The sequence below is a fragment of the Simochromis diagramma genome, unplaced genomic scaffold (assembly GCF_900408965.1).
Source record: "Simochromis diagramma unplaced genomic scaffold, fSimDia1.1 OVJJ01000228.1, whole genome shotgun sequence".
Taxonomy (NCBI): Eukaryota; Metazoa; Chordata; class Actinopteri; order Cichliformes; family Cichlidae; genus Simochromis; species Simochromis diagramma.
This window is the reverse complement of record NW_024386873.1, coordinates 996,559-1,128,534: the sequence shown is the minus strand read 5'-3', so window position 1 is coordinate 1,128,534 and position 131,976 is coordinate 996,559. Positions and strand designations below refer to the sequence as shown.

General features: G+C 45.5%; 9 protein-coding genes across 26 annotated transcripts; 8 read left to right on the top strand and 1 right to left on the bottom strand.

Moving 5' to 3' along the window:
• The first annotated feature begins 10,564 nt into the window (after window positions 1-10,564).
• On the top strand, window positions 10,565-13,492 carry LOC120733556 (heat shock 70 kDa protein 1). Of its 2 annotated transcripts, none has more exons than XM_040031847.1 (2): window positions 10,565-10,689; window positions 11,208-13,491. In XM_040031847.1, exon 2 carries the CDS (start codon window positions 11,231-11,233, stop codon window positions 13,151-13,153), a length of 1,923 nt encoding a protein of 640 aa, XP_039887781.1. In that variant the 5' UTR covers window positions 10,565-10,689; window positions 11,208-11,230; the 3' UTR covers window positions 13,154-13,491. The 2 variants fall into 2 exon arrangements, with proteins under 2 accessions (XP_039887781.1, XP_039887782.1); XM_040031848.1 differs by having other exon boundaries at window positions 10,567-10,689; window positions 11,211-13,492.
• A 2,164-nt stretch (window positions 13,493-15,656) lies between these two features.
• On the top strand, window positions 15,657-43,589 carry taok2a (TAO kinase 2a). Of its 5 annotated transcripts, none has more exons than XM_040031846.1 (20): window positions 15,657-16,159; window positions 25,414-25,554; window positions 30,466-30,537; window positions 30,758-30,859; window positions 31,336-31,381; window positions 31,476-31,572; window positions 31,694-31,807; window positions 32,241-32,332; window positions 32,405-32,498; window positions 32,591-32,672; window positions 32,754-32,924; window positions 33,224-33,433; window positions 33,517-33,645; window positions 34,869-35,105; window positions 35,315-35,443; window positions 35,767-35,970; window positions 36,052-36,291; window positions 37,104-37,316; window positions 38,525-38,707; window positions 38,798-43,589. In XM_040031846.1, exons 2-20 carry the CDS (start codon window positions 25,423-25,425, stop codon window positions 39,650-39,652), a joined length of 3,402 nt encoding a protein of 1,133 aa, XP_039887780.1. In that variant the 5' UTR covers window positions 15,657-16,159; window positions 25,414-25,422; the 3' UTR covers window positions 39,653-43,589. The 5 variants fall into 5 exon arrangements, with proteins under 5 accessions (XP_039887780.1, XP_039887779.1, XP_039887776.1 ...); XM_040031845.1 differs by having other exon boundaries at window positions 37,104-37,325; XM_040031842.1 differs by having other exon boundaries at window positions 37,104-37,481.
• A 1,144-nt stretch (window positions 43,590-44,733) lies between these two features.
• Window positions 44,734-48,100, top strand: cdipt (CDP-diacylglycerol--inositol 3-phosphatidyltransferase (phosphatidylinositol synthase)). Its single transcript, XM_040031856.1, has 6 exons — window positions 44,734-44,971; window positions 45,586-45,720; window positions 46,239-46,392; window positions 46,559-46,640; window positions 46,784-46,865; window positions 47,467-48,100. The coding sequence occupies exons 1-6, from the start codon at window positions 44,929-44,931 to the stop codon at window positions 47,607-47,609; spliced, it is 639 nt and encodes a 212-aa protein (XP_039887790.1). The 5' UTR covers window positions 44,734-44,928; the 3' UTR covers window positions 47,610-48,100.
• A 2,664-nt stretch (window positions 48,101-50,764) lies between these two features.
• Window positions 50,765-58,401, top strand: LOC120733558 (myc-associated zinc finger protein). 2 transcript variants are annotated; one of them, XM_040031853.1, is made up of 8 exons: window positions 50,765-51,892; window positions 53,502-53,676; window positions 54,777-55,168; window positions 55,457-55,713; window positions 56,579-56,642; window positions 56,841-57,012; window positions 57,099-57,574; window positions 57,692-58,401. In XM_040031853.1, the coding sequence occupies exons 1-7, from the start codon at window positions 51,860-51,862 to the stop codon at window positions 57,422-57,424; spliced, it is 1,419 nt and encodes a 472-aa protein (XP_039887787.1). In that variant the 5' UTR covers window positions 50,765-51,859; the 3' UTR covers window positions 57,425-57,574; window positions 57,692-58,401. The 2 variants fall into 2 exon arrangements, with proteins under 2 accessions (XP_039887787.1, XP_039887788.1); XM_040031854.1 differs by having other exon boundaries at window positions 50,767-51,892; window positions 53,526-53,676.
• A 1,393-nt stretch (window positions 58,402-59,794) lies between these two features.
• Window positions 59,795-74,328, top strand: nlk1 (nemo-like kinase, type 1). Of its 2 annotated transcripts, none has more exons than XM_040031851.1 (12): window positions 59,795-60,143; window positions 60,645-61,052; window positions 62,548-62,677; window positions 62,765-62,820; window positions 63,138-63,244; window positions 64,070-64,155; window positions 64,924-65,133; window positions 65,536-65,637; window positions 66,123-66,209; window positions 68,043-68,241; window positions 70,162-70,255; window positions 71,057-74,328. In XM_040031851.1, the coding sequence occupies exons 2-12, from the start codon at window positions 60,745-60,747 to the stop codon at window positions 71,103-71,105; spliced, it is 1,428 nt and encodes a 475-aa protein (XP_039887785.1). In that variant the 5' UTR covers window positions 59,795-60,143; window positions 60,645-60,744; the 3' UTR covers window positions 71,106-74,328. The 2 variants fall into 2 exon arrangements, with proteins under 2 accessions (XP_039887785.1, XP_039887786.1); XM_040031852.1 differs by lacking the exon at window positions 59,795-60,143 and adding an exon at window positions 60,157-60,477.
• A 120-nt stretch (window positions 74,329-74,448) lies between these two features.
• LOC120733559 (ceramide synthase-like) lies at window positions 74,449-88,078 on the top strand. Its single transcript, XM_040031855.1, has 6 exons — window positions 74,449-77,648; window positions 78,152-78,235; window positions 80,370-80,595; window positions 81,806-81,901; window positions 84,463-84,572; window positions 85,971-88,078. The coding sequence occupies exons 1-6, from the start codon at window positions 77,530-77,532 to the stop codon at window positions 86,206-86,208; spliced, it is 873 nt and encodes a 290-aa protein (XP_039887789.1). The 5' UTR covers window positions 74,449-77,529; the 3' UTR covers window positions 86,209-88,078.
• Window positions 88,079-94,863: 6,785 nt separating this feature from the next.
• On the top strand, window positions 94,864-107,131 carry sh2b1 (SH2B adaptor protein 1). The gene is made up of 10 exons (XM_040031830.1): window positions 94,864-95,077; window positions 97,549-99,582; window positions 100,113-100,214; window positions 100,711-100,802; window positions 100,894-100,976; window positions 101,093-101,248; window positions 101,591-101,802; window positions 101,918-102,092; window positions 103,073-103,163; window positions 103,834-107,131. The coding sequence occupies exons 2-10, from the start codon at window positions 97,900-97,902 to the stop codon at window positions 103,853-103,855; spliced, it is 2,616 nt and encodes an 871-aa protein (XP_039887764.1). The 5' UTR covers window positions 94,864-95,077; window positions 97,549-97,899; the 3' UTR covers window positions 103,856-107,131.
• Window positions 107,132-108,557: 1,426 nt separating this feature from the next.
• On the top strand, window positions 108,558-118,744 carry atxn2l (ataxin 2-like). 5 transcript variants are annotated; one of them, XM_040031828.1, is made up of 23 exons: window positions 108,558-108,746; window positions 109,190-109,247; window positions 109,911-109,967; window positions 110,058-110,129; window positions 110,427-110,595; window positions 110,879-110,997; window positions 111,812-111,903; window positions 112,069-112,275; window positions 112,444-112,751; window positions 112,833-112,919; window positions 113,125-113,259; window positions 113,358-113,435; window positions 113,508-113,569; window positions 113,684-113,967; window positions 114,054-114,117; window positions 114,191-114,346; window positions 114,434-114,497; window positions 114,693-114,853; window positions 115,073-115,199; window positions 117,207-117,325; window positions 117,464-117,646; window positions 117,934-118,102; window positions 118,395-118,744. In XM_040031828.1, the coding sequence occupies exons 2-23, from the start codon at window positions 109,203-109,205 to the stop codon at window positions 118,451-118,453; spliced, it is 2,817 nt and encodes a 938-aa protein (XP_039887762.1). In that variant the 5' UTR covers window positions 108,558-108,746; window positions 109,190-109,202; the 3' UTR covers window positions 118,454-118,744. The 5 variants fall into 5 exon arrangements, with proteins under 5 accessions (XP_039887762.1, XP_039887761.1, XP_039887760.1 ...); XM_040031827.1 differs by lacking the exon at window positions 108,558-108,746 and adding an exon at window positions 108,753-108,878; XM_040031826.1 differs by lacking the exon at window positions 108,558-108,746 and adding an exon at window positions 108,885-109,107 and having other exon boundaries at window positions 112,444-112,748.
• A 76-nt stretch (window positions 118,745-118,820) lies between these two features.
• LOC120733553 (pollen-specific leucine-rich repeat extensin-like protein 2) lies at window positions 118,821-130,498 on the bottom strand. 7 transcript variants are annotated; one of them, XM_040031840.1, is made up of 14 exons: window positions 129,889-130,494; window positions 123,683-123,792; window positions 123,428-123,461; window positions 123,318-123,346; window positions 123,079-123,132; window positions 122,132-122,204; window positions 121,953-121,996; window positions 121,836-121,862; window positions 120,945-120,981; window positions 120,775-120,854; window positions 120,665-120,688; window positions 120,338-120,457; window positions 120,128-120,198; window positions 118,821-120,052 (listed from the first exon to the last, which is right to left on the bottom strand). In XM_040031840.1, the coding sequence occupies exons 2-14, from the start codon at window positions 123,783-123,785 to the stop codon at window positions 120,032-120,034; spliced, it is 717 nt and encodes a 238-aa protein (XP_039887774.1). In that variant the 5' UTR covers window positions 123,786-123,792; window positions 129,889-130,494; the 3' UTR covers window positions 118,821-120,031. The 7 variants fall into 7 exon arrangements, with proteins under 7 accessions (XP_039887774.1, XP_039887772.1, XP_039887773.1 ...); XM_040031838.1 differs by having other exon boundaries at window positions 120,338-120,451; window positions 121,836-121,996; window positions 129,889-130,498; XM_040031839.1 differs by having other exon boundaries at window positions 121,836-121,996; window positions 123,692-123,792; window positions 129,889-130,498.
• Window positions 130,499-131,976: the final 1,478 nt, after the last annotated feature.

Here is a 131,976-nt window from a genome sequence, read left to right as displayed (position 1 = left end):
TCAACTATTCAACAAAAATTTCCCATGTATTTCAATGGGGAGACCCTTCAAATTCTCATTCAACTTACTCATTTTTAAACTCTTACTACTTCCACATACGTTGACATAGAGCCACCATTCAAACTTTAAAACGAAGACAAGACATTCAACTATTCAACTTGTATTTATCTTTTCAATATCTATTATACTTTTTCTTCAGTTCCAGTTTAAGTTTCATGATGTTTTTTCACCCGTTTCAGAGTTTATAATGGGTGTGTATGGGACGGAATGTTGGGGCTAGAGTGAGGCAGCTCAACTGCTAGAGTGAGAGGAGCAAAAAAATTAATCTTAAAATCTTTTTTAAAACTGCTGCTGTGTCCGCAGCGTTTGCTCTACAGGTATGATTTTACCCTCAAAACGTAGCCATCGCTGTCCTCTTTCATCCAATGTGTTTACTATTGTACTAGGTGTTATGGTTCTTTCATAAATGTCACCAATGCACAGCCTCCTCCCTCCAACTCTTCCATAGACTCTAATGTTAAAATGGCTCAGAAGGTTCGTTTGAAAATCAGAAGAGCATGGTGTCTTTCCACTGTCACCACGTCCATATAATAAACTCCACAGGCATGAAAACTGAGAATTCAGTAGACTAGACATTGCTGTCGCTCACGGTGAAAGAATTTTGTCAATACGACTTGTACTTTTAATTTGGGAACGATTTGTTTCGGCCTGACTTTTCTGTTCATTTTAAGCAGCAAAAGTGAGGTGCATGTCTGTGTCGTGTGTATGGAGCCATTGGGTGCAGTCACTATAGCAACCAGGCTCACACCTGCCTGCTTAACGAGCTCTCTCTCACTCTGCCAAGATTCATCTTAAACACTTCTCTTTCAACTGCTGCTGTGTCCACAGTGTTTGCTCTACAGCCATCATTTTACCCTCAAAACGTCGCCATCGTTGTTCTCTTTCCAACACTGGCTTTCAAAGCTCAGACTTTTAAATTTTTTAAACTGTGTGGATCCAAGCAGAGGGATCACATTTTAGTCATTCAGTGATTCAAAGAATATGAAATTTTAATATTCATTCAGATGTTTTCTTTTTTGTGTTTTCTTAGTCTAAATTTCTTTTCTCATTTCTTAGATTTTTCTAATTTATATTTAAAACATTTTCAGCTTTTTTCCAACTTCTTCTTCTGTGTAACCTTCAGCTTTTAGCAGTTCAGCAACTTTGTTTTCAGGTTAAATTTGCTTTTTTTTTTTGTTTTTTTATCTCATTCAATATTTTTAACTCAAAATTCAGCAATTAATTCATTTCAGTGCATACATTCAGATTCAAGCATTCACACTGCAGTTTCTTCAGAAAATGCACTTTCTAGTTAGTGTGAATGCTTGAAAAGCATTCACAGTATTGTTCTTCTAATCTTTATTCTATTTTATTATTATTCTGTATTCCGTACGTTTTTTGTAATCTATCTCCTTCAAAACCGTTCAACTTAGAAAAACCATTCAAACACCGTTAGATTCCTATTCTTTTGGACATGACTGCTTCTATTTTTCTCATTTTTAACATTTATATTTTTAATTTTATTCAACTTTATTCAACAAAAATTTATAATGTATTTCAATGGGGAGACCCTTCAAATTCTCATTCAACTTACTCATTTTTAAACTCTTACTACTTCCACATACATTGACATAGAGCCACCATTCAAACTTTAAAACGAAGACAAGACATTCAACTATTCAACTTGTATTTATCTTTTCAATATCTATTATACTTTTTCTTCAGTTCCAGTTTAAGTTTCATGATGTTTTTTCACCCGTTTCAGAGTTTATAATGGGTGTGTATGGGACGGAATGTTGGGGCTAGAGTGAGGCAGCTCAACTGCTAGAGTGAGAGGAGCAAAAAAATTAATCTTAAAATCTTTTTTAAAACTGCTGCTGTGTCCGCAGCGTTTGCTCTACAGGTATGATTTTACCCTCAAAACGTAGCCATCGCTGTCCTCTTTCATCCAATGTGTTTACTATTGTACTAGGTGTTATGGTTCTTTCATAAATGTCACCAATGCACAGCCTCCTCCCTCCAACTCTTCCATAGACTCTAATGTTAAAATGGCTCAGAAGGTTCGTTTGAAAATCAGAAGAGCATGGTGTCTTTCCACTGTCACCACGTCCATATAATAAACTCCACAGGCATGAAAACTGAGAATTAGGTAGACTAGACATTGCTGTCGCTCACGGTGAAAGAATTTTGTCAATACGACTTATACTTTTCATTTGGGAGCGATTTGTTTCGGCCTGACTTTTCTGTTCATTTTAAGCAGCAAAAGTGAGGTGCATGTCTGTGTACGTGTGTATGGAGCCATTGGGTGCAGTCACTATAGCAACCAGGCTCACACCTGCCTGCTTAACGAGCTCTCTCTGCCACTCTGCCAAGATTCATCTTAAACACTTCTCTTTCAACTGCTGCTGTGTCCACAGTGTTACAGCCATCATTTTACCCTCAAAACGTCGCCATCGTTCTTCTCTTTCCAACAGCGTGTCTTTCAAAGCTCAGAGATGTAAACTTTTTAAACTGTGTGGATCCAAGTGGAGGGATCACATTTTAGTCATTCAGTGATTCAAAGAATATGACCTTTTAATATTCTTTCAGATGTTTTCTGACTCTAAATGTTCTTTTCTCATTTCTTAGGGTTTTCTAATTTACATTTAAAACATTTTCAGCTTTTTTCCAACTTCTTCTTCTGTGTAACCTTCAGCTTTTAGCAGTTCAGCACCTTTGTTTTCAGGTTAAATTCGTTTTTTTTTTTTTTTTTTTTTATCTCATTCAATATTTTTAACTTAAATTCAGCAATTAATTCATTTCAGTGCATACATTCAGATTCAAGCATTCACACTGCAGTTTCTTCAGAAAATGCACTTTCTAGTTATATTTTATTATCTATTCCGTACGTTTTTTGTAGTCCTACTCCTTCAAAACCGTTCAACTTAGAAAAACCATTCAAACACCGTTAGATTCCTCTTCTTTTGGACATCACTGCTTCTATTTTTCTCATTTTTAACATTTATATTTTTAATTTTATTCAACTTTATTCAACAAAAATTTATAATGTATTTCAATGGGGAGACCCTTCAAATTTTCATTCAACTTACTCATTTTTAAACTCCTACTACTTCCACATACGTTGACATAGAGCCACCATTCAAACTTTAAAACGAAGACAAGACATTCAACTATTCAACTTGTATTTATCTTTTCAATATCTATTATACTTTTTCTTCAGTTCCAGTTTAAGTTTCATGATGTTTTTTCACCCGTTTCAGAGTTTATAATGGGTGTGTATGGGACGGAATGTTGGGGCTAGAGTGAGACAGCTCAACTGCTAGAGTGAGAGGAGCAAAAAAATTAATCTTAAAATCTTTTTTAAAACTGCTGCTGTGTCCGCAGCGTTTGCTCTACAGGTATGATTTTACCCTCAAAACGTAGCCATCGCTGTCCTCTTTCATCCAATGTGTTTACTATTGTACTAGGTGTTATGGTTCTTTCATAAATGTCACCAATGCACAGCCTCCTCCCTCCAACTCTTCCATAGACTCTAATGTTAAAATGGCTCAGAAGGTTCGTTTGAAAATCAGAAGAGCATGGTGTCTTTACACTGTCACCACGTCCATATAATAAACTCCACAGGCATGAAAACTGAGAATTCAGTAGACTAGACATTGCTGTCGCTCACGGTGAAAGAATTTTGTCAATACGACTTGTACTTTTAATTTGGGAACGATTTGTTTCGGCCTGACTTTTCTGTTCATTTTAAGCAGCAAAAGTGAGGCGCATGTCTGTGTACGTGTGTATGGAGCCGTTGGGTGCAGTCACTATAGCAACCAGGCTCACACCTGCCTGCTTAACGAGCTCTCTCTGCCACTCTGCCAAGATTCATCTTAAACACTTCTCTTTCAACTGCTGCTGTGTCCACAGTGTTACAGCCATCATTTTACCCTCAAAATGTCGCCATTATTGTTCTCTTTCCAACACAGTGTCTTTCAAAGCTCAGACATTTAAACTTTTTAAACTGTGTGGATCAAAGTGGAGGGATCACATTTGACTCATTCAGTGATTCAAAGAATATGACCTTTTAATATTCATTCAGATGTTTTCTGACTCTAAATTTTCTTTTCTCATTTCTTAGGGTTTTCTAATTTACATTTAAAACATTTTCAGCTTTTTTCCAACTTCTTCTTCTGTGTAACCTTCAGCTTTTAGCAGTTCAGCACCTTTGTTTTCAGGTTAAATTTGTTCTTGTTTTTTTATTTCATTCAATATTTTAAACTCAAAATTCAGCAATTAATTCATTTCAGTGCATACATTCAGATTCAAGCATTCACACTGCAGTTTCTTCAGAAAATGCACTTTCTAGTTAGTGTGAATGCTTGAAAAGCATTCACAGTATTGTTCTTCTAATCTTTATTATTATATTTTATTATTATTATCTATTCCGTACGTTTTTTGTAATCCTACTCCTTCAAAACCGTTCAACTTAGAAAAACCATTCAAACACCGTTAGATTCCTCTTCTTTTGGACATGACTGCTTCTATTTTTCTCATTTTTAACATTTATATTTTTAATTTTATTCAACTTTATTCAACAAAAATTTCCCATGTATTTCAATGGGGAGACCCTTCAAATTCTCATTCAACTTACTCATTTTTAAACTCCTACTACTTCCACATACGTTGACATAGAGCCACCATTCAAACTTTAAAACGAAGACAAGACATTCAACTATTCAACTTGTATTTATCTTTTCAATATCTATTATACTTTTTCTTCAGTTCCAGTTTAAGTTTCATGATGTTTTTTCACCCGTTTCAGAGTTTATAATGGGTGTGTATGGGACGGAATGTTGGGGCTAGAGTGAGACAGCTCAACTGCTAGAGTGAGAGGAGCAAAAAAATTAATCTTAAAATCTTTTTTAAAACTGCTGCTGTGTCCGCAGCGTTTGCTCTACAGGTATGATTTTACCCTCAAAACGTAGCCATCGCTGTCCTCTTTCATCCAATGTGTTTACTATTGTACTAGGTGTTATGGTTCTTTCATAAATGTCACCAATGCACAGCCTCCTCCCTCCAACTCTTCCATAGACTCTAATGTTAAATTGGCTCAGAAGGTTGGTTTGAAAATCAGAAGAGCATGGTGTCTTTCCACTGTCACCACGTCCATATAATAAACTCCACAGGCATGAAAACTGAGAATTAGGTAGACTAGACATTGCTGTCGCTCACGGTGAAAGAATTTTGTCAATACAACTTGTACTTTTCATTTGGGAACGATTTGTTTCAGCCTGACTTTTCTGTTCATTTTAAGCAGCAAAAGTGAGGTGCATGTCTGTGTACGTGTGTATGGAGCCATTGGGTGCGGTCACTATAGCAACCAGGCTCACACCTGCCTGCTTAACGAGCTCTCTCTGCCACTGTACCAAGATTCATCTTAAACACTTCTCTTTCAACTGCTGCTGTGTCCACAGTGTTAAAGCCATCATTTTACCCTCAAAACGTCGCCATCGTTGTTCTCGTTCCAACACCGTGTCTTTCAAAGCTCACACTTTTAAATTTTTTAAACTGTGTGGATCCAAGTGGAGGGATCACATTTTAGTCATTCAGTGATTCAAAGAATATTAACTTTTAATATTCATTCAGATGTTTTCTGACTCTAAATTTTATTTGCTCATTTCTTAGGTTTTTCTAATTTACATTTAAAACATTTTCAGCTATTTTCCAACTTCCTCTCTGTGAATGTCAGCTTTTAGCACTTCAGCACTTTGGTTTTCAGGTGAAAATTTCTGTATTTGTCATCTCGTTCAACATTTTTAACTTAAATTCAGCAATTAATTCATTTCAGTGCATACATTCAGATTCAAGCATTCACACTGCAGTTTCTTCAGAAAATGCACTTTCTAGTTCTATTTTATTATTATCTATTCCGTACGTTTTTTGTAATCCTACTCCTTCAAAACCGTTCAACTTAGAAAAACCATTCAAACACCATTAGATTCCTCTTCTTTTGGACATGACTGCTTCTACTTTTCTCATTTTTAACATTTATATTTTTAATTTTATTCAACTTTATTCAACAAAAATTTCCCATGTATTTCAATGGGGAGACCCTTCAAATTCTCATTCAACTTACTCATTTTTAAACTCCTACTACTTCCACATACGTTGACATAGAGCCACCATTCAAACTTTAAAACGAAGACAAGACATTCAACTATTCAACTTGTATTTATCTTTTCAATATCTATTATACTTTTTCTTCAGTTCCAGTTTAAGTTTCATGATGTTTTTTCACCCGTTTCAGAGTTTATAATGGGTGTGTATGGGACGGAATGTTGGGGCTAGAGTGAGGCAGCTCAACTGCTAGAGTGAGAGGAGCAAAAAAATTAATCTTAAAATCTTTTTTAAAACTGCTGCTGTGTCCACAGCGTTTGCTCTACAGGTATGATTTTACCCTCAAAACGTAGCCATCGCTGTCCTCTTTCATCCAATGTGTTTACTATTGTACTAGGTGTTATGGTTCTTTCATAAATGTCACCAATGCACAGCCTCCTCCTTCCAACTCTTCCATAGACTCTAATGTTAAAATGGCTCAGAAGGTTCGTTTGAAAATCAGAAGAGCATGGTGTCTTTACACTGTCACCACGTCCATATAATAAACTCCACAGGCATGAAAACTGAGAATTTGGTAGACTGGACATTGCTGTCGCTCACGGTGAAAGAATTTTGTCAATACGACTTTTACTTTTCATTTGGGAACGATTTGTTTCGGCCTGACTTTTCTGTTCATTTTAAGCAGCAAAAGTGAGGCGCATGTCTGTGTACGTGTGTATGGAGCCATTGGGTGCGGTCACTATAGCAACCAGGCTCACACCTGCCTGCTTAACGAGCTCTCTCTCTCACTCTGCCAAGATTCATCTTAAACACTTCTCTTTCAACTGCTGCTGTGTCCACAGTGTTACAGCCATCATTTTACCCTCAAATCGTCGCCATCATTGTTCTCTTTCCAACACCGTATCTTTCAAAGCTCAGACATTTAAACTTTTTAAACTGTGTGGATCAAAGTGGAGGGATCACATTTTAGTCATTCAGTGATTCAAAGAATATGACCTTTTAATATTCATTCAGATGTTTTCTGACTCTAAATGTTCTTTTCTCATTTCTTAGGGTTTTCTAATTTACATTTAAAACATTTTCAGTTTTTTTCCAACTTCTTCTTCTGTGTAACCTTCAGCTTTTAGCAGTTCAGCACCTTTGTTTTCAGGTTAAATTTTTTGTTTTGTTTTTTTATCTCATTCAATATTTTTAACTTAAATTCAGCAATTAATTCATTTCAGTGCATACATTCAGATTCAAGCATTCACACTGCAGTTTCTTCAGAAAATGCACTTTCTAGTTAAATCATAAGATTCTTAAATTCATCAAGTCTGTCTGTGCCTGGGTCCTCGTCTCAAAACATGACATCACTGTTTTGTACATTTTAACACAATTTAATAAGCACATGCTTCAGCCAATACCTTTTGATTAGCCTTGTCTCGTGGTTTCTTGCTTTGTGGTAGATCTTTATTCTGTTTTCACTGAGATATTTGAATGCTAATCAATAAATCGATATTCAATTCTAAAAAAAAATTCTAAACCCACATTTGTGAAAGAAAAACACTTTTTTGAAAAGTCTGTAACAAAACCATCAAATCTGATAAAGGTTATTTAAATGCTGCAAAAGAAGAATGGATTGGAATAAAAAAAAATATCCTAACCTTAATTACTGGGAGAATAATGAATGATGCTCATAGTGAGTAAAAAGTAAACTGAGTACATTTTTTGGACAGAGATTCACTTTTAATGTGTGTGTATAATATAATACAGATACATAAAAATACACTCCAAAAATAGAAGAGTGCTTGAAATGTACAAAATATTAATTAAAAAATTATAAAAATGGAGGAAACTGTGCCTATGGTACAATGTATGAAAAGATCTTTACTGCAGATACTAATATGGCTCTGCAGATTTCTTATTTTATTTTAACGTCGCCTCAGCTTGATGTTGGCAAATCTGTCACTGTTTGGTGATCAACTCTCTCAAGCAGTTTAAGAGTTTCTGCTGTGCCTGCCACTGCTCCCTGTCTGTTTCCTTACCTCATTCTTCCTGACCTTGTACTTTCCCCTCTTTCCTCTCTCCCTCTTTGGACTGACAATCATACGCAAATAGATTGTATTAGATGAAAAAATGTAATTAATATGAAAAAAATACTATTGGAATCACTAATAAAAAAGTCCTCTCTCAGTGTACTTTCAACCAAAAGGCAAATAACCAAACCACATAAAAGATATAAATATTGAAACACTGATCCAACATTATCCTTTATTGACGGATCATTTGATTTTACACTTTTACCTGAATGTGGCTCCTTTTTTTGAAAAACTTCCTCATATCCAATATGAACCTGACTGTCTCTGCACACACACACACACACACACACACACACACACACACACACACACCAGCAGTTATAAGGTTAATGGGAATCCAGTCAGTTAGCTAGTTAGTACCTTGGGTTTAATATCGGCACATATGACAAAATAAGCAGTTTCTCTCATTACATTTCAAACAGGACAGTGGTAACAACAGCAGGCTACAGATAATTATAAGTTTTAGATTTTAAGTAGGCTGTATACATTTCAATGGGAGCAACAGGACGGTCAAATGCTGATTTCACTACAGAGCAGGACGGATTGTAGGGCAGCAAACATCGTGGGGAAACAGGTTTCCCACACTGCAGGTTACCTGGTGTCATGTTTTTCAGCTAAAAAGAAACATGGCCCGACTCCTACCAACTATATAAAGAGTAACGCAAGGTTAAAGGCAGCTAACGTCCTGTTTTAAGCCAGGCTCTTCCACCTCCGCTCCGCTGCGTCTCAGCCACCATCCTCTGGCAGCAACGGCGCTAGAGCCAGAGCAGGGGAGAGCTGGAACAAACCATTTTGGGAGGGGGGGGGGGGGGTATCTATACTTTTGTTGTTAAAATATTACATCTCAACCAAGTACTGTATGCTTTCTATATTTTTGTACTGTATCACACAAAAAATATGACACTATCCTGTACCAAATATTGTCAAAAAAGTAAGAAATCTTTGGGGGTGCTTTGATTAATTTTGATTAAAATGGGCTAAAAACGCCCCTGGATCATTCCTCTCTGACCGCAGTCCTTACTTCCTGCTCTCTGTTGATTTAAACCTTCCTTTGGTGACATCTAGTGGAATGAAATGAGAATAACACCTCAGAGTGAAATAGTTCTTTGATTTTAACCTGTAAAGTTGCATTTTATATATTTCTGTTTATTTACTCGTAATCAAACTTTTTTCTTCCACCACTTACCTCACAGAATAGTCACAAACATTTTATGTGTTATTGCTTTCTTTCTAATTCTTTTCATCTTTACTGCTTTTTCTTTAAAATAGTCAAAAATATTGCATACATGCCAACCCTGCCGATTTTTCCGGGAGAATCCCGAATTTCAGTGTCCTACCGAAAATCTCCCGGAGCCACCATTCTCCCGAATTTCTCCCGATTTTCCACCCGGACAACAAAATTGAAAAACCATATCCCAGATTGGCCCAGCCAATTCCAGTTTCCAACAATGGCTACTATTACTGCAGCTACTTAGCTTTAATATTGCTCTTATTACTCTTTCTGGGTCGCATAATAAACTTTTAACATATTTTCAGGCGAGAATGTAAACTTCAGATATCTGAGCCGGGGAGAACAGCAAACTCCCGTCACATCATCTTCAAATCTCTGCGGACTTTCGCTACTCAGGTTAAACATTATATGTAAGTCACTTAAATAACTCATACATGTTATTGTTTGACTTTTTTCAGTGTTTTTTTCCTGAGTAAATCGGTTTGGCTGTGATTAAAGTTACTAGGTTAGATTAAATAAAACTTTATTAATCCCTCGGGAGGGTTTTCACACAGCTGCAAAAACATCAAACGGAAAACTGATTAAACAGAAGCGTGAGACGGTCGAGAGTTTATAAATAGTTATAATTTAGATAGCAAGGAGCAGACGGCAGTTTCACTGCACCGAGAGAGCTTAGATGAATTATACTTCAGCGATTTTCTTCTTCTATCAAGCGAACTTTATCCCAAAATGTGTAATTTCAAAGGATTTATGTTAATTCTAGGTAATTCTAGTTAATTATCGCTGCGACGAAACGGATTTTAGTCGATGATGGTGATACTATGGTATTCAAAGGTGAATAATGGCGACATCGGTGCTGAAACCATGCTTTGTTTCATGTTTAGTGACTCTGAGTAACAGAATTTGGTCTTTCCCCTGCCCACATCCGCTGACTCATATTTGTTCTATCTATCATTTTTCCACGTTCTGACCTTCTTCTAGGAGATTCTCGGAGAAGCTGGCAGAAACTTCTCCCGGTGACGTCACCACGCAGAGCTCACCGCGGAGCACTCTGATTGGACGAGAGTCACGGGAAAGCTCGAGAACTCACGAGAAGTCAGCGAGGAACGTATAAAGTCACAGTGCCGGTGAGAGACCCTGACATCAGACCACCGACAGGAGCTGGACGAGACAAATGCTACAGAGGAGAAGAACAAGAGCTTCATTCATCTTCTAAACGATCTTCATCTGTCAGCGAGAGTGAGTTTCATTTATAGTTTATTTGAAATAATGTTCTGTTCAACGAAATTAGTTTCTTAAATATTAGGCTTAAGAAATGTAATGTTCAGTATTTGATTTAAAAATGTTTAAATAAAACCTTATTTAAAAATCTACTGATTTTTAAATAAGGTTTAGACATGAGGTGGATTTATATCTGTACCCAGCACCTAAAATCATGGCTGCCTTCTAGAAAATACAGTATTAATCGTGCAGAGTCATGAGACCATATTCAATAATAAATATATACTTAAATGACTCAGTTGGACTAGGGAAGACTGTACTGATTTATTTTTAAATGCAGCAATGTTTAATGCAAGATTTAAAAAATATTTAGTTATATTTAAAACTTAAAATCTCAACATTTGCACAAATTGTACAACTTTGTTATTTTAAGGACCTATAGTTTGACTTCATTTAGCGCTCCATAAACAGAAGTTGTTGTTGCCTCTGTCAGTATTTGTTAATGTTCCTCTCTGATGTTTTCGCCTCCTCTTTAGGAGACTAAGTCAAAGTAATCAAGATGTCTTCAGCTAAAGGCGTAGCGATCGGCATCGACCTGGGCACCACCTACTCCTGTGTGGGGGTTTTCCAGCACGGGAAAGTAGAAATCATCGCCAACGACCAGGGCAACAGGACCACCCCCAGCTATGTGGCCTTCACAGACACCGAGAGGCTCATCGGGGACGCAGCCAAGAACCAGGTGGCTCTGAACCCCAGCAACACTGTGTTTGATGCCAAGAGGCTGATTGGAAGAAAGTTTGATGAACCTGTGGTGCAGGCGGACATGAAGCACTGGCCCTTCAAGGTGATTTCAGATGGAGGGAAGCCCAAAATCGGAGTGGAGTACAAAGGGGAGGACAAGACCTTCTACCCCGAGGAGATCTCCTCCATGGTGCTGGTGAAGATGAAGGAGATCGCAGAGGCCTACCTGGGCCAAAAGGTGTCCAACGCTGTCATCACGGTCCCGGCATACTTCAACGACTCCCAGCGACAGGCCACTAAAGACGCGGGCGCCATCGCGGGCCTCAACGTCCTGAGGATCATCAACGAGCCCACGGCGGCCGCCATCGCCTACGGTCTGGACAAAGGCAAGTCAGGAGAGAGGAACGTCCTGATCTTTGACCTGGGTGGGGGCACCTTCGACGTGTCCATCCTGACCATCGAAGACGGTATCTTTGAGGTGAAGTCCACGGCCGGAGACACCCACCTGGGCGGAGAGGACTTTGACAACCGTATGGTGAACCACTTTGTGGAGGAGTTCAAGAGGAAGCACAAGAAGGACATCAGCCAGAACAAGAGAGCCTTGAGGAGGCTGCGCACAGCTTGTGAGAGGGCCAAGAGGACCCTGTCCTCCAGCTCCCAGGCCAGCATCGAAATCGACTCTCTGTTTGAGGGCGTCGACTTCTACACCTCCATCACCAGGGCTCGCTTTGAGGAGCTGTGCTCCGACCTGTTCAGGGGAACCTTGGAGCCGGTGGAGAAGTCCCTGAGGGACGCCAAACTGGACAAGGGACAGATCCACGATGTCGTCCTGGTGGGAGGCTCCACCCGAATCCCCAAAATCCAGAAGCTGCTGCAGGACTTCTTCAACGGCCGGGAGCTGAACAAGAGCATCAACCCGGACGAGGCCGTGGCTTACGGCGCCGCCGTCCAGGCTGCCATCCTCTCGGGCGACACCTCGGGCAACGTCCAGGACCTGCTGCTGCTGGACGTGGCGCCTCTGTCCCTGGGTATCGAGACGGCCGGAGGGGTCATGACGGCCCTGATCAAACGCAACACCACCATCCCCACCAAGCAGACCCAGACCTTCACCACCTACTCCGACAACCAGCCCGGCGTCCTGATCCAGGTCTACGAAGGAGAGAGAGCCATGACCAAGGACAACAACCTGCTGGGCAAGTTTGAGCTGACGGGGATCCCGCCCGCCCCGCGAGGCGTCCCACAGATTGAGGTCACCTTCGACGTTGACGCCAACGGCATTTTGAACGTGTCTGCAGTGGACAAGAGCACCGGCAAAGAGAACAAGATCACCATCACCAACGATAAGGGCCGACTGAGCAAAGAAGAGATCGAGAGGATGGTGCAGGATGCAGAGAAATACAAAGCCGAGGACGACCTTCAGAGGGACAAAATCGCCGCCAAGAACTCCCTGGAGTCCTACGCCTTCAACATGAAGAGCAGCGTGCAGGACGACAACCTGAAGGGCAAAATCAGCGAGGAGGACAAGAAGAAGGTGGTCGAGAAATGTGACGAGGCCATCGCCTGGCTGGAGAACAACCAGCTGGCTGATAAAGAGGAGTACCAACACAAGCAGAAAGAGCTGGAGAAAGTGTGCAACCCCATCATCAGCAAGCTGTATCAGGGAGGGATGCCCACTGGTGCTACCTGTGGAGAGCAGGCACGAGCCGGCTCCCAGGGTCCCACTATTGAGGAGGTGGACTAAAGAGGCCCTGAAGATGGACTCTGAGCTCACTGGGACTGTTGAACACTCACATCGGACTCTTTAGCTGTGGACCACAAAATAAACTTTTAACATATTTTAAGGAAAGAAAGTAGCTGTGTAAATTACAAATATCTGCTCGGTTTATCAAGACATCACATATTTGCAAAAGTGTGCCGACGTTTTCGGAGACATCTGTTACCCACCCGCTCGATAGCAAGCCGGGGGGTTCAATGGTCACTCCAGCCGGCAGCGGACTCCCGGCTTCATCGTTTTTAGACCCCTGCTCTTTCGCTACTCAGGTTAAACATGATATATTAGTCACTCAGATAACTTAAAAATGTAATTGTTTGCCTTTTTTGGGTGTTTTATTTGTTCTGGAGTAAATCGGTTTGCTTGAGATCAAAGTTATTAGATTATTAGATTAAATAAACTTTAATAATCCATCGGGTGGGTTCCTCCGGGATTTTCACACAGCTGAATAAACGTCAAACAGAAAACTGATTAAACAGAAGTGTGAGACGGTCGAGAATTTACGCCAGTGTCCTATTATATTTTAGATAGCAAGGAGCAGACGGCCGAGTTTATTAAACTCCACCGACACAGCGGTGACGCAAATCTGAAGGCTACACCGTCCCATTTCACAGCCTCGCACTTCCGGCCTTCTCAGTCTTTGAAGGACCCGGCCCACGTACACCGCGAAGGCCGGGTCCTCCGAAGGATGCAGCCGACGTTTTGGGACACAGCTTCTGACTTCAAACTATTGGCCTCATGTTAGTTTTTGTTATTTATAATGTGTAAATGAAAAGGTGAAGGAACCGCTATACTTGTGTTTATGAATTTTAATATTCTTGCAATGCTGGATTTTGCAATAAAAACAGTCATTAAATACATTTATGTTTTTCTTCGTTTAATCTACCATGTTGTCATACATATCACTGCATTTTGAAACATTTCTCCATCTGAATTTTGTCATCCAGTTAGACCAGAGATCATTAATACTGAATTTTTGTGCAAACTGTTTGAGGCCTTTAGGTAAAAAGAGGATCAGGAAACCATCTCTCGTACAAGGATAAATCAAGAACGCATGGCACCGCATATATGAAAACAGGCACTGCAGTACGCAGAAATACCTCTAGATGTCACTATTTAACACCTTTCAGTGCCTGAATGACACATTTTTTATCAGAACTGAGCAGCTTTACAGCATTCATGCACAACAATCAATACTGCCACCACCTCTCATTTTCTTTTCCCAGTAAAGACAAACTCACATAATTTTCTCATTAGCGTACGGTGAATTTGGTTTCTTTTAATTTTGAACAAATTGGAAAAAAAAGTGTATGCACAGGACTAACTGCCACAAGCTGAAGAAATAAGTACAGATCAATCAAGACATTTTATATTACTTACATAATTTAGCTGAATAAAGACATTGGTGACCCACAATGATAGTAAATGTCCTGTATTGAAAGTCGATGAGAAAATACTGAGTAACTGGAGGAAATTTACAACAGAGGACTGCAGCTTTATGTTACTATTTAATGCCTAATATTATGATTTTTACTTTTTAATGCATAAAAAAGTCTAATTAGGCACAACTGGAATGTTCCTTTTGCTGAACCAAGAGTCCGAAATGGCTGCAAATGGGTCAATCTTTAACATGTCTAAAATACGAAAGGTCAAAATATTTTCTGTATTGTAAGATCTGAACATGTTCAGCGCTGTCTGTCTGTTTATCAGTGCCACCATCTCCAGACCGAAGATCACTATCCTGTAACCTTCTCTTTCACTCTTGCTGCTCTCCTTCTGTTTCTCATCATGCCTGACAGTTGGCTCCACCCACTCCACCCGGGCTGCACTCTCTTCTTCACCTCTCTTGTGCACTGTCTGTTGTTGTGGATGGTTGACCCCAGGTATTTAAACCAATCTACTTTCGCCACCTTTGCACCTTGCATGTTTTTTTCCACCTGTCTACCTCTCATTCACACACCTGTGACACATGACACACAACACCTTTTGCTTCCACTGACTTTTATTTCTCTCCCTCCAGAGCATACCTCCACTTCTTAAAGCTCTCCTCTACCTACTCCCGACTGGCACTACAGATCTGAGTGTTATCTGCAAATATCATAGACTAGACCTCATCTATCAGGCTGTCCATCACTATGAAAAAATCAGCACACCACCTCACATATCATACATGTACACATATATATAATTTCCTGTACATTCATTATTATAATATTTTTACAGTATCTTATTAGCTTCAGGCGATTTCTACATAAATCCCTGCTGTAGTTCATGGTGTGAATAATCTTTAGTTTTTAAAGCTCTCCCTCTCCGGCTGAATTTATAAGTTCTGGATATTAACCGCAGTCTCGTAAAAATAATCATGAAATCAAGCCTTGGAGCGTTTGTACTAGATTATTAATATCATGTAGGTCGGTTTATTTATACCCTTTTATTTGTGAAGCGGGACCCTTGTCGGAAGTTGAAGACAGCAGTTTCCGGTCACCGCTCTGAGTCCCGCCCCGCCAGCCCGTGCCATCTTGTGTATAGCAAGAACAAAAACGGGGGAAGAAAACACGCCCGGCCCGGGGACGGGGCGCGGATTTTCAGGCTGCTTTTTAGGCGTGTTTTTCAGAAAAGTTGGTGCAGCTGGACAGTATGCTCGGAGGAGCAGCGGCGTGGAGAAACAGCAGCCACACCCCGCAGGACGGCTCCGGTTAATGTTAGCTCTCAGGCTATCCGAGCTAAGCTAAGCTAACCAGTTAGCAGCGGCTAAGATCGCAGGACGAAGGCGAGCCTCGAGTCTGAGCCGGTCTGTGACATCTGGAAACCCCGCATTAACTTCACAAATATCAGCAGCGACCTGCGTGGAAATGCCCCGGACGTGGTGGTGACTGTTTGCGGAGAGGGATTCCGGGCTATGAGGATTGAGGTCCACTGTTAGCTCGGCTGCTATCGGTTGTTTTTCGGTTCAGAGCGGAACCACAATAAGCCGCGGTGAGTACCGTTAGTTAGCGGCTCCACACGGGCTAAGTGGAGGGCCCCTAATGTGCCAGTGCTTTTTAAAAGATATTCGTAAAGAAAAATAGTAAAAATGTCACCGTAGCTAAAGTATTTGTGATCATTTTTAGCCGTTAAGAGAGAGATGTTAAAGTTGGGAGTTTGGCGCAGTGAACCTGCAGGTATTTTTTGAAGTTGTTGTTTTTAAATTACTGTCCTACATTTTTCTGTTGCTTTGCTTTTTTTTTCCAGGTGTATTTGGTAAGATAATTGATAATTACGAGCAAACCTAACAAATCCAAGCTAGGACACGCAGTCATCTAAATCTGACCCAGCAGTCTCCAAGCAGTCGTTCGTGTAACTGAAAGTATATCAGTGTTTTTAGAGAAACGATCTGAGTTTAAATGCCGAACAAAACAGCCAATAACCGGCTTACTAAAGCAGCTGATAGGATATCTGTGAGGGTGGAGTGCAGGCCGTTTTGGAGCTTCTGTATCCAAATCAAACTATCTTAATGGATGTGAGGTTTCCGTTTTGGACCAGCTCTCCATGCAGTGCTTATGTAAGCCTTAAAATCAGAGCCACACATCTCCAGTGTCCTTATTTCCTCCTAAATAACATTGGAGAAATTGGGTTTGTTATAAAGACCCCAACTCTCCTCCTCCTGCTTCAGGAGATTTGGCATCAAGTCACGGAAAAGCATTCAGCTTTCACTTTGTGTAACTGTTACATGTTCGTGTGGTCCCAAAGGAAAGTTTGGGCCACACGCTCGTATCTAACCTCTTACGTTCGACTAAAAATGAGCCATTGGCCTCCACATGACTGCACAACGCTCGCAACATCTTGGCTTTAATTATGCAAAACTGTTTGCAGCTTCGAGCTAAAATTCAGCCATGTGATCGAGGTCATTCAGCACCACTGACGCACAACATTTCACATCATGCTTTGTTTAAAAAGAGCAGTCTGTGGCTCTGCTTCCCTTTTTCCTTTCTCTTGATTTTATTGCCAAACAAAAATGTAACTTGACTGAACTAGTGTGAGTTTGTTTTTCCATGTAGGAAGTTGAGGAAACTTGCTTTCCTAGTCTTGCGTGTTCAAGCTTGCGGGAGCGGTCCCGTTCCTCAGAACAGGGACAAAAATAGAAACCACGAGATGCCTTCTCGCCTCAGAAACGACGGCTGCAGTTAACCGTGAACCTGAGAAGTCAAACAATAATGGCGACCGACCTTTGTTACTCGACACGCAGCAGCATGCGTCCCAAAGCTCGAGTCTGATGTTTCATAAAATTTTACCTAGCCATGAACACAACAAAGACCTTATGCAACAGAGTCAACATGACCCCATTTGAATGCTGCTGTTATTTCTACTGTGATCATCTTTGTCAGGCATCTGCACAGCCTCAGAAATGCGTTAAAAAGATTGTAAAGGGCCCAAATGTCTGAAAATTTGTGGAGACGTTTGTCTTTGAGGTCCACATGAGGCTGTTACCTGAAGCAGGTGGCAGTAGGCCTGGAGATGTGATCTGTTGTGGATTATACACAGAATCAGTGCAGTTTTAAGTGGATTTTAAACATTTTTTTAATTTAGGTCTTTGTCAGACTAACGGGAAGTAAAGCTGTAAGAATCGAACAGACTTTAATCACTAAAAGTGGAATTGTTCCTCACAGAAAATGAGGGGCTTGTTACCCCATGAATACAGACAGTATGTGTCTGCAGTGTTGGTGTTTCACCGTTTTATCCCTTCAGCTGCACATCTTCAGACCACACCAGAAACATTTAGACCGTACGAGGTCTTTTATTTTGGAAATTGGCCTGGTTCTCTTCCTGTCCGTTCTGAGTCTGGCTTCTTCAGCCGCCATCAAAAACAAGTCTGATGCTAATTTGAATCACACTGTGGAGAGCTGCTTCTCAAATGTCCCTGTCACATACGCAGTCATTGTATTTAACACCTTTTATTTATCTTAGTGCTTCACAGGTGACTGACGAGCCAATGAGAAGGCTCAAAATGTAATTCAGCTGAACAGTTGATGAGCAGCTTAAAGATGAAACATCCAGTTACATTTTAAAGTGGTTTGTGAGCACAGTAAGAATACATAAAAACAATTTGGATTAAACGTGATAATAAAAATACAGTAATGCTCAGGGTTGTTAGAATACTAGGAAATCAAACTCTGTATTATCCTATTTCACTACCACAAGGGGGGAAATGGACAAAATTAAAAAGCATAATTGTTTTAAATAAAGATTTATGGACCCAACAGATGAGATGCCTCAACACTGCTGCTGTTCAACAAGCTTTTAATAATGGAAATATTTACTCACAAAGGGTGTACAGAAATAAAAAAGAGACATGAGCTCAGCTAAAATAAACAAAAATGTCTTTCCTGATGACATCCGAGGTAATGTGAGATAAAATCCATCAGAGTCAAAACCTCAAACATAAGAGGAAATAAAGAGTACCAGAATTAGGGCTCGGCCATATTATACCGTTCACGGTAATACCGTTAGGCAGCGATAAGAAAATGAAATATCGCGATAGAATATGGGCATGCGCAGTGCCTTTGTTTTCATACGCTAACTAACGGCCGAAAAAGCATGGCGGCGATGGAGAATGAGAAGGAGAAAGTGGATCGTTGAGTGAAACGGATGAACCAGAACTGGTTTGTAAAAATGCTGCAACTTCAGTGATGTGGAACTGGTTTGGCTTTCGTCCGTCAGACACACAACAAAGCACTTTTTTTTGTAGAACATGCAAGCGGCCGTCGTTATTACCGTATTTGTTGGACTAAGGTGGTCGTAAATCTGGGAGTAATCTGGGTCCTAAACTCCGTCTCTTCAGGTCCCAAAGTCAAACGAACACTGCAGCATCACTGAGAGTTAAAAACTGTCTAAATTCTTTCATCTTTAATAAAACGATCAGCATTGCTGCTTTACCAGGTGTAACGATGAAGTTTAACATCCAGGCATCCATGAAAACAGAATTTATTACATTTAACGGAGTTAGAAGTTAGCAGGAAGTTAGCTCGCTAGTTACCTAAACGTGATATAGCATGTTCTGACTGAGAGATTTCTGAAGCATTCAAACGTACAGCTCTGTTATCACTTCGAACATGAATGAAGACAGAAAACTAAACAGCAGTGACGTTTGTAGGGTTACTGAAGTTGGGCTAGCTGCTATATAATGATGTGCTACGTGATCGCTAGCGACACAGCTATGTTAGCATAACACAGACCTTCCCAAAGTGTGGGGCCCGCCCCCTGGGAGGGGGGGGGGCACAGAGCCATTGTGGGGGGGAATGAAAAGGGGGGGGGGAAGCAAAATATGGGTGTGTGTGGTTGGAGGATGTGTGCATGTGTGAGCGCGTGCACGTGCGAGAAGGGGGAGGGGGCGCAAACATTTTTCTTGTAAAACAAGGGGGGCCCAGCAAAAAAAGTTTGGGAACCACTGGCATAACATAAACAGTGAAGCTGGAGGATGAACGCCAACTTTCTTCCACTCGATAAAAGTTAACGTGAAGGTTCCTGATGGTTAGAGACAAATGCAATCGCATGGCAGGATGCTGTAAATGGACCAAACTTCAGTCAGAACAACTGAGATAATCCATCCACAATACGAGGTTAGTCATTAATATACTGCAACAACACGGGAACAGAGCCGCTGTGATAGAATCCAGCATTAATGAATCGATGGTACAGAAGTGGAGGAAGCAAGAAGAATGAGCTGAATAAAGTTTGATTTATCTGACTGCTTTGTTTTGTCTTATATTCCCGTGCACCTTATGGTCCGAAAAATCCGTATTTGACTTTTTTATTTGGCACACTGCAGTTTAATGTTGCAAAGCTCCTCTTTTTAACTTCAGTGGATATTATACATGGTTAACTCAGGATATGTCAGCACATTTCTACTGGAGATGCCTTTTGGTTAAACTTGCAGCAAGGAATTTGCATTTGCACTGTTAAATGTTTATATAGCTTTAATGCACATAAAAAACAGCTGCTTGTTTAAGTGAAAATAAATGGATGGGGTGTTTTTTTGCGCTAGTAAAGTTGTGGAGTTGTATTTTGTCTCGCATCAATTATATCGTCAGTTATATCGTTGTCACAAAGTTTCAAATATATATCGTGATAAATATTTTTGGCCATATCGCCCTGCTCTAACCAGAATCAATAAACTAATCTCTGAATAAAATGATGCACACGCAGTAATGAACACTTTAACCATGGTATTACCATTGATGTTTCTTAGTTTTCCAACCAATAGATGCACAAAATTCACAGCCAAATATTTATCAAAGTGGATTTTTAAATACTTTAATACCAGCATCTGGTTTATCGGGCGGGTTCGCCTGAAAAACTTGAGAAATAACACTATATTGTTACTGATATCAGTGTTGTCTCATTTTAAATTGAAATGCTACAAAATGCTTCCAACATTGCTCCTACACATCTACAGTTGTTCAGTAAACGGAGACTAAAATGACACATTTAAGTTTTGTTTTAAACGTGTGATTGATTTCTTATGTAGCGCTGAACAGTAAAGCAGAGAATAGAGCAGTAATGATTACTGTTGGATCTTATGTGGAGATTTAAACCCATTGTGCAGTTGTTGTAGTGTTGAAGGAACTCAGTCTTCAGTTTAGGTCTTTAAAAGCATTAAATTAGAATTTCAAAGGGTGTTCAGATATGCAGTGAAGGGTGACTGACATGATAAAGGTCTCTAGCTCGATACCACGGTGAAGTTTTAGGCAAATTAAGGTGCTGCTTTCCCCTCTGCTGTCATATTTTCAGACGGGTAGTGTTTCTTCTGACTGTAGCGGCAGGCTGTCGAGCGCCACGCCATACATAATTGTAAATTGCTTCACTGTGTTTAGAAGCGCTTTCAGGTCAGGGGGCAGGATGGTGGGAATCTGTCTCCACCTCGGGCACAGAGCGGGCGTGTTGTTAAACGGGGATCCGGCGTGCAGAGGCCTGGTTAAGCTGGCGACTCTTCTCGGGGCTGCAGCTGACGCTCAGAGGATGAGCGCCACATTAACCCCGTTACAGAAGGACGTTTGGTTTGTCAATAAGCACGGCTCAGTGTGCAGCCTCAGATTACATCCACCGCTCTGATGATTCGGCCTCTCTCTTTGGATTTTTGTGGATTTATTTAAATCGGTGTTGATTTGAGTCGGAGCGTAACAGCGTACACTCTGATCTCCACATACAGCAGCCAAAACACGTGCCAGGCATTTCATTAAATGCATGTCATGATTCTGCTCCTCCCTCAGACCCATTTTCATGGCAGAATGTAGATTTGAATCACTGAGGAGTTCCTTTCATTTTCTTACTTCTGCTCGAGCTGGAATTTGTCAGTTCTTGCAGCTATAAATAGCTTAAAGCTTTGAGTAGAGTTGGAAAATTTGATGGAGAAATTTGTGCCAAGAAGCTAAAACATCTGCATTTCATTATGTCTGCATTAAGACATGGGAACGGCCTCCCTTATGACCTGTTTATGAATTATTTAAATGGGAAGGAAGAAATCGGTCCAAACTGAGCTTGAGCACTAAGCTTATACCTTCATACAAATATTAATGTGTATTTGAAGCGATTAATCGCATCCTTTAATCATCAGATTGTTTTCTGGTTGTTGACTAAATGTGAGGCCCATCAGTCGTATATTCAGAGCTGTTGTTAGAAGGCAGTGCGTTAGATAAACATCACAATCGTCTCTGCTGAAGCTGCAGCACCATGACTGTGACCTACTTCTTTGGCGACACGCACGCGTGCGGAGTTTCTCCGTTACAGTTAACAATGCACACTGATGCAGCAACTTAAGGCTAAGGGGAGTGGCAGTTATGTGTAAAGTCAAAAAAACTTTACAAACGTGCTACAAGCGTGAGCCCCGCCTCTCGGGCAGAGGAACCCGTCCTCTCCAAACCAGCAACACAAAGGGAACGACCACGGTGGCCGAGGCAACGCAAATGGATGTTAGGAGCCTCAGACACCTCAGAGAAATTAAACGAAGAAGAAGAACCGACGTAAACAAACGTGTCGTGTGACGCAGCAGCGCACATTGTTAATTATAATTCTAGAATCGATTCAATTCGATTTGAATCTGGGAAATTTTGCCTCAGACAGTCAGAAATATTATAATTCAGATCAGCACATTTACATATTTCTGTACCTATAAAAAGGAAGCTGACACACGCAAGACTTTATCAAAGGTGTGAGCGTCACAGCAGAGGCCTTTGTGTCAAAGCAGCTGAAGATAAAACACAGAAAACATGAAGGAGATTTTCCTGGTCTGGATTTTATAAAAATATTCTGCAGTCGATCAAAAACGAAAGAAAACCATTAATCAACACATGAACATCACCTCTGAAGTTACAGCGGTTTTATTACAGACACGGCGTTTTGCATTTTGCATAATTTTAAAAAGTTTAAATTTGTTCAGTATTGAACGGCAGAAATTAGGTTTTCTTTTCGGAAGTAAGTAAAAGGAAACAAACAGCGGCCGACAGGCTGTAAACAACGGTAGACTTGTGCGTAACAAGCAAGCGAATAATGAAGAAAACAGATTTTTAGACGGGAAACTGAGAGAGAGAGAGAGAGAGAGAGAGAGAGAGAGAGAGAGCTGTGCATGAAGTGTGATTTTATCCTGGTGGAAGCAAAACAGCAAAAGTCAGAGTGAATCCATGACGATGTTTATGTGAAGCGTAGTTTGGATCTTCTTTTGCTGCTGGTTCGGTCAATGTTGTTTGGAGAGAGATCAAACTAACAGCTTCAGAATCAGCACAAAAAGGGCGTGAACACAAAGCTCGACCCGCCGACACATCAGAGTCAGCGAGCTGTCGGCTTTCAGCCCCGACCGTGTCCGTGCCGTCGGTGAGAAAGTCACATCTCACTGATCCTGATGCGTCGGCGGGTCGAGCTTTGTGTTTACGTCTCTGTGCAGAAGCCTGTTCCTGCTCTCAGTTACTGTTTTAATGTTTGGTGGTTGTTGAAACTGAGATTCTGGCGTTTCGGGCAAAATAAATTTATATTAAAAAATCGATTCAGGATTTGAATGAATCGATATCACGTTATCCAAGCTTTAATCGATAAATCGATTATCAAAACCCGCCCCTAACAATGGTAGTGCATGTATGACAGTGACAGTCGCTGGGATTTGGTGCTGTATAAATCCAGTTTTTATCCTGTTAAATTAACGCGGTGTTAACGTTACACGCGGGAAGAACCGCCGACTTACGGCTGCGCTGTTGTTTCCCATAGAGGAGGTGGGAGTGGTCGCCACGGTAGGTGGAGCTGCAGGTATCGGGCGCGTTGCTGTCTATCAGGTTATTCTTAATGATTAACATTTATGTTTTTTGAAACGCGATCTCTTGGAATTCCTCAAAGCGTTGTTCATTGTTGTGCACTTGAATTTCCTCACCTGCTGAGGGAGGAGCTTGTGCATACCTGTCTGCAGGAGCTCTAAAGTTGTGTATCAGCGGGAGGAGGTGAACACGGCACTGTTCATACCGAGAGTGCAGCAAATGAACACCTGATCCATTTTGGACAGCCAAACGTTTGAAGCATCTGCACCGAAGCGCCGGGCTGGTTATCGTCGGCGTCGTTAGTTTTCGTACGAGTGGATCTCCTCTGATGTTTTTCAGCAGCGCTGTCGTCGTAGAAACAAGAAGACAGAGGCTGAACGTGACTGCTCGGACTGGGTGAGCGGATTTGAAGGACGAGCGCGTGTCCTTATTTTGGAAGCTGTCGGCCTTTCACGTCACGCTGCTGCCGTCACTAAAGCGATCTGAGCCGAACAGTTCTTCATTGAAGCCCATTCATGGTGAAGAGCACTTTGTGAAAACGCAGCTGCCATTTTGTCTCGCCCACATGGGTCCGTGTCACTCTCCCTCCCTGCATTGTTTGTATTTGGCACTCCCACGGTGAAACAGCCTGATTTTCCCTGGAACGCTTCACAAGCCTCGACTTGTCAGCCGGTTCCCAGATAGACGGCTGAAGTGCAGATCCCATGTTAACTGTGAACGGTAACGTCAGCAGCAGCCAGTCGTGGGATTCCTGGTGCAATACGCAGCGTTATAGATGTGCAGCACAGACTGGGAACATCAGGGAAGCTGATGGAGTCTCTGTGAGGGAAGACTGGAAGTGGGTCACTTTACAAGAGTGCAGGAATGCATTTCCCAGCATGTTTAGCACATTAATTTGATGGTTTTCAGCCCAGCTGAAGTATAAAAGGGCAAATCACATGCTGCAAAAGCAACACAGGCACCCGCTGTCTTAGGCTACGTCCACTCGTACCCGGGTATTTTTGAAAACGCAGATTTTTCTATGCGTTTGCACCTTTCGTCCACACGTAAACGGCGTTTTTGGTCACTGAAAACGGAGATTTTTAAAAACTCAGTTTTTGCATTTACGTGTGGACGAGAAAAACTGAGAAAACGCAGCGTCAAATGTGTGCGCATTTTTTGACGTCACACTGTGCGCCACGTTATTGTTTCGGTGAAATGAATTTCCACAATACTGTTACTGTTACTTGTACTCTCTGCAGTGTTTACATGCTCACATACACACAGTTACTGTCCCTCCACACATACGACTCGGTTCTGCTTCTATGCCCCAGCTTTGTTTACTTTTTCCCACCGAGGCTTCTAGACTTCTGATTGGCCAACATTTCTACAGGTTAGGAATATAGCGCCACCTGCTGCTTTGGCATGTTCCTAGCAGCGTTTTCCTTCATTTCTGCCTTTACGTGTGGACGGGATTATTTTTTTAAAACGAAAACGGAAAATCTCAGTTTTCAAAAACACCCGTGTACGTGTGGACGTAGCCTTAGTTAAAGGGGCAGCCAACATATAGCAAAACTTTGATCCAGTTTTTCCAGTACTTGAATCCGAATCATTGATACTTAGAAAACCTCTTTCCCCTCCTTTTTATACTCACTTAGGTACATAAATATGTATGTATAGACATATCTATGTGATTGTTTATATAATGGTAATTATATTTTATGTATGTTTCACGCTAATAAGAGACTAATAAAAAAAAAACCTGTAAATGTCTGAACAGAGGTCAGAATGATTTAAACTCATAAAGCATCACATCCACAGATCATAAAGATTTATTTGCCTCCAGGGGAAAATCTGAGAAAATCTGATTATCACTAAAACCCCAGTTAACAAGAAAAAGCTTTGACCTCTGACCTCCATGTTTTCACCCTGATTTCAATCTGCAGCACTGACCTGAGCACTCTCTCCATCCTCCAGGCCCTGGCCATGCCCTCGAATGCGCGGGCGGGCAATCTGAAGGACCCCGAGGTGGCTGATCTGTTCTGCAAAGATGACCCGGAGAAGCTGTTCACCGACCTCCGGGAGATCGGCCACGGGAGCTTTGGAGCGGTGTACTTTGTGAGTAACATCGGAAGTGCGTCTGCTTTTGACCGTGTCAGTAACAAACTCACTCTCTGGTTTTAATGTTGTTCAGTGTGAGCAGCTTCTCTCTCCAGGTGTGAGTTTAAAACAAAGACATCAGGTGAAGTTGTTTACATGTTAAATGGTCCCTCAGAGAAAGTTAGTCACATGTGCCCGATCCTGTCTGCTCCTGGATTTACTAAAGTCCACAGCTTGTTAGGACTCTGCACCTTCATAACTACAGTACCCACCAAAATCAAGGTGTGGGCCTCTAAAGCAGGGGTCTCAAACTTAAACGAGCTGTGGGCCGCTGTCGTCTCATTGGAGAACACTTTAGGGATCAAGTAATACAAACAAACAAGGAAAAACCCACAAATTCTTTTGAGCACCGTGTAGCACATTAAATCGGTTCGAGGTCAGTAAGCACAACCAGAATTCATACATTAGGCGCACTGTTGATTTGTGAGACAATTAAAGGATTTTAAGTGGCCTTATAGTGCGGAGAATTGATTACACAGAAGAAAAGACTATATCGCGATATATATCGTTACCGCACATGCTTCAAATTATACCGCAATATGGATTTCAGGCCATATCGGCCAGTCTGTACACCCGAGTGTTCCAGAGTCAGTGTGAGGTCGTCTGTCTTCAGGTCTTATGTAGCACTAGCTAAGGACCACATGTGCTTTTGGTCCTGATGCAGAAACCTCAGTCGGGCTGTTGGTGCAACCTGTTTCTGTGCTGTGGCGCTCCAAGGCAGCATGTTTTCTTACATCTAGAACAAAGACGTGCACGAGTTAAGTGGCTGTTTTGATCGTCATATTGTAGCAATGATCAGATCCTCTGGAACGTGAACACATGGGGTTGTGTGGCCTACGAGCATCGCTCCCGTTCCACCACGTCCTCCTGTCCTTAAGAAACTCCTAAACCTCTTAACTGCTCCTCTCTGCTTCAAACACTTCAGCTTCAAAGCTCTTTTAAAGGCTGAGCATGTTTTATGAAAAAGTTTTATCTCTGCCGGGATTTACTTCTGACTTTAAGGGGAAATTCTTAGAAAATGTTCTTGAAGCTATTCTTAGTACAAGGAAGCTCTGCGGCTAGACGGAGAATCATCACGTTTTTCCAGCAGTCGGTGACTGATGGGTGTGAACCAGTTTAGAAGTGTGGGACCAGAGCAGACGTGAAGCTTGCATCTGCACATGTTTGTATAGGTGCAGACATGCAGCAGCACGGCGTTCTGCACGCTGGGCTTATCTTAAACCAAATCAAATAGTTTGGCTTGTTGTCTGAGTGTCTCTTGGATGTACTCGCCGAGCTGTCCACCGCGTGGATCTGTGTGGGTTTCTCTTTAAAATCACTCTTATCTGCCATTAATAAAGAGAGTGTGAATCTGAAAATGTCCCCCAGCTTATTAGAAAACAGTGGGAACATGACGAGTGTGTGCGCCGCGCCTCTGCATCTCATTTCACCTGTAAAATATTCTTGAGGCTGAGTGGTAGACTCACACCTCCACACTGCATGTCTGAGTTTCAGAGGAGCCTTGAAAGGCCATTAGAGAAGAGCTGCAGAAATAGACGCTGCGCAGCAATTTGCATCAGATAAAAAAGAACGTTTCACACGCGGCGCCCCTCAGCGTCTCTAAAACTGTCGCTCACAACAGCTTCAAGTGTTTGCGTTTCCTGTCGTGTCTCCTGTTCCAGCGGTGGATGTTCGTGTTGAAGTAGCGAGGGCGGTGCGTGTACAGTAATCCCTGAGAGGTGACCCTCAAGCTGTTTTGTTTGTTTGTTTGTTTGTTTTATTCTTTTGGGTCTGTGTGAGGTCAAAGTTGAACCCCTATATGCGACCATCCCAGGCACAGAAGCCCCGCCCACTCACTCTTCAGACCTTCAGCTGAAGAGCTGCCAATCAAAAGAAAGCTGCCTTAAACTGAGGGAGGTGGGAACTAAGAGCTGCTAATTAGTAGTCACGATTTCTAAGCAGTGAAATAAATAATAACAGTAAATTAAAGGTTTTGTGAAAACTTGATATTGATTAAAAAAAAGCCCACTATTAGCTAGGGCTGGGTTTTGATTATCGATTTATCGATTAAAATCGATTCATTCAAATCCTGAATCGATTTTTTTATATAAATGTATTTTGCCCAAAATTCCAGAATCTCAGGTTAAACCTCACAAAATTTTGACAACCACCAAACATTAAAACAGTAACTGAGGGCAGGAACAGGCTTCTGCACAGAGACGTAAACACAAAGCTCGACCCGCCGACGCATCAGGATCAGTGAGCTGTGACTCTCTCACCCGACGGCAGGGACACGGTCGGGGCTGAAAGCCGACAGCTCGCTGACTCTGATCTGTCGGCGGGTCCGCGTGGTTTTGTTTTTCCTCACAGGCTTTCGAGCGTTTTCCTTATAAAACGCCGTTTTTACCGTTTCTTCCCGCAGTAAATATAAACAACGACAGTATTCAGGAAAAAACCAAACACTGCAGATATTTTCATCATAACTCTGGTTTTACGTGGCCGATCAACACAATTTAAAAACTGCTATGAAGTCCACACTTTTCCCGTCAGTTGTTCCGTCTGGTAACGTTCATGTGTTGATTAATGACTTTCTTTTGTTTTTGATCTACTGCAGAATGTTTTTAAGGTTCTGTTATAAAATCCCAGACCAGGAAAATCTCCTTCATGTTTTCTGTGTTTTATCCTCAGCTACTTTGACACAAAGGCCTCTGCTGTGACCTGAATTATAATATTTCTGACAGAGGCAAAATTTTCCCGATTCGAATCATGAATTGAATCGATTCTAGAAATCAGTGACGATACTATTAGCAGTATATTAAGGAACGATAATTGATTAAAAGCTGCACTTTGTACGAAACGGTTGCTCGACTATGCAGCGTTATCGCCACAGCTAACGGTGAAAAAGTTTTTCTGTTTGTTCATGAAAAACCTGCTGAGACGTTTGCTGGCCGTGGCTGTTTATTTGCAGGTTATGGATCAGAAATCGTTCGATAAACAACATCTTTCAGCTGTAGTTGAGAGAGATGTTAGCAGACGGTGACAATAACTAACCGTTATTATTGGTTTGATCGCTGCTCGGCTGTTCTGGGGTGTTTGTCTGGCTCTTTATGTGCTGCGTCACACATTGTCCCCCATTGGGTCACAATTCTATCGGTTAGGATTTTGGCTTCCACTGATGACATGACTGAGATCTCTGCCCCCCCCCCCCCCCCCCAAAACAAAACAACAACCTAGCTGCTTTTAAACCTCCTGTTTGTGTCGAGGGTGAACTGATGGGCTGCTCCAAGGCTCAGTATAAGATAAAGGAAAATTATGATGAGCAGTAAATCATGCAATGCTGCTGTATTGGGTCTCCAAAGATGTTAGTTTGTGTATTTTAATGCTCATTTCAGGTATTCTTGACAGCAGAGGTGATGCTGTTGCATCACAGGGTCTTATCAGTACTGTGAGAATGCAGAACGACTTCATCTGGCGCCTGTAAGCAGCGTCCTCTCTCAGGATCAGGATCCAACACTTTGAACAGCTGTGAGAACATCGAGTATGTGATTCAAAAATAAATCATGTAGTTTGGATGACTAATGGATCATTGTGTCCAGCTCTGTTCTCGCCTCACCGAGCGGGGCTTGTCGATCGTTTGGCTCCACCGAGTGGTCCTAAAATTAACCTGCACGCCGAGTCCGAGGGGAAAAGAGGAAAGGAAAACTGATGTAAAGAAACGTTTTTCCAGCAGACTAATTGTGCCGAGTAAATGGAGCAGACTCGGCTACAGAAGTAAACCTCTTATTTCTTTCCCCTTCGTGTCTTTAAGATGTTATTCTAAAAGAAAATCCTGTAACAAAGCGAGTCGTGCCATTTACACACGCGTGACCCGGTTACTGTCGGCTTTCACAGTAAGCTGATTTTTCCTAAACACAAAGCAGACGAGAAGCGAAGGAACGTTTGTAATCAGGACTGGGGATTAGACGAACCCGGTTTCTCCAGGGAGTGCATTTCCTGTGCACCAGGTCACGTTTCCACACCGGTTTTAAATGCAAACGAAGACGAGCACAAAGAAAACACTTTCCTTTTCTGTTCTGATGGATTCTGTCAGAGGTGAAATCAAAACATGACACAGTTACCTAGAAGCATAAATACATCAGTCTTAAATAAACAGGAAGAGGAAGAAAGCTTACTCTATTGTCTCCTAAACCAAACATTACTTTAAAAATAACCATGAAGTGGGCACAGTTTACTTACTGCAGTCTCCACCTCCTTCCAGAGAACAGCAGCATGCTGGATGAGTCTAAAGCCTGGAATAAGAAGCTAATCCTTTCACAGTAAGGTCAGGAGGTCGGATTGAAACCTTTTATTATCCAACAGTCTGAGAGAAATCTTTCTCTGTTCACTGGTTCAGCTTGATTTTAATTCATGAATATAGATATAGATATATAGAGATATAGATATAGATAAATATATAGATATAGAGAGAGAGAGATAGATAAATAATATTTTTCTCTCTTTAAATGTTGCTCATTAGAAACCTTTTTAAATAAATCTATGAAGTTGTTTCGCCGGCGGTTTGTCAGAGGGGACAAACCGGTTGCTCACACATCCTGACGCAGTCCCCAATCGAAAACCGGTTCCACTCCTTTCCATCAAAGTCAAGCGCAGCGCCATGCCAACTACCTGTCACCACAGCAGCGTAACATTCCTGGGCCCGAGCCATTACTTTTCTCACACAGAGATTACTCCACCCTCTGGTGTAGTTGGACAATAAGAACTGGCTCCTCATCAGCACAGTCTCGGTGGATGCATGCCTGTGAGGGCAGGCTTGCAGATCGCGGGTTCGATTCCTGAAACAGAACTGAAATGTACTGAGGGCTGATAAATTGTGTTTGTGTCGTCCAACAGGCCCGAGATGTCAGCAACAATGAAGTGGTGGCCATCAAAAAGATGTCGTACAGCGGCAAGCAGACCAACGAGGTAACGAGCGCAACGATCGTAGATTTGAAGATCTGCCTGCCCTCGTCTGCTCGTGCTCTGATAGGAAACAGTCGCACTGATGTTAAGCAGCTAATTTTGGGATTTTGTGTGCCAGAAAAATTACTTTACAGATTTAAATTCTTTCGAACTTCTTTACATTTTAAATGTGCTGTGAGACACTTTAGAAAGAAGAGCTGAGTGTTTTTCTGTTGCTGTGCAGAAATGGCAGGACATCATCAAAGAGGTGAAGTTCCTGCAGAAGCTTCGCCACCCCAACACCATCGAGTACCTGGGCTGCTACCTGAAGGAGCACACGGCATGGGTACGTCCTGTAACGCGTGGTTAACGGGGAGGTGTTTTAACCTAGGGCCAGCACAGTGGTTAGCAGTGTTGAAGGTCCTGAGTTCATTCCTCTATCAGGCCGGGGTCTTTGTAGAGTTTGCATGCTCTCCCAATGATTGTGTGGGTTCACTCCAGGTACAACGGCTTCTTCCCACAGTCCAAAAACACGCAGTTATTGGGGTTAGGTTAAGTGGTAACTCTAAATTGCCCATAGTCTGTCTCCTGTTGGTTATTATAGGGGGAAAAATGTCATTTTATTAGGAACAAGTGTTTAGTAACTGAACTGTTATTCGGTGACATCACCTCACAGTGGAAAAACATTGAAATGGAGACGTTTCTGTTGGTTGAAGCGGTCTCAGCCGAGCTGTGACACAGAGGTGGAGGAGTTCATCATGTTAGGTCGGCTGTGTGAGCTCCTTCACTGATGATGTGTAATCGCTGTCGTTTCCTCCTCAGCTGGTGATGGAGTATTGCCTCGGCTCGGCCTCAGACCTCCTTGAAGGTTCGTGCAGTGCTGCACACACTTCACCCGTTTTTATTCGTTCTTCTTGTGTTTCTGGTTTTTCTGATGAATAAACTCTTCTTTCTCCTTGCAGTTCACAAAAAGCCGCTCCAGGAAGTAGAAATAGCTGCTATTACCCACGGTGCACTGCAGGGGTTGGCATATCTTCACTCTCACAATATGATTCACAGGTAAGATCTGTTTGTCCGTCAGCTCCTTTAAACCAAGAAGACCTGCAAACGCACAGGCGTGTGGCGTAGATGCAGTTAGAGCCCACCGCCAGCAGGGGTCACACTCTCCTCTCTCCTGCAGGGACGTGAAGGCAGGAAACATCCTGCTGACGGAGCCGGGTCAGGTCAAACTGGGGGACTTTGGCTCCGCCTCCATCGTGTCTCCGGCCAACTCCTTCGTGGGGACGCCATACTGGTGAGCATCGATGGAGCTCGTTCAGTCCATGTTTTGAACAGACAACACCAACGACCAATCAGAGCGTGAATAGGACCGGACCACAGATGAGATCTCCTTCGTTTACATTTGAAAGCTTCTTGAATTTGTACCCAGGATCTGTTCAAAGTCTCTTTTCAACAGCAAAATTAGCCTAATATTAGCTGAAAGGTCATATTCAGGATCATCAGCGCTGCCCTCTGAGATTTTACTTTTACCAGCTGTTGATTAAACAGCTTCAGTGTAGCTTTATTTGTCTGCAGATGTTCAGTTTTAACCCCAGAATAATAAAATAAGTGGACATCTGAGTTTTTTTCTCGTAGTGCAGCTTTTTTTGTTGTTTCGCTGAAACACATTTTGCACGTCGTGCGGCGCACCGGCGGATGACTCGGCCCGTTCTCTCTGTCTTCTCCAGGATGGCTCCGGAGGTGATCTTGGCCATGGACGAGGGCCAGTACGACGGGAAGGTGGACGTCTGGTCCCTGGGCATCACCTGCATAGAGCTGGGTATGAGCTGCTGTCTGTGCTCTTAAAGTGTGAGCCTGGGGCTCTGTGATGCTAACTGTCGTTCTTCTGCAGCGGAGAGGAAACCCCCCCTGTTCAACATGAATGCTATGAGTGCCTTATACCACATCGCTCAGAATGAAAGCCCCGTCCTGCAGTCCAATCACTGGTGAGCAGCCCTCATGTTTTCCTGCGGCGCCGTGTATCCCTCTGTCCACTTCGGAGACACTGCAGTGAACTGATGCTGTGTTTTTGTTTCAGGTCCGATTCCTTCCGCAGTTTTGTCGACTCTTGCCTACAGAAGATTCCCCAGGACCGGCCTACCTCGGACGTGCTTCTCAATGTGAGCGTTATTGATCCAGGACAGTTTTTTAAACCTGCCCTGCTGTGTGCTCACCTGTCATTTCTATCCCTCCTCCCGCAGCATCGCTTCTTGTGCCACGAGCGCCCGCTGACCGTCGTCATGGACCTGATCGCACGAACCAAGGACGCGGTGAGGGAGCTCGACAACCTGCAGTACCGCAAGATGAAGAAGATCCTGTTCCAGGAAACCCAACAGAACGGCCCCGTCACCGAGGGAGGCGAGGAGGAGGAGGTGAGGAAGGAGCACAGATCAGGAGATTTGTGCTTTTTTGGCTTGAAATACCAAAAAAGGAGGAAACTAACCTCAGAACATTTTCCTCTGACTGGCTTTAAGCAGGAATGTTGGAGTGTTACTGGAAACTTGACTGTGCTTGTAGGAAAGTGCACAAAAATAGTGAGAAAGCCGAAGGCGGGGCCGCCTGAGCTGTCGCCCTCTCCGTTTCAGCTTTAGGTCTTGTCATGTGATCGGGCTGGGAGGGACTCCTGATGAGGATGCATGTGTGAAAGAAGATTTTGTTTTGTGTGTTTCAGGAGGTGGAGCCGTACCTGCTGCAGACGGGCACCGTTAACAGCATGGAGAGCTCCCAGTCTGTTCCCAGTATGTCCATCTCAGCCAGCTCTCAGAGCAGCTCGGTCAACAGCCTCGCCGACGCCTCCGACGACAGCAGCAACGAGATGGCCATGATGCAGGAGGGCGAGCACACGGTCACCTCCAACAGCTCCATCATCCACCGACCCACGGTAAGTGCTTGGCTTAAAGCTCACCTGACATCCAGCTCGCCTCCTCTGGATTCACCATCCTGATTCTCCCTCCTCCTCCTCAGGGTCAGGACAACATCTACGATGACCCGTACCAGCCAGAGATGGATCAGCCTCAGGCTCCTTCAGCTGGACGCCGGCGAGCCTTCTATCGAAACCGTGACCACTTTGCCACCATCCGCACGGCCTCTTTGGTAAGATCCGTCACAGATAGAGATGGAGGTTCTACAGATATCTATGAATGGAGCTGGAGTGGAGTAAAATGACCTCAGTTTGTCCACAGACAGTAGTGACTACGGATGGGTATCGTTTAGGTTTTATCCGATAACGGTACTTTAGAAACGGTGCCGGTGCTTAAAGAATGGAGAACACAAACTTTGTCCAAAAACCTCTCATGTTTAACTGTTTTCCACTTTTTCTTTGGTCATTTTAGCCTTTTTGGCCAGGGTGAAGGGAGTATCTGCCATCACACAAGAAGACAGCCGCATGTAGCTACGCCGGTGTTTGCTAGTTCACCTTACATGCATTAATGTAATAACGTGGTTAGCCTACTCAACATAAATTACACACGACCAACATTAAGCTACTCACGCAGAGAAGAACGGCTGCTGCTGCATCATCATCCTCATCATTTCTGCTACACTGGCAGGGCTAGGGGCCAGGACTCGCCTCTTCGGGTTCTTGGGGGATGTTGCTAACTCCGGGTCTGATAACAGGCACTACACCCGCAGTAGATGTGCACGGTGTGAGGTCTCGCAGCAAGCTATCAAATACGGCGCATTTCTCGGCTTTTTAAAAAAACGCTATGCGTCGCCAGGTGTTTCATCAGATTCGAGGTGTTACCTCCTTTGACAGTATCACAGTATCAGCTTAAAGCACTTGTTGCTGCTGAGTTTGCATCTTTTGCTGTGAAGTACAGCCAGACTTTGACCGCTTCGCCTTGGGCATTTTTAATCTGTAGCTCTGCTCTAAAAGAACGTACGTACCTGGGCCCGCCTACTATCCTCGGAAACGTAAAATGATTGGCTAGAATCTAAAGTGTATCACAGCTCAGGAAAAAAAAGCACCGAAATGTGCGCTGCTTTTCGTTCTGGTTACTACCGTTTATGTCAGAACCGGTGCCATACCGGTACCCATCCCTAGTAGTGACGGGTCTTTTTGCCACCGTTTGCACTCAGAGATGCAGACAGAGCGATGGATTAACAGGCAGCTTTTTGTCTCCACCACCTCCACCTTTCTTCCCTGTTAGTCTTTAACAGTTCTCAGTAAAAACAGGCTCATGTCTTCACACGTGCATCACGTTTGTGAAGTTGTGAATAATCATGTGAATTAAGCAAGAAAGTCTTAAAAATGATCGTTTTTTTGATACTCGATCCGACCTGCTGAGTCCTTGAACCTCACCACCGCCTTCCTCCAGGTGACCCGTCAGATCCAGGAGCACGAGCAGGGCTCGGCGCTGCGTGAGCAGATGTCCGGCTACAAGCGCATGAGGCGGCAGCACCAGAAGCAGCTGATGAGCCTGGAAAACAAGCTGAAGGCGGAGATGGACGAGCATCAGCTGAAGCTGGACAAAGAGCTGGAGAACCAGAGGAACACGTTCTCCACAGAGGCCGACAAGCTGGCCAAGAAGCACCAGGCCATCCTGGAGAAGGAGGTGCAGTTTTTACTATGATAATCTTTTGTAGAGTATTTTTATTTGATGAATTTAAAATCCAAAAGCGAAAACGGGTTTCAGTGTTTTTAACAGGAATTCTTTAAATTCAGTTTTTGCATCATTTCATAGATCAAAAAAGTTTGTTCTGTCTTAATGTGAGTTATGAGTTCATTTCTTAACGTAAGGATCCTGTTTGTGTGCCCGTGCAGACGAAAGCTGCTCTGACGGAGGAGAAGAAGTTCCAGCAGCACATCCTGGGCCAGCAGAAGAAGGAACTCACAAGTTTACTGGACTCACAGAAACGCCAGTACCGCCAGCGCAAGGAGCAGCTGAAAGAGGTCTGAGCGAGTTCCTCCACAGTCAGCTGCGCGTGCCGACAGGCTGTAATTTAAAGGTTTCTGTGAAACAGCAAAACCAAACAGGATCTCTCCCACAAACCGAGAAGTTCCTGTAGGAGCTGAAACACGAAGCTGTTTAAATAAAGAGTAAAATATGTAAAATAAAAGGCAGCGCAGCGGAGTTACAGCTGGCGTCTGACTGCATCTGGATTTTCAGAATAAAGCAGCAGAAGCGATCTGTGACACTAACATAAATGAGCTGACTGGTGATGAAACAAAGAGATCACAGCCCTGACCTGACTTGAACTCTGAACTCTGAACAGGAGCTGAGCGAGAACCAGTCGACTCCGAAGCGAGAGAAGCAGGAGTGGCTGGTCCGTCAGAAGGAGTGTCTGCAGCAGATGCAGGCGGAGGAGGAGGCCAGCCTGCTGCGGCGCCAGCGGCAGTACTACGAGCTGCAGTGCCGCCAGTACAAGAGGAAGATGCTGCTGGCTCGCCACAACCTGGAGCAGGACCTGCTCAGAGAGGTGGGACAGCAGCTGCGTTTGTTTTTGCTCTGCTCTCTCTGCCGTGATTCGCTGTGATTCCTGCTTTTCTCCGTCCTTTAGGAGCTGAATAAGAAGCAGACCCAGAAGGACCTGGAGTGCGCCATGCTGCTGCGGCACCACGAGTCCACCCAGGAGCTCGAGTTCAGGCAGCTGGGCACGATGCAGCGCACCCGGGCCGAGCTGATCCGAACGCAGCACCAGACCGAGCTGACCAATCAGATGGAGTACAACAAGCGGCGTGAGCAGGAGCTTCGGCAGAAGCACGCCATGGAGGTCCGGCAGCAGCCCAAGAGTCTCAAGGTACCTCAGGAGGATCACAGCACCACCTGGTTTCCGTTACTATTTTTAAATCCCAGTAGAAATGCAACCACAGGAGCTAGCGCAATAATTTGTTTTGCATGTGAAACTGGAGGAGTTGCGTTCTTAATGTGCATTCAGCTTGTCCCAGCTCGCCGTTTAAAATCGTGTAAAAAGCACTTGCAACAATAAAAACATTATAATCCAGAAACGCACTTTGCAGATCCGATCAGCTGTTCGTGGCACTTCGTACGTCAGCGCGACCTGTCGCATTACCTGCGACGATCGGAAGGGACGTCACTCTTCATGGGAAATGTAATAGTTTCCCTACAGGGCCTTTCAAAGGTTTACTGGTGCTGTTGGAAGTCCTGTTTGACTTTGTGCCTTTCTGTATAGTTTATGGGAGGCTTAATTGTGATGCTGTTTTTTTGCGAATTGACAACAATATTTATTTCTGTTTTTCCTGCAGTTAATAAAAGCTGTGTTTAGGGATGGTACCTCAGGGTAGCAGGATTTGACCCCCAACCTTCTGATCATGGGGCGCCCACTCTACCCACTGAGCTATCCCTGTGCCAATTTGGGAAATATTTATGTAATTTAGTCAAACTACATATATTTTCCAATATCAGCAGAACTTTGGGGGAAAAGGGGAAGAATGTGGCAGATACTTTAAAGAACTTTGACCTCTTCACTGATCAGAAGAACTCGTAATGTTTTTATTTGTGTAAAAGCAGTTTACATGAACCAGTGTGGGGATTGTCATTTAACTGCTGCTTCTTACCCGTGGACACTCGACACGTTTCCTTCTGTTTCAGTCCAAAGAGCTGCAGGTCAAGCGTCAGTTCCAGGAGACCTGCAAGATCCAGACCCGTCAGTACAAAGCTCTGAGGAACCACCTGCTGGAGAGCACTCCAAAGTCCGACCACAAGGCCGTCCTCAAACGCCTCAAAGAGGAGCAAACACGTAAGCTGGCCATCCTGGCCGAGCAGTACGACCACTCCATCAACGAAATGCTGTCCTCTCAGGCTGTGAGTAAGGCAAGGAAACCTCCGTGCACCTGCACACCTGACAACCACCCACACCTGAAACCCCGCACACCTGACAACCTCCCACACTTCAGCACCTGCACACCTGACAACCTGCACCTTAGAACCAGAGGCCTGTACTACAAGGCAGGATTTGGGCTTATCCAGGTAACTTGAGGATGAACCCTGGCTGATCAGCCCGGGTATACACAGAGGCTTTCTCTTCTTACATCGCCATGGCAACTTAAGCTGCAGCTCTAACCTGCTTTAGGGAGGTTGTGAAATCACACAGTGACAGCTGTCATGGCCATGCTTCAGATGAGCTTTACTAACACAGCGGCTCTTCCACCTTCCTGCAGAGCCCCCCCCTCTGCAGCAGTTCTTACCTTCGCTCTGTTTAACCACCTGATTTTTCCCCCCCTTTTATCTTCCTTTGAACGATCAGCTTTCCATGTTTCTGATTGGTCATGTGCTGCAAACCCCGCCTCTCCCATGTGAACGTGCTCACAGCTGGACTGTTAAAGCTTGATTGCCAGATTTAAAGGACGCCAGATTGGAGTAAAATATCCTGGATATGTTGAACTTGCTTCGTAGTACAGAGCCCAGCTCAGCTGCAGCTCAGCTCGGTTTAAAGGAAATAAACCAGCTGAGGAGAAATGACCATGTTTATGAAATCCTGAACGAATGTTATTCGCATTTTCCTAAATTATCCAAACGACTGATTTTAAATGTAATTTCTTTCAGCCAAAAATATCTCAAGTCAGAGCAGCTTTAGATTAGAGAAGTTCAAATATGGCATGTTTATTAAATATATGTAAACATGGAGGCATTAAGTAATATTTCAGGGCTGAACTTGTGATTTAATGTTTGATTTTATTAACAAGCTCATTATCTCATCATAAAAGTTACACCTTTGAACAGAGGCGACTAAAGTTTGTTGGTCTGTGTGCACCGATACATGTGACGCACATGTGGACATCAGCTGATACTTACAGTTGAAAGCGGCTGAATTTTGTGTCAGATCGACTGAAACCTTCGTCTTCAGGATGAAGAGTCATTTCCTGTCTGTAGTTTTCAGCTGAATGATTTTTATTTTCTAAAATAAAAACCGCAGACATGAAAGAAACGCGCGCACATGCAGCACAAACACTTGTTGTTTTTCACCTGGTTGACTTTGTTGCTGATAGCGAGGCTCTGTTTCGATCCCACAGCTGCGGCTGGATGAGACGCAGGAGGCCGAGTATCAGGTGCTCCGCATGCAGCTGCAGCAGGAGCTCGAGCTGCTGAACGCCTACCAGAGCAAGATCAAGATCCACACGGACACGCAGCACGAGCGCGAGGTGAAGGACCTGGAGCAGAGGGTGTCGATCCGCCGGGCGCTGCTGGAGCAGAGGGTGAGGCCGACTTCACTCTGACAGTCGAAGCTTGTGAAAGCGCGCGGGCCGCGTCCCGGTCGAGCTAACCGCCGCTTTTTTGTCCAACAGATCGAGGAGGAGATGCTGACTCTGCAGAACGAGCGCTCCGAGCGAATCCGGACGCTGCTCGAGCGCCAGGCTCACGAGATTGAGGCCTTCGACTCTGAGAGCATGCGTCTGGGCTTCAGCAACATGGCGCTGACCGGCATCCCGGCAGAGGCCTTCAACCAGGGCTACCCGACCCCCAGCCCGTCCTCGGGCTCCGGCGGCTGGCCGTCGCGGCCCGTACCGCGCTCCGGCAGCCATTGGAGCCACAGCGTGCAGAACTCTGTGACGACTCCATCCTGGCGCAGCCAGAATCACGGCGGTGGAGGCTTCAGCCGCGCTGAGTCCATCGCCTCGTCCCACGTCCTTGGCAGGGATGGCGAGATGAGCAAGAGCCGGGGCCACTCCTCCTCCCATCACCAGCAGCACTACCTCCCCCAACACTACCAACACCACCAGAGCACGCCGCAGCTCTACCGCGATGCCCACGAGCGCGACTCCAGGGAGCGGGACCGCTCCAGGGAGTGGGTGGGAGGAGGCGGCCACTACGCCCATCACTCCCAGGTCCACCACCTCTCCTCCCACGCCTCCTCGCAGTCCCTGGCCCTCCTGCCTCCGCCACCTCCACCTCCTCCCATCGCCCTCTCCACCTCCTCCCCTCCCTCCTCCACCTCCTCGTCCTCTTCCTCACAGGGCGGCTACGGCGGCGGCGGTCTGAGTGTCAGGGGCCCCAGCCTGATGGCACTCAGGAACAGCCCTCAGCCGCTGAGGCGGACAGCCTCCGGGGGGCCAGGCGGCGGGGGGAGCGACGGCGGGTTAACCCGGAGCACATCAGTCACCTCGCACATCTCCAACGGCTCTCACCTCTCCTACTCGTGAATCCGGCGCCAGTCTTAGTCTGGGGGCGCCGTCCTGCTTCTCTCAGGGGACACAGAAGCAGAACGGCGCCATTTTGACCTTTTCGGTCTTCAGCGCTTCAATCCTAAAAACAAACATGTCACAAGTTTTAAAAAATCGATTTTGAACGTGCCCTTTATACGCAGTCACTGCAGCTGCACGGGGGCAGCGATCCAATCAGTCAACAACACGTCCAGCTACCACGGCGCCAACACGTCGACCGAGACAGAGCGACGGCTGTGGAGCTTCCACTCGGCTCGCAGTGCTTTAAAAACCACTGTAACTATGTACATAACTGAACTGTAGACGCCGTTTCTGGTTCCTAAGTGTTTCAAACATTCAGGGCGGGGGGCGGGGCTTGAAGGCGGCGGTGTACAGGCGGCGACTGAGGGAAGATTTCTTAAAATCAACTTTTATTTGTAGTGCTAAGATTCTGTACACGACAATAAAAACAAACACTGCCATCTTTCTGTTGACCCGAGACAAACCTACCACTGCCCTCCAAGCCACTTAAAGGAACACGCCCATGTTGCCGCGAGTCGCCTCTGCGTCAGCGCGCTCCGTACAGGAAGCCCCTCCATCTTTGTTTTTCTTGTGTTCAAACAAACAAGTTTACGAGATCTCTGCGTAGTGAAGTTTACACTTGTCTCTGAGGCAGATGTTCTACTTCCTGTTGATCCCATCGTACGGGAATGATCTACTGGTCAGCAGGGGGCGCTGTGAGTGGTCAGTGAGCAGACTGAAAGAGCACATTTTATTTTAGTTTCCGTCATCGCTAACGTCTGCTCATGCGTGCTGATTTTAGATGGCACCTGTTTCCGAACGATAACTCCAGCAGGCGTCAGGAGGATAATCCGCTGCCTGTGGACGATCTGTGCCACGTTCGTACTCTCAGCACGCCGCGCAGAATTTAGCTTCAGGTCCGTTGTTTGCGCATTTACTCTGCAGGTAAATGTAACTTAAAGGTGTGTTTACCTGCCGTCATTCTCTTGTTGTAATGCTAAGCTAGGCTAACCGGGGCTCCTCCCTGTGCTTAATCTGAAAGCTCGATGTCGGGCGACTCGTTCCTTCAAAGTGACGCTGCCGCAGAGTTTTAGAGCTGAAAGTGTGTGTGTGTGTGTGTGTGTGTGTGTGTGTGTGTGTGTGTGTGTGTTTGCCAACAGCTAACCCCACACCTGACCCCCTCCACACTCTGCATCTGTAGATAAGGTGTACATGTGCGTCACAGAGTAGTGCGGTGCATGGAGCTCGTGTACAGGCGGCGTTTGTATGAATAAACATGCACACTACCTATTTATATAAATGCTTATAAATGTAAGATACCTGTGTACAGGTAGCAGGTAAACTGACGATTGTTCACTGTCCAAAACTCTTGACTTGTACATAGAAGCACTAATAACTCTGAGGCTGTGTTAGAGTAATAATGATGACTATTTTGTCACGTGACTTGATTTGTAGACGAATAGACGCCATCATTATTATTACCTCTACTGCAGCTGGAATATTTATGTTGTACGCTAATTTTTAAATGTGGATTGCCAATTTTGACCACTAGGTGGGGAATAAGCGCAATGTTACTGTGATAGAGTTATAAAAAATATTCACGTTTCTAAGGAGGACAAAAGGACTACCTTTCCCAGCATTCCTGTCGAGGTCTCAGGGTGGGAGTCTCCAGTTCTGGGCAGGGCTGCGGGGTTTTTTTGTTTTGTTTGTTTTCATTTCTTTCTTTTTTTGTTTGTTTGTTTTGTTTTGAGCCAGTATTATCACATGACGTATGGACATATTTCCAGATCTTTCACTACGTTTTGGTGCCATAACTTTATCATTTTTTTGTTTTACACATCGTCTTTATGGTGCGAAAGACTTTCCCAAAAACACTGTAACATCTGCAAGAACACCTCCAAATACGGAAGCCCAAAGGTGTCCAATATTAGGCTTTTTTTTTTTTAAAGAAAAAAAAAGAATAGTGTTTATTAGCATAAGCAGGTTTTAAAACGTCAACCTATTATTAATACATTCTTTAATTACTAAAGGCAGGTTAACACTAAGAATTTTATTTCTTTTTTTTTCTTTTTTTCTTTTTTTTTAGATTTTTAAATAAAGATTCACATTTATTCCCTAAAGAATTCCAGTTTTGTGTGTTTTGAGCTGGCAGTGGACTTCAGAGCGGTAATTATAATTTTATTTCAAAGTTAGAGTAAAACCACTTCTACATTTTTTTTTTTTTTAATTTCTTCACAGTATTTTCCCCAAAGTAACTGAACCAATGAATTAATCAGACATCAGCAACTCACCTCTGTCATCCTTTGTTTTGCCTCCCTTTAGTTCTAATGTTATACATTTTTTTATTTATTGGTTTTTATATTTGAGATTTTAAAATTTTTTAAATTAGATGAGAGCCAAAACGACCTTTCAGTCACTACATTTTTCTTTCTAAACAAAAAACCCATTTGGTGTTAATGAGTTACATTTTAAGATTTCAAAATGAGTTTCGAGTTTGTTTGGCTAAACTTTAAATTATATGCGTTTGAGATGAATATTGTCATCTTTGGGCCTCCGTACAGGAATTCCACTCTGTGTGTTTTCCAGACAAACACCTCTGTTTCATTTTGCACAGTCCGAATGGGTAGAAGATCATCTTTTTGTCACGTCTACCTCATTTGCACTGAAAGGAGACGAATGTTCAGGTGGACTAAAGAGGAAAAACGAACATTTCTTGGCTTTTTTTCATTTTCCTTCACTTTGTGCAAATGTTGACGGGACAATGAGTGCAAGCAGGAAGGGACAAACTTAACGTCACGCTCAGTGGAAAGCTGTCTGCAGGACGTGCTGGACTTAAAAAACACGAGACGCTGTGCTGAGGAAGATGATTGGTGGGGCGGGGTGGGGCAACGTGGACTGAGTGCTCCTCCTCCTCCTTCCTCCCAAAAAACAAAAAAACAAAAAAACTTCATTTTGCCAACTTAGTTTTTTTTTTTATAGCATTTATTGTGAAATGCTAACCATTCCTCAAGTGTTATTTTGCCAATTAAAGCTGCAGACTGAGGAAGAGTCCAGATCTTCATCTACGTTTACAGCCGTGAGCAGTTTACTGACTGCAGGATTTCTGTGTATTGTCACGTGGTCACAATTTATAGGACGTGTTCATGTTTGCTATCCTTAGCGACAGTTACTGAGATGTTTTCATGTTCTGGTCAACAAACATTTAAAATGCTTTTTAAATGTGACGTCTTTATATTAGGAGCTGAAAACGGTCAATCGAACAGTTTGATTGGAAATTTAATGGACAAAGTTAGATTGCCATGTTGGATCTTCTCTGACATTTTAAAATATCTCGTCTCCTTTAAGAGGAAAGATGTTCACAAAGGAAATTTCTTTAACATTTATATTATTATAAAATGACATCGTTCTTCTGCTGGTTGTTCTTTCCCATAAAGTTTTTATGTGCTAAATTACAGCAAAAGTCCTAAAAACACAAATGAATTACATTTAAAGTCGTATAAAACAAATTTTTGGAACTAGAAAAAAGAGATGTCTTTAGCAGCAAAAGTTTCAATCTTAATCAATTTACTGTTTCAGCTCCACATTTTTCACTTTTTCTACTTTTTATTTTATTTTCTCAGACTGCTCTGTGCTGTGTTTAAGGACAGTTTGACATTTAAAAACTGAAGGTTCACTCTGTTTGAAAGCGCAAAGTTACCGATTTCAAGAGTCGATGGCAAACAAAATGTTTCTGTTCAATTCCTCACATTTCCTCCTGCAGCTTTAAACTTTCAAGGAAAAAAGGGGGGGAAAGAAAAATCCCCAGAAGTGTTTAAGGCCATCGGCGTAATGAGGAGGAAGAGGAGGAGGCAGAGTCGAGTGCTGTTTGTGTGCAGAGCAGGATGATGGGTGTGTGTATGTCGCAGGAGGGCGAAGTGAAAATGTTCAGGTTGAGTGTTTCAGGAGCGTTGGAAAAATGAGATGTACAGAAACGTAATCAAATAATTTTGGAGAAATAAAAGAACAAAAACAGAAAAGCTGCTTTGTTGTCATTTCCTTTCTTATTAAATTGTTTCGTGAATATTTAAGATTTGTTTTAATCAGACTGTAAAATTTACCTGAAATGTTCACCACCAGGGGGCGATGTTTTTATTAAAGTTTTCAGATTTCAGCTGTTCTAGATTTTCTCCTGACGTCTCACTTTGAGTTCTTTTGAAAATTCTGTTCCGGCTACAGATATTTAAGATTTAAAAGTCTTTAAACACAAATTTTAAAAACTTCTTTTGAAGTATTTCAGAGTATGAAGAACCAAAAGTGTCAAAATGAGACAAAAGAAAGAAATGACACCATTATTTCCACTCAAAGTTAACATAAAAATAAATTGCTGCAATGAATCTGTTAAATATGAAATGTTTATTTTCTTTCTCTGCAAAATTTTTTTTATTTTCATTGGGCACTTTTGGTTCTCTGTATTACACCTAACTTTACCACAAAGGTTGGGTCCAGACAGTTTTGCTCTGCATGCTCTCGGATGTTTGAAGCAGAGAGCTTTCATGTGTTGTAGGAACGTGTCGGTATTGTCGAAGTCAAACAATGCTCCATCAAACTGCAGCGCAGACTTTCTGGTTCAGATTCATTATGTATGGCATTACAGACTTTCCTCAGACTTTCTGTGTGAGGGAGTTTCTCGCTGCGCTCCAGAAAAAAGTGCAAAGAAGAATGACGCTTGTCTTTTTAGAAAGTTTTGCAGTTTGTGTTAGAATTTAAATTAAATGCATTAGAGACTAAAACACAGTCGAGAGTGAGTTTTGCTTACAGGGTTTATCTCCATGTAAATGGGTTTTAAATATGTGTTTTAGTCTGTGTTATGGTTACTGTTGGTAAAAAGAATTTTTTTTTTTTTTTAATTTGTTTTATTTCCTTTTTCAGAGAGTGAGATGAGGTAGAGCAAAAGGTGAAGATCCTTACCAAAACAGACTTAAAGACACACAAGTTTCTTTTTCTTAATTATTTTTTTCCCATCAATGTAACGGCATAATCTCCCTTTAGTTTTTCTATAAGTTTGTACTTTTATTTGAAAAACAACAAAACGCTGTCATAACATTCCACCTTTATTCTGAAAACAACCGGAATTTGTAACCTTGTTTCCGGTGAAGAGCCCTTTGGGTGACAGGAAGTGACCTTTTCAAATAGTCGCCTGCAGTTTCCTTCAAAGACCCCGTTGCGGATAAAAACGCAGAACAGGCGCTCCGTTTGTCGCACAAACTGCCGCAGACATGGAGACGGAGAACATTTTTCTCTTCGTTCCTAATTTAATCGGTGAGTTTTTCCCGCCTTTACGACGCGGAGCTAGCTTAGCTTTAGCCGGCGAAATGTAAAATTCACCGAACTCCATTCAGAAAACGTCCAATTTAGAGAATCCGGCTCATCTGCTTTATCTGGGCAAAGTGAGCTGAGTAACGTCACAGTGGAAGCCAAATCAAGCCGAAATTAATGGTAAAGGACGGCACGTTGTGTTATTGTATTGTAGTTGTTTGCGTAATAATAAATGAGCATTTTCCCCTGAAATATGTCCGGTTTTATTGTGGATAAAAAGATTGAGCGATGGGTTTTTACAACTTCAATATGATGCTTTTAAATGCCTTCAATTATGAAAATAACATAAGATATTCATCGTATGTGGACTACTCTGTACCCAGTGTAATGAAGTATTTTATAAGCTTCTATGTTGTCATTTTTGTTGTAAAATCAATTTTATTGGAATAGGTAGCTGTAACATACGTGTAGACACATAACAAAGTGCATTGTTTTTGCGAAAAATGACAAATAATATGCAATAAGAAGGAATTTTCTCATCACAGATAATCAGTGTGAAATCATTAAAACGCACTCTGTTTCTGAATAAATCCCTTCACCTTGGTTGGATCCTGCAGGTTATGCCCGGGTGGTGCTGGCCCTGATCTCCTTCTTCCTGATGCCCTGCTGCCCGTGGCCGGCCGTCTTCTGCTACCTGCTCAGCGCTCTGCTGGATGCCTTTGACGGCCATGCAGCGCGAGCGCTCAATCAGTGTACGTATATACACGTGTGTGTGTGTGTGTGTGTGTGTGTGTGAGAGATGTCCAGTTTTGACTCCTGAAGGCAGGATTTGACTGAATGTGGATTTTGTGTTGGATGGAGGACGTGTTTGTTTTCCTGATGTTTATACTGGGTGATAACCACACTCTGTATATAAAAGATGGAAGGAGTGTGGTTGGGTTATTTTAACGACTCTCACTGCTTCACAGTCATAGTGGGTCGGTGTGGTACGTTAAAAGCACGCAGAATTCTATGGGGTGGATCCCTCCGTCCAGTCAAGGTCAAACTCCGCAGAAACACCCGCTGATGTAGGAGGACGCCCCTGAGTAGATTTCTGTATGCGTCTCAGGCCGTTTTTATGCTCGCTGTGTTTATTTCTGCTGTAGAGTTTTAACATTGAATCAGAGTTTGCTTGATGGGCGCTCTGCTGGACGTCAGAGGAACTGCAGCCATGACGGTTCCTGCAGCAGGTCGTGTTCTGGTCTCACGGGCCGCTCTCTGTCTGTTTCAGCCACTAAGTTTGGTGCCATGTTGGACATGCTGACTGACCGCTGCGCCACCATGTGTCTGCTGGTCAACCTATCCCTGCTCTACCCCTCCTACGCCTTCCTGTTCCAGCTCAGCATGTGTCTGGACATCGCCAGCCACTGGCTGCACCTGCACAGGTGGGCGATGTTTCTGTGGTTTTTAAGGTGAAGTCATATTTAGCTGTGTGGCCGGAACAGACTGAATCAGATCATGTTACCCAGTGACCCGTTTTAGAGCCATGACAGGTGTAGGGACGAGGTGTTGTGCTGCGGCTGATCGTGTTTTCTTATCCGTCTTCCTCAGCTCGACTGTAAAGGGATCAGCGAGTCATAAAACCATCGACCTCTCTGGGAACGCCATCCTACGCCTCTACTACACCTCCAAGGTCTGTGTGTCGTACGATAAACGTGTCCGTATGAATTTTAAAGGAACAGTCAGTGAACGTGTGTGTGTGTGTGTGTGTGTCTGTGTGTGTGTGTGTGTGTGTGTGTGTGTGTCTGTCTGTGTCTGTGTGTGTGTGTCCTGCAGCCAGTCCTGTTTGTGATGTGCGCCGGGAACGAGCTCTTCTTCTGCTTGCTCTACCTTCTCTATCACATCGAGGAGCCGGCAGGTAAGAGCTTATTATCCTCGTCTTCCTCACTTTCACAGGTGAGACTGAGTTTGGACATCAGTGTTTACGGATCAAAGTTGTTTTAGTCGATTAAGATTCTTGTCGACTAAAATCTAATGTGGATTCAGTTAAAGTGTAACGTTTGTTTTTGCTGGTCAGAGTTTCGGTTTATTTTCTTTGACATCGACTGTGAACGTGTTCGTACGTCTGCTCGTCTCTTCCTCGCGAGTGTCCTTGTTTCGTTGTGTGTTCAGCAGAGATCGTGGGAGCTAGCTTCTGATTGGCTCACGTCCAAACTCATCCCACCTTTCTGCATACCTTTTATTAGTTCTGATTGGATCTCATCTTTCCAAAACATTTTCATCTTATTTTTTACTTGTTGATGAAAGTGTTGATAAATGTCATGGTGGTTGTTCTCCGCGAGTGTTAGTCTAGTTCTCGTTATTGGTTAATTAAAGCTGTGAGTCATGCTGAGCTTCTTTAGCAGAGTCCTGCCGTTAAAATCCAGAGCTGGGAATGTTAACTTGTTCAGGTGCTGAACAGGAAACTCATCTTTCCTCTGAGTCTCATGTTAAACTCGAGTCGCTGGATTTCTCCACAGGCTGGCTCTACTGGCTGCAGGGGCTCTGCGGGATCATCTGCCTGCTCAAGTCCGGCATCAGCGTCCTGCACCTCATCACCGCCTCCAAGAACATGGCCGCCATTGATGCCGCCGAGCGGGAGAAGGCCTCGAAGATGAAGTAAGAGGTCACGGGGAGGCGGCGAGAGCTGCAACAGCATCAGCAGATCCGTCGCGGTTTCACTTATTGTTGTTTTCTTAAAGGGAAAGTTTGTCAGACCGACACGGATTCTGACCAGATATGGAGAAAAATATTCCAAATCCACGGCGCAGCCTTTAAATCGCAACATAAGCTCATAATGCAAACTTAAAGGACGACACGCACGGTTACATGTACGATAAACGGACAGGTCCCCGGTTACCGCTCTCCTGTTTTATTACGCTAACGTGAGAGGCGTGTCCGTCGGTGATGAGAGCGAGAGCTAACGCAGGTGTTCTTTATTTTTCCGCTAAAGCTGAAACGAGCCGACGATTCGTATCAGATTTATCGAGTACACCTAAACAAATGTTGCTCATTCTCACTGCCACACTTTCTCAGTTTTACATCATAGCAATAATTAAAAAAAACCATCTGAACGCTTTAAAAAAACAACAAATTTTTAAATTAAATATTTAAGTTTGAACAGACAAATACGGAGGACCAAAAGTCAAAAAGGAATTTAAAAATCACTAAAAGAATAAGAAGTAATGTTAATAATGACTGTAGGCAGGAAAAATAATGTTGCTGTTATCTGCTAATGTCTTTATACATCCATCAATATTTAAATCTAGAAAGAAAAGTAAATACAGAAATAAGAGGAGTGACTAAAGTCGGGCCAAAATAAATGAGGCGCGATCTGAAAGGACAAATATGTAAATAAAGAAGCAAATAAAATGGCTAATTATTACAAAAGTAAACAAAAACTCATTCTTAGTCCTCCGTATCTGAATATCAACGTTCCAAATTGTTGTTGTTGTCATTATTATTATTATTATTATTATTATTTTCCCATTTTACTGACCAAACTATTAACAACGTTAAAAAAATGAAAATACAGATCAAATACAGATTATTGTAATTATTACTATTATTGCTGTTATTTTTAGTATTATTATTGTTGTTGTAATTATGCGTCATTTCCAGGTGTGTAGCAGCAGGATTGTGAGGACAGACTTCTGCCTGTTGTTAGGTCGAGGTGGTCGGCTCAGTGATTGTGATTAATTGACAGATGATTGACGGGAGGCTCAGTCTGAAGCTGAGAGGAGGCGGGGCGTTCGGTCTGACTGGACGCACCTGTGCAGGTGTGCGTGTAGATGATGTCATGACTCAGTGGTGTCTGTCAGAAGGCCTGAGGCTCTTTCCTGGACACTGACTTTTTTTATTCGGAGGAAAAACTCCAGGTGTGTTTAAATGAATGAGGAGCAGCTGACGATGTGTAGCGCCCGTTAACCGTCCGAAGTCGCCTCCACTGTGACCGTCAGGCTGGTTACCGACACGTTAATGGTAAAATCTAAATTCTAATGCTTATTCCACTCTCTGAAAATCCACTTTTTATTCCTTATTTAGATGTTTTTTATTTGTGAAGACGAAACCGTCCCTGAAATGATGACACGACCAAAAGCTTAAATATTCCTCTCACCTTTCGTTCTGTTCCTGCGCCTCACTTCCTGTTCCTGCTGATGCTTGGCTGATTAGACGGAGGCTGAGCAGTAGCTGGGCTCGTTTTATTTTAGTGCTAGGAGAGGAAGCGTCCCCTCTGTCAGAAACTGTACGTTTACCTCACCTGAGGAGCACCAAGTGTTACCTGTGTGTGTCGCTTTGACGGAGCCAATCAGAGCGTGCTGAAATCCGCATACTGTATTTGCTAGAATGTATTAATATGAAATATATATCTCGACCTGAAAGCAAAGTTTGATGTTCTATTTAAAAGGAAATAATGTTGTCATTTAAATATTTGATGCTGGTTTTGTTTGCGTGGTTTGAATTTACTGCAAAAAAATAAAAAAAATCTGCAAAAGAAAAACGTTGTGTTCAATAAAAAAATTCAGATTTGTATTTAAACTTTTCTCCTTCGAGGCCGTTTGGACTCCACGAGCTGTCGATTTGATTGGTTCTGCTTTTCAGCGTTGAAGACGAGTGCAGAGCTTCCACAGCTGCTGTTCTGTCCTCTGCACTTTGACCTTCAGTTATTTCTTCCTGTTCCATATCACATCAGATCTTTATTTTTTGGTAAATTCTTGTTCTACTGAAGCCAAAGAGTTTGACACAACCTGAACGACTTAAACGGGGAACAGCTCAAGAATCTAAAAGTGTGAAATAAAGGAGCCGAGCATGAAATGAGCAGACTGGGTTTATTTTAACATGAATTCATGCTGTCATAATACTGCATGTTCATACTGACGCTGTGGGGACGTGATCACGAGAACATCTGCACGTCAGCTCTGAATGACAGCGCTGATGCACAGCTGTGGATGCCTGAACACATCTGGATTCATGGTGAGACACAAACACAGACCCGGTGTGGACCGAAGAGAGCTGAGGGAAGTAACCAGCCTGCAGCTTGATCATATAACCACTGTAATTTATATAAAACCAGTTTCTTAAAAGTCCTGAACAGAAGCTGAACGTTGACTTAAGCTGTGATTCGTCCACAGATCATCGTTTTTCTTTTATATTCCAGAAACGGTCAAAATGTGGGAGTGTCCCTGCAGGTGGACGGGTAATAAAGAGGGGCACCTGGTCACTCCACCTGGACCTGCAGGGCCACGGGACAGCTGGGCTTCTCTTTAAAACGTCTGCAGAAGTGCAGCTGCCTGTGATTGTTTTTCTGTATTTCAGCCTGGAGACCCGAGGGCCCGCCTTCACCTTCCATTCAGTCTTACATTAAAAATAAAACAGCTGTCTTCATCTGAATATTAGTGCTGACACGTTCCTCACTTTGAGAGAAAATCACACCAACGGTATTTATTACAACAGCGGGAAATTCCTGTTACACCAGCCAAAGACAAAATGAACAAATAAAAGAAGTTCAGTCAGCACAAGTATAACTAAATAAAATGGAAGTGACAATTTTATAAACAAGGTAAACAAAAATTTTAAAAAGTAAATAAAATACCTCAATGAAGTAAATCAAAATAAAAGAATAAAACTAGTTTAATAAGTGTGAAGAAAGCAGAAAATGGCATTTAGCGTTACAGGAGCTCAGGATAACTGCACTACAATAAAATAATAAAATCCAGCTGTGCTCATTTAAAGTCGACCCGATTCGTGGGGATGTCCTTCGTGTCGTGGCTGTGTTACTGTCAGCACTCAATCGTGTAGTAAGTCCGCCGGAGACGGGAATTTAGAGTCTTTTGAATGGAGTCTGGCGGGCCGCGCGGTGTGGCCCGTTCACGGACGGACGTCATGTGTTTTGAGGTTACATCCAGCTGTTGCACTTGCGCGCATCGTTACCTTTAAGATGCTCGGGGATAAAGGCTCATTTTAGCCGAACCCGACACCATTTTACCGGAGAGTTTGGCGCGAACGCGGCTCGGATCACCGCCTGCCACCTCTTCCCCGCAGCGCAGCGCCAGTTTTCGGGTTCCTTTAAGCGAAGTGGCGGAGTTAACGGCCGAGCTGATCCCATAAATGTCGGATTTGATTATCTGTCGGCCTACCGAGAAGTGGCGGGGGCGAGAGGGACGGCGCGGCACGAGACGAGCCGAGACGGGGTCCGCGAGGAGGGTGCACACGCCAAATACTTTCCCTTTAAAGCAGAGAGGGACAGAGGGGGTGAAGAAGAGATAAAAAAAGAAAAGGAAGAAAGAGCGAAGGGAGGGAGGGCGAGAGGGAGCGCGAGGGAGCGGGTTTGAAAAAAACAGAAAGATGTCATCCTGTCGATTCAGACACCGAGGCGGAGCCACGGACCGCGGCCGACCGGGAGCGCTCTAGCCGGGGGACGAGCCCTACGCAACTCCGAGGCTCGGAAGCCGACGCTGCGGCCTTGTCGGAGCTATAAACGAGTCCCGAACAGCCGCTGCTATGATTAGCACGTCTCGACTGCTCGGCTTCGCCATTAAAATACTTTGCATGCAGATTTTTATTCCAGTCGACATAAGCAAATTAAATTAAACCGCACCATTAAAGCAAGTACGCATGAGACCAACCATTCTGTCGCATTTACAGAAGCATCTGCTCAGTGACTGTTTAGCTGCCATATTAACTCCTGCCTCTCGGAGGCTTCTTCTCTAAGAAGTGTCAGGGCTTTGGGACTCATTTCCCCTGTCGGTGGAGGGGAGCTGCCATACAGGCCTCGCGTTTTGTTTTCACAGCAGCTCCCGGAGCTTTTCTACCTCCCCCTCCTCCTTCTCCTCCACCTCCTCCTCTTCGGTCCCCAGCTGGGTCTCCTTCAGGATGGACACCTCCTGGAGTAATTTCCTCTTTCAGGTGAGTGCTAAATTCCCGTGGCTGCTGCGTGGTTTGGGCTTTTTCAGGGCGGGTGGGGGCCGTTGGGCTTTGCTGCAGGTGGGGAGGTCACGGAGGGGTCAGGGGGGAGTTGTTGGTGTGGATCCTCTTGTCTCCACTTTGATCCTGCTGACCTCTCACCCGGGGCTCTGCCTCCTTATTTAACCTGTCAGTCCCCTGAAAGTGAGAGAAGGATTTGTGTTTGTCCTCACTGATTCTTATATATCACTCTTCTGCTGTCCTGGAGCACTCAGAGCGCTTTATACCCATTGACACAAGCGCCTACTGACAGTCACACACATCCATACACCGGAGAGCAACTTGGGGTACAGACTAGGAGGACCAGCCACCAACCTTCCTGCTCTACCTCCTGAGCTACAGCCACTCTGCATGAACCCTTTAGGGGGCAAATAAATACTCGTTGCCCCCTTTAGAAACACGCCTCGACCCGCTTTAGTTTGTAATCGAACTTCATGTTGAACAACAGTGTAAGTAAAAGTGTTTTACTTTTGGCCAAAGTATCGACGCACATGACAGACTATCAGCTTCTTCTCATGCTTCCATAAGACTCGTGAAGCATAAACTGGTTCTGCAGCTCTGCTGTGGCAGGTTTGTGTGAAGTAAAAACAAATTAGGCCAAGCGAAATATTTTTTGCACTTTGATTGTGACCTATAACCTCTGAAGGCTGGTTTCTAATTAGCCAGGCAGTGCTAAAACAAAAAGACAAGAAGAAAGCCGTGAGAGGCCGGATGTTCCCAGGTCTGAGCTCTGAACTGTTTCCCTTACGGAGAGAAACTTTTCAGCGCACTCTTAAAAATGTGGGCAAATGTGTCGTTGTGGTCTGATGAGGCCAAGGTTGAACTTTTTGGCCGTATTTCTGAAAGCTGCAGAAACAGAAACAACACTGTGCATCACTAAACGAATGCCACGGCCATGGCAAAGCACGGCGGTGGCACCATCGTGCTCCCGGGCGTCTGCTAGAAAGCTGAAGATGAAATCTGTGGGGTGACCTGAAGAGGGCGCTGCACAGGGCTGACAGATACTGAGCTCTTTTTGTAAGCAAAAGAAATTTGGGCTGTCAGACTCCTGCATGAAGTCAGGTTATTGTAACCCATCACAGAACCTCGGGGATCTTATCGTCATCGTTCAAAGCTTAGACGGGTCACAGAGCTTTGCATTGCTCCAGACGGAGCTGGTGTTTCCAGATGTGCCGTGGTTTACTGAGAGCCGAGCGCTCTCCTGCACTCTGCACGTCTCACCGATGAAGTCCTCCACAGAGCTGTCAGCCTGGAGATCATTCAGAAAATGTCATGTTGTTTCGGGACAGGACCTTCTCCCTCTGCATTCAGCTCGCCCTCTTACGCCTGATGTTACACCTGTCGTCATTGTCATCAAAACTTTAATCATTAATGTCCTTTTTGATGCATTTAATGACACATTCAGTCATTTATAGATGTTGGTTTACTTTGTAGACACTTTTGGTCCTCCATAGGGCCACGCCCTCACCTGCCCTGTGTACACTGTTACAGTAAATAAGCTTCCATTGAGCCTGGATGGTCCAGGTGTAAATGGCTGTGTGTGTTGATTCAGATGTTTCTCACTGACCTCCGGCAGACGCCTCCGACTCAGAGTCAGCCCGAGACGCCGCTACAGTCGGAGCTGCTGCCGGAGCTGACCGGCTCGGCTCAGAGTCCTCCGGGCGAGCACATCGTGACACCGCCGTCCACCGTCGACACGGCCGCCCTGAGCGAGGAGCCGCTGCCAGGTGAGGATGGGGCGGGGTTTAAACCTCGTCACTGACGTGTTTGAAGTTGTTCAAACAGGCCGATATTGATGTTTTTAAAGGTTATCTTCTGAACTCTGGGCTTTTATTGCAGCGTCAGCAGTTTGGTTATCAGTGGGAGATTTTGTTTTTCTGCACGCTTATCACAGAGTCAGAGTTCACGAGCACAAAACAGGTTTATGTCCTCTGATTTACGTCAGAGTATCAGTGACTTTAGCAGCACGCTGGGCTCTTCTGTGTAGACAGTTTTTACTGGATGTACAGGAGACGTTTGAGCTGTGAGGGGAAACCAAACACCCAAAAGTTTCACTAATCAGCCTGTTTACAGAAACACAAGAAAGAACATTTTTGAGGTTAGAGCTGCAAAATAAATACATACATTAAAACTCGCATGTTTTTCTTTTTCATATTTATCAGGTCTGATGTGTTTTCTCTTCCAGAAACAGGAAGTTTTCTTTTTATTGTGGTAACAGAAAAATGATTATAATAATTATTATTATTATCATGACTGAAGATTACAGCTGCAAATGTTACGCGCAGTACAAAGTTGTTAAATGGTTAAATATACAGTATATTTAACAATATTAAAAAAGTGACACATTTGGTCACATTATTCAAGCCCAAAAATGTTGAATGATTTTACTCAATCTGCAGAATTCATTGAAATTATTTAAATTTCTCCAGAAAAGCTTCAAATCTTTTGTCCTCCACACACTCTGCACAACATTGTGTTTTTTAGCAGTTGATTGGTTTGATTTGTTGCTAAGCAGCAGGGTTTCCCCAATATTTCACATAATGGTTAAAAATGGTTCCAGTTATTTGTGTTGACACTTTTTGTCCCCCATACTTGAGTACGGCTCAGTTTTCCGTAGATTGTAAATCAACAAAGAAATAAACACTTCAGGATTTTATCTTTTTTTTGTCTGTGTTTGTTGTGTTAGAGCTCAGTTTGTCCTCGAACAGTTTACAAACCAGTGTTACAGGATTAGTTTGAAGTCAGTAAATTACCGACGTTTCTTCAGACGAATGTTAAACTCAGAGTGCACTGACTGTGACTAAAATGTGACTTTAATGTCTGCCAGTCAAACCGCTCACCAAGCCGAGCCGGCCCGCCCACATCTGCGCCACCTGCAACAAGGAGTTCAAGAACAGCTACAACCTGCGGCGGCACCAGTCGGTGCACACGGGCATCAAGATGAAGGACCGGGCGGCCCGGGAGAAGGAGGACGGAGCGAAGGCCGGCCGGGTGGAGAAGCAGACGGTCCCGCTCTCCCTCCTCCACCTCGCCCTGCCCCCGCAGCAGCCTCCTCCCCCTCCCGCGGCTCCCGGCCAAGAGACCCTCCCCCAGCCCGGCCAGCACGTCAACCAGGAGGGCCAGCCGGTGTCTGTGTCCATCGCCCCGGCAACAGTAACCATGGCTGCGCCGCCTCAGCCCATCCAGGCAGCCGTTGTTGTCGTTGGGTCCATGGAGCAGGTGGGTTCACCGGGAAGAGAGCCAGAGAGTAAGGCCAAGATTAAAGGACAATTCAGGGCCTTTTGATGCCAGCGGCAGCTGCAGGAAGTGTCCAGAAACATGGCCGCTGACATTCACGGTTATAAACACACAATTTGAATTAAATCTTTGTGGATCAAAACATCAGAAAACCTCAGACGAGCATCATAATCAGCTAGTGTTGATGCCGGGAGCAGAGAGAGGCCCTCTGACAGCAGGAAAAGACTTCAGAGTGTATTTACGACTGAACTTCTCTGCCTCTTCCCGCAGAATCCCAATCCTAATCCCATTCCCAGCACCAATCAGGTGAGGAAGAACCACGCCTGCGAGGCCTGTGGAAAGGCCTTCAGGGACGTCTACCACCTCAACCGCCACCGGCTGTCCCACTCGGACGAGAAGCCGTACTCCTGCCCCATCTGCCAGCAGCGCTTCAAGAGGAAAGACAGGATGAGCTACCATGTGCGCTCGCACCAGGGCGGCGTGGAGAAGCCGTACATCTGCCCGCACTGCGCCAAGGCCTTTTCTCGGTACGAGCGCCATCCGCTCCTCGGGCAGCGTTAACTCCTCACGGAGAGCTCGTATATGTAACCGCTCACATTTAGCAGTTGCAACACCATGAAAGATGTAGATGTGACTGTTTTGTGGTTATTTAGGACTCTATGTCCTGATGAGCTTCTGATCTTAGCCTCTGATTTCAAGTCTCATTGAACACAAACTGATGAGAACAGGAAAACAAAGACGAGTTGTTTGAGTCCCCCCCGTTTCAGTCCTAACATCCGAAAGAGAAAATGGGAACAGCTCGACTTCATTTGCTCACAGCTGCCTCGTCCCTCTTCTATATACAGTTTATGCTGCTTCACGACTTTAGTGCCTGAACCTGTGAAGTCATCAGGAAGCTGTTCACTCAGCTCGTCCAAGTGAACTGAAGCAGTGTCCCCACACACCACAGCTCATAAGTTACAACCATTTCATAACCAGACTTTATACAGCCAGACTTCCTGTAGCAAACACACACTGTAAATAAAAGATGGCTGCAACCACCATGATGTCATCCGTCAGTTTCTTTACTCTGGATTTTAGCTTTATAGTTGCCGTCATGTTGGTTGTTAGTAGCCAGCACACAGACACCTGCCGATTAGTAACATCCAATCGTAATCCCAGAATCTCACCTAAGCTGGAGCTCAGAGAGCGGCCATACGATTGGTCAGATGATGTCATTAAGAAAGCTCCATTGGCACAAACACGGTCCAGTTCAGGTGAAGCCTAGCACACAGTTAGCAGCTACAGCCGCCTGTCAGTCAAAGAGGCCACGCCCCTAATAATGATTTAAACCTTAATAAAATTTAAACAGTTAGTGAAAAACATGAATCTCATTCTTGTTTGCATTTTCAGGCCGGACCACCTCAACAGTCACGTGCGACAGGTGCACTCCACAGAGAGGCCGTTCAAGTGCACGGTAACACCCTCACCTGTTTACCTGTTTCTAAACCAGCACCGCCAGTCCTGCATTCAGAAAACCACAACATCAAAATTTCAATAAAAAGCATCAAATTTTACATTTAGAACATTTCGTCCTCTTAAGTGTTTTTATAAGCAACTACGTCTTATTTTGAAAATTTCACTCATTTCATCCACGCCTTCCTGTTTTCTGCAGACGTGCACGTCAGCGTTTGCCACACGGGATCGCCTCCGTGCTCACCTGATTCGCCACGAGGAGAAGGTGCCGTGTCACATCTGCGGGAAGCTGCTGTCGGCCGCTTACATCACCGACCACATGCGGGTCCACAACCAATCACAGCACCACGCCTGCCACCTCTGCAACCGCAGTAAGACACGGCTGCGTCACGAGGAAGCACCACCGACAGTCCACCGTCACCCCGCCTTCACGTGTCTGTGTGCTCTTGTCCCGCAGGCTTCACCACCCTCACCTACCTGCGCGTCCACGCCCAGAAGCACCACGGCCAGGAGTGGAAGGAGAGCGGCGGGGCGCGGGGGGCTTTCGGCGGGACCGGGGCCGGCGGCGTGCTGCTCTGCCAGCTGTGCGGGGTACAGTGCAAGACGGCCACGCAGCTCCAGGGTCACATGGGCACCCACGCCAACCAGGGCGACCCCACCCCCGACCAGACGAGCACGGGGCCCGTGGGCACCACCAGCGTGGCAGTCACGGTGTCCAGCGCTAGCACAGTGGGACTGCTGGTCACTGACTGCTCCGGTATCGCCCCCCAGCCCCACAGCTAGCACGCTGGGGGGGCGAGTGGGGGCAGGGGAGAGCTGGGGTGGGACTGCAGGGAAGGGGATCAGGGACGGAGGTGGGGTGGAGTCGAGGGGGGAGTCGGAGGAGTCGAGGCAAAAGGAAGCAAGGACACGTAGGAGGAGCTACCGGAGCAGGTGTGTGGATCCATTCTGCTCATTAATGGCGCCATGTTTGTAGTCCTGGACTCTGCTGCAGCGCCTTTGCACCTTTTTTTTTATGAAATGAGGTGAGCTTTGATTTTTCTGTCTCAGGTTGTTTCCTGCCACATCTGGATGGAGATTCGACTTCTCCGTGGCTCTGTGAGAACGGCGACCTCTGTTTGTTCCCGCGACGCCCACCTCTGTCAGCTGACCGGCCTCCGGCACTGGGAGGCGCTCTCTGCGTTCACACTACCGACTCTGGAGTCCTGCACAGAGGACCCATCAGTTATTAACTAATGTGTGTTTTTATTCTCCTGGCTTGGCGCTTAGCTGTTATCATCACTTCATTGTTTTCATTTTCAGCCGCTCTTGATTTTTGTAAAGCCGCCGTCGCCGTTTTTACACCATTTCTGATCCATGATATCCGTGTTTAACACCAGGAAACTGGCCCAGAGACCTCAGTAACACCATTTATCTCATTTTCTCTTCTAATTTATTGCCGAGCGGTGTCCGGTTTGCCTTTGAGCGGGGAGCGGGTGTTTCTGACGGCCCACGCTGTACATACACACTTTTATAAAGCAGATAACGGCAGACCGATAGTTGTTTGTGGATATTCCCCCTGAACACTGAATGTGCATAACTTCTCTGCTTCGTATGATCTTCGTTCTTACTCTGGATGCTGATTTGTAACTCTTGAACTTGCCATGTAATTTGTAGCTACCTTGGTGACACATTTTCTGTGGCTGTGCATATTGATTGTACTTGATGCATAGTGCATAGCGCCTCGTTACTGTTACTGTATTAAAAGGCAGTAAAACGCACGTGTGGACTCGAGTTCAGGTCATCTTCACAGTGTCTGAGTGGGTGCTGAATGTGGGTGTTTCATCTGAAGCACTGAAACAAGTTAAAAGTGTCGGTGAACCGGCTCAGAAAAGCTTACGGGCCCGTTAGCTCCGATTTAGCAGCTCGTAATGTTTCTACTCAGTCTGAGCCTCAGACTGAGGTGAGATAGCGCTAACTTATGCTCAGAACTTTTCTTCCTTATATATGAATCCCTTTGTCTGCTGCATCCCCCGTGTTTGCCTTTAATAGAAAGTAGTACTTTTTTTTTTTTTTAATATATAAGTATTTCTTAGTTCTCCATATTAAAACAGTCAGAGTAGTTCCTGTAATACTGGGCTCTGTGTAAGGAAAGGCTTCAAAACATGAAGTCCATATAAAAAAGAATGAATCAGGGTTAAATTTATATCAAATCAATATTTAAAAAGTATAAATCAGATAAGTATTTTATTTTATGGGGTTTATCTTGCCTGTAAACTTCTATATTTTGTATTTGTTAATTCAGGTTAAAAGACATTTTTGCCACATTTTATAAAATACTACTTCAATTAATTTAAATATACTTTGACGTATTTGAGTTATTTATGTTAAACTGTGGCAGTTTGAGTCCTCCATATAACCCAATGATGACAGATTATCAAGAGTGTTATATAATAATCCAAATGCTGGCTGTGTATAAACGGTAGAGGCGGACTGAACGATCCAAATATTGATACGAACGCTCAGATCGATACATTGTTTCAGTGCGTAGTTAAATAATTTTTTGTCATGGAAAACTACATTAAAAATACTACTACTCCACTAAATGGGGAAAAAGATCATTTTATAAAATATACATATAAATATAGAATTTGTATTGATGTCTATTTTATTTTACAGACAGCAGATGGTGACTGAGTTCTTTAGAGACGCACATTTACATCGTAGGACTCCAAAAAAGTTTTAAAATGAAATATTCTGAAATGTCTCCTGTTGTGTTATCTAATTATTATGGAAAGTAAAAACAACAGTGATGTAGTGCTCATTAAAATGTGTTCAGAATTTGCAAACATGATGATGATTCACCTCTCCCCTACATTAGCTGGATGAAAGTATCGGCATTGTTATCGGGGGTAGCGGCCGTGTGTTTACGTGGGGTCCTACCGATACCAGAATTTGCACCAATAATGGACGCCAACAATCAGCCCTGTTTAACCATTTTAAACGCCGCCGAACCTGCCTGCTGTGTTCACACCTGTGCAGAACAGGGCTGGATGCTGATTGGCTGTTACCATGTGGCGCACCTGTGTCAGGAAGCACCTGCATTTATCCTCGTTTATTCTGGGTTTTCTTTTCCTTTAATTTGTCACCCAGTGTTTACAGCAGAGTGGGGGAAAAAAAAATATCATCCACCCTCCCCCATCCGGCTTCACCTGCTCCTCCTACAGGCTAGCCGGGCTAAGCTGTCGCTGTAGTCCGGAGCCGAAGCCCTGCTGGGTCGAAGCCCCGCTTGGAACCTGCCGCTGGATGAACCTCCACCCGGAAAAGAGGAGAAACCGCCTATATGGACGCTTCTTCTCCGCCTGTGACGGCGCCGCGGCCAGCTAGTGAGCAGCCCGCAGCTAGCTGCAGCTAGCGGCTCCGCTGGCTAACCATCCCGGCTAGCTCGAGGATTTAACTCGGCTTTTCTCGCCTTCTTTAAGCCCGTTTCCGTGTCATGCTATCGGCTGCTTAACCGAGTCAGGTTTGTAGGCTCATTTTTGGACCGTCGCGGGGGAAAGCTCGCTTTCTTAGTCGATCTAGGTCAGCTCGTCCGGCCGGTGATGGTTATGTGGGTCATCGGGGGGGGGTTAACTGGTTAGCCAGAACAGCTGGTTAGCTGCGGACGCCTGGACGCGTTATTTTATTGGTTTTAGAAGAAAAATAAGAGTGAATATCGATGCGTGTGCTTGAGTGGGTGCTATGGTCTCTGTGCAGCCGAGCTGGGTGATGGAGCAGCGGGTGGATTATTTTATATTTCTGTTTTTGGACGCTGACTCGTTAGTTAGCCGGGGGATGCTAGCTGCTCCACTAACCAGGTGAGAGCAGCCTGATACAAACAAAGGTGGCTCGGCTCGGCTGTGTCGGAGGTCCGTTCCGCCGCGGGCCTGGATTTAGCCCGGATTTAACTAGCACACTTCGGCCTGTGAACGTGTTTATGTGTTTCAAGCCACAGCGCGTTGACGTGTGTCTGCCTCCTTCACAGGCTGGGCATGCTTAGCGGGGAGCTGCGGGTCCTCCGAGCCTAGCAGCAGCAGGCAGCGGCATATAACGCGACCGTGTCCGGGTGGTGCTCCGGGAGGAGGATGGCATTTCACGGCGCAGGCCGGCAGACCGTGTGTGGAGACCTATTTCCGGGCTCTGAGCTGGGCCACAAGTATTTCTGCGTGAGCTCCTCCTGCGGAGCCCCCTCCACGGGCCTCAGCGCCACACCGTGCCTCACCGGACCCAACGCCCCGGCAGGGACCCCTCGTCACCCCACGGCCCTCGGAGGAAGCACCGGCGGCGGCGCGGCGGTGCCTCAGCCCTACAGCAACCCAGCCAGCGAGGTGCCGAGCCCCGCAGAGATGGAGCCAGACCGGCCCATCGGTTATGGCGCATTTGGAGTTGTTTGGTAAGAAAACGCTGTGGTCGTAATCATGCTTCACATCCCTGCTGTCAGAAAGCTCCCTCTGCTCCGACTTCCATCTTGTTTGTGCAGACTTGAAACTCAGCTCCATCTTTGTTTACATGCGCTCAAACTGTCACCACACAAGATGGCATCACTTCATCTCCATCTGGGTTCATCACCAGCCTCTGATCATTTCTGGTTTAGCTGGTTTGAGTGGTTTTAGACCTTTGATGCTCTGCACAGCTGCAGCCTGAGGCCTTGGCCCCCAGCTGTAACCTGGCCAAGCTGTCCTCAGGGTTGTGTGTTTTGGATAAAGCCTGAACCCGTGTGATTGGTTGTCAGTGGGCCGATAAGTCAACAGGTCGTGCAGAACATGTTAGAAAATGGTGAAATATATGTGTGTGTTTGCTGTTATGTAAGCCGGGCTGGATTCACGACAGGTAAACATCACGGTTGCTTCCCGGCTGGTATAGGAGCTGGAGTTTGGAGAGTAAAACTGTCTGTCTGTGAGAACTGCACATCATTACTGTAAACCAAACCACGGCCGCCTGAGGCTCCACCGCAAACTACAACAGCATCATCTTCACTGCTGCTGGGGGGGGGTCTGTGACAGGCTGCTAATTCAGAAATGTGCTGTTAAATGTGAGTGAAACACTCGCGTCACTGTCTGCAGTGATGGCGTGGTGCAGAGGCTCAGTGAAACAAGATTTATTAAAAGGTTAAAGGTCAAAGGAGCTGATGCCGCTCTTTGTCTCGTCTTCCACACTCTGTTCAGTTTACTTTAATAATCACATCAGAGGTTTAAAGACCTCACACAGGGATTCATTTTAATGTAACTGACCAATCAGAGCTCCCCCTCACTGAGTGTTTTTTATAAATGTCTGTTTTCCAGGTGAAGCCGTGTGCAGACGAGCAGCTTGTTTCCCTCGTCTTTAGATTAGCGCCGTCCACCAGAGACGCTGCAGCCCAAAGAGGGGCCAGCACATTTACTGTGAAGCTTTAATTCTGCTTCCTGTGTACGTTCATGAGTCGCGTTGGTTAAACAGTCATAGTAAAAATGTTTGGCCCTGATCTTCTGGTACCGTGGGCGTGCACGTCCCTGTATGTGGTTTGGCATCAGCATATGAGGAATACTCGGCTCATTTGCAGTTGCATCCATATGAACGTGGCCTCTGCTTCACAGTGAGGCTGATGTAGGTGTGTGACGTGAGCCCCACACTTGGGTAACTGCACCTGTCCTCCAGCAGCACCGCCTCGTTTGCAGCGTTTTCAGCCCAAACTTAAAGGATTAACCCGCCATTATTAAAACATGGCCTGAGGCCTGCTTTGTGTCGAGCACTAGAGTCGCTGTGGCTGCGCTGAACCTGTGACTCACTGTAACTTTATTCACTTTGAGCAGCAGTTAGCTGTTGTGTGTCTGCAGACCAAACGACCCTAAACTGTGTCGTCAGACTGTCTTCTAGCTGTGACAGGAAGCGTGCGCCTCGTTTCCTCACAGGTCGGTGACCGATCCTCGGGACGGCCGGAAGGTGGCTTTGAAGAAGATGCCCAACGTCTTCCAGAACCTGGTCTCCTGCAAGAGGGTCTTCAGAGAGCTGCGGATGCTGTGCTTCTTCAAACACGACAATGTAACGACCTGCGGGTGCTTTTATTTTGAAGAGGCTCTTATTTGGATGTAGACGCTGAGCTGATGCCGTTTTTCTCTCTCCGTGCAGGTTCTGTCGGCTCTGGACATTCTGCAGCCTCCGCAGATCGACTGCTTTGAGGAGATGTATCCTTCAGTCCTTCTGTCCCAGTTTCTCCTCATTAGTTCTCCCTCACGTCCTCCTTTAACTCGCTTAATTTAGCCGCCGGTGTCCGGTCTAAATCCAGCTCCTCGCAGATGTGAAGCACGAGGCTGCTGATGAATATTTAATGTGCATCGTTTCTAAAAAATGTTACATCGGCACTTTTCGCTGAGCGGCCCCGGCGCTCCCCCGCCTCGGAGGCCGGTGCTGGGCGATGCGTCGTGCTCGTGTAGGCGGAGGTCGGTCCGTGTGTGAGCGTGTGCATTTTATTTTTTTTCCTTGACTGCTCACCGCCCCGCAGCTACGTGATAACAGAGCTGATGCAGAGCGACCTCCACAAAGTGATCGTGTCTCCTCAGCCGCTCACCACGGACCACATCAAGGTCTTCCTCTACCAGATCCTCCGAGGTGAGCCGGCTCTTTCGCGCCCCGCCGCCGCACGGGCCGAGCGACATGATCGCGTTCAGTACGAGATTTAAATACACCGCCGGCTTCAAACGCACACGTCCATCTTTCTCCTGAAGAGGCAAAGCTGCCGATCATCATCCGCCTCCGAATGTCTCGGCCTATATTTAAACCGTCGTTCAGTCTCGCTGCCTCGCTTTGTTTACTTTCCTGTGACGGTCTCATAAGCTGCAGCGAGCAGCGTGTCCTACTGCAGGCTCCATCTTTCCCTTTAAATCTCAGATTAGTAATGAAATTTAAAACTTCACTGGAGGAAGTGAGTTTCCTGCTGTAGTTCTAGTTAGTTGTTCTCGTCACCTCGCCGGGCGGGTCGGTGGCGTGTGATGTCTCGAGATGGAAGCAGAATAGCAGAAACAGAGGAGAGTGAAAGAAGTCGTCACAGGGATGCTGGTGGTTTAGACCAGCGGTCCCGGGCCCGGGCCGCGAGAGTTGAGGCTCTGTTTTATCGTTTCTATCGTTCACTCGGTTTCTCCGGGTCTTTCCTGTGTTATGAATAAATCTTCTTCTTCTGGTGCCGGTTTGATTTTGTTGTATTTATCTGCGACACCTTAAAGGCCGGCCTGTGAAAATGTTGTTGGGCATAAACCGGACGGCGGGGACCGCTGATTTAAACGTTGTCGTCGCTCACCAGGAGGACGACTTTAACGCTTTCCTCCATAAAGGTGACGACCTCGGCGCATATCGATACAGACGTTTATAAGCGGTGCAGATTCGAGGTTCAGCAGGTGAAGGCTTAAAACTCTGACCTCCTCTCTGTTTCCTGTCCAGGTTTGAAGTACCTGCACTCCGCTGGGATCCTGCACAGAGACATCAAACCCGGAAACCTGCTGGTCAACAGCAACTGCCTGCTCAAGGTAACGCCGCACTCGCCTGTATCAGAGGCCGCGAAGCCTGGTTACCGGGGTTATGAAGGCGGTTCGCTTGTTACCAAGTACATTGCCATGGTAACTTGTGCTGCTCTGCGTTACGGTCGAGATGCAAAATCGACACCTGCAAAACCACCGCGGTCAGTGCTGGCGGCTAAAACGTTGGAACGGTTTTCTGATGATCCAGGGGGTGGAGCCTATCACAGCTGTTTAAGCGGGGGGCAGGGGGGGGGTCACAGATCCCCAGTCTGTGGCAGGCGTGGTGCAGAGAGACGCACGGCTCCCGTTCATGAAATCACCAGTTAAAGCTGAAACTGGAGTGGAAAAGGGGCGGGGTTTAGCGACTGGACGAGGGCGTCTGTTTGAGCTTTTTAAGGGCAAAAATGAGGCGCGCTTTATTTAAAACACGATCGTTGTGGCAATAATTAACGCATAGAACAGATACTTTCCGACCTGTACCAGCTGATGTTTGTTAGGCGCAATGAGACGCCACAGCTCAGAGACGGCGATGCTCTCACAGCGGCGTTTGTAGCTCTACGCCAAGCACACGCAGGAGGAGCCGATGAGTCTGAGGAAACAACTCGTTGGGAAGTTACTCAGATTTTCGTGGCGTTGAAACGTCTTTGCTGCGTTTGGGCCTGACGCCGCGCTGTGGGAGGGACAAAAGTCGCCGCCTTTCCAAAACACGAGGAAACCAATCAGCTGCTTGCTCGAGTGACTCGGATAGAGCCGTTGACGTTTTTCCGTTTTGCTCAGATTTGTGACTTCGGCCTGGCGCGCGTGGAGGAGCCCGACCCGTCACGTCACATGACGCAGGAGGTGGTGACTCAGTACTACAGGGCGCCGGAGGTGCTGATGGGCTGCCGGCACTACAGCTCGGCCATCGACGTGTGGTCGGTGGGCTGCATCTTCGCCGAGCTGCTGGGCCGACGCATCCTCTTCCAGGCTCAGAGTCCCATTCAGCAGGTGAGACGCCGGGCGCCACGGCAACCGGCAACACATTCATTTAAAAACAAAAAACCTGCAGAGCTGCTGATAACAGGTTCAGTCAGAGTGCAGTCAGGTGACAGGGTTAGCTCCTCCTCCTGTTAGTTCAGAGGTGTGGCTAAGATGATGTTCAGGTATGTATGCGTAACTTTGACCTTTGAACTTTTGATGTACATCCACCTCTCAGCTCTAATTTCAGTGTATATGAACATGTTAAAATGTTTCACCTGTGGACTCGGCTCAGGTAGAATCCGTGTTTGAGTCGTGCCGCGGAAAGTGGGATTAAAGATGGCGGCACGGCTGTTCCAGCTCTGAGGATCCACAAATCCAAACCTTTGTCTGGTCTTCTGTGATGTGAAGCGGTCTGTCTCTGTGTCGCAGCTGGACCTGATCACCGACCTGCTGGGAACGCCGCCTCTGTCGGCCCTGGCAGCGGCCTGCGAGGGCGCCCGGGCCCACATCCTGAGGGGGCCGCACAAACCGGTACGTGACTGCGTGGTGTGCTCGTGAGCTGAGCAGCAGCACGCCGCTCTCTGCTCTGGAAGAAGGCCGCGTTGCTTTCTTTTATTACCCACGTGTGTTCACAGTAGCCGCCCACTCGGTCACCCCGCAGCTCCCGCTAACGCGTGGTGGTTGTGTAACGCTTTACAGACACGGTACACATCCAAAATGTCTGCCAGGTAATGAGGTGGGTTTACTGGGAAATGTGGGACAGAGTGATGATGGAAGATCAGATCTGACCTGAAGTTCTGCTGCGTTGCAGCTGCAGACTCGCATTCGCACAAACAATCACAATTCATGTTTTTGCAAAGTCTGAAACTTTTGTACCGCAGACGATCACAAACACTTGAACCAGGAAGTCTTAAAGTTTTAAAAACGTTGACTGTGACTCTGCTGCATTCATTGATCATTGATCGTCTCAGCGTCTCCGGTGCTGACTTGTTGTTTGTGCTGTTTCTGGTCCTCAGCCGTCGCTGTCGGTGCTCTACATGCTGTCTGACGGAGCGACCCACGAGGCCGTGCACCTCCTCTGCCGGATGCTGGTCTTTGATCCGGTGAGTTGATGCTGAGCTGATGTCCGGCTCCTCCGGCGCTCTGTCGTCTTCTGACCTTCAGCTCGTTCTGTTTAATGTTTGCTGTTGTGACCCAAACGTGGACACCTCGGTCTGAATTAACGCTGCAGCTGTTTTACTCCAACGAACAGCTTTAAGTCGCATCGCCTGTAACGGCGAGGTCTGCTCGGCTTTCGTTCCCGCTCGGTGCCCTCGCCGCTTCTTTCGGGGTGTAAGTTTGGTGAGCGGCACACGCCATTGGCTACGAGTCTCTAGATGTTAGAAGAAGGAAGAGGAGTCGGCGACCCTGGCAGGAAGCTCGGAAGAGAGCGAGCATGATGGCGGTAAAGCTCTGGGTTTTTAGTCATTGGCGAGTGATTTTTGGGGAGCGGGTCTTGTGGACTTGGAAGTAACACCAGCTGATTGATGGGTCTTCAGGGTTTTTCCTCGTCACAGTTTGGGGTTCAGGAGAGCCACGTACTGTTCCTGTTACCAGATATCATATTTACTGCTGAGGAAATTAAACAGATTTTTTTTTTTTTTTTTTTAAAAAGAAGAAAAGCTGTTTCCTGGATGCAGGAAAAACCCTGGACAGTTATCGCTGAGCTGTAACAGCTGAGGCGACTCGGTGACGTCAGCACAGAAAAGGTTTCTGTCCCACTGATAAGTATCCATTGTGATGTAACTCACTACTGCAGCCAGAAGGTGGAACTCTAAGTGGTGCAGCCCAGATGTTTCCACAGCTGTGCTTTTGTCACAGCTGTTGTCTCTCTCAACACCGTGGATTTAAAAACCAAACAGATGCTTGAAGTGCAGATTTTCATCTTTCATTCGAGGAACTGGACTGATTTTTGTTTTGTTAGCGTTTCGTCTCAGAGTGGAGTTAATGCAGCTCGTCTGACATTTTAAATCTTCTGCTCACACCGAGACCTTAACTCTGTGCCCGGGTTGCGCCTTGTATCTGTGGATATTTGTGCTGTATGAAAAGCAGTACGTGCACGGCCTTTCCGTGAAAGTGGTGACAAGATCGAGCACAACTGTTTCCACTGCCAAACTCAGGTGTCACTCGTTAGCTGAGCGCTGGTTTTAGTCCAGCAGGACAGATGTTCACGTGACACCCGGCTGAATGTGTGTGACTGGTAGTTTTCTTGAGGGTGTTGCACAGGGCTCGGTACTTGGTCCTGTCATGTTGTACTTCTCTACACTCATCAGCGCCCTCTGTTGACAAAGCGTCAAATTAAAATTGTTTGTTTTTGACAATTCAAACTCTTTAATAAACTGTGAGACTAAATGCACTCACATGCTTTTAACACCCAGCAGACTTCTTCCTAACTAATGTGTATATGGGTGTGTTACATGGACCAGTAAGGGGTCAATGTTGTTATTGTAGTTATGCAGTTATGTTTTTAAATGTGTTGTTGTCCTTAAATCAGTGGCTCAAACCATCCTAAAAATGAAACGGCACTTCAAGAAACTTTAAACATCACAAATGAGAGAAAACGCAAACCTGAGACGAGGCGCCGGAGCCCCGATGAGGCAGAGAGAAGAGGAAGACGAGCAGGAAGCGGCGACACAGCGCTGTCGCATTCAGACTTCGCCCTGAAACTAAATACTAAAAGCATGGGAGCCCCATGCTCCGCCCTCTCTGGCTTTATATGCATGCAGGTGAGCCTCTGCAGCCAATCAGCACTCAGAGTGAACCCGTGAAGGACCAATCAGAGAAAAGTTTCTGCTCAGTGAGGTTTGCTGCTGCTTGGTCATGTGACTGCAGGTGAAGGTCTCACCTGAATCTGTCAGCTGGAGAATTGTTCACTGTTCCTCTGCTCTTCTCTTCAGGCGAAGAGGATTTCGGGCAGCGACGCCCTCTCCCACCCTTACCTGGACGAAGGGCGTCTGCGTTACCACACCTGCATGTGTCAGTGCTGCTACTCCGTCCCCAGCGGGCGAGTTTACACCCGGGACTTTGAGCCGGTCGCTGAGCGTCCGTTCAGCCACAGCTACGAGAACAGCCTGCTGTCAGTGTGGCAGGGAAAAGGTACGCCGGCGGCACCGTGATGCTTTCCTTTGGCGGCAGTCTGAGCATCAACGCGCGACTCGCTCTGGGTCACGTATAGAGCAGGGCGATATGGGCAAAAATATTTATCACGATATATATTTGAAAATTTGTGAAAACGATATAACTGACGATATAATTGGCTAATAACATTTAACAGTGCAAATGCAAATTCCTTGCTGCAAGTTTCACCAAAAGGCATCTCCAGTAGAAATGTGCTGACATATCCTGAGTTAACCATGTATAATATCCACTGAAGTTAAAAAGAGGAGCTTTGCAGCATTAAACTGCAGTGTGCCAAATAAAAAAAAAAAGTCAAATATGGATTTTTCGGACCATAAGGTGCACGGGAATATAAGGCACATTAAGCAAAACAAAGCAGTCAGATAAATCAAACTTTATTCAGCTCATTCTTCTTGCTTCCTCCACTTCTGTACCATCGATTCATTAATGCTGGATTCTATCACAGCGGCTCTGTTCCCGTGTTGTTGCAGTATATTAATGACTAACCTGGTATTGTGGATGGATTATCTCAGTTGTTCTGACTGAAGTTTGGTCCATTTACAGCATCCTGCCATGCGATTGCATTTGTCTCTAACCATCAGGAACCTTCACGTTAACTTTTATCGAGTGGAAAAGTGTTAGTGTTCATCCTCCAGCTTCACTGTTTATGTTATGCTAACATAGCTGTGTAGCTAGCGATCACGTAGCACATCATTATATAGCAGCTAGCCCAACTTCAGTAACCCTACAAACGTCACTGCTGTTTAGTTTTCTGTCTTCATTCATGTTGGAAGTGACAGCAGAGCTGTACGTTTGAATGCTTCAGAAATCTCTCAGTCAAAACATGCTATATCACGTTTAGGTAACTAGCGAGTTAACTTCCGCTAGCTTCCTGCTAACTTTTAACTTCGTGAAGTGTAATAAATTCTGTTTTCATGGATGCCTGGATGTTAAACTTCATTGTTACACCTGGTAAAGCAGCAACGCTGATCATTTTATTAAAGATGAAAGAATTTAGACAGTTTTTAACTCTCAGTGATGCTGCAGTGTTCGTTTGACTTTGGGACCTGAAGAGACGGAGTTTAGGACCCAGATTACTCCCAGATTTACGAGCACCGTAGTCTGACAAATACGGCAATAACGACGGCCGCTTGCATGTTCTACAAAAAAAAGTGCTTTGTTGTGTATCTGAGGGATGAAAGCTAAACCAGTTCCACATCACTGAAGTTGCAGCATTTTTACAAACCAGTTCTGGTTCATCCGTTTCACTCAACGATCCGCTTTCTCCCTTCTCATTCTCTGTTGCCGCCATGCTTTTTGGCCATGTGCGTATGAAAACAAAGGCACTGCGCATGCGCGTTTTACCCATATTCTATCGCGATATTTCATTTTCTTATCGTTGCCCAACGTTGTAGCGTTGTACTGTGAACGGTATAATATGGCCGAGCCGTAGCCACGTAATGTTTGTTACAGGTTTTTACTTTAATTTTCCCAGCAGCAGGTGATTGATGTCGCACAGTCAACAAGTCTTTGACAAACATCCTCTTTACCTTTCATAATAAAAGCCCTACAAACAAACAGTAACTCTGAGAGAGAGCAGTAGCCTTCACTGTGAAAGTGGAGTGTGGAGGTCTAAACCTGGTGAAATCATCATCGAGATGATTTGAAACTCTTGAAATTATTTGTTTTTCTATAATACCGTATTTAATTTAGATATTTTATTATTCTTTGTGGTGTGTGGTATACTGTAGTTTTTGTTAATTTCTTTTTTTATATATATATATATATAACGATTTTTGCAGTTTGTCCTCCATAACTGGAACCGTAGCATGAAAACGAAGAGCAGCTGTAAGCTTCCTTTGTGATGTTTGCGGCTGATGATCCCGTTTCTGTCCTCAGAGTTGATCCATCGCTTCATCACGGAGCACCAGCAGGGCAAACGGGTGCCGCTGTGCATCAATCCTCAGAGTGCTGCCTTCAAGACCTTCATCAGGTGAGGAGGATGAGGAGGGCAGGACTTCAGGGTGGGTTGAGGAAAACAAGGCGACGTTAAAATCAATGCGTTTGTGCTGAAACTGATAACATAGACTCAGTGCAAAACTACAAGATAAGCCTGATCCGGCTCTGTTTGTGGTCTCTTCCTGTTTAGTTCTTTATTCCTACTGTCACCGAGTGCAGCTCATACAGGCGTTTTCTTCATTCAACTTTTAAGTCTTAAAACACTTTTTCAGTTCTAGGGTCAAATGGTGGAGAGTCCCAGATCCCATTGTCCCTCTTGGGGGGGGGGGCACTCCCACAGGGCTTTAACCTGCCACCCTCCACCATTTGACCTTAGAACTGAAGAAGCTTCTCGGATGAAGGTCAAACGTCTTCAAGCAACTTAAAGAAGTCCAGACGCTTTTCTTTCCAAGCTCCTTAGACTTCTTCCTTAATCCCTGTTTATACACCTCTGCATCTAATTATTAATCTCTCCTCCACACCACATCTGAGCCTGATTCTACTGGAGCTTTCTTCCTGTTAAAAAGGTTTTTGTTTTTTTGTTTTTTGTTTTTGGGGGGGGGGGGGGTTTTGTTCCCACTGTTGCCAAGTGTTTGCTCGTAGGGGCCGTCTGATTGTTGGGGTTACAATATAAACCGCCTTGAGGAGGCTGCTGTTGTGGTTTGGTGCTGTATACATTACATTGAATAAGGTGACCTCAGTATCGTCTCTAACAGAAAAATGAACGTCTGTCTCTTTAAGGAGGACTGTGACGTCGCCCCAGCCTGGTGAACACTCACCGTCTTTGTTTCCACAGGTCCACTGCGTGGCACTCCTCTAAGGTGTCCAGGAAGGAGGAGAGATGAACGGCGCTCTTCTGCATCTCGAGGAGCGACGGCAGTTTGAGAGGGGATTTCATTGGCTGTGGCATCTGAAAGCACTGAAGAGTTTGGGTCATCTTTTCTTCTTCTTCCCCTTTTTTTTTTTTTTTTTTTTTTTTTTTCCTCCCCCCCCCCCCCTTCACCTGGAAGAGAACGTCACACCCGCCCACATCAGGACCTCGTGAAAAACCTCAAATATTTCCTCCCCCGTGATTCGACCCAAACTTCTGACGCTCGGCGTTTTTCGGTGCTGAACTTAAAAAAGAAAACAAACAAAAAAAAACAAATTAAGAAAAAAAGGAAAAAAAAGCTGCTGACGTGAGACACAGGAAGTGAACTGGATTTGGATTTTCATGTGTTCGTAGAGACTTTAAAGATTTTAACTGTTTGGTAGATTCGATGCTTAGTTGATGTTTGAAGTCATTCCAGCCCTGTGCAATACGGATTCATTCGAAAAGGCGATAAACACGGTGGGGGGCGGGGCTGCCTACGATGTAATGGGTTGGTCGGTATGATGTCATCGCCCGCCAAACATCGCCAAGGTCTTTGTTTCCTTTCTTTATAAATACCACATCACTCACTGTGTTTTCACCTCGCGGCGTCTTCATGGCGTCCGCGTGGTGATGATAATGCAATTTCACAGATGTAGCAGGTTTTAACCAACAGGTGTTTCCGCACACACGGTTACCTTTGCCCTCCCCCCAGCGAGCTGTTCGGTTCGTGTGTTTGACCACCCTTCTCCTTCGTCCAGCAGGAGTTTAATCAGGAATTCATCGTCCTCAGTTTCATTTCTCCAGGCTGTGTGGTGGCAGACTCTTATTTTGAAAAGGACAACAGGAAATTGTGACTGCTTTTAGTCGTCTGATGCGGTGTTCTGATCAGAAAGAGATATCTGCAGATATGTGGCAGCTTCTCCCCTAATGCGGACTTTTCCCTCCCGTCTCAGCGTGTGTTCTGACACTTCCCCGCTCGCCTCCTCCGCCCTCGCTAACAGGAAGAGGAAGTGACGGCGGTGACGTTTTCTTTTAATTTATTGAGTGTTTGACAGGGGTGTGTCTCCACCGTGGCAGGTTACCTCAATCCCTGGAAAAATAAAAGCCTCTATAAAAAGAATAAACTGGAGGGGAAATGAAACCACTTTTCCCATCATTCCTCCAGATTCAGTGACTTTTACCTCGTGCTCGCTCTCAGTCGGTGTGGACGGGACGCTGTGGGTGAAATGCTGCTGGGTTTTTTGTTTCTTTTGTTTGTTTGTTTTCCCTGTGTCAGGCGGAGGCTCAGGTGTCCTCATAGATGAACTGTGTGAAACCACAAAAGGAGGCAGCGGTGTTACCCCGGTGTGCTAACGGGACGGCAGCGGTGCGTTTCCTCCACCACCCAGGAGCCTAAAGGTCCCAAGAACCCAGGAACCGTCCTTCAGCCCCGTAATCGGGTTCCCACGTTTAAATCTGAGAGAACTCAGTTCCTTTACTAAACTCTGGAAGCTCAGATTTGTTTTTCCTGAGTGTGATCTGAAGTGTTTGTCAGGATGAAAATGAGTCTTTCCAGCTTCGCTCTTTAGTTTTTTCTTTCTAACACTTGTTTTCAGCCGCAGGAAGTGCTGCGCTAAATGGCACTTGTGCATGGTGTAAAACGCGCTGCAGAAGTGCCTTAAACCTGCATTCCTCCTAATGGCCAGCAGGGGGCGACTCCTAGCTGCAGGAAGGGTTAGTTGTAGAGAAGCGCGTCGCTCTGCGAACATTTTCCTGTTTGTGGTCTCAGCTTCTCGTCTGAATAAAACATGAAGGAGATTCGTAGTTTATGGTCGCCACGGTGATCTGAGGCTCAGCGGGATGTGCCGTTTTCAGTCAGATCGTTCCCGCCTAAAAGCACGAGTGAAAAGCGGGACTTCACTAACCAAACGGCGTCTGCAGCAGCAACATCCATCTTTTAAATGCAGTCTGTGTGCTCGTCGTCTCCTTGTGGCCAAAATGAGAATTACAAAAACATCAGATGGAGGATTCGGAGCTGGGATCTTCAGGAAGTGGCTGAAGGGAGTTTCTGGGCTTTGTTTGGACTCCTGTGGAGGAAACGCAGATAAATGACCCGAGTTCCACAAAAGGTTCTTGGTCCTGCGGTGCGAACAAGACCGAAAATATTCACGAGGATTTTCAGAGTAAAAGCTCCGATTTATCTTGTACCGCTCCATCCTGTGTCGGCCGCAGACAGGAAGCGGAGTCGTATGTTTGTAGCTTCAAAACCATTAAAAACGTTGAAGCGTCGACGATCAGCGGTGCCTGATGCTCACGGCTCTCCTGAAGTGTGATTGGTCGCAAGCCTGCAGGCCTTCAGTCTGTGAGGGGCCCGCTGGTGGTTTTGGTAACGCGCTAAACTGAAGGTTTCACCTTGAAAATAAGCAGACGCCGCTTTAGCCGCTGTTTCACACGCGAGAGGCGCCTGTTTAACACTGAAGCAGATTTTACTGTGTGTGTGAAATCAGCAGATTAATCATCCTGATGTTCTCAGTAGTTAATTAATAATTTCAGTTTCTCATTTTGTTGTAAAGAAAAAGGAAAAATCGCATCAGGAAGCAGCAGGTTGACGTCTGTGATCACACCTGTGGCTGAGCAGACGTGTCATCCATCAGCCTGGTTCTGATTGGAGATTGGCAGCCCCTCCCCCACCCATTTAGTGCCGTGTGACTGCAAAGAAGCTTTTTAGGATCTCAGGATCTCTGAGGGTCGACGAAGCAGCCGAAGTTTGTTGTTTTTGGTCGTTTCACGAACTTTGCGATGTGAAGACTCGGCGGGAACCCACAGCTCGCGGTGCCTCGCTTCCTGGGTTCGGTGGGATCGGCGCCGGGCGTCCTCGCCGCTCCTGCGCCCTCCTGGTTTCTTTAAACTTTCTTGGAACCCCTGAAACCTCAGCTTGCGTCGCCGTGGAAACGCGGAGGGCGACTTGTATATCTGCATGTGTATATTTATTACCCCGCGGAGAGCGTTTGGGTCTGAATGCTGTGCAATGGTTGAGTTTGTCGAAGATGACGAAAACCTTTTGTGGTCGTTTTATTTAATTCATCTTTAGGAAGTGATTTTATTAGCAGGCTTTTATTTTGTTTTTGTTTGTTGTGATCGAATTAGATTTTTTGGGGTTTTTCTTTGTTTTTATGCGAGTCCGGAGACGAGAACGTTTACGTAACTGTTCCCTTAAAAACAACAACAACAACAACCCACCTGCACGTGTGCAGCTCTGTCTGACTTCAGTCACATGACCGGAACGCTGCTGCTGGTTGGTTTGTCCTGCAGAGGAATTCTGTGTGAAGACCTTTGACCTTAACCTCAAAGGCGTTTCCTTCCACCTCACGCCCAACTTCTTTTCCTCAGCACAGGCTCGGCTGTGTGACGACATTGTTCATCATGAAGCTTCTTTCTTGGCCTCCTTATAAATTACGAGCACGAACAGATTGGTGGCACCGGAGCGTCGTCAGGAGGTCGTGATTGGTTCGTTTCTTTGTTTTGTTAGCGTTGAGCGCCGCAGACGTCTGCAGGTTGTTACAGTAAACTCAATAACAACTGTGGAAAACGGCCGTTTAGGAAACTTAAAGAAAACTCAAGGAAACAATTTTGTGTTCTTAAAAAAAAATGAAGTTTATTTTTGGCGGTGTGATCGTGAGGCTCGTCAGGTAAACCTGTCACTCGTCCAGAGACTCAGACACTTTTGTTTGTATTGACCAATCAGGTCCGAGCAGCCTCGGGTTGCTTGCAGGTAAACAAAGCGACCATCATGTGATGTAAATACCATACAGCGCGTTTCCTGCTGCAGATTGGATCACAAATCATATTTCTGTGAGTTTCTGTTAAAGGTCGATGATGGTCTCCTTCATGAATGGGTCGTTTCTCCAGCCTGCAGATGTTCAGCAGATGTTCGCAGCGACTAAAAGTGCAACTCTGACTTCAGAGAGACGCGCGGTCACTCGGGCGTTTTCCCTCCGGACTCGTCTCTTTCCTCGTTTCTGTCGTCGTGGTCGTAGAGGTCCTTCCAGCTTAGGCGACCCGTGTTTGGTCTTTCCCTCCCTGCACTGTTCTCAGATCAGCCGTCGGGTGAAGCGGAGCGAGGCGGCTGCTCTGCTGTAGAGATTAGACTCGTTTTTCTTCTATGAAAAGAAACTTGATGTGTTGATTATTCTAAATATGATGTTTTAAAAAGATGTTTTTGTCTTTGTTTTAGCAAAGTTTTTTTTTTTTTTTGACTTGTGTTCCCAACAAATACTTGAATTTCTTAAAAAAATGTTTAGAGTTAAAGTAGTGAATGACAGATACATAAATAAATGGACACTGGATAAAACTCTGGCTCGTGTTTCCTCTGCAGCTCATTTCAGCTGCGCTGCATCCACCGCATGATGTCATGTCGGCTTTCCTCAGTCATGTGACTCTGCTCCAAAAAATTAAAGAAACACAGCAGGGGTGGGGAACTCCAGGCCTGCAGGTTTTAGATCTCACCCTGGGTCAGCACACCTGAATCACATGACTAGTTCATTGCCAGGCCTCTGGAGAACTTAGAGACATGTTGAGGTCACTGAGGACGCGTGTAAAACCTGCAGTCCCTCGGGGCCTGGAGTTCCCTCCCCTGTTGAAAGGTTTTGAGCAGTGTGTGTATAAATTTACGAAGTAGTCACGACCTGCTTCCTTTAGGTGGCGCCACAGAGGATCATCCACAAACCTCCCCTGAGGTCTCTTCATCCTCCACCCTCCCTCCTCTGCACACGCTCAGACCGTCCCAGCCTCCCTGACTGAGCTGTCCCTCTGATGGACTCATTTCTGGTCCTGTCCCTGCTGTCCAACATCTCCACCTCTCTTTGGTGGCCGGTATTTAAACTCCTCCACCGTCCTCGCCTCTGATTCACACTCATTTATTCTGACCTGCTTCTACTCACTTTCTCCTCCTTTCACCTGCTCGCATTAATCATTAATAATATAAGAATTCATCTGTTGAAGTCACAGAAGTCTGGCAGTAAAATAAATCCCCTCGTTTCTAGTTTCATGAACTTTACTCAGCGCCAGCTATAAACTCCTTAAACGTGCTCGGCCTGTTGTGCCCCAGTTATGGTTGAATAACTGAGGCTCGTATATCCACAATCATCACAAATCGACTAAAATAAGAAGTAAAAGTTAAACAGTCTCTTATCTGCTCCTTCAGACAAATATGGGCTAACTCAGGGAAACAGACTTTGAACTTTAACCTTTAGGCCGATACCACAGACCTGAAAGCTCCGCCCTCTCTGCTTTACATCTACCTGCCCTGCGCCGGTGTCGGAGTCATTCATGTAAAACTAAAGAGTTTGCATCAGATCGTTAAAAATGACTAAATGCTTCATTATTCATTAAACGGTGATAACGGGAACGTGTTTGTATTTCCTGCTGGAGCTTCTACAGTCGCAGCAGACGGACGTAAATATTTGTTCAGATTTGGCTTCAGTTTGTGTGTCTGCAGTGTTTTAATACTGCAGCACTGATGGTTTTTAATGAAGTCAAATCATATGAATACTCGTTCAGCTGCTGCTGTTTGATCTGCATCTGGTGTTTAAGAACTTCTCACATGAACATCACAAAATGAAGACGTGCACACTTTCATTTATAATAACTGACTTTATCTCCCTGTGAGTACACAACATGTAATTCAAGTGTGATTTCACTTTTTTCAGGCTAATGTCACATCGTTTTACTTCTAATGAAAAGAAAACTGTATTTCTTCATTATTATCTATAAAACAAAGTGATGTCCAAGCTTGTAGTTCAGTTTTAATTAGTTAATGATGATGAAAGCATCACATTCAGAAAATCTAACTTCTATGGAGAACTCAAAGTCTCAAACATTCAAATCCAAATTTATTTTTACTACAAAATGTGCAAAATAACTTAGTAATACTTTAATTCCTTTAAATTTCCATCCAGAGCGAGAGGCGGGGGTCCGGTCTCCAGCCAACAACCGTTCACAGGCCCCAGTTAACCTGACCCCACTAACTGCAGGTGACTGTGGGAGGAACCCACACACCCACGGTGGTGGGGGCAAACTCAGCCTTGACTTTTAATTTGAAATGTATTTTTATGTCCCTTGGTGCTCCTAGTTACTGTGAGCAGATTACGAGGACGTTCCTCGAGATGAGGGCCCGCCTGTGAATGAAGCGTTGCTCGTATTTCACACTGATTTGCAAATAATCAAATGACATGAATAACCTGGAGGGAACCTGCTTTCTGCTGACCCGGCCTGCAGATCCTCTCCCATCACCACACCTCTGACAGGTGGCAGCAGGAGGCTCCTCCCCCAAACCACTCCTACCAACCCGTGCTCTCCTAACCTCCCACATCCACGGGAGCGGGAGAGTAAAGCCACACACACACACACACGTGCACACTTCTGAGAAGTGTGTTGCCATGTGGGGCCTCGTGGCTGCCGGGTCCGTCTTCTTCCCAGGACTCTTCCTCCTGTCCAAACAGGCTCTCAAACAGCTGATGGGATGGAGCGAGGGGGACGCCGCTGTCGTGTCAACACGGTAGGAACACACACACTTCACAGGACATCACACTTGTCTTTCTCTTAAACGCAGTTTGAATTACGGAGGACGACTTCCCCAGAAGTGAGTGAGTCCCACAGTCTTATCCTGACCTCAGTTTGACCCGGCAGTGTGTGAGCTGAAGCTGCTGCAGATGAACCAAGACTGTTTTTGTTTGCTGTCCCTCATCACTTTGTCTCTTTGTAGTTATTGTGTATCTGTAGTTGTATCTTTTGCACTGTTTGTAACTGGTTTAATGACTTTACGTGTCCATGTGAGTATTAGTTTTACTTTCCAACAATAAGGAAGCTGTCACCTCAAACAGCTCCTCGCTGGAACCTTTGCATGCTTTGAGACCTAAATGTGAAGCTTTTATTTTATTTAGTTCTTTTTTTGAAGATTTAGATGCATCACGCAAACATACGACACATGTCCAGTTAAAGTTCAGCTGTTTGTTTCTCTTGTTTCAGCTGCTTTGATTATTATCTTGTTTGTGCTCTCAGCCTGGTGTCATCCATCCAGTCCATCATGGCCTCCTCAGCCGGATGCATCATCATCGCGTCCTGCAGGGACGTCATCGAGGACCGGTGAGGACTCCTCTGGTTCTTATTGTCTCTTCATCATTTTACCTTCATACAATTAAACCTTCCCTCTTTGTGGTCCATTTATCAGCAGTGTCATTGTTATGTATTCTTTTCTCATCAAAATTTTCTCCCAGATTATTTTGAATTTAAACATTTATTTTTGATTTTAACATTCAGCTGAATTCTCCCAAAGAAAATTATTATTTTATCCAGGAATAAAAATATATTTAAAGCTGCTGCATAGAAAAGGTAAAGCCCTCAGCCTCAGTGTGAGGATTCAGTATGAAGCAAAGCTCAGCCGATAATCTCATTAACAATCTGAGCCTAATGTGCAGCAGCAGCAGGGTTATTTCAGTCTGAGACTAATCCTGCACGCTGAGCATGATGGGAAATGAAACTCTGTCAAGGAGCAGAGGGACGACAGCGGAGCGCCGTGGTGATCAGCTGGTTTCTCATTTCCCAGTCAAAGTGGAGCAAAGGTTTGACTCTGAGCTGCATTTGGTTATCAAATCACAACACTCCACAAGCAGCAAGGAACTCTGGGAGTTCATACACCTACAGCTCAGCAGCAAGTTCAGTTTAGAAAATACATTTTTACCTCAAAAATAGGAAAGAAGGAAGCGTTTCAGTGCTTTACCACAGTAAAAGTATCCTAAAAACCTCCAATACACTTCTGACAATTCAGCCTTCAGGCTCCTGCCTGCACAGCTGAGCTTTTCATCCACTCACACGTATCAGGAGTATCAGGGTGATTTTGGAAAAGGTGCTGCTGGTTGTCCATGCAGGGTGGAGGTCGGAGTGGACGGATGGAGCCACATAATGAATGTTGTTCTCCTTGTTTCCATCACATCTCCTGTTGCTCCTGATGCTCATATTAAACATGACATTTAGAGGGCGACCGTGGCTCAGGGGGTTGGGAATCGCCGGTTCGATCCCTGGGCTCTCTGTCCTGGTCGTTGTGTCCTTGGGCAAGACACTTTACCCTACTTGCCTACTGGTGTTGGCCAGAGGGGCCGATGGCGCGATATGGCAGCCTCGCTTCTGTCAGTCTGCCCCAGGGCAGCTGTGGCTACAACTGTAGCTGCTTCCACCAGTGTGTGAGAGTGAGAGTGAATGAATAGTGGGATTGTAAAGCGCTTTGGGTGCCTTGAAAAGCGCTATATAAATCCAATCCATCATTATTATTATTATTATTATGACCATGAGCTCAGTGTATTGGAACAGTTGCTGTTGTAATGCAGTGTATCGCCACATGGCGGCGCCCCCATTTTGTTCTTCTTCGCAGTCTCTCTGCGATGGATTCTTCTGTGTGTACGTGGGCTAGTGTGCTCTCAGGTATCGTGTGGTAGAGGTGGCACTTTTATTTTTGATACTTTAAGTAAATGAGTACTTCTGGAAAGTCAGAAGCCGTTGCTGATTCGCTCTCCACCTGCACACCTCCGCGGCTGGCTTCATCTCCACCGCACGTTACAGCATGCACAGTAATGACAAAAGCTTTTTTTCTAACTGCTGGATCAGTGTGATGAAGCCTCACCCACATGCTGTGTATGAGGGGCAGCCAATCAAAAGACAGGTCTCTCACAGGGAGGAAAAACTAGTTTCAAGATGACCTGAGAGGCTCCAGTGTGAGACAAAGAAGGATTACTTTTAAATGTGATTCATGCAAAGCTGCTTTAGAAGACTCCAAGACAGAAAATCTAGAGTTGGAAATAAGAAGAGAAGGACAGCTGAACACACAGGTGCAGTTTGTTTTAGACTCTGGGAGTCTAATCAGATCTGATTGTTTTAATTATTCATCTGTGGACACCTGCTTAGAAGACGGAGGAAAAGGTGCCCAAAGAGGCTCAGACATTTTATGTCTGAACTGCAGCTTCTTCTACTTGCATTTCAGTGTGACAGCGCCCACTAGTGGATGCCCATGCTTACTGCAGTAAAGGAAGTCAGGTGACAAAGTGTTGGAGCCATGAAGTGAGTGCAGGGAGGAGGCCCGGGTGGATGTAGGGGTCAGATAACGTTAAACTGGAGCACAGGGCGGTGTCTTGGATGTTTCTGGCCTAAATGAACCTGATGTCTTAAATCTGAGATCAAAGTAATGATGCTGCTTCAGCCTCTCTCTCCATCTCCTCTCTCTGCTCAGACATTGGCTGACTGATGCCTACATCTTATTTGCCACGCCTTACTTTGCCTACGACATCTACGCCATGTTTCTGTGTTACCGGCACAAGCTGCAGGTCAAAGGTCACGAGGAGGCGGGCCAAAGCGTTGGGTTGATGGGAGCCACTGTGATTGGTTACCTGCGCAGGGAGTTCCTCATGGTGCTGCACCACATCTTCATGGTGACCTTCTGCTTCCCCGCCTCTCTGGTAACTATGACAACAGCAAACATTGACAGTGACACATCCACCCTGATCATAGACTGTACGCAAAGATGGACACCTTTCTCTGGGCGACTCTTGCATGAACAGAAGTCTATGAGAAAATTAACCTTCAGCTCATCTGATGTCTGAGCTTAGCGAACACTTTCCTGATGAACGGATGGTGGCAGTCGCTGGTTTCAGGTCTTACTGAATAAAACATGGAGTCATTTTGGAGGTGAAACCCCCAGGAAGTAGGACTCAGCTTGTTGAGGTTCAAACAAACTCTGAAGTGCCAAAAGCTGCAGTTCCTCTGACATCCACTGGAGGTCCCAGCGAGTGGCAATGAGTGCTACAAAAAACTTTAGTCTCAACAGATCATTTACCTTTATAAAAACGGTTTAAAACGTATTAAGGCTTAAAGTTTAGGGGCGTGGCCTCTTTGGCTGTATCTGCAGCTAACTGAAGTCCCTAAACTGGACCTCTAGACCAGCGGTCTCCAACCTTTTTTGCGCCACGGACCGGTTTATGCCCGACAATATTTTTCACCGACCGGCCTTTAAGGTGTCGCAGGATAAATACAACAAAATAAAACTAGTACCGGTACCGAAAAAAAGAAGATTTATTCATAACAGACGTGAAAAGACCCAGGAAAACCGAGTTAACGATAAAAACGATAACAAAATAACGCTGAAAACCGATAAAAACCCTGAAAACTATACATTTCACACCTGAGCCTCAACTCTCGCGGCCCGGTACCAAACGACTCACGGTCCGTACCGGTCCGAGGCCCGGGGGTTGGGGACCGCTGCTCTAGACCATGTTTAAGCTGTTGGAGCCTTTGGGAGCATTTTTAATGATCTGACTGAGAATACGTCTGCTGTGAGGCTGCTGTACTAACAGACCGTCTGAGGCTGAGCTCCAGTTTAGGTGGAATTCTAAGATTTTATTCGGATGTAACTTGACTGTTATTGGCAAATATCTGTGTGATGCTCCCATACAGTTTATAATAACCAAGCTAGCTAGAACTAGCTGCTAACTTAGCGCTCTTGAGACCCTGTGGTCCAAATGTGATCACCTCCAAAATGCTAACACTGCGGGGTTTCCAGTGTTGAGGGTGACATCATGGTGGCTACATCCATCGTCTTTGTACAGTCTGTTATTATAGTAAAATATGTGTACATTAAATTACAGTTTCTCCTTCCTGTGTGTGTGTCAGCTGTGGAGGCAGGGTAAAGGTGATTACTTCCAGGGCGTCTTGTTTCTGGCTGAGCTCAGCACCCCGTCTGTCTCTCTGGGGAAAGTCCTGATCCAGGTAATCCGCCTCCCTCCAACCTTTTACTTGTGTGTGTGTGTGTCTGTGCATGTTTAGACATCTTTGTGAGTTGTCTACTATACTTATGGGGACCAAAACCAGCTCCCACGAGTTTGAAGACATTTTTGATGCTCAAAATGTGGTTTTAGTGTCAGGGTTACAGTTAGTTATGGTTAGGCTTTCACCTCTGATGGTTAGAGTACACAGCTAGTCAATGAAATGTCCTGATATGAGATTAGATAGAACTTTATTAATCCCTCGGGTGGGTTCCTCCAGGAAATTAAGTCAATGAATGAAACGTGTGTGTGTGTGTCAGATACCTAAATTCATTCAGTGTTCAGTATTGATCTGGACTACCAAAAAAACACGGAGCAAGATTCAAAAGACACTGAAGCCACGGTGCCGGACACTGAAGGGAAAGTCAGCTCCTACAGGGACGAGGCTGAGGGACGGGTCACCTCTGATACAAATGTAAGCGAAAACAAGTGTGAGCCCTTAGAGAGGACTTGGAAACCAGAAGGACATTCAGAGTTCATCATGGAGAACTTTCCCAAAGGAAATGGGCAGGAAAGAATCACAGATGTGGAAAATGAACCGGCTCCTTTTTGCCTTTAGAGGATGTGAAGGAGTGAAAGATTGGCGAATGGTGGCTCGTGTTTGAGTGATCAGCAGCCATCATCGTGCTGCAGTGGCTGCTTGAGCATTTCTTTAGTTTAGTCACTTGTATATCATTTGTTCTCAGCACTTTTCGGTGTCCTTCCATTCTCCTTCTTTCTTTCGTCTCTCTACCTCCACACTGGACCATCCACCCATTCTCGTCCGCTTGTCCTTCTCAGGGCCGCGGGGGGGCTGAGCCTATCCCAGCTGTTTGTAGAGGCAGGGTACACCCTGGACAGGTCGCCAGTCTACACTGGACCATTCGTTTCAATTTCATTTCATTTATATAGCACCAAATCACAACAGCAGCCGTCTCAGGGGGCTTTAGGGTAAAGACCCAACAATCATATGACCCCCTATGAGCAAGCACTTGGAAACACTCTGTTTCAACAGGAAGAAACCTCCGGCAGAACCAGGCTGATTTTTTATTCATTAAATAATTAACTCATTGATTCATTAATCTACGTTTTAGTTAAATGACAGACTTTTACAAATCATCACTCAGTCAGTGTGTCGGGTTATAACTGGGGGCGTTGCTGTGATGGCGCCTCACCCTGACAGTCTGACCATGAACCCCGTTTGCTTCCTTCACATTTGGAGCGCTGAGCAAACTATTTGTTTTCTAAGTATAGAAGTTCAAGGATGAGGATGTTTTATATTTCTCTCTGTTCTGCAGCACGGCTATTAAAATCATGAGCATGTGTAGTGTATCGTCTCCCTGACCCACTTCAGAAACACATTTGAGTTTATTCTGGATGATATAATCTCTGTCCTGGCACCAAATGTGTAATAATCTAAACACTAAATTGATCCACTGCTTTTTTAAATGCATATGCCTCCATCCACCGTCTCCCTCAGCAGCATGAGTCTGCTGATGTTTAGATTGATTCTGGGGAAACCTGAGGGGGACTATAATCTATAATCTCCATAATTTCTAACATCAGGAAAAGCTGAGCACTGTGCTTTCTCTGCACATGCTCATTGGGACTCTCTCCACGCTTGTGGAGCAGATGATTTAAAATTGATTTGGGATAAAATAGTCTCTTTTTTTCTTTTCTTTTTTAAAGTAAAGCATTTTTATTCTGTCGTCTACACTTTAACCTCCTAGGACCACATATGTGGACGTCACATTTTGGGTTATTTAGACCAAAATACAGAATTTGTCTCTACAAGGGTCTGATGTCCACCTGTGAGGACAGCATACTGCCACCGCTCTATCGAAATTTAAAACAAATCTCCTCATACATGGATCCCAGTTTTCTCAGAAACAAAAATCAGGTAAAAAAAATAAAATCTGGTAATTCTTTGTTTTTACATCATCAGGTCCCAATCAGCCCAAATATCACAGAGAAATTACAAAAGCATGCCATGAAAGAGTTCAGGTCTTAGGGGGTTAAATAACTGCAGCTTTAAACTGAAACCATTTTCATTTTTCAATATAAAATGTAAATACTGTCGTTTCCAGCTGCTGTTGGCAAACCAACATATTCTAATAACGTGCTGGACAACACATCACGTCCCAGCGAGACACACTGATCAGTTTTTTCACCGTGAAAATACACAAAACACACTGTAGTTACTCACACAGCGCTCTTGTCTTTATTTCTATTTTACAGATTTCTAATCGTTTGTGTTCTATCATCTGTGCAAATAGACTTTAAAAAGCTCACATTTAATAAAGTACACTGGTTTAATGAAAGCTCTGACTTCTAAAATCATTTCAAGCACATACAGAATGTTAAGTATTAGATCAGCAGTTACATAATTAACTCTGACTGAAACATTTCCACCTTTAATCAGAACCAACGTTTGACGTCTCCTGTCATTATTTGTTAAAATGAATTATTTGTTTTCTGTCTCGTTTCTCTTCATGATGATGATGATGACGACGACGATGTCTTCAGTATAAGAAGCAGCACACGCTGCTGCACAAAGTGAACGGCGTCGTCATGCTGCTCACCTTCTTCGGTTGTCGGGTCTTACTCTTTCCCTACCTGTACTACGCCTACGGCAGGTAAGCCACGCCCACCTCTGCTTTTGTAATAATGATCAAAAACAACAGTGATTATCTGCAAACACAAAAGCCCCCAAAATGAATCAATATTTGTTTAATGATTTTCCTCTTTGTCTTCTAAAACAACACAAACACAAACAAACAAACAAAAATATTTCTTGGCCATTTATTGATTTATTGTGGAAAAGATGATCCAGCATCACAGATCTATAAGGATTTATATCTCATTTAGTTATCAGTTAATTTAAAGGTGGACGTGGTTTGTGTGTGTCTCAGTGTTCAGTGAAAAACAGGTTTCGATAAAAACTGACGTTAAACAGCAACACGACCCACGTTTGCTTCCTTTAAGAGGTTGAGCGTAACTTTCTCTTTTACTTTGTGTTATAAAACCAAACTATGTAGCAAATCAAATGAAATGAGTTCGACTTCATTTTAAGATATTTGTAAAATTCAACATAATCAAATAAAAAATGAGCCCGTTTACTCTGAGCTGAGGGCGCGTGAGCCGAACACGTTACACTGATCTCACACAGCAAGTACAGTTACAGTGTTCGACGTCGGGCCCAAAGGACACGTAGTTCAGTGCAAGTACGTAAAAACTTGTAGCCACAACATCCGCAGCGCGACGGTGAAAGAAGAATCTGATCTTTCATCTTTGTGAGCGAGAATCTTCTGACTCCTCAGAAACATCCAGAACGCTGTGTGACTGTGAATCAGACAAACTGATGATTCTTCTGTCGTGAGAAGTTAAGATTTACACTTTTTAGCTGCTTTTTTCTCTGAAGGTTAAAAATATCAGAGTACTTATTTTATTTTTCTTTAAATGTCGAACTTATATTTCAGTTTGGCTCACCCCAAAAAACCAATAATATCTGTTTTCTATCCAGTTATAAATCTTATAAATGATCAAATCTTCCAAATAACTTTGAAATTTACAGATTATATTTTTATGTAAAACTTTTTTCCGCTTGTCTTCAACTCGTTTGACTTTATGTAGAAAACGTAAACATGTTTTAAGATGACTCGTTGTCACACTGCAGAGAAACTGAACTCTACTTCATTGACTAATCGCTGTCGTGTAATTATTCTTGTATTAAAATCTTTTGGGTTTGAACTGACTTCGAGTTGTTCATGAATGTCTGAGCCACATCTCATCGCAGCTTTGCATGATTCAGAGTTCAGACTAACTTTTGGAAGCCAGCAGAGGGGCCTCAGAGATATAAGGCCGCTGCTATAAAACTCCATGATGACCTGACACAACCAGAAACATTCAAAATAGTTCTTGATGTTTTACAATTTTAAGTATTCGTCTTCGACACGAGGGAATGTTTGATAAAAAAAAAAGTATTAAAATGTCAGTGTAACTTTGATCACAGCGCCCCCTGCCTTGTGTTTCAGGTATGCATCGATGCCGATGTACCGGGTGCCCCTGGTGGCCCCATGGCAGTGTAACCTGGGGACGGCCCTGCTCTGGCCTCTTCAGCTTTACTGGTTCACGCTGATCTGCAGAGGAGCTCTGCGCCTGTTCACCGAACGCTCAAATTCACCACCTGCGATTCTTAAAGCCGACGGCAATGTGGGCCCAGCTAACAGCTGCACAACCAATCAGACAGCTGGTGGAGGAAGAGGAGAGTAACGTAATCCGATCAGTGACGTCTGCCTTCAGAGCCAATCAGATTACCAGGGGGGCGGTGACTGTTACAAACAGATGAGTGTTTCTTCTCGTTTATGGTAAAAGTTCCAAGGAGTGAACGTAGTGACAGAAAAGCTTACAGACGCAGATCCATTATTAAATGGAAAAAGGAGGAAATGAACATTAGAAGTGTCAACAAGTTTAATCAGAAGGGAGACGACGGCTGTTTGTAGTAAAACCACACAAGAAGAATCAGGATTTACCGATCACACTGACGTTTACGAGATCATACGAGGAGCAAACCTGTACCCCGACCTGTAAGGACAAAAGATCAAACTATATATAAAAAGGTAGAAATGGTTTGTGTGAAGATGATGATAATCGGTTTAAAGGGAACAGAGAAATCATCCTCTAAGATTGGCTTCATTTTAAGGAGTCCCACAGGGATCAACATCAGGCCCACTGTTATTCACTCTGCACAAGCTGCAGTTAGTCTCCAACAAGTTCAAGAGCTTTTATATTGTGCACACGTGTAACAAAAAAGTAGATGCTATTGAGAAGCAACTTTTCTTAAACATTGAAAACAGTTATGATTGTGTGATTATATCATCTCTGATAAAGGAGTCCCACAGGGATCAACATCAGGCCCACTGTTATTCACTCTGCACATGAACATTGATCATGTCAGGATCCAATCTGCTTCACCAGATTTTCTAACCACTGATTAAGAATATATTAAGGAATCAAAGTATTACATATTTATCAAACAGGTTATTGATCATTATTTTGGGGGACTATTAAATAGCATATTTGTAGGTGCAGAGGAGTAGACATTCAGCCTGTGGTCACACTGTGAGCTACACTGGCCCTCCGTATATTCGTTAAGTCAAGTTCATTGAAGTTTGTAGTGGTTCTATAATAGGTGCCTTAGTTTTTCCAATGTTTCCAACAGTAAATATTGTCCAGCTTCATTCTGCAAAGTCAGTTTTGAAGCTGATGATAGCGCTTCCTTTCCCCCCACGAGCACCACAGAGCCTGCGTCGATATCCAACATCAAAGCTATTCAAGTGTTTACAGTCACCTTCACCTCTGTGTCACTTTTAGCTGAAGAAAGGACTTCTTACTCCTGCGTACAACCTCATCTGCACTGTTTATGCTGACAATACCATCTTGAGGATTCACGACTTCATTAGCATTTTGACCAGTGTGTGTTTAACAGTGCCGAGACCTTTTAATAAACAACAACAACCACAGGCCTGTATGTTTGTTTGTTTTCTGATCCACTCATGTGACTCAGTTTCACGTCGGCTCGTTTGAATCTTGTGTCTGATTTTTTTGCAGCATATAGTTTGTTCTCATGTCTTTCTACAAAATACATGTTGATCAAAGATCTTCCTGAATTAATACATTTGACTTAAAACTGAATATTTGACATGAATTTTCTGCACTGATCATCTCTTTATGAAGCATCAAGAATGACTTTTACCCATGTTTCATTGTTATTTAGTTTCCAGGTATTTCTCAGGGACAACAGTTAACTTGTTTGTTTTTTGGCCACTCCCCCCCCCCCCCCCAGCTTACTGAGGATGACAACTGCTTTTTAAAATTAATTAATTAATTTATTGTTTATAGACAAATCTCATTAAGAACATCTGAATGTCCATCAGGATTTACTAAATCAGACTCATTTCTTTAACAAAGCTCATTTCTGTAAATAAACTTTGTAAAGGTCACAGGTTGAAGTTACCTGTACAGGTGTCAGTTTTGTGCTTCAGACTTCAGGAAGTTTGGGAATTATAGTTTTCTGTTTCAATTTTAAATTTAATGCTAATCATAAAGCAAAGCACATCTCAGGTTTGTTTTAATCACCAAACTTAGGAATAAATAAATAATATAATAATAATAATAATAATAATAATAATAATAATATATAAAATGAAATTGGAATTACTCGTCTTTATTTCTGAGTCAGTTTTGTTTAATACATCCTGATAAAAGTCTCGTAGTTATGTCATCATCAGCAGTTTGCGTCTCTGTGGTTATTCTGGTCTTTTCTAGCAGGTCTGGACGTCTTTGTCGTCTTTGGATAATTCACATCTTCTCAGTTTGTCTCTTGTCATCTTGAGTCTTAGTTGTTTGCATTTCACTAGGATGTGTTTGTGCGTCTTCAGTTGTTTTGTCTTTCTTTGCAGCTGTTTGCTGTTATTTTTCATCTTTTTATGATCATTTTTGCAGCTTCATCTCGTCTCTGATGTAAGTTTGTATCTATTCCTTGTCGTTTGTGTCTTTTATTTTTTTCAGGCCTTCAGCCTGTTTTTCACTCGTTCATTTGGAGCTTCGTTGTAGTTGTTTGGTTTGTCACTTTAATTGTTTCACGTCCTCTGAAGTTTCCTTTGTGGCAGATTTTTCTCCTCGTGATCTTTTTGATTCTCTCGTCATCTTTTGCTGCTTTTGTATTTGTTTCGTTGGTTCTTGGTGTTGTTTAGCTTGGAGCATTCGCTTTCTACTGCTTCTCTCAAATCTTGGCAGATGAAGTAGAAACACGTTCTTAGACAAACTAACTGTACTTCGTTTTCTTTTTAACTTAAGAGCAGCAGTCCTGTTCATGACGCCCCGTTTACTTGACGTGGACTCAAACCTGCGTGTGAAGGCTTTGCTTGACATAAGCTTCACTGGATGCAGCCTTGGTGAGCGCTCACACACAGGAATCACTGTAACGCAGCCTCCTTTCTGTTACAAATGTAAACATTTCAGCTCGCAGCTTGAGCTTCAAATACCGTTAAAGTAAAATGACTCATTAGGCAGAGTGGATTATTATTGGATCATATTTACTGATTAATCAGTGGATTTCACTCCAATGGTCTGGGTGAGTCGTGCACCACTCGGAGAACCTTTCAGCTTCATAAGAAATAAAGTGGTGTGGAGTACAAGTCACATATTTAAATGCAGAAATGCAGTTGAGTAGAATTAGAGCATAACATAGAAGTACTTCAATAAAGTCCATTAAACTCGAGTAAATGTACTCAGTTACACTCCACCACTGCTCTGACATTATCGAGACTAACGGCTTCGCTAATCTGGCGCCTCGGTTCATGCGTGATGTGGAAACTTCAGCTTTAGTCAGACTGATGTGAGGATGCAGGTTCGACCGAAGGAGCAGGAAGTGACGAAATACAACATGTCACATGACCAGACTCACGGGAGCATCAGTCGCTCCACGGTCGGAGGAGACATGAGCTCACAGGACAAAGACACATCACAGTGGGGCAGGTGGGTGCAATGACATTTACAGACAGCAGGTGGCAGCCTTCAGCAGCTTCACGTGACATCATCAGCCTCTCTGCATTTCCTGTCCGCCCAAATTTAACAGCCAGCCCCCTGGTCAGTAAATCTCAGCGCGTGAACGACCGCAGAAACCATCAGACATCAGCACGCGGGAGGTTGTTGATGACGACAACAATCACAGCATCAACGCACAATAAAGTAGGACACACACTGACAGACACGGCCCACTCACGCTGACCTCTGAAGCTTCAGGTAAACATACAAACAGGAGTTCGAGTTACACGCGCAGTTTCTTGAGCCTCCCATTAATAACATGATCACTGCTCTGATTTCATAGTTTCATCATTAATCATCGTTGGTTATTAATGATGAAACTGTGAAATCAGTCTGAACACGCTGCACAGACACAGTTTCAAAAAGAGGGTTCAAGTCTGAACATCCTGAATTTGAACACCTGTCGATCTGTGATGGTTGTTTTTTCTGGTTTCAGTAAAACTTCAGGTTAGCAGACGGCATTTGCTAGATTTAATCTGCAGATTATTTTAAAGTAATAACATTAATAACAGGTTTCATTTACCAGCGTAATTATTTTAACCTAAACACAGAAAATGAGGATTTCTCTTCTTATAACCAGCAGCTGTATTTTCCCCTTTAACGTTTCAAAGGGGGTCAGTTTTTCTGACAGGACTTTAAAATCATGACTCATCAGTAACTGAATATTTATTATTTAACCACAGGTTCATCGTCTCACTTGGGGTCATTTAACCGTTTGTTTCTTAAAGGTCCAATCAGGGATGAGGTCTCCAGCTCAGCTGTGACTGAGTCCTGTATCCTCCCTGCTCTTTGAACCGGTGCTCTCATTATTACTTGTCCCAAATAAATGAATACAAACACTGTTAAGACTTTTTAACATGAAGGAATAAAAGCATCTTCATAATGTGAGTAAAGGTCAGTTTCTGCCCTCAGACTGCTGAACATTTTAAAATGAATGTAAATCAGACTTAATCATTCAGTCTCAAAGACCTTCAAACACAGAGAAACAAATGATTGTAATGGAGTATTTTTCAGCCCTTCAGCAGTTTCTCATTAAACGTTTCAGCCCCGCCCCCTCACACATCATCCATCCTGTTAAATGAATACAAAAAATACAAAATTGTTGTTTGTTGTAGTTTTATTTTTTTCCCATAACTGCTCTGCAGCAGAAAGAAACCACAGCATTCATAGAACTTACATCAATTCAGCTCTTTGTACACAAATCCTGTTCTCCCAGTTCAGCCACGTGACCATGTTTGTTGTCCTTTTAAAATCCAAGTTACCTTCGAACCTCAGACTGCAGGAAAAAAACCCTCTCATTGGTCTTTTAAGTCTTTAAAGTCACAACCTTAAAAAAGAGCAGGGTGACCTGGTGTCCTTCATCAGGACCAGTTTAACCCCAGTTTGGACTCTGGAGGTGGAAAGGCCGTCAGCGGGTCAGTGCAGAGATGTGGAAAAGCATTTGTAAATAAAACAGCCTACACAGACACAGCAGCTGGAACACGTCTCAGTGATTAGGACAGGAAATGAACTCAAACATCAGAGACGTCAGCCTCGTCACGCTCACCGCCTTTACAGAGTTGGGAAAGCCGCACTCGGGGAAATATTTACACCTCAGCTTCACCAGTTTGACCCAGTCAGAGATGTTTCACCTGCTGCATGAGAGCTTTGAGGCTGAGCACGCTCACCACAGTCACACAGCTGACATACCTGCAGCGAGGAGCCAAAAAAGCTTTCAGGAAAAGTGATTTTATGCAGGAGGACTAAACCCACAGGCCCGAGAACCATCACTTCAACAGCAAACCTCCAAAACACTGACGTCTGTAAGTGTGCTCACATCCCTCTGGGCTTTGCAGGTCTATATCCTGCTTGTTATTCATGCTGTAATTTATGGCAGTTCATGGAGGACGAGTCTGGAGCATGCCTAATAAACTGTCCCCATCCCTGCTCTTACGTTTACTGCAGAAACATCTTTAAACCAAATAAGTCCACGCAGCTCTTCATTAAACTTCTCTCTTTAGATGAAACTCTTCAGATTATTCTGGAAGGTGCCTACAGACATGATAATGAGGGTCTGAGCCTCAGTAATGTTCTCGCTCAGGTTTATTATTAACATTTGTAAGCAGACCGAGGCTTTGCTGACACCTGCTGGCCAGTTGTTGTACTGCGGTTGTCACACAGTCCTGAAGCTGAACCCATCAGATCCTTTATATTTACTGTAAACATGATTAAATATGAGGATTTGAACGAATTTTAAAGACTTTGATCTGTGGACACTGACATGCTCATAACTACTAGACCTTTTCCCAGCAGGTAAGTTTTTTTTATTTTTTTAAATTCCACCATTGACTTTGTAGTTTGAATCAGTCTTTATTGGCTCAGGTCATCCTGTATAACCCCGCCCTCTAGACGTCATCCTCATTTCATATTCGGGGACAGATTTGTTGACTCCTGGTTTAAACTTACTGCAGAAGAACAATCAAAACGAAATAATTTGCAGAGAGTTTTTGGAAGATGGCAGGTGTTCACGTCCGTCCCAAACGCTCTGAATAAAATTTGTTTTTTCTGATAAATATTTTCTTCTCTGTGGTTCTGGAGGTTTTTTCCAGGTGAACCTTTTTTAAATCCAGTAACGTCACTTTGTTCTTAAATCCTGACTTGGTTTCTCAGGTTGGTTGTTCAGCTTAAATTAAGAATAAATCAGAGACTTGCTTCCAGCAGAGTGAGAACAGTGAGCGTGAGGATTGTTCTAGAAACACATTGAGCTGCTGTAAAGCTGCAGAGCCCGTCTGAATATTTGTACCTTTAACAACAAGTTTCTCTTTGATCGTCACTATAAATGTGAGGAAATATAAATATTACTCGGATTACTCTGGAAGGTAACTACAGATATTATAATCAAACAACATCTCTGAGTAGCAGGAGCTGAAGTGTTTAATCCAGTTTAAATATCTCTGAATTTTTTAAAAATCATATCCTTCTAAAGGATTTTGTTCTGAGGGGTGGAGAAGCTCCCTGAGTCTCCAGAGAGCTCCACCTTTTTGTAATTCTAACAATATTTTCTTGTTCTCATAAATCCTGATTTCAGGATTATTCCACAGGCACAGATTTTACTCCTGTTTTTAAAAATCACAAGATTTTACTTGTGAATCGCGTCATTCACATAAATCCAGTCAGAAGATGACGGCTTGTTGAGTTTTTCCCTCTAACACCATAAATGGATATTGTGCGCAGAACCTTGACCAACTCTTTGTATGACATTTGATAAAATAATCACAAACAGACACAAACGGACACAGAGAGACTTTTTATTAGTATTTTATTTTTTCCAAGATGACACAAAGTAAAGATCAAAACAGTCACTGGAAGGACGATATAAGACCTAAGGCAGCAGACTCATCGAGCTCAGATGCAGCACTGCAGCGAATATGCTGCAGGCTGGATTGCAAACATCACAACACACCTGACTCTGTGAGGTGGACCGGCGGGGGAGCTGAGCATGAAGAGTCCTCCTGAGTCAGCGCTGTCAGACAACACCAAATATGGCCCAAAGAAAACCTGCAGCACCTGCACAGCGACCACAAAGTTCTGTACAGGAGAACTAACCGGCTAAAAGGAGGCCCAACATGAAGCTATTCAAATCCAGAACCTTCTCACTGTGATGCTGTAATAACACCCTGCCACCCTAACACCATCATAAAAAGACAAAGAAATAAGAGAAAGATGAAGGAGTGTAAAGTGACACAAACAGATATTAGAGGGCTAAAAAAGAGAAAACAGACCAGAAAATAGATAAAAACAAATGCAAAAGACACAAAATAAGTAAAACATGCTGAAAATTTACCATGAAGAGAAGTGATGGGCACAAGAAACTGAAAAACATAAAAAGACTGAAGGAGCACAAAATAATGTGAAAGGCCCACAGAGCGACACCACACGGCTCCAAAGAGCTTCATGGCTGCAGTCAGACACACAACGACACTAAACAGACACAGACAGACTTTTTAGTAGTTTTTTATTTTTGTTTTTGGAGGTCTGATGATCCCCAGTTTGATTATTATTTATGATATAAGCTGTTAGAGCCACAAATGTCTTCAATGTAAAAAATAATAATAAAAAAATAAAATAAAAATACTGATTTAAATGTGATGTTCATGTTTTTTTACTTGTTCTTTGCACTGGAAAAAAAATCATATGTTTTGATTTGTCAATATATACATTATATATATCTGGCATAAACATGCCAAAACAATAAAGTGAGAGTGAAATATAATAGAATTGTCATTTTGGTTTGATTATCATTTCATTTTAAATGTTAGACTTTACGGCCATAAAACCGAGTACATTAACAAAATTAACTCAACTTGTCACTTGAAGCAATGAAGACATTTTTTCGGCTCTTCTTTCATTTGATTATCTCTCCTTTAGCTGTTTCCCTTTAAAAGATGCCTGAAACAAATTATTCTCAGGTCTTAGACGTGAAGATTTGCTGCTTTCCTTTAAATTATTGACTAGTTATCGCTTAGACCCTGACTTTATTTGATTAAAAACAGCAGGGAAAAGATTTCCTTCCCTTATATTGTGGATTCCACACAGAATAGGTAGAGGAGGTGCTCTTCTTGTATTTTATTTCCTTTAACATCCTGTAAATGTATATTTATTTCCCAAAAGCTTGATTCTGTCTATCTGCACGTCGTGTTTTCAGTGACGCTACGTGCAGATAAACAGAATCAACCTTTTGGGATTTCCTTACCTGAATGATTGAGCATGCATCAAGACGTTGATTTATTTTTTCTTTTTACGTTTATTTATACGTTTTTTTTAATCAGCTGTTTGATGAAAATCTAGTGGCTGTATGGTGAGTTAAAGGTTTTTCTCATGTTAAATTTGGAAATATTCAGAAAATCAAAAGCATATTGTGGGATAATCTCAGATGCAATATGTCAGTACAGTGTAATTGATTCAGGTCTTTCAGAAATATGGGAAAATTATAGTTATAGATATTACTCTTATAGTAATATCACTTCTACAGTAACAGTAAATGGCAAATCTTCCTCTTACTAGCAGAGCAGTTTTTTATTAAAAGAAATACACAAAATAAATTCAATAGACTGGCTTTTTTCCATAACGTTTTATCGATGTCTTAAAATATTTAGTTTGTATTTCGTGTATTTTCTAATGTTTTAATATCGCTTTTTAATTTTTTCTAATTCCGATTTAGAACGATTAACGTATTAATATACTACAATAACGTTTATTGTTATTGTTGTTGTTGTTGTTGAAAATAATCATCATTATTGAGTCCAGCTGTTTTGCTGTCATATAAAGGCTGCACTCCTCGACCTGCCAACGATCGCGAGATTGAGGCCACTGCGAGAAGAACGGGTCCAGGCAAGGCATAGCAATATTCATATTTAGCAGCACGAGCAGCAGCAGCAACAATAATAACAACAACAAGCAGTTTGTCCGGTTATGTAGGCAGGAGGAGAGATGAAACGCATGGTGCCAGCTTCAGCCAAAGACACGGATGGAGACACGGGACTGTGATCTGCAGGTACACGAGACGCCGCGCGCTGTGCTCAGGAAACACTGATAGCTAGGTTTATTAATAGCTAGCTAGCTGGCTAACGGTTAGCTTAGCTCGCGGAATGTTTGGCTACAACTGCTGTGGGATGATTCAGTGTGTGGTCATCCTCTCTCTGACCACTTAAACCAGCAACAGCTGACTGAACACAGGCGCGACTGAGGGGCAGGTGCGTGGGCACGTCGAGTCTGTGGGGCTAACGTTAGCCAGCTAACGTTGCACGTCTTTAAAGAAGCTGAATGAGCACACTGCTAGTTCATGTTAGCGTGCTAACGAGCCACCTAACGCTGCTGTGAGACGCTCTGTTATCAATAATCTGTAATCAATAATCAGGTGCTGGGGGAAGTGTTCGTGTCTTTTTGTCATTAAGGTGAAAGGTAACAGCGGTCAAAATAAAATGATACTAAAAAATCCGTTTTAATTATGTTTTTAGGAATAAAATGATCAATAAATCAGTTTTCGAGAACCCTGTGAGCAAACAATCTTTAATATACAGTGTGCAAGTCTTACATCATCTTATGTCTTTATATACTGTAGGAAAATAGGAAATGAATGTATGGTGCATTAAAACATGTGCCAAGCATACATGGAAATGTAGTTAATAAGCCAAAAATGGGAGTGTAATTCTAGTGAGATTGAAAGTAAGTGTTTGGTGTGAGCGCCTTTATTCTTCAGCATAGCCAGAAGTTTCTGTGAGGATCTTCAGGAATCGTTCTTCAGGCTTCTTGAAGGATAGTCAAAGCTCTTTTGGATGTTTCTGCCTCTTTGTTCTGTTCTGTCAGGATGATCCCAGACTGCTTCAGTAATGTTGGTCCATGACTGATAATACTCTACTATTGCTCTCTTCAGGCCGTGTTTGGCATCTTTGTCAGGCTGAAAATGATTTTTTCCCGATGGTTTTGCACAGTTGATCAAACTCTGATGGTGCTTTTCAAAGATCTCAAACACCACTGACTAAAATGCAAATGAGAGCCTCCACTGTGTTTTATATGTAATGTGGCATAGCTCAGCCTTAACTCTCCGCTTTCCCTTAAGAACTGATTCTGGACAGCCAGCCCTCTGATGAGGCTGCAGTGAACGTTAGACGGTCAGCTGAAGGTCCAGATGCAAAAACATCATCTTGTCTTTCAAATCGTGATATCTTCTGTACTTTAGATTCAGCCAATGAAATAAGAACAAATGTATTTTTGTGACAGGCAGCTGGTGACAAAGAGCCTAAAGATCAAACTTTTTTCCTATTATGTGTGGACACAGCACTGGTTCATCCCTTGAGTCAGGAGCCTTTTTATCTTTGAGTGATTCATAGGTCAAAGTTCAGAGTCTTAACAAAATCTCAGGTACAAGAACTGGACTGGAAATGAGTGAAAAAGCAGCCAATGTCCAAATAAAAACTTTAAAAGACCTTCAGAAATCTGGAGGCTCCCAGTAAGCAAAATTTCAAGAAATGAGTGGCTTAAAACGTTATACCTGTACCTGTTGATACTGAATGCTTAAATGCCCTCAAACTTCAGAAACTGAAGATTTTTAGTTCAAAGTATGACACGTGCTTACGATGAGATGAGACAGCTGTTATCCAAAAGACTTCCTGTTACAGCAGCCAAAACATTAAACGCAGCCATAATAAAATCACTTCAAATGGAAGTTAAATAAAAAATGTAACAAAACTGAATCATATTTAAGAATCGAAAATAAGAACCAAACTCGGAACCCCTAAAATTCTTTGAGCAATATGAAGGAGCCACAACACGGATTCAACGACAACGCAAAGTTTTAAATGACGAGTCTGAAGAAGAAAAATTAAACTCGCTGTTAGAAGGTAGACATGATCTCGAGAGGCGTCCAGTCCAACATGAAGCCACGATGAGTGAAATAACCGCTGGCGAAATGGGCAGGGTCCTGAGTTGACCCTGCCTCAGCTTCCACTTGATTACCAATGAGAGTGCAGAATAGCACTGATGGGCATGACGCTGTGGTAAATCTGGCAGCTGAATCCTGCGACATTTGTGAGCAAAAACGAAGCATGACTGAACCACTTCCTGTCTCAACGTCACCCTAATGTTAAATTTGCATCTGTGACAGTTATTTAAAAAAAATAACTGAGAAAGAAATCGCTCTTTCAAAATCATCAGTTTTATATTTTTATTCCGGTGTGGATGTTGGGAAAATCAGAGCAGGTATTACAAAAAGTGAAAGCTGAGCTCGTGATTCACCGAAGCCTCAAACGATTGTCGTGTCGTTTCTACGTGTTCTGATCCCAACGGCGCCATTGTTCACCTGATCGGCGCTTCATGTGTGGGTCTGTTTCCTATAAAAATACTTGAATCACAAAAAGATTTCCGGACATTAAAGGCCGTCGTTGATCTCTGGCATGTTCGTCATGCTTCAACAGTTACAGACGCAGTTTCTGCTCGTGTCACTAACGTTGTTTTTTCCTTCTCTAGGATGTGGCGGCGCTCCTCTGTCATACAGACAGACATTGAAGAAGAGGCGGACCTCGTGAATCGTCTAACCTCCTCAGACGGCACGTTTCCTGTGTGGGAGCTTCTTTGCTTTGGTTTTTTTTTCTGGCTGAAGTCTTTAGTCTCATAAATAATGTAGCAGAAGTTTGACCGCCTCTAAACGCCGTCGTTATCGTGGTTTTGTTTTTTTTTGTTTTTTTTCTTCTCCCTCGATGGGGCGGAGCTTCACCCTCGTTTGTAAATTGGTAGACTGATGTGGTGCAGGTGCCCCCCCCACACTGAAGTAATCTGACTGATCATTGAGCCCCTCGGCGCCTCACGCCTTTCAGGAGGATGAACGGCTCCCTTTTAACCCCACCCAGCCCACGGGCGGCAAACTCCTCCCCTTTACCTCCATCTCCCTCCCCCTCTCCTTCCCCGCCCTCTCCTTCCCTGCTGCCCTTGTCCTCGCGCCCTCCCCCTCTCCCTCCGCTGATGAGCCCGCCATCCCAGGCCCATCCGTCCTCGCTGTCGGACACGCCCACGCCATCGCCCTCACCTTGCTTGAGCTGGACCGAATTCTGTGAGCTCCACGCCCGCGTCGCAGCCGGCGACTTTGCACGTCACTTCCGGGCGTTTCTCTTGGAGAACCCGCACTACTCCGCAGACTCTGCCGCTGCCTTCTGCCGCCGCTTCACCGACCGCTTCGTTCGCCATTTCCAGAGCGAGCTGGAGGGGGCTCTCCCGCCGAGCTGTTCCTCTGCACGGGACGAAATGGTGAGCTGGGCTCCCCAGTCAGACGCTACGTCTCTGGAAGAGGAGGCGGTCTCGCCGCTGTCCACGACTGGAGGGGCGGTCCCCCTGTGCCCTCCGACTAACACGACGCGGGGCACGAAGCCAGCGCCGGCACGTCTTGTGTTGGAGAACCGTGGCGGGGACAGGTTTCAGGATTCTTATGCCCACAGCCAGGTCATGCCTCCATCATCTTCGTCATCGTGCTGCTCTTCAGTAGGAGGGAACAACGGGAGGCGTGAGGAGAGTCGGAGCGTGGTGGCTCCAGGGAACGGCGACGCGCCTGTGGAGGAAGAGGAGGACAGCTGGCTCGGGGCGGCGTCCGTCGGCGAAGAGCTAGAAGAACGGGAAGCGGACTCGTCAGAGGTGGACAACGCAGACTCCTCCCACACTCCTCAGAATCCACCCTCCTCAGTCACTCCTCCGCCCGGCTCCAAGGCGAGCGGCACGCCTGGCTCCTCCAAAAACAAGCTGAAGAAGCGTTTCTCGCTGCGGAACGTGGGGCGCAGCGTGCGGGGCAGCGTGCGAGGCATCCTGCACTGGCGCAGCTCCTCCAGCGACGCCACGCAGGCGCAGCTGCCCTCCAGCTACAGCTACACCATGGGCGTGCAGGACACCTCTAAGAGGACCTCTGGCACTCAGCCTCCTACACCCACCTCCTCCATGCCCGTTTCTCTGTCCATGCCCCTCTCGCTTCCTCATTCCTCCTCCTCCTCACTGCCCCCTTCGTCGTCGAGCAGCGCCACCTCCCTGTCGTTGTCAGAAGCCGCTCGGGATCGGCGGCGGAGCAACGGCGAAGGAGGCGAGAAGGAGAAGTGGAGCCATCGTCTGGAGAAGCTCAGATTGTCACGATCCCCTCCTCCCATCCTCACCTCGACCGCCTCCAGCTCGCACTCTGCAACGCTGCCTCCGAGCAGCGCCGCCGCCATGGGTCCTCCGAGGAAGGTGGGCCGGCTGGTACGGGAGGGCGGGGTGAGCGTCAGCTCATCCAGTGACGAATGGAGCGGCAGCCACGGCTTCTCCGGCTTCTCCTTCGGTCTGCTGCATCACAGTACGGACAACAATCCTGCCTCAGCGCAGTCTCCTGGAGCACAGCCGCCACCGGTGCAGTCTCTCGCCAGCGGGGGGAACGTGCCCTGGAGGGGAGGACGCTGGCACAAATGTCGGCTGGTCCTCCGAGAGCGGGACAGAGAAGGTGGCGAGCGTGGAGAGGAGTACTACCTGGAATTCTTCATCCCACCCAAAGTGAGTTCTGAGTAAACCTTTTAACTTGTGTTGGTGCTCAAAACAGGTCAAAGAGAAACGACTCGAATTTTTATTTTCTGACTCAATGAACTTCTGCAGCAGAATCATTAAAAACGATGTTGCAGAAAAGTGGCCTAAAAATCACACAAGCTCAAACATCAGTATGAAAAGTGGTGTCAGTGTCTAAATACTGTTTTTATTTGGGGTCTTCTGAAGCTTTGAGGGTCACAGGAGCCTTTAAAAGGTCCACAAAGGTGACAAAGCTTCACTTCCTGCCATCAACCCAACAACAGCTAAATGTGTTGAGCCGTCAGTCGATTGGTTCATTAGTCAGGCATATAAAGGTGGTTGTGTTGGAGCTGTCAGCAGAATAACTTGTAGCTCAGCCTGTCCTGGTTGTTACTGGTCAGGAGTGGTAGGACTGCCAGTGTCACCATCACCCACACTTCTCCAGCTGCCTGAACACACGACCTTTGACCTGCTGCTGAATTGTGTGGCTGTATAACTAAACGGCAAACCTTTTGTCTCAGTCATCGAAGCCTCGGCTGACTGTCCCCTGCTGCTCCATCGTGGATGTGAGGAGCACCACGGCGCTCGAGGTCCCCGACAAGGAGAACACCTTCCTGCTGCAGGTAATCACACCATCAACCATCAGCTTTGATTCTTATGTCTACACAAACAATCACGTGCCGGCCGCTCAGTGCAATTAGATGCGTGTATGCAATGTGCAGAATGTAGTCTGTGAAAGCTAAAGGCGGCTGAAGGCATACCACACGAACACGGGCCGCTTCGTTGGTTTAGCCGCAGGAACTAAACCAGCAGGAAGAATGTGACAATCCAGACACGTGCGAGCGAAAGCAGGTCAGAAGAATCTGGAGCCTGTGCAGGGTTTTTATTTTTGTGGAACATGAATGTGGTGAAGCTGAGCATCGATGGACTCAAAGCACCATCGGTGCACAGTGGGGGTTTTCCACTGTGCAACTAATCTGTTGGGAATGAGGGGGAGGGGCCTAAACTGATATTAGCAATCGAAGCACTTCCTGTTCTCACAGAAAATGTTTAAGCGGTGGCATTTTCATACATGAAGGTTTCACTGAAACATGAAGCGCGTTCTCTTTCTGCTCTCAGCTGGACGGGACGACGCAGTACGTGATCGAGACGCGAGACGCCGTTCAGATGAGGGCGTGGCTCAGTGACATCAGGAACGGCATCTGTCTCAGGTGAGCAGACACAAAGCAGCAGTGGTATGCTGCCTGACCAGCTCCATACGTTTGTGTGGGTGTGGCTATAAGCACGTTCTCCCTCCCACAGTGAACAGGAAGATGCCGAGGGTGTGTGCGGGGGGCCGTTGGACATCAGCGGGACGCCTGAGATCGGTGACCGCCTTTCACAAGGTGAGTTTACTGAACCTAGACCCCGCCCCGATGTGGGCGGAGCTTCTGTTCATGTACGTCTAACACACACATTGCATAAAAGCGTTTGACCATCTCCGCTCGTTTCTTCACATCAGTGTGTTATGGTGGGATCGGAGGCTCCTCTCCTCTGATGGATCCTCTCCCGCCCGAGCTGCCACCTCGAGCGCCTCTCGATGAACCAGATGGCCGGATTCACGGAGGAGGCGGGGCTAGTCTCGGCACACCGTTTGCTGAGACACCAGACGCCACAGGTGAGCCTGACCCAGAGATTTGTTTTATTTTATTTTTTCAAAAATATTTCTGTGACGCCTGAAGATCCTGATGCATCTGCACATGTATGATCCACATCCAGCTTTAGCCTCTGCTGTTTCAGGTGGCGTGCTGTAGGTGTGTAATGTGGTCACGTGTACAACATGTAATGATGTCAGACATGCATCAGAATATCTGCACAAACGGTTGAATCAGCTTTGCTAAATGTGGAGTAGATTCTTGTCTCTGTGTAGAGATGTGATGGCGGTATGTCGATGCTGTGATGTCACAGCGCGATGACCTTACTAGCTTTAAAGGTTTACACAAACCCTTCCTCCACTCAGGGTCTTTCCTCTTCTCTGACGTGACGCCGGTTGAGGCGGTGGAGCACCCGCTCAGCGAGTGTCAGTGGTTCCACGGCACGCTGTCCCGCCTCAAAGCCGCTCAGCTAGTGCTGGCTGGAGGCCCGGCGAGCCACGGCGTCTTTCTGGTCCGTCAAAGCGAGACGCGGCGCGGAGAATACGTCCTCACCTTCAACTTCCAGGGAAAAGCCAAGGTGAGATGAGAGCATCCCGGCAGATATTAGTCTGGATCACAGAGGATCTCGTATCTGTCCTGTTTGATGAACTGGTTCACGTTTGGGTGACGTGATGATGCCTTCTTCCCCGCAGCACCTCCGCCTCTCGCTGAATGAGGACGGTCAGTGTCGAGTGCAGCACCTGTGGTTCCAGTCCATCTTCGACATGCTCGAGCACTTCCGCGTGCACCCGATCCCCCTGGAGTCCGGCGGCGCCTCCGACGTCACGCTCATCAGCTTCGTGGGAGCTACCGCCATTCGGCAGCCAGGTACGAGTGAGAACACCAGGTGTTCCCGGCGACTAATTAATGACAAATGAGTTTGAATCTCTGATCATGTAACAACTGTTATGACATCACTGATACGGTCTCACCATTTTCAGAAATTAAATCCTTATTCGTTGGGATTCAGAGTTCCTGTTCTTGGAATTTCCATTTAAAATGAAACTGGATGAAAAGTGAATTTAAAAGAGCTCTGAGGAGGCAGGGGTTGCAAAGCAACTTGCAGATGTGCAGCTGCTGGGAAAGTAGGCGCTGTGTCTCCTGTGGTCAGCCTTGCCGTCACGTAGCAACCGTGTTAAGTTGCATTGAGTTGAAACTGCTCAGTCAGGTGTGCAGACGCCTGCAGAGCCCGGCGGTCACCTGTAAGGTGTAACCCAGCTGGAAGCAAACCTGTTTAACGTGTTCGTCTGGGGATTTTACACAAACCCCGCATGATCTGCCCGCGTCACGTTAGTAATGCCACCAACACGTCATGTGTTCCCTCCTTCCTGCAGACTACTTCCTGTTCTGTTCATGTGTAATCGTCATTTATCTTCATGTCTGCTGGCATGTTTATTATACCGATGTTTATGTCCTGCCAGTAAAGTCTCCAGATTACATATTTTAAAAGTTGCTGTTTAATTGCTAAATTTAAAACGTCCTGATGGCTGTGACCTCGGCTGTGACCTCGGCTGTGACCTCGGCCTGGCAGCATGAAGTCTCACCTGCTGAAAATAAGATCCTGGCGTTTTATTCTCAGCTAAAAATGCTTTAACGACAGCACGAGTGTGACGGGGAAACGGCGACCGATCCAGAATCGGAGCCTGAAAACATTGTTTGGGTGGTTTGATTGAACGGGAGTGCCGTCACACCTGTGAGGAGAAACTCCGCCCACCTCCACCCCTGCTCCATCTGTCCTGTGTTACTGCACCCATCGCTGTTCTGACCTCTCTGTTGTTGTCTTGTATCCGTTGGCTCGCCCCTTGCAGGCCGGGACAGGGCGGGCAGTCGGCCTACAGCCTGTGATGTCATCACCACGCGCCATCCTGACTCTCCATCAACCCCCATCTCTGACTGTGTGTAAGTGAGACCGGACTCGGCTGAGAGAGCGAGGAAGTGAATGAACAAGTGATGTGCTTGGGTTTTAGTTTGGCTCTGGTCATGTGACACTCCACAGCCAATCAGGAGAGTTCGGTGGCCTGAATAAATGGCAGCTGTACTGGGGGAGGGGAGGGGGGGATTTTTAGGATAACTGCCCAAAATTTAAAAGAAAACTTTGAATATTTTGTGGGAAAAAAATCTGAGTTTAGAAGAAAACAGGTGAGTTTCAGAGCGAACAGCATTTCTAAACCCCGGCCTGACTGAGTGGATGAGCAGTCATGTGACCTGTTAGCAGGAGTAATGACGTCAGCGTGGCTGAAGCCAGATAAGGTTTTCCTGGTTATGTTCAACTTTAGTTTCAGACCTGTGTGTGTGTGTGTGTGTGTGTGTGTGTGTGTTACCTTGAATTGGACTGCCTCCATGACTCCCATGGACTTGACGACCACTGACTCCTCCCTCCTAACCAGCCACTCACTGTCGTCTCTCTTTGTCTCCCACCTCTCATCTTCCTCTCCTCCGACTGTTTCACTTTCGGTCTTATTTCCTCCTCTTCCTCCCTCATCCTCCTCCTCTTCTGCCTTTATTTACACTCTTCTCCCTCTCTTACCCCCTTTTCTTCCTTTTCTCCTCCTCTCCTCTGTCCTTGCAGACTTGACCAGCAGACCCCGTAGCCCTCCTCAGCCTCCTCCCCTGCCGCCGGGCCGCCCCCCGCCCCCGACTCCGCCCCAGGAGAGAGGAAATGAAATGGAGGTTGGAGGAGGAGGAGGAGGAGGAGCAGCAGCAGCAGCGGTGTCGGCAGTGACAGTCACAATCACAGGAGGAGGAAGCGGAGGAAGTGGAGGCGGTAGCGGAGGCGGCGTGGAGGACTGGGAGGAGAGGGACAGGGACACGCCTCTCCGCCAACTAGAAGCTGCAGACGGAGAAGAGAGGGAGGGAGCGAGGGTGCCCCGAGCCATCGATAACCAGTACTCCTTCTTCTGATGGAGGAGGAGGCGTATGTGTGTTTGAGTGTGCGTGAAAGTTGGATTGGATGAGGCGGCGTACATCATAGCCATTCATAACCAGTATTTTAATTTTGTTAGCGAGGAGGAGGGGGAGGAGTAAAAGTACTAACACTACGTGAGAGAGAGACGTAGAGGCGGGTGAGCGCAGCTTTACGACACTAACGAGCGGTACATTTCTTTATAGCCAGATAAGCTTTGTTTTATTTTGCCGGTACGCCTCGCAGCAGGCTCAGCCCTGTGACGCCAGCAGACCCGACGATACCTCACAGCGGTCCTGTCAGGACGGCACACGCTAGCCAGAGGCCAAACATGCTACAGATATTCCTGCTTTGGCAGCCAGACCCGAAACATCGCGGCGCCGCAGCAAACCGAAAGCGACGGAAATGTTGACTAAAAATGTCGTTTCTGAAGCCGCGCTCGGCCAGGTAGCAGTTTATAAACCCCCACACTAACATTTAAACTCCGCCCACACAACATGTGACTGCTTGTATTAATACTACAGATGATGTTAACACTAAAGCCACTATTTACGTTCACTGCTTCACTTTCACAGGTCTTAGTTTAAATGGTGGAATCACGTTTTTCCGAACCTTCGTCCCAAATAGTTTGTTTTTAGCGTCGTCAGGACGCCGAGGTGCACGTTGTCGTTTCACTGTGGCGCTCTCACTGAGCTGACGGTACGTTCAGCTGCTGCTATTATTTATTCTAGAAACGCCTTTAAAGCAACACGATGGTGACGTCTGCACCGGGATGTTTGTTGGTCGGTGGTGATCGGATCCAAGGAAAAACATTGACTGAATGTGGCGCCGCAGGCTGACGCCTTCATGACAGATTCTTTCCTTAGTTCTTGAAGTCTGAGCGTGTTTTGGGCTGTTTTATTTTCACTTTTGGACACAAATCGGTGCGTTAACTTTTTATTATATTAAACGTCGTTATTGCCAGTGTGAGACTGTAACGATACTCGCTGCTGTTGGACTGAGTCCACCAATCATCACCTTCATCACGGGGGGGGCGGGGGCAATGTTCGGCGAGCTGCTTGTCACTTCCTTTAAAATATCACGTAAGTTTAGTTTGGCCTGTGGTGTCGGCATCATTCTTGATGGACTCGTGAGCATTAAAATGGCTTCGTTTTAATTTGGCTTAAAGTCAGACTTTCTTGACTCGTACGTCTTTAAAAAAAAAAAAAAAAAAACGTTCCTCGGTCTTAAACAGACATTTTTAAGTGGAGTCGGAGTTCGTCAGCATTAAAACATCAGATGTCATCAGTGGCGTTTGGTGCGGCTCCTCAGATTTTTGTTTTTCAAATTTAAATGCAGTTTTTGAGAATTTTAATAAAATTTTAATAAAGCCATAAATTGGCACATTTACAAATTTAATTACATTTTATTTATATAGCACCAAATCACAACAGTCGCCTCACCGCACTTTATATTGTGATGCATTCATGAGGTGACGAATAAAAATCGTAACGTTTCCCTGCAGCGGCCGTCACGACTGTTTTAAATTAAACGTGTCCCAGGCCTGTGCAGCCAGCGCACTGACAGCTACAGAAACTCATTGTAACTTTCATAATTTTTTATTGAATCACAGCAGGATTCCTTTGGAGCAGAGGGCTCAAACTCCTCGTCCACCGCGGGCCACGTGGAGCCCACTGTGACTTTAAGTGGGCAGGGTCAGTGAGACTGTGTGTAAGAAAGTGTAACCATGTTTAAAAACCCCTAACATGTTACACTGATGTTGGCGTGCACGTGTCGACGCTGATGTCGTCGTTCCTGTAGCAGTTACTAAAGACGCACAGCTGTTCTCACTTCAGTTTCATGTAGTTCGGTGCGACGTGATTGGCCGCGGTCATTATCAGCAGGAAAAGCTGTAAAACTAAAATCTCCACCACCCTCCACCTTCAAAAGCATCCAGTGGGCCAGATATGACTCTCTGCTGGGCCAATCCTGGCCCCCGGGCCTTATGTTTGACACCCCTAATTTAGAGTGATATTTATAGTTTTTTTTTTTTAATAATTTTTCTCACTAGTGACCATTCAGGCCTCCTCGAATGTTTTAACTTTCATAAATAACGACGTGCAGTGACATCATGTGCACCCCCCCATCATGCTGCGCGATCAGTCGCACCTCTGGGACGTACGTCCTGAGCAGTAAAGTTTATTCTTCTTTTAAAGAGTTTGGTTTGGCGCCGCCTGAGAGGAGGCGGGTCGGGTCTGGATCAGGCAGGAAACATTTACCTCAGTCACTCAGCAGCATCACTCGGTGTAAATGTCTCTCTCTCTTTCTCTCTCGCTTTTTCTCTCCGACGCTCAAAAAGCATCTGATCTCAGAGCTGATGGTTCAGCACCAATAAGATGGAAATAATACTGATGAGGGTCAGAGTGATAGTATTACATTTGTCTTTGTTTCGTACGCTTCATGTTACACTTGTTCCGACTCATCTTGTGATTCAGTTCAGATGTTTGTGCCTTTTTACGTTTGGGGATAAAAAGAAGGAATGATGACGATATAGGACTCGTTGTGCAGGTGGCGGGATCCCTCGCCCTTTTCAGTCTGTCCCCCCCCTCCTCCTCTGCCTCGTCCTGCATCATTAAAATTATAGCAGCAAATGTCGATGAAATACTTTTTCTCCTTGTGCCTTTCTGTGTCGTCTCATCACCTCTGCCTGCATCTGTCGCTCAGTTCATTTACTCATGTCATAGCCCACCCAGTCTCGCTCTGCTTTCCTTTGCTCATGTACTCGTCTGATCATCATCGCCATCATCATCATGTTCTGTGTCCTTTTCTCAGTTTCAGAACTCTTTGTGCCTTTCTGTCTCTTTCTCTCTTTGCTGGGACCGTGTGTTTGAAGCCGGACGGCAGCGTCTGTCTGGCCTGTGTGGTTAGTTTCAGGTACTACATTGAATTTAATGATAATGATATAATATAAATATAGTGAAACGTACTGCTCTGTGTCTGTGGTCTTTTTTTAAAAACCTTTCCTGGGGTGTTATTGTGGTTTTATTAGACGTTGATCAAATATTGGAGTCGGGTTCATCCACCTTTAAAAAGCTGACAAAAATAGTTGGTCTGAAATTTTCTTAAGTTGCTCCACAGCAGATTTAAGACCAGATGATCAAAATCCCAGCAGTATATTTAATCATGTAAATCGGTGTTTTACTGATTTAATCTCACTTGTTTTACGTTATTCCTTACATTTCATTTTAGAATGTAGTTGCAGTGGCTGACACCAGGGGGCGCTACACTTTGCACTGTTTTGGCTAAAAACCATTAGATAAATGTGGATGTACTTGTTTTAGCATCACACAGACTAAGATACCTGCTAATTAACACTTTCATGCATTGTGACAATCTGGATTAGTAAAAAGTATTTTATTCTTATTTAGGCATGAAAAAGATTTCTAAACTTCATTTTTCATTTATTTTTGTTTAAACGTGCTTTTCAAAGACTTTTACATGTTCACTTAAGTGGACAATATCACCTTTGGAGTGGGTGGCAGGTATGGAGTGACATCAGTGTCCAATGTAGTGGTTTATGTGAAGGTATACAAGCAAACAGCCTTTGAATAGCTGTAACTGTAGTGACCACTGTGTGAAACGGTTAAATAACATCCAATCAAATCCAGCAGTTTCACAGAACTGGAGCTCACACCTGTTGGACCGTCTGTTAGTATAGTGACCTCACAGCAGCCATATTATTGGTCAGAGGGCTCCAACATCACAAACATGGTCCAGAGGTCCAGTTCAGGTGAAGCCAGCAGCTACAGCTGCCTTTCACCTCTCGGTTTGCCTCTGGTGGATGTTGCAGGAACTGCAGATTTCTGAGCTTCTTCAGCTCAAAAGAGGAGCTGCTTCGTCTTCAAGATGGACATGGGTGTATTTGGACAGTCGTGATCTCAAAATGATAAAATGTTAGGAACAATCTGGAGTCCATGATGATGCAAGGTGTGATGCGAACAACCTGAGGTGGTACTGGATAATATTACAGCTCATTTTTAGACATGGGCGCATATTTAAGTGCTTCAATCAATCTGAACTTTCCTGAAAGGTGCATGCATTACTGTAAAGTCAGTAAATTACTGGTTTGCTAATTGATCCTGGATGAAAGCCAGTGAAGGATGATTGAACCGGCTCTCAGGTTTGTCCTTTTTTTGCTTGTTTTTTTTTACTGTCGCGAAGTTAAAAACTAAACAAAAACAAAACGCACGCGAGCGTCGACGTAACATTACTTAAACAGGGTGACGTGTGATTGACAGGAACTCTAACCAATGAGGAAACGACGGCGACAAAAACGAACGAATCGGTTGCCTAATGTAGATAAGTGGGCGGGGTTTGCGTTTAGTGCGCTCGTTTTAATTACCGGGGTGGGCCTGGTGAGTATGGGCGTAGCGTGTAAGTTGCCGCATCGGGGCAGCTGAGTGCTTACGTCACAGGGATGGTCATTTACACGCAGTCCAAGCTGCTCCGCTCATGAACGCGTTCGTTTGACTTTGAACTGGAATCCGTGGATCGGGCCGCCCGCCACAGTGGGGCCGCATCACGTGTGCGGCGGGACCCGGGTGCGGTAAATCGAGCGCACCTGGCGCTGTTTTGTTGTTGTTTTCCAGGTGCGCCGTGTTCGGCCTGTCAAACCGCGTGACTTCGTACCGGGACGGCAACACCGGAGTAACGGGGATGCACGTGACTAAAAAGTATTATTTACACGCTAAGCCTCGTGCACGTGTCACTCTGGCCATTTGTGGCGGTTCGTTTGTTTAAAAGTCGCCGTGTCCCTGAGCTAGCGCCGTTAGCCTGCTGCGCTAGCTTACTTTACGATTCTGCGGTAAAACTGCGCCACCTTTGCGGGACGGCGCCGTGTGTGCGGGCAGGGCCAGATCATTGCATGCTAGGCTTCAGCTGGTTTGGCGGCTTTCTGCAGAGGTGGACTCTTTGATGTCATTGTTCGCGCAGAGGACGTTTTACCTGTAATTTGTCTACCTGACGCTTTCCCCTCCTTTTTCAGGAGCAGGAGCACCATGAAGCCACCTCCACTGACGCAGTCTCCTCCTGTGCGCAGCTCTGTAAGTACAGGTGACTGCTGGTCTCAGACAGGTGTGTCTGGTCAGCTGACACACCTGCTGTTTGGAAACACAGCCTGAATAAAAGGCTTTGTTATGAAACTCCATCAAAATAAGTCATCACAGGCTCAGATGTGGAAGCTCGTTTCTGCCACTGAAACGTCTTTTTTTCCATCCATTTTCTTCCATTTATCCAATTCAGGATTGTGTTTGAGCTGCAGGTTATCCCTGCTCTCATAGGCCGGGAGGTGGGGTACACCTGGACAGGTAGGCAGTCTGTCAGGGCTCGTTAACCTTAAATCTCTGGCCCGTGGAGAACTCAGACGGGGACAGGTTGGGTTAGCGTCTCAACCTTTAACGTTTTCTTCTCTCAAGCAATAAAACAACTAAAATGTTGACTTGTGGCTGTTTGAAACGTGTTTTCATTGGTGGACTCGAGCTGTCAGCTGAGACTTCAGTGCTGAGGCGGCTCTGCGCTGTATTTAATGACAGCTTAAATGTTTGAGGGCTCGTTTATTTCAGGGCGGTTTCCTGAAGCTGAGGTTTATTTCTGTGCTCCTCACCATGGTCCACGTGTACTCGTGTTTTCCCACCTGACCCTTCACAATCAGCTGACTTTACCTGCACCTTAAGTATGACCTGCTCACGCCTCACCTGTGTCTGCAGGTATTTGAAGGCGTCTACAACAACGCGCGCATGCTTCACTTCCTCACAGCGGTGGTGGTGAGTCCGTTTCTGCCTTTTTGTTTCTGGTTGGTGTTTTTTGGCTGAATGCCGCAGATGCGCTGAAGCCGTCCTCTCTGCTGCTTCCAGGGCTCCACCTGCGACGTGAGAGTGAAAAATGGTGCCGTGTACGAGGGAATCTTCAAGACGCTGAGCTCGCAGGTGACTTTTTTAAAACAGCTGATATTTTGACCTTCAGTGTTTTTGCTTCTCAGGGGTTCAGACACACGGCTCTCTCCTGCTGTCCGTTTTGTCTCTTTGCTCGTGTCTGCTCCCGTTGGAGGTTTCTTCCTGTTAAAAGGGAGTTCTTTTTCCCCACTGTCACCAAGTCCTGCCCATAGTGGGGGTTTGTCTTTACTTTGCAATTTGACGCAGTTCTGATGCATCAAACTGCCGTCTGAGGTCACTCCTGCAGAAGCTTCACTGGTTAAATGGCTGTAATCTGTCTGCATGTGTCAGTGTGAGCTGGCTGTGGATGCTGTTCACAAAGTGAGTGACGGAGGAGGAGGAGGAGGGAGCCAGCCCTCTGCTCCCAGGATCGAGGATGTTACTGACACCATGATCTTCAGCCCCGCTGACCTCGTCACTATGACGTGCCGGGACGTCGACTTGACCTTTGCCGTCAGAGGTAAACGGGCTCCGCCCACATTTAGATTAGAACTGCATTTATTTTCTTTAAAAAAACAAAAATCAGGTTTGCGTGTGAGCTCCAGGTCTCAGGGGAGAGTCGGAGCGTTAATGGGGAATATTATCTGCTAGTGTAGACGAAACCTGTGCGAGTAATAAATATTCAAAACTGGATAACGTGATGATCAGCGGCGCGTTAACTGGTTTGTGCGGCGGATGCTGCAGAGATGAAGGATCTGAAGTGGTCAGACCGAAGCCTGATATTTATTTTTTTTTGTCTGCAGACTCGTTCACGGACTCTGCCATCGGCTCGTCGCGGCTGAACGGGGAGCACCGGGAGAAGGTGCTGCAGCGGTGGGACGGGGATGGAAACGGAGACGGCTTTGACCTGGACTCGGACACGGTGAGGAAGCTTTTAATTTACGAAGGGGAAGTTTTACGCTGACCCGCAGCACCCCCTCTGCTCTTACTGACCTCTACTGCTGCCTCTGGTGGACGTTAGAGGAACTGCAGCTCCTGTTTCAGGCCGTTCTCTCACAGCTGAACCGAGCAGACGATTTCACAAAAACTTCTTACTGAAATGTTTTAAAACCAACAACACAAATCAGGTGGACTCTTACCTGTAAATCTCAAACCTACGGTTTTATTAAATTCAAATCAAATTCAAATTCAAATTTTATTTGTCACGTACACAGTCATACACAGTACGATATGTAGTGAAATGCTTGGACAACTGCTCGTGACCTAAAGAAAACAAAAAAGGAAAAGGCTATGAATAAGATAGGAAATAAATATGAAAAATTAAAAAGGGTAAATTTAACTAGGAAGGAATAAAATATAGATTAAGGTTAAAAATGAAATAACTGTACAACACAAATTAGAATGAAGGGTAAATTTAACTGGGAGAATAAGATAAAATATATAAATTAAAGTTGAAAATAAAATAACTGTACAACAAAATACACAATATAGAACTATATAAGAATGTATGAAGAAATATAAATAAATATATACACAATAACAGCAGCGTGATTTAAGTAACAAATGAAGCAGAATTATTTCCAAAGAAAGGTTTTATTATTTAGGACAAACTGATGCTTTTGGCTTGTCAGCACTGCCCTGCTGATTTTGAAGATATTTTCCTGTTGGGTTCACGTGGAGTACCTCGCTGAAATGAGACGTCTCCGATTCATTCGTTTTTTTTCCCTTTGTGTCAGTCGAACGGCTGGGACGCCAACGAGATGTTCAAGTTTAACGAGGAAGCGTACGGCGTGAAGTCGACCTACGACTCGAGCCTCTCCATGTACACGTAAGGAAACAAACCTTTTCAGGTTCACCAGCTGTGTCTCCGTCTGCCAGACGTGAAACATAAAAATGTTCGCATGTGTTGTGAAGCGTCGGCGCCCCGTCGGCTGCCACAGTTTTCATGATTTTAAATGAGGGTCTCTCCTTCCTTCTGTCATGCTTTTCCCAGCATGCCTTTGCAGAGGGGGAACATGGAGGTGTACCGGCAGCGGGAGGCTAGGGCGGCGCAGCTAGCCAGTGAGATCGAGAACAGCCTGCAGTACCGCCGCCGCGTCTCCTTGGAGAACGACGAGGGAAGGAGCGAGGAGGACAAGTACAGCTCGGTGGTCCGAGAGCGGGAGGAGAGGACGAGCCCTGGGTTCACCTCCACGAGCAGGTAACGGGAACGCGGCGCACCTGGCGAGGCAGAAAATAAAACATTTTAAAAATGACCAAAAATTCCCAAAATACAAACTTTCCTGCCTGAATTTGCCTCAGAAGTTCCCAGGATGTTTTCCCGACCTGAAGCTGCTCTCGCTTCCTGTTTCCCTCCCTTGTTTCTCAGGGAGGCGAAGTACGTCCCCCTCCCTCAGAGGGCTCGAGAGACTGGCCCGTCTGCCAGCAGCATCAGACCCGGGGCCTCCGGCCGAGCAGCACCGCCTCCCTCCAGACACCTCCCGCCCAGCTGCTCCTCCCCCAAACCATCCTCTGATAGGAGCAGCCCTATGTCTGTCAGGACCACCTGTTCTCCCAGCCAATCACGGAGCAGCCCACCTGCCGCCAGCAGCCCGCCCCACACCAACCACGTTCTTCCACACTCGCGTTCGCACCCGCAGGCGCTAACCGACACCACGCGCTCGTCCGTAAACGGTGGTACGAAGCTTCTGTGTGTCGAGCAGCTCCCTCTTGTGGTCACATCATGCACTAACGTCTATGTTTGATCCTCTCCTTCAGTTTCATCCAGAATGTCTCCGAAATCCCTTCAGAGACTCCAGAGCAACAGAACGCTGCGGAGCCCGAACTCCCAGTCCACGCCTGCAGGTACCGCGCGCACGCACGCACGCACGCACACACACGCATACGCACGCACGCACACGCACATGCACACACACGCATACGCACGCACGCACGCACGCACACACACACGCACGCACGCACACGCACAAAAGCTGAGCAGAGCTTCCTCCTTCCTTCCTCCTGGACGCTCACCTGTTCCTCCTCTTCCTCTTCCCCGTCTGTCCTTCAGCATCTCGTGCTCTGAAACCAGATGCCCCTCCCCAGGATCCTCCGTCTGTCGACCCCGGTTCCTCCTCCCTTTCCACTGTCACCATGGCGACCACCACCAAACCCACTGGCCCCACCCCCCTCTTCCCCGTGGACGGTGAGCTGATGTTTGATTTATTTGTCGCGTGTGCAGCGCCGCGTGCATGTTGCTCACAGACCGCTGTGTGAAACCTGTGCTAACGTGTTCCTCTGCAGTGAGTGAAGTCCTGGGCAACGCCGCCAAAGAGCCGCCTGAAGGTCCGCCCGCTCCACAGGACGGCAAGAACAGCAAAGGTACAAAAACCTCCACCCGCCTGCCGCTGCCTTCGTCAGCCCTCCTCACTCCGCCTCTCTTCCTGTTCGCAGCTCCGTCTGTGCAGCAGAGGTCTCAGCTGGAGGAGCTCCGCAAGTTTGGCAAAGAGTTCAGGGTAATCACGGTGGTCACATGATGTCACCTGCTGTGATGTCATTTTAAAAAAATGAAAGAAATGGAGCCGTCTGCAGTCGCTGGTCTCACCGAGGTCTTCCTCTTTGTCACTCAGCTGCAGGCGAGCTCCTCCCCTTTGGCGAGCCCCGCCTCTGTAGACACCCTTCAGGACAGCCCCACCCCCTCCACGGAGTGTTCCTCCTCCTCCTCCTTGTCGTCCCCCAGCCCACCGAGGCCTGTCGTGGCTACAGAGGTAGCTCCACCCATCTCAGCACCTGCTGCCCTGCTGCCTGCAGCTCCACCCGGCCCCCGCTCCTCAGGGACGGAGGGGCCGACTGCGACCCCGATCGGAGGGGAGCTGAGCAGCGAGCGAGCGGAGACGGCGACGCCGACTGCAGCGTGAGTGAAGCGAGTAGCAAATGTAAAGACGCCGTGACGGCGCTGTAACACGTGTTCACGCGTCTCCGTGGTTCTGATGTTTTCAGGCAGGTGAAAAACTCGACGCTGAATCCAAACGCCAAGGAGTTTCTTCCCGTTAAAGGAAACGCGGTAAGTCCTCAGAGGTCGCGCCCGAGTCGTGTGCTTCGTGCAGACTTCTCAAACATGCCGCTCATTGTGACAGAAACCCGCCTCGAACCCCGTCCCGCCTCGGCCGACCCCGCCCAGCCCCGCGGTGGTCCTCCCAGGACAGCCAGGAGGAGGGGCCATCTACAGCAGCCCACCTGCACACTACCTGTCCTACATCTCCCCCATCCCCCTGCAGGGACACTCCATCCAGGTGTGTTTTTATTTAAATGTCCGTCTCTGGGGGCGGGGTTGGTGACGACACTGATGTGATGTAATGGCGTCCTCGTCTCCTCCTCAGGCTCCTCAGCTGTATCAGTACACCGTGTCGACCATCAGTCAGGGGAAATACCCCAGACCCAAAGGTACACGCCGCACTCACGCCTCCATATTTGGTGTCCCTGTGAGAAACGAGCGCTTTTCTTTTCCCGTGCCGCCGCCTCCAGTTCAGATCAGGACGCTGTGTGTCTGTTAGTCCTGCAGTTTGATCGTTGGACGTTCAAATGTCCAAATTTATTGAGCTGGTTGAGTTCAGTGATCCAGGTGTTCTTCTGCTCCAGGGTTGGTCGGGGGTCCGCGTCCGGAGCACCACGGCTCCCCGGCCTCCTCCATGATCTCGGCCTCGGCAGCAGGGCCCCAGCTGGTGGCTTCTCCTTACCCCCAGTCCTACCTGCAGTACAGTCAGGTGATCCAGGCCTTGCCCCCACACTTCCACGGACAGGTAAGTGCAGCGTGCTCTTCGCCTGTCGCTGAACCAGGTTTCTGTGAGACGTGTTATCGTGCAGTCGTCACAAAACACGCGACCTCGGTGACGGCCACTCGCTTACTGTTGATGTCGCTGCGGCGGTTACGGAAACATTTGCAGGAAGATGAGTTCACGTTTCGTCTTTTGTGCTTTTTAAAACGTGGTGCTGACTTTGTCCTCTCTCTTTAATCATAGCCGATTTACTCGATGCTGCAGGGAGCGAGGATGCTGACCGCCGGGGCCGCTCAGCCGCTCGGGCCCCCGGGCCCCCAGTTCCCCGGGCAGGCCGACGGCCCGCCGGGCCCCCAGCAGGCCATGTACGGTAAGAGAGGAGCTGCATGTTAAAATTTGAGCTTCAAACACAAATTTATCTCCTTTTGTTTCACATGCAGCTCAGAGTTGCTGCTTAATGACCCACACAAGTAAATATTTATTGTGAAGCAGATTCAGCTTTCAGCCTGAACGTGTCTTCAGCTGAAACAGGACGTTTAGAGACGTCTTTACAGGAACAACAGACGATTCGACGTCTTCGTGGTTCAGACAGATTTGAGAGCTCTGACTGTTTGACCTGATGCGGCGTTCGACTCCTCTGTGATGAAGCTGACATCAACACATCAGGAATAATATCAGACTAGAGATGAGCTCAAATACATGCAGAAGAGTGTAGGCAGGGTGGAGTGGGTGGGGACGAGTGTCGCGGTGACAGATGGTCTTGGTGGTGTCAAAGAGCAGGTTATTGTGAGAACCCCACCCAGTCAGGTGCTTCACCTCCTCCCTACACTCTCTCACTGTGGTGTTGGTGGAGAGGAGGGGGTTCAGGATGAGGGTGGAGGAGACCTGTTGGGGTTTGCTGGTCAGAAAGCTCAGTATCTGGGCGGACCTCGTCAGTTTTCACTCTCAGCAGAGCATCCAGGGGGCCAGATGTTTCACACCCCTGGAGGAGTTTGGTGGTTGCATTGTGTCGTCTGCATAAAGACTAATAACATTTACAGGTCGTGCAAAAAAAGACGTTTAAACTAGGGCTGGGTATCGTCACTGATTTCTAGAATCGATTCAATTCCGATTCACAAGGTCCCGAATCGATTCGATTTAAATCTGGGAAATTTTGACAGTCAGAAATATTATAATTCAGATCAGCACATTTACATATTTTTGAACCTATAAAAAGGAAGCTGACACACGTGAGACTTTATCAAAGGTGTGAGCGTCACAGCAGAGGCCTTTGTGTCAAAGCAGCTGAAGATAAAACACAGAAAACATGAAGGAGATTTTCCTGGTCTGGATTTCATAAAAATATTCTGCAGTCGATCAAAAACGAAAGAAAACCATTAATCAGCACATGAACATCACCTCTGAAGTTACAGCGGTTTTATTACAGACACGGCGTTTTGCATTTTGCATAATTTTAAAAAGTTTAAAAAGTATTTCAACAGCAGAAATGAGGTCTTGTTTTCGGTAGACTGGTGCGTAACAAGCAAGCGAATAATGCAGAAAACAGATTTTTAGACAGAGAGAGAGGGGGGGGGTGCGATTTTTATTGTGGTGGCAGCAAAACAGCAAAAGTCAGAGTGAATCCATGACGATGTTTATGTGAAGCGTAGTTTATTGTTTGGAGAGAGATCAAACTAACAGCTTCAGAATCAGCACAAAAAGGGCGTGAACACAAAGCTCGACCCGCCGACACATCAGAGTCAGCGAGCTGTCGGCGTTCAGCCCCGACCGTGTCCGTGCCGTCGGTGAGAAAGTCACAGCTCACTGATCCTGGGTCTGCGCTGTGTGTTTACGTCTCTGTGCAGAAGCCTGTTCCTGCTCTCAGTTACTGTCTTAATGTTTGGAGGTTGTTGAAGTTTTGTGAGGTTTCACCTGAGATTCTGGCATTTCGGGAAAAATTCATCTATATTAAAAAATTGATTCAGGATTTGAATGAATCGATTTCACGTTATCCAAGCCAGAATCGATGATTAAAACCCGCCCCTAGTTTAAACCAGACTTTGACCACCAGGGGGCAGCGCTTTAGAGCGGATCGTAGACGCTCTTTGTTCGATCCCCGTTTCCTCGGGCTGCTGTTGTAAAGAAGATGCTTGTTATTTGTCTGCTTAAGTAAAGGTTAAAGGTCACTGCGCCATCTTGTGCTTCAAATTGTTTTTGCACACCGTTCCAGCTCTGGTCTGTTCGGCTTCTCTCAGATGATAAAGTCATCGTGGACATTTCCTCTGTGAAAACTCTTTATTTACAATAAAAAGCGTAAAGTCGTTGAAGGTGTGACTGGTTTAACCCACCTGTGTGAGGTGGGAATGCTGATTAGAGCTCATCCTTCCTCCTCTCTCAGCTCCTCAGTCCATCCATACTCACCACTCGGGCTCCCTCCATCCTCCTCAGCCCTCCAGCACACCCACTGGGAGTCACCCCCCACCCCAGCACACGGCCCCCAGCCCAGGACACGCTCAGGTGGGTGCATTCTGACGCCAACGATGACTAATCCATCGAATCTGAAGCTTTTGTTCAAAGTCAGGAGAAACTGATAACGCCGCCGTCAGGTTTGTTTTTCTAAATGTTTTAATGTATTTATTGGTTCACACTCCTCAGGTGAGTCAGGGCGCTTCTCAACCTCAGTCCTTGTTTCACTCCGGAGGTCTGTCGGCTCCCACGCCCCCTAACCTGCCGCCGGGCCACGGCTCGCCGCAGGCCGCCTACGCCATGCAGGGATACGGCCTGCCCACGCCCCAGCAGCTGACCCACGGCTTCCCGTCAATCAGCCAGCTCACACAGGTGAACAGGAAGAGCACCTGCCTGAGATAAACCGAACATGAGGTGTTTCTGCCGCTTTAACCGTTCTTTAGATTCATGTGAGAACAAGTCGGGTTCAGGAATCAGCTGTTCTCACCGTGTGTTGTTTGCAGAGGTAAACGTGAAACCTGGAGTTCTGGATGGTTTATCAGCCAAAATAAAAACATTTAAAGTATTAATCAGCTGATTAATAACGTGAGGTTTCTTTCATCTTTGAGCTCGGCGCCCCCTGCTGTCAGATTGAAACCTCTCCTGTTTGTCCTCTGCAGGCTCACATAACGGGCGGCATGTCGGGACCGCACCACGCTGCCGGCCACGGCCCCCCGCCTGTCATGCTGCACTACGCCCCCCCTCAGCAGGGTGGCGGCTCCAACCCCCAGCACGGCCCGCCGCCCCAGCAGGGGGCGCCGCAGCACTTCTACATCGGACCCGGTCAAGGTGAGGGGAACAAACCTCCCACAGACTTAAATCTCAGCTCCTGCTGCGACCGTCAAACACAGGCTCGCATGAAACTCACAGCAGAAACAAAGTCGAAGGTCGGGTCGTCTGCAGGGAAACCTGAGGGTTATTGGCCACTGAATTATTAGTAAATGAATCAAATCAATGATAATTAGCCTAATCTAAGCTGTGGGAGTGCATCGGCGCCATCGAGCAGGAGACGGTTGGCTCCAGATGGCGCTCCGGGCTGTGAGGAGGATTTAATCCCGAGCTTTTGTTTCGTGTCTTCCAGCTGTCCAGGTCCAGGCTCACCCCGCCCAGCAGCTGTCCTTCCATCCGTCCGCCAACTGAAGCCGGCCGGATTCACGATAGCGGCGTCGCCTCCACCTCGTAACATTCCCCGCACGCCTGACACGAGTTGATGTTCTCACCTGGATGTTTTTTAAAAAGCAGATCAGACGGAAACGCCTCGCGTGAGGCGGAGCTTCTCGATTTTTAACATGTAGGCAGAGACCGTCTGTACACACGACATGAAACTGGACTGAAGACGTTCAAACTGGTGGAAACTTTGTGTGCCCCATTCTTCCTCTGTCCTTTTTACAGACGAAACCAGTTCATTATTAATAAAAGCACTGAAACCGCTTTGGTTCTGTCTCCGTGAAGTTTGATTCACTGTAACCTCCAGCTGGGCGCAGATAGACTCAGATACAGATTCAGGTTTTCTTTAAAACATTTAATTTGTAGTTCTTTAAAAAACATTTGTTGTTCTCACACTCAGGTTTTTACAGGCCCAGAGACGACAGCAAACAGCAACTGCACATAAATACATGAAAAACACTGGATGGATGAGAACGTTCTCAGGAGGTGTCATCAAAGTAAAGCTCAAACATGTCGCCCCTCATGACGCGAGGCGTGTGAAAGGAAGAGTTAACCAATGAAATAAAACCTAACGCATTTAAGTCAAATATTTAAAAAAGAGAGAAACCTGTGAGTCAGAGTCACTGGAGAGAAACTGATCTGACGCCTCCTCGCACTGCTGGATTTGTCGCTGCTACAAAAGCGAATAACAGGATCCTAATTTAGTGTTCCCACCTTCGTGACTTATAAATACTCTATGGTGTCTCTATGGTGACGCTCGGGAAACCTGCACAGCGACCAGCCGCCACACAACCAAACACTGACTTCCTGTTCCGGTTCCAGCCTGTAGGGGGAGCAGGTTTGAAAATGGGACGGCAGTCTACCCACTAAGGAGGAAACGAAATCTGACTGCCCGGTTATTACTTTGATTTATTTAAATAAGGTGACGGCAGAGATCGGCTGGCGTGAGGCCGTCTGCGGTCCCTGTGACGGGCTGGTGCGATGTTCGGGCTCGTCTGCCGCAGGGACGCTCGGCCGGTTGTATTCTGCTTTTATCGCTCTACAAAATTGCCGAGTGTGTAATTTTGCAGTTTTTGTTTCAGAGCGGTGACGTTTGGGCCGGATACGCCACACAAACACAAATCCTCACCGTAAACAGATTACATGTCATTTCCGGTCGAGTCGCGCCGCTCCAGGTTCCCGAGTGTAACTGCAGCGTAAAGGTCCAAAAACACTCCAGCAGATATTTACACAAAACCAAAGAAGCAAAACTTGACTTCCTGTTTGGACCGAGGACGCCGCTGGAACAGGATGGATTCCTCCAGAGCACGGCTGGCATTTACCTGGTTTCCAGGTATCTGATGGCCAAAGTGGAAGTTTCAAATGTGCAGTTTTACGCCTCCGTCAGTCTGATCACACTGACACTGCTGAGCCTGCAGGAAGTGGGGAGGAAGGTGTTTCAGGTCTTCATCTCAGTTTCTTTTCTCAGTCGTTCAGCTTAAAAAAAACAAAAACAAAAAAAAACTCTGGTCGGGCGTCGTTGTGGGGGAAGGTGAACGCTCGATGTGGTCGTCAGTGGTTGACTAGTCCCATCTGAAAAGAAGAAGACAGCGACTGAGCAGACGTCTCCAACGAGAAGCTGAATGTTGGCGAGTCGCTTTGACTTACAGGTTGGTTGACGTAGTTGGACTCCTCGTACTCGTCTTCGCTGCTCTGAGCGGATGAACCTGGAGTGGACCCTGAAGAAAAGACAAACATCCGACCTTTTATAACCACGTGTGTTTAAAAAAAACCAAAACATTCAATGAGTTATTCTGTCACAGAGGATTATCGAAGCTTATTGCTGATGACTTGTCAATCAAAAGAAGACAACTTTACTTTGATATGTCGCACGACGGGGGAAGGTACCGGACAGTTGGAGCATAGCGTCGGGTGCGCAGTGCAGTATACCTTTAGGTGTCACGTTCTCATAGGGTTCGTCGTCGTCGTCGTCTTCTTCTGAGCAGAGAACAGAGGAGGCGATGCAGCGTGATTAAAAATGAATTCTGACTTCTGTTTGAACAGCTGCTTGTTTTGGCGTTCAGACATTTTAAAACTTGTCATACTTTCCTGTTTTGTTTTCGTTTTAAATAAAAGGAAAAGAAACGTTTGAAACGCGTTGAAGCTGAGATTCAACGTGGAAAAAGAACAACTATGTTGCCTTACCATCGAGGTTCACGTAATTATGATCTGTGAAAGAGCACAAACAGCTGATGAGTCCACATTCTGTTGACTCCCCAACGTCCGTGTTTTACGATGAAAGATCCAAACTGCACCTGAACTGGGCGTCGAGGTTCGGCTCTCGATGTCCGCGGGGACTCCTTTGCTCTCCTCCGGATTGTCGGGTAACACCTCTCTGGGGAAACCACAGAAGAAGAGGAAGATCAGTTTAGAGCGTCATCACTGAGGTGCAAACACCAGCTGGAAGCTGCACGTGGAAACCTACATGTAATTATCATGATCGTCAACGTCCTTCTCAGGTTCTGTGGAAAAACAAAAGTCAGCTAAACATCACGTTCCTGCACACTGACATCACAGGGTCAAAGGTCAGAGTTTTCTTCCTGAGTTCATCCCCACAAGCCCAAGAGTTAAATCTAACAAATCCCAGATTCTAATCAGAGTCTGCAGCCCAATCCCGGTCCAGACCAGCTCGCCCAGTCCAAAGAGCTTAACCAGTCCACTGCAACCATAACCAGGTTAAAGAGGTCCAATATTAAATCCCAGGTCCAGTTTAACTAATCTCAAAGTTAAATAAATCCTAAAATCTCAGAGTTAAACCTATTAAATCCAGTCTAACAGTTTCCGCAAGTCTCACTGATAAATCGCTTTTGGAGGCCAGGAGCTTCAGGTCTTGGAAGTCAACACCAACAAGACAAAGTCATGAAAGTCAGTCACTAGTTTTTGTTTTTCACACAGAAATGTCACAATATTGAGATTAAAAGTAGATCTTCATCTCCCAGCTGCTTCCTTTAGAGGTCACCGCAGCGGATCATCTACCTCCACCTCCTCCAACCAACTCTGCACCAACCAGTCTAAACTTATCAGATCAGATGTCAGTTCTGAACTGTGGCAGCCTGAGAGGTGAAACATCTTCACGAAGCTCCTCTGAGCTGTTCCTCTGAACAGGCAACAAGCCGGTGTACTCCTGGCATAAAGTCTAATCGTGTGGCTCATCAAAAACGACTCTTTTTAATCCAAAACGGCTCAGATGGGTCTGATCCTCTGGACCACAGCTCTGTCTGTGCATCTGATGATCTGAGCTTCATCTGACTGATGCTGGGCTCACTGTGCAAATGCAAATGGGTCTGATTGCAAAAAGAGGAGGCTGTACCCGTACCTGGATTCTCATAACTCGGGTTGCTCTCTGTAGGACAGAATTGGAGCAACAGGTTTGGGTAAGAAGGTAAAACAGAAAAATACAACTTAAATAATGCGTTGTCCTTTCCAGGCTCACCAGTTTCTGTTGGGGTGTAAGGTCTGTGCTCAGGTTTGGTTGAACTGTGAAACACAAAAAAGAGATCTGTGCACATCACACAACGATTTCTAAAGCTCTGCACGCTCCCAGGAGAGCGTCTCCTGCTCGCCAACGTTCATCACCTGAACCAGGTGCACTCATAACACAGAGGGACTTACAAAGGAGGCCGCAGGTGGGGGTCAGGTGGAGGGGTTGTAATGATGACGGGGTTCGGGGGTAGGGTCGGCTGGGCTGGAACACAGATCAGTGTTAGCTTCATCATCATCAGCATAGAGAGGTATAAAGCACTCGTATCCGTTTTCAAGAGCAGTCGTCCATCCTCGGGGAGGGGATAACTTTACTTTCTCCTAAAAGCTCAAAGTTTCAGTTTTTATTATTTCGTTTACCTCCGTAAAACCAAACCAGCAGATTACATCAGCTAGTTACATTTGTTTCCCATCCTCGCTGACCTGCATTGGCTTCCCATCAAATACCGCATTGATTTTAAAATACTATGGCTTACCTTTAAAATGATAAATAACTTTGCTCCCAGATATCTTACTGAACCTCTCAGCTTGTACACTCCTAGCAGAGCACTGAGATCAACGGGCCAATTGCTCTCAGTGCAGCCTGGGTCTCGGCTGAAGGCCAGAGGTGATCATGCTTTTGCCATAGCTGCACCCAAACTCTGGAATAATCGTCCTACTGCTGTTCACTGAATCAGTTCAATCTTTTAAATCGTGATTGAAACCCATTTATTCAATCTAGCCTTCCCTAAGTTAGTGCCTGTATCCTGCAAATGTTCCCTTACGTAGTTTTAATCATTTTATTTTATTGCTGAATAATCTCTGTGTTTTGTATTTTACACTGCGCTGAGGCTAATTCGTGCTCTCCACCTGTTGGTGTATTTAGACCCTGTTATTGTTCCTATCTGTAATTTATTGCATTGCTGTGAAGCACTTTGGTGTACCGCTGCTTTTTAAATGTGCTATACAAATAAGGTTGTATTGTATTAGTTATTTCATTTGAAGTCAGCGTTGATGTTAAATGTGACCACAGTTTGAAGGTACGCGCACAGAAAATCCGTGCACGTCGGACCAAAGCTCAGGCTGATTTCAAAGCTTACCAACGCTGATGCTGCCGCTCGCAAGGCTTCTGGAAGTCGGCATGGAGAGAGGAGCTTAAAGAGACGAGCAATAATGAGACCGATTATTTTGAAGTGTGAGTCACGCAAAGCTGCACAGAGTAAAAACACAGAGGTGGAAATGTGAAGGTGATGAGTGGCCGACATCACAGAGCAGAATCAACCACGTGTTCATGGACCGTTGGTTTGAGCTGATGGTTGGACTGATGTTTCAGACTTACCTGCATGGATGACTCTGAATTCAGGTGATCTGAAAAAAAAAAACATCATCGTTTCTAAGCTTTGACTCATCGATGAAAAGTTCCTCTGTGCTGCAGACGGGAACACTTACGTGTACTCTTCTGAAGCTGTTTGTTGGATGGACCCTGATGGGCGAGAAAAGAAAGATTATAATGTGTCAGTAGCTCAAAGCAGAAATCTCAGAAGACGCTGTGCTGGACACGATGGGTGTGAAAGATCTGGTCTGAGTCAGAGATAAAAGGCGTTTCTGAAAACCACAGGGTGGTTTGTGCTCGAGTCAGGTCAGCCTGTGGTTAACAGCGGTTAGCCGCAGGTTGATACAGTGTCGACTGCAACTTTCACCCACGCAGTGGACCTTTGTTCCTGCAGTCCAAACAGATGACGGCCAGGAGGACGATGGAGACGAAGACGGCGGCCGACACGAGGAGAAGGAACCAGGAGAAGTCCATGGTTTATCTGAGAGGGAAAGGAGAAGATCGCAGGTCAGGTCTTAACCTCCGTCACTGCAGATAAGGACGACTGAGGTCGAGTAACTTCAGTTATTTAAAGCAGACCTTGATCAAACCTGGAACAAACAATCCTGAACTTTATCAGATGTGTTTGAGCCTAAAGTGATGTTCAGATTCTGAAGTTTACTTTCACTTTGTTATCAGTCATCAATCTGCACAGCAGGAAACCAAACAGCTTACTGTTGAACTTCCTCTGAGGTCTTCCTCCTGCCTGCAGCTCCATCGTCATCATCCCCCCTCCCTCCTCTGCACATGCTCAGACTGTCTCAGCCTCTCTGACTCTGAGCCGTGCCCCTCACTCCCAGTGAACATCTGAACATCTGCTATCGATGTAATCAGTCAACAGATAAAAGGATGTCCTGTTCACAGAAGCATTCACATCATCTGCTGCGTTGAGCAGTCCAGGCCGTGCCAGACTGAGTTACTGAGACATAATTAGCAAAGGCTGGATCGGATGAAAGCAATCTGATTGGTCAAGGCTCGTGGTGACGACGATTGGCTGGGAATTGGTTTTTGCTTTAGTCAATAAAAACTTTAATCTTCATCACGATATATATAAATATATATAAATACACACACACAGTCATAAGCTGGTCATGAGCTATATAGCATGGCGGCAGCAGCGTCATGGCGTGGGGGCATTTGTCAGGCTGATGGTTTAGTTAGTGCAGTGGGAAAAATATAAATCCACTCTGAGTGAAAAACCTTTTCAGGTCATGTTTTCACTGCTGTTTGTTACTCAAAAGGCTACAAGCTGAATCTCAGGAAGCTGGGTGAAGACGAAGCAGCACGTTTTGATCCGGACTTTCTTTAAACCTGAAAGAAAAAAAATTCCCTCGAGTGAAGGATTCGCTGGCCGAGTGCTTTTGTTCTGTTTGGATTAAGAGTAACTCGTAAACCTGTGTCAGGTCAGTGCTGACCCACCTGGGGTTATGGTTAGGGTTTGGACTGATCCACTCATTTCAACAGACGAGTGGGTTTTTTTCTTCAGTTTTTACAGGAGGACAAAATATTGGAGACTTTGTTTTACAGGCAGCGTCTTCTAGTTTGAGCCTGTTTATCTGAAGCGGGCGTCCGGTGGCCTGCAGAGCGCGTGAGCTCTTGTTCTCTGCCGATGATTGTGTTTCACCATTTAATGCTAAAAAAGGAAGCAGGAAGTGTCCCACAAACGTGCACACACACATTCTGGTTAGAATAAAAAACAGAGTCTCAGCCGTGAAAAACCTGCTCCTCACAACAACAAGTCTTTAAACGTGAGCATGGAGGATTGTTACCGCGAGCCGTCTCTTCTCTGGAAGTTTGGTGTTTTTCATTCTGTGGTTTTTCTCGGCTTTTGAACACAACAACTGGAAACTTCCACCAATGAAGCTGCACAAACAAGTCAAATTTCCACTGGCTTCAAACACAAAACAAAAGCTTCAGTTTAATTCAGATTTTGAAGCTAAATGTTCAGAAGTCGTGCGATCAAAGCCGTCCTCCTCGGGTTCATAACGCCGACCCGAACTGCGCTGGATGAGACATAAAAACCAGAAACCTTTGTGGTCTGGCTGACAAACGGTTTCATGCTACATTTCTACATCACTGGAGGAAAAGTGCATGTGTGCAGAGCTGAGGGCTGCTGCACCCGCTCAACTCTGACTGTTACCTGCAGTAAGGTCAGAAAAAAGAAAGGAAAACCTGCAGAAGCAATGAATCTGAAAAGTAATACCGATGCTTATGATGGGCCATGTACATGTTACATCACATCACAAACACCAAATTCCTGCTGGAGCAACACCCTGGACCCAAACATCCACCCACAGACGTGAAGAAGCATCTTCATCCAGCACAAGTACAGACGGTGCGTCGGTGAGCCGGGACTCTGTGGGATCAGACGACCAAACTAAAGTCACATTTTGACATACTCGGGTCTCCACGTGTACTTCATGTAAATGATGTACCGTCATCATTTACATGAAGTACAGACGGCCACAGGAACCTGGATAACATTAGCTAACATTAGCTAACATTAGAGGCCGCCCGCTAACATTAGCTAACATTAGCTAATGTTAACGGGCGGCCTCTGTCACTCCACAACAAGTCACTGAAACTGAACAGAGAGCAGTTTACGTTACTGAAGTTTGGTAGGGTTTGATTTTCTAAGCTGTCTACAGGTCATTGACAGCAGGTCTCTTTTGCACCAGCACATCATACAAAATACAGATTTTCACAAACTTGTCAGGAACGACCAGGAAAGCTCATCTCACATTATAATCGGACTCATTTTGTCACAACAAGTAAGTTTGAGTTTGACAAACGCTCGTGTGCTCGTCTTCATCACACGAGGCCGTGAACACGAGGAAGCTGTTCAAATGAAACCGGCTGTCCTATTTTCTTAAATAACTGGTGGTTTTTACCTTCCTGAGTTATCACAAAGAACAGTGTGATGCTAATCTGCTCTCAGGGGTGCGTCACACAGGAAGGAAAACCATCCACCACGTGGTGCGACTGACTGGTACTGCTTGCTTTCTTTCCCCTGCAAACCCAAAAGTCTCCAGTAAACAAGGCCAGCCGGCTCCGAACGCTGGAAACACACTTCAGAGGAAACACGATGATGGAAACCCGACTCAGACGAACATCTTCGGCCTCGGCTTCGCAGCTTTTACTGCATCTCACAAACATCAATTCCACACTGCAGCGAGGAAGGCCGCCATCTTGCAAATGTAGAGCCCGCCACAAAACCCCCCGAAAGGTTTTATTAAACTCTGTCAGCAAACAGAAGCTCGTCTAATAAGGTCACAGCTGTGCAAGGGAAACGAACTGACTGATAATGATCGGTTTTATCTGAGCTGCACATGTTTCTGAGCTAAAAATCAAATATCAGCAGTGAAAATCATGCACCACACCTCAAAGCTCAACATCAAACTCAGCTCATGAACGATTACATCCTTTCATATTATTACATCATCTTCTTAACGATGCTTTAAATCAGTTTCTTCAACTGCCATGAAATCCATGAAATTAATCAAATATGTTTTGAAATCTTCAAAAGCAGGTTAGCAATCCGTCCAAAGGTGGATCTAAACCTAATCCCTGAAACCGCATCAGATCAAACCAAAGATAAAATTAGGTAATTGAATTAGGCTGAAACCAGTCTAAAACCAAGCCCAAAGCCACATCTGAAAGTCTAAAGTCACACAGACCGACAAAAGAGACCTCCTGAATTCACAAAAGCTCTGCCGCGTCTTTCAAGATTCTGCCAAAACAAATTTGTTTGAAATTTATTTTTCTTCTAGTCCAAAATAACTTCAGTCAGAAACCGGTCAGTGTAAAGACCAGTCTGAAACTGGGTCTCAAATCACCTTTAATACAGAGTCTAAACCCAGTAGACACTGAGATGGTCCGAAGACACGAAACTAGGTCAGCTCAAAATCAGTCAAAAAACCCCCCACGTCCAAGACCCAGTCCAAGCCCACGTTTGGAAATCAAACAAAAAATGGCTGAAAACCAGTCCTCAACCAGTCTATAACCAGTTATAACCCATTATAACTAATCTATAATGGTTATAACCATTCTATAACCCATTATGACAGTTTTAACTATCTATAACCAGTCCTTAACCGTCTATAACCAGTTATTCAATTCAGTTCAGTTTTATTCATATAGCGCCAAATCACAACAAGAGTCACCTCAAGGCGCTTTATACTGTAAGGTATATAATATTATAATAATATATATAATATATATAATTATAATATATATAATATAATAATATACAATAATATATATCATCTATAACCAGTCTATAACCCATTTTAACCAGTGTATAATGATTATAAGTATCTGTAACGGTTTATAACCAGGCTAAGTCTTTAGCACTAACTCATGAATCCTAATGATTCTTGAGTTTCTGAGATCTTTACGTGATCAGCAGGATTTTTTAACCCTAACATCCTCACATGTTTCTGTTTGTTCACGATTATCAAACTGTGAGCAATAAAATACACAAAAATGTCGAGTGCAGCAAAAATGAAAATGAGAATTAGCACTCATATTTTCAAAGTGATATAGATATTTTTGATTTGTTAGAAAGTCCAAAAGCTCCAGACTGGAGCCAGACCAGGCCCGAGTCCAGACCACAGCTCTGATGTGTGGAGTTGGACTGAAGACGCTGAGTCTGACTGAGTCAGGGGGATCCTGCGTTTCTCAACAGAAAGTAGAAACACTAAAGTCAAGTAGAAACACTGTGCTGCAGGTTTTCTGGCATCATCAGGGTGAACTTCAGGAAGTCACATGTTCCAGTCTTCAGATAAAGTCCTGATAATCAGCTCCGTCAAACTGTCAGCGCGCTTCAATGTGCAGCTCAGACAGGATGCAAACAGGCTTTGAGCTGCAGCTGGAGGCTTACACACCAGCCTGCTGCTCATTTTAACTCCATCACTCCAACGTGTTGCTTATTTTACTCTCATTCACAGCGCTCCAGCAACGCGTCACGAAGGCGCATCATAAATAAGCGTTGCTCACTCACAACTCAAACAGCTACAGTTCTAAAAATATGAGGTTAAAACGTGAGATTTTTTTTATGTAATCACTCTTGTGTGTTTGTTTTTATTGTTTGCTGTGAGTGAAGACAGCCATAAACACAAAGGTGTAAGAAAACCTGCCCTCCATGCGCACAACCACAGGGGAACTATTTTTTTGCTGTGCTCTACATTATGTGACAACTGAAAATAAGGCAGGAGGCGTTTTGGGGTTTCGCCACGTAAAGAAAGCTGTTTCTCTGAAGTGAAGCTGCAGATCTGCTCATGCATGAAGAACCTGCCGGCACCAGCGGCCTATTCGGCCTGAACTCACAGCAAACCAGGTCACCTGACATCTGGCCCTGCAATGAGACGCCAAACACAGCCGAGCGGGGCTGTAAATGTGGCCCCGAGAAGACTCCTCGACCGCGATGCACAAAAACCTGAAAATTCAGCTTTTTCTTCTATTGTTTCACATTTCAGAGATCCTGGAGCCGCTGATACGCGCAGCGCTCTGTTTCCTGTGCAGGTAGCGGGTTATTTTAACCAGTTAGGCTCACCTGAGCCCACGCCGCCCATCAGCTAACCTGACTGGACCTCAGGCTAGCTTATATATGGACCCTTCTTATTCTCATCTTTGTTTTTTTAATTCTCAGATAAATATCAGAGAATTTCATGTAAAAGAGAACGAGTGAACTTCACCACTGGTAACCAAGCAAAAGGTCAAAGGTCCTGATGATGGAGGAACTTTTGTGATTTCTCTTCTTTGAGCTGCATGAAATCCTGCTTTTCTAACAGCAGAGCTCTGATTGGGTCTCACACACACATGTTGGAAATGACCTTTTGGTTCTCTGGGCTGTAAAACCTTCACCTTCAGCACGGGCGAACCATATACGGCCAACACGAGCCCGCCGCTGAGTCGGCCTCAGTGTTCAGATCAGCAGACCGCACTCTGAAATCATCATCAGACGTCGTTAGCAGCATTTCTTTGTAACGACGCACCTTTTGGTGAAATTTCAAAAGTTTAGACTTGTCGCTGATTTAAAACCAGACTGTTAATGAAATGTGCGAGCCTTTTATTCAGATGTGTGGCGTACAGCAGGATCCCGCCCCGCCCGATACAACCTGAAACTCTGTAAAAGAAAAGGAAGAATCTGAAGCGTCAGGTCACCGGTGTTCGTTCGGCATCCAAACGCTTCTTATCGAATTCTTGTCTGTTTGGAACGCCGACAGAAACAACCCGAAATGTTAAAACGTGTAAAGGCTCATTAAAATGTTTCTGAAGGTTTCGCTTTTCTGTGGCGAACAAAGACCGACCTCTCACAGCGGAGCTGGACTTGGGTTGAACAGGTACCATCTAACTGATGGATGGTACTATCCAACCAAAAGGCAGAATCCAGGCGGGGGAGGAACTTCAGGAGTGATTCCTGAGATCGAGTGCAATGAAACGAGCACATCTATGACAGCGCAGGCCTGTCTCCTGCCCCGGGCCTCGCTGACTAACAAAGACAGTTAATGGAGCCACAAAGTGACGGGAAACTCACCTACACCTGAGAACACGCGGCGGCGGCGGCAGAGGGAGCGGCGGTGGAATGCTGGGCAGAGGATCGGAGACGTTTTGGGGCCTGCAGCTGCTCTCTGCTCCTCATGAGGCGACTACTGTAAGCAAACATCCGTCATGTCTGAGGACTTTTCTCCGTCTCTTTCACGCCCGTCTCTCCTCTCTGATGAGCTGATCCGGTGTCTGTGCGCCTCCGTCACTCCTCCGTCATCGCCGTACCCAATCACCTCCTGAGGGCCGATCTGCAGGTGTCCTCCTCTGAGAAGAAGACGGACCTCGGGTCTTTGCGAGGGGAGACTTTAGCGTCAGGCAAAGAGGAGCGATGGGGAGCGGCTGAGAGATCAGAAGTATGAAAGTTGTGCAGAGTCTGGTGAGTCAGCGCTGCTGCGGTGAGCGGCGTGCGTGGGCCGGACTAACTGCCCTCTCTCTCCGCGCTCCTCAGCTGCTGGTGGAAAGTGGAAACCGGAGGCCTGCAGCTCAGAGAGAGCAGAACAAAGTCTTTCACGCAAACACCTCCAACCAATCAGGAGGTGCGACTGCGACACCTCGGCGCATCTCCGGGTGTTAAAAGCTGCAGCGCTGCGTGAACGCTGCTGCAACCGTCTCAACATCCTCCCACCTACAAACAGGAAACCACAGCCTCTCCTCCTCACTCCCCTCACGCAGCCTCTGCTCTCCTTCTGCTCAGCGCTCGCGGAGCACAGAGGGGGGAACGAGAAACCCCGGCATCTCTCGGCGAGGGCGCCGGGGGCTTTTTCGTTTCTCTGTGTGGGTCCGGTGTGTGACAGCGAGGCTGGGAGCGATCCCACCTCCATCAGAGCCACCAACCAGCTCAGAACACACCAGTAACACAACCACACCCGACCTTTGACCCTGCTTCACATCCTTACTGTCAAGGTGGCCCCTCAGACACACACACACACACACACACACACACACACACACACACACACACAAACACACACACACAAACACACAAACACACACACACAAACACACACACACACACACACACACACAAACACACACACACACACACACACAGGCATAACAGAACTGAAACAGCAGCATGTCGGAAAACTAAACGATATTTCTGGGAAAAACACGTCGACTGAGCTGGAAACTCGACACATTAAAGTTTCAGAAAACGTGACGAAACTCGTTTATTCAAATGTTTCATCAAAATCATCGAAACTGAAACGAGCAGCAGCGCTGCGAAACGAACGAAAAGCCGGCGTTCGATTCAACGAGCTGCTTGAAACGTTCGTCCACGTCGACCCCGATGCAATCATGTCACTGAAACCACTGCTCGTCATCGTCCTGAGGCTCAGTTTGAACTTCAGCACTGAGCTGTTAGCATGTGGGCACACAGGTGTACCTAATAAAGTGGGCATGACTGTACTTACTGTTGCAGTCGGAGGTGCAGAGGTCATTTTATTTTTAATGTTTGGTTCTGGTTATTGGTCCTCCCCTCACCCCCAGCTGGTTGCAGCAGATGGCCCCGCCCCTCCCTGAGCCTGGTTCTGCTGGAGGTTTCTTCCTGTTAAAAGGGAGTTTTTCTTTCCCACTGTCGCCAAAGTGCTGCTCACAGGGGGTTTTCTGTTGTCTTTGTATTATTGTAGGGTCTTACAGTATAAAGCTCCTTTATTAAATGACAGAACAGTTCTTGTCTTTACTACAGCAGCATTTCCTGTTCTTCTGCAGGGCCTTGATCACAGACGAGGAGATGTTTGGGTCACGCAGCTGGAAGCTTTCAGCAGAAACAATCACATACTGAGATGTGTGGCTGGGCTCTGGGTTTCTGTGTGGGCTGTGATCAAAGAGTTTTCGGGGGGATTTGTCGTGTTTGTCACAGCTGATTGGACCTCTGCCTCATCTGTCCACAGACGGAAATCAGCCTCCAGCTCTCGTTTCTTACCGTCCCTGCACAATAAAGACTTCTAAAGCTTCACGAGCTGGCTGCGTTTCAGACACTGCCTGCAGCCTGGGCAGCAGCACGCTGTCAGCAGCAGGGAGGTAAATACGTTTTGACACATCTGCAGCCAACACAGGAGCTGTGAACGAGTCAGAT

Bases quoted from the DNA above. Each gene is read 5' to 3' on its own strand.
- LOC120733556 (XM_040031848.1), top strand. From the start codon at position 11,231: ATGTCTTCAGCTAAAGGCGTAGCGATCGGCATCGACCTGGGCACCACC.
- taok2a (XM_040031842.1), top strand. From the start codon at position 25,423: ATGCCCTCGAATGCGCGGGCGGGCAATCTGAAGGACCCCGAGGTGGCT. The intron at 33,434-33,516 runs GTAAGTGCTTGG...CCTCCTCCTCAG, and splicing joins CCATCATCCACCGACCCACG to GGTCAGGACAACATCTACGA. The intron at 33,646-34,868 runs GTAAGATCCGTC...GCCTTCCTCCAG, and splicing joins CCATCCGCACGGCCTCTTTG to GTGACCCGTCAGATCCAGGA.
- cdipt (XM_040031856.1), top strand. From the start codon at position 44,929: ATGGAGACGGAGAACATTTTTCTCTTCGTTCCTAATTTAATCG. The intron at 46,393-46,558 runs GTGGGCGATGTT...CGTCTTCCTCAG, and splicing joins CACTGGCTGCACCTGCACAG to CTCGACTGTAAAGGGATCAG. The intron at 46,866-47,466 runs GTAAGAGCTTAT...ATTTCTCCACAG, and splicing joins TCACATCGAGGAGCCGGCAG to GCTGGCTCTACTGGCTGCAG.
- LOC120733558 (XM_040031853.1), top strand. From the start codon at position 51,860: ATGGACACCTCCTGGAGTAATTTCCTCTTTCAG. The intron at 51,893-53,501 runs GTGAGTGCTAAA...GTGTTGATTCAG, and splicing joins GGAGTAATTTCCTCTTTCAG to ATGTTTCTCACTGACCTCCG. The intron at 55,714-56,578 runs GTACGAGCGCCA...TTGCATTTTCAG, and splicing joins TGCGCCAAGGCCTTTTCTCG to GCCGGACCACCTCAACAGTC.
- nlk1 (XM_040031851.1), top strand. From the start codon at position 60,745: ATGGCATTTCACGGCGCAGGCCGGCAGACCGTGTGTGGAGACCTATTT. The intron at 62,821-63,137 runs GTATCCTTCAGT...ACCGCCCCGCAG, and splicing joins ATCGACTGCTTTGAGGAGAT to CTACGTGATAACAGAGCTGA. The intron at 65,134-65,535 runs GTGAGACGCCGG...TCTGTGTCGCAG, and splicing joins CTCAGAGTCCCATTCAGCAG to CTGGACCTGATCACCGACCT.
- LOC120733559 (XM_040031855.1), top strand. From the start codon at position 77,530: ATGTGGGGCCTCGTGGCTGCCGGGTCCGTCTTCTTCCCAGGACTCTTC. The intron at 78,236-80,369 runs GTGAGGACTCCT...CTCTCTGCTCAG, and splicing joins AGGGACGTCATCGAGGACCG to ACATTGGCTGACTGATGCCT. The intron at 80,596-81,805 runs GTAACTATGACA...TGTGTGTGTCAG, and splicing joins TCTGCTTCCCCGCCTCTCTG to CTGTGGAGGCAGGGTAAAGG.
- sh2b1 (XM_040031830.1), top strand. From the start codon at position 97,900: ATGAACGGCTCCCTTTTAACCCCACCCAGCCCACGGGCGGCAAACTCC. The intron at 100,215-100,710 runs GTAATCACACCA...TTCTGCTCTCAG, and splicing joins AGAACACCTTCCTGCTGCAG to CTGGACGGGACGACGCAGTA. The intron at 101,803-101,917 runs GTGAGATGAGAG...TCTTCCCCGCAG, and splicing joins ACTTCCAGGGAAAAGCCAAG to CACCTCCGCCTCTCGCTGAA.
- atxn2l (XM_040031825.1), top strand. From the start codon at position 109,070: ATGCTAGGCTTCAGCTGGTTTGGCGGCTTTCTGCAGAG. The intron at 110,596-110,878 runs GTAAACGGGCTC...TTTTGTCTGCAG, and splicing joins CTTGACCTTTGCCGTCAGAG to ACTCGTTCACGGACTCTGCC. The intron at 113,436-113,507 runs GTACAAAAACCT...TCCTGTTCGCAG, and splicing joins GGACGGCAAGAACAGCAAAG to CTCCGTCTGTGCAGCAGAGG.
- LOC120733553 (XM_040031835.1), bottom strand. From the start codon at position 123,785: ATGGACTTCTCCTGGTTCCTTCTCCTCGTGTCGGCCGCCGTCTTCGTC. The intron at 123,347-123,427 runs GTAAGTGTTCCC...TTTTTTTTTCAG, and splicing joins ACAGCTTCAGAAGAGTACAC to ATCACCTGAATTCAGAGTCA. The intron at 121,997-122,131 runs GTAAGTCCCTCT...TGTGTTTCACAG, and splicing joins CCCCACCTGCGGCCTCCTTT to TTCAACCAAACCTGAGCACA.